This window comes from the organism of the source record quoted next, unplaced genomic scaffold (assembly GCF_019419815.1).
Source record: "Pyrus x bretschneideri cultivar Hongxiangsu unplaced genomic scaffold, Pyrus_bretschneideri_v1 Contig39, whole genome shotgun sequence".
Classification (NCBI taxonomy): domain Eukaryota; kingdom Viridiplantae; phylum Streptophyta; class Magnoliopsida; order Rosales; family Rosaceae; genus Pyrus; species Pyrus x bretschneideri.
The window spans coordinates 430,509-572,297 of NW_025999712.1; the positions used below are offsets into that span (position 1 = coordinate 430,509).

The window sequence follows — 141,789 nt, forward strand, 5'->3', positions numbered from 1 at the left end:
TTGTTCGGCTCTTCCCTGGTGGTATGCTGATGCAAAGAACGATGAGGTATGCCTTAAGATAATGAGGTTATAACCTAGGTGTGTCCACTTTTGGTTGAAAACTATTTCCACACCCCCTCTTAGGCATTGGTTAAGCCTCATACCTTTGAGAATTTATGGAAATGATCTCTCTTTGAAGTAGGTCCTACGATAAGAAGAAAAAAAATTCATTGTGGCAAAAATGTATTTAGACAATTTTTTTAATTAATTATTAAACCCACATAAGCATATAACAATTTTTTTTACAAAATTATGGCAGAATGACCATATTGATTTCCGACACATATTTTCAAGGACTACATTGGTTGATTTTCAATTTCAGAGACCATTTGTGATAAAAATTCGTAAACCTTGTGGAGCCCATTTATATGCCATATCAGCACTTAACGGAATTTTTAACAGAATTGTGACGGAAGGACCACATTGATTTTCGATACCTATTTTGAGGGACTACATTGATTGATTTTTAATTTCATAGACCATTTGAGATAAAAACCTTTTTTTTTTATTCATTTTTTCTTATTTCTTCCACTCTGTCATTGTCCTTTATTTCTCATTTTTTTGCATATACTTTTATTTATTTATTTATTTATTTTTTATATCAAGCACACTGAATGAAACTAAAAACTTAAAACAAGTAACGATTATCAAACGAGGGTTAAAACACTCAAACTATGCACTCCAAGCCTTGCCTAAAGTTTTGAATTACTGTGTATGAATTACAGAACAGTATTCTAAATTTCTAGTACTTGAAAAGTAAAGATATTACAATCAAAATTAATTAAGTGGAAATTGCCTAACTCTCATACTTGACTTTACAAAGGAAACCATGAAACACATAATACTTAAGGAAAACTAAACCTAGATTGGATACTAAGACCAAATACTTAAAGGAAAACTAAACCACCAAAGTACAAAAATACACCAAGTAGAGGCATGATATACTACGTTGGAAGTTGGATGATGCGGATAGGCTTGCTTAGTTCCATGAGTGTAAACGTCAAAAGCAATTGAAGTGCTTTCAAAAGATTGAAAGAGTTTTTATAGAAAATGTTTTTGAATTTCACAAACACTTGAAGTACTTTCTATCAAAACCACCAATTATGTATGTTTCTTGCAAGAAACACATCAAATAGTTTTCCCGAATTAACTTGGATTTTTATTAATGATTGATTTCAAGAATATTTTTTCTAAAAACGCTTTCCGTCATTTAAATGCACTTCCCAAACTAGCCCTCAAATTAGCTAACACATTTGTTTTCAATAGGAGCTTTTTAATATTGATGCTACTGAAGTTGTGACTTAATTTTCCCGTTGCATTTATCGTACGTACAACATTATTTTTTGTATATAAGATATATAAGGGAACAAAGAATCAAACACCAAATCTCAAATGTCAGCGCACATAAATGCTCTTAATAAACTTGAACTATGAACTCTTTGCAACATTCGTATACCAGTCTAATTTATAATTAGAACACAATTTCTATTATTGATAATTATGATATACATAATTGTTGTATGTGATGACATAACATTTATGGATGCAGTGTAGATAGGTACATTAAAAAATATGAGTCCAACAACCGGATGTCCGGTCAAGTGCAACGTCCATGCATTGTGGATCTTGTTGGCGTAGGGGAGTCGATTACTAAACATCGCACATTTTATTGCCTCTACACACATCACGTGCAGGTGAATCTTATTTACTGTTTCTTGGGCTTGATCATTTGATTTTTTTTTTTTCACCAAAAAACTTTCCTTAAAGGGCTAAATCGAGAGTTCAATTTATGTGAAGAATAATTTTTGGCTATTTAAAAATGAGTAAAAATTCTCACTCAAAAAAATTTTACAGTTAATTTACAAAACTTCATATTTATGATCAGAATTAGTTATATTAGTGATTTATAATGATTATCTTTGCATAAAAATAATCAAAACTTAAATTATTTAGTCAATTAACTGTAACAAATAAATAGTCGTAATATTACAATCCATTGCCTAAATAAATCGGGTATCTATTTTCTATAATGATTGATTAAACGACTATAATTTTAATTAATTTTTTTACAAAAATAATTTTTATAGGATAATTTATAATTTATAATAGTAATCAATTTGAATTGAAATTCGTACTGTATCATTCTACCAATAAAAACGGAAAGAAATCGATCATGGGTTTTAATACATTTTCGATCCGCATGCTTGAGTGGGGTCACTAGAGGTCGCTGGTCAGTCAGACTGGCACAATTCATTGAGGAGGAAGAAGAAGAACCAGGAAAGCTTTTTTTTGTAAGTCTTTTCAAGAAAAGGTCTAAAGAAAAAGCCATAATGACCAAATTACCCAGATTTTTGTTTTTCCCAATGGAGAAGTTTCAGGTATAATTGAATGGCAATTGATTATGCAGGTCGGAGGGTACTAGGGCCAACCATGTCCTTTAAGGCAGAAGAGAGCCCAGACAGTTGAAAAGTAAAAGAAATTCACTTTTGAGAAAGAAGCCAAAAAAGGCTTGGGTTCGCGAGCCAAGACTAGGGTTTAGAGAGCTTGGGGGGCCTGATTCTGTAACTGTTAAAACTGAGCAAATTAACCTGCAACAGGTTCTGAAAAAGAAGAAAAAAAAGGAGAGAGGACGAGAGGAGAGCAACAAATTCTATATCAAAGTAACCTGTTATTGTGTCGTTTGTTGTTATGTAAGTCATTTTTTATTAAGAGATGATGTATTGAGTTTATCGTCTTATATAGTCTTTTATTTAGTCTACGAAAATAAATTACGTGACATAAGTATATCATTAATAACGTTTCATACCAATAAAATTTATACATACCATTATTTCATCAACACGAGTGGTCACCTTAACAAATCCAATAAGTTCTCCTACACTATACTAACCCAATGGGGTGTGTGGAGTGGTAGGTATAGTGGTGGTGGCCTTCTGGGTGCAAGTGCCTAGACGTCCCACAGAGGCAGAGAATAAACCGGCCCCATTGCTGAATGCACAGCTCTCGTCTTCATAAATCCAATGTTTAGTAAATACTTGAAACTAGTACAAATTTACGAATCCAAATTCTCGTCGGATTTTCTTTGTGGAAATTTTAGAAATTCGTGAATTATATTCGTTCATCGTATATCGTGCGATTAAAAATTATTTTAAATATTTTTATTTAAAATTAAATACAAACAATACCTGATAAAAACTGATTGCACAATGTACGATAAGCGGACACAATTTACGGATTCTCAACATCTTCACTAAAAGAATTTGGAGAGGATCCTGTTGGCAAATTTATCACAAGACTTGGCAAATTTACCACAAGACTTGTCACGTGGAAGTTTCCCTCTTCGTTTTTCCTAACCTAAATAGTGTTCTTCCTCATGAGATGGAATGAAAATCTTAGAATAATTGATTCATTTTATGGAGGAATCTAATTTCCCCAACTCTTCAAGAATATCAAAGATAAATGTCTACTAAAACAAGTTAATGGGTAGACATAATGTTGACTGTTGAGGGGGACGAATGCCTAAATTAACATCATTAAGCGAAGGCAATCGGTCGACTCATAACATTTATTTATACATATCTAATGCTCACTCTTTATTGATTAAATACTATTATACTAGTAACAATATAACATTAGTTAACTAGTAAAAGAAACACTATATAATTATAAATTTCTAACATGGTAGTGTTACAATATGAATATATTGTGACATCACACTAAAAATCACATTATTTTTTTTTTCCAGAGAAATGCCTCGCCTCTCAAGAATGCTGAGGAATTTCACTTCAAAATCTTTCGTGGCCGATCCACATAATTTAGTAGTTATGATCGAAATCGTTTATATTATAATCACCAATAAAGATAATCTTTGCAAAAAAAAAAAATCAATTTAAACTAAAGTTGTTTAATCAATCAGCTGTAGTAAATAGATAGACGGTTCATAATACTTTTATCAATTATGATTATGTGTTTTTATACAATTTGACGATGAAGCACTATCATTCATTTACTTAATTATTTATTACAAATAATTTGTACATAATGGTTTATAATATTAACGATTCATATCATTAACATTAAAATTTGTGAATTGACTACTAAGTGTGTTGAGGAATCGTTAACCAGTCTAGCATTTCTCAAATTTTTATCCAAACTTAATCACCTAATGATGAAATCCCTTTTGTGATCATCTCCCTGATTCTGTGGTGCTGTTGCCCAGGCAGCTGCCACGCACATACAAAATTACGCATACAAATCCCTCCACAAAGGGTTCCTCAGTTCCCCTTCCAATCCCCTAGCTCTTTTAAAAAGTTGGGAGAGTACTATTTCACAAGTTTTATATGCTACATTCCACATATATACCTTTCAAGGGGACATCCTCCACCACATATAGTAATTTTTTTTCTCTTCCTAGTACTAAAAAACTTTATGTTATATTTGCCTCTATGAGAAATAAGAAACGACGAAAAGGAGTAAAGCAGAACCTTAGAGCATATTCAAAAGAGACGTCAAATCCAAAGCATTAAATTTAAATTTGATGATAAATTGTCAATATTTTCCTTTTACCCGATATGCCAAAACTTATTGCTTCATTTATGTTTTTTTTTAAACAAAAATAATAAAAGTTGGATTGTTGTTGGTTAAAAAATAATAAAATAATACATAAATGTGCTAGTATTTAAGGTAAGACAAGTAGAATGCCTTTGGAAATAACAAAAACTATATTTGAAGGCAGGGTCAACTTTGACACTTCTTTGTCCATGTCAACTTAGCCTTTTTTTTTCATGTATGCTTGACATCTCAATTGAAATAAATAATCGTCATTATTACTGTTATATGTCTATGTTGCATTTTTAATATCTCCTTTTGATGATAATCAGAGTGAAAAAAGTCCCTTCAGATAATCATATCGATGATCGCAATTAAAAAGCAGAAGAAAAAAAAATGTCAAAAGTGTTGAAGCACTTAAACTTGAGGTAATTGCTGAATTTTGAAAACTGGTCTTTTTAGTCATTCAATTCGGTAGCTCTTAGTGGGATACTGCAATACAAGAGAGAATGCTTTTATGTTGCTGATGAATATTTCGTTTGGAAGTGTTTTTAAAATGATTAGAATCGTTTTTGGTGAAATTATTTTTGAGTTTTATAAGCATTTAAAGTGTTTCCTGGAAGAAACACGAGTTATGTGTTTCTTACAGAAAACATTTTAAGTACTTTTTTATGATTTAATTGTATTTTTATTAAGTATTAGTTCCACAAACACTTTTATCAAAAGTGTTTTCATTCAATTTAAAAACACGCAAACGCGTTTCGACACTAGAGCTAATTGGGATTATGAACTCGTGATGATTACGACTAATCGGGGGTTCCAAAAGTATAAATTTTCTCGCAAGTGACGTTGGCATGGTGAAGTGCAGTCGTTTGACCAATTGATACAGTGGTTGACCCACTCACAAGATAAATTGATGCTTAAGCTATCAACTAATCAATCAATGACTCAATAATTTCATTTTTCCTTTTTTTTGATACAAGAAATATGGGACGGTGAAAATTAAATTTGAGACCTTCACATAAAGATCCTTTTAATCATTAGTGCTACAAGTTTGTTGCTAATTTTATTTTCTTATTTAGAGCTAAACCTTGTAATTAATAATTCATTCTTCTCAAACTAAACAAAATAATAACTTAACTAGGAACTAGACTTTGAGTTATAATTTAGGACTAAGTATGTTGAGTTATAATTTAAGACTAAGTACTCTAAAATATATACTTAGAAGAATCCTGACAATCGAAGCCTTGGGGGAGGTAAGAAATTGATTTTAGGACTTGAGAAGTGCATGTAATATGATGTTATCTTTAATTTGTAAAAACTTGATTTAAAAGAATAAAACTATTTGTACCTTTTCAACTAATTATCTGTACATCATCTCACTAATAGTAATGAGACGTATCCACATGAGAGATGCAACTCAATCGGCTACGTTATTTTCAAATTGTGTACTCGTTTATATTAGAGACAATATTTAATGGTCAGCTGAGATCGTATCGGTTTTGAGATTTTAGGGGTCATGTGCAAAAGATAATAAATGGGCCATTGCATAAAAACTCCTGCAACAAAGGTAATTGATATGTCTGTAGTTGTATTAATAAGGGATCTAAATGAAGTATTATTACTTGTGAGTTATAGTTGAAATCAACAAAATTTTGAAAGAAATAAATAAAAACACAATTTATAACAAAGCCGGCAAAACCAAGCTAAAAACATAAAAGTGATATACCTCTTATGCATATGAAGACCATATTTCTCTTATTCACATGCGAAATCTACTAGATTTCCAAAGATAGATTTCATCTTTAGGAGTCTTTTAGGATTTGGGATCATGTGCAAGGGCACCTACTGCACATGCCCAAAACCACCACCGTCACCAAAAGAGAATTGAAGTTTATTTGGGGCAAAGTTGCTAAACAAAGGTTAATTCGTATGTATTGTACCAGAACCGTATAACATCCCAGCATTGAGGATGCGTATCGTAGTCGGCAGCATATAAAGGAACAGCGAATAAAGCACTATCATCTTCAAACCAACAAAATTATAAACAAAATACAAATCATAATTATATAGTAAAATAAATTAACCGTCCTTCCATACGAACTCACTCATTTCACTCGGTCTAAACTCTTTCATGTGTTCACCCAAAAAAAACAGTCTTTCATGTTACAATCTCTAGCTCCTCTTATAAATACACCCCTTTTCCTCACTTGTCTAACCCACCCACCAACTGATGAGCTCTCCCTCTCCATCTCTTATTCAGATGTTGAAGGGCTTTGGCCTTTTCATTTCACTATAGCCTTGCTTATTTAGGTTTCTTGAAATGTGCAGAGGCTTTTTGATAGTAGAATTATTAAAGTAAGGGAGAATCTGTAAAGCTCAGGAGGGATAGCGCCATATGAACAAAGGGTCTAGTTACTAGGTAGGCGTTTCTTTGTTCATCATGCGCTATCCATCCTGAGTTTCATGGCTTCTTCATACTAATCTCTCTCTCTCTCTCTCTCACTCTCATGGCTGCTTCTGACATACCTCTGCAGAGTGCGTATATCTTTCCCTTAATTTTGGTGTTTATTAATCATACAACAATAGCTTAAATTTAATTTGTATGGTCCTTCTCAGTTAAATCTAGCTAGGATCTTCAGCTAGCTAGCTGTTCTGAAGCTCTTTTCCATTGAAGGTTTACACTAGCTAGCTTTCATCCTTTGATCTTAAACATTAAGGGATTTTGGGATTTTACCCATCTGAGAAAGAACTATATATATTACTACTTATAGTAATATATATGAATGCATTTTTTAAAGGGTAAAACCCAGAGATTTGTTTCCTGATTAAGCATATTCATAGTTACCATGATTTGTTGTTTCTTTTCTCCATCTTCCCGCTCTCACTTTCTTTCTTATATTGATAATTATTTCACTTTCTTCTGTTATTGCTCCAGAATATTCTTTTAGATATTATTTTCTACAGTCGATGCTAGATGTCAGTAATTACTTCTTGAACTGTCTTAACTTTCAATATTTCTTTGAAATCTGGGGATTAATTTGTCTAACTTGGATGTTCTCAAATTCCACCTAATTTTTGTCTCATGATCTATGTTTCTCTAGCAGATTCGATCCAAACCTTAGTCTTCTCTAGAATAATGATAACGTTTTTGAGATATGGAACCAGTAACTGGTGAGTTGTGCTGACTGCAAGAAGCCTCGACGCCTCGTGAGTTGTGATGAGAACTAGGGTTTCATGGTTTGACTGAGTCTTTTGGCAGGGCAGCTTTTTCAATAGTGGAGAGGTTAGTATGAATAGTAACGGTCAATGTTGACTACTTCCCTTTAGCGTCTGGAATTTTTTTTTTTTTTTTTTTGTGTACACTCGTGTTGTTCATTTAAATTCTTTAAAAAATTAAAAAGTGAAACATATTAATTTTGTTGTTTATTTATATTTAAAAAAAACATTTCACACCATGTGACAAGTGTTTCAGATAAACACAAATTTTCTCCAAAGTCACAATCTCGTCCCTTAACCTAATAAAAGAGATAAAATTAGCAATTCGTTGGTGTTGCTATTGCTATTGCAAACGAGATGATGATGGTGAACTTGACTTCTTTCATACGTAATTCATATTTATTTGATATATATGTTCTCTGTGTATCTCCTGTTCTATGTGCAATATGAATCATCTGGTTGGCCATTAATAGCCACGTGTACGGCCGGGATGGATTGCATTTCGGGTGCTGAGAAACTTGATATAACTTTAGGGTACAAAGTATGTCCTGCTATTTGGGGACAAAGGAACCAATTTACCAGCAATATTTTGATATCCAATTGTTCTTGCTTAAACAAATGATGACGACGAGAGATCTTCATCTTCGGAGAAGATAATATGTGATCGAGGAATGTGCTTCAACAGGACCCCCACCACCAGCTTTGTGCCACAGCCTGGCCTGTTTACCTTTTCCCCTCTCGCCCTTGCAAGAGTTAGATGGTTAAAATATCCAAGTGTACCTTTGGCTTTACATGGTTAATTGGTGAAACCCTCAAACTATCTAGGGCTTAGTTTATTCAATCGGCCTAAATATATCTGTATGAAGAAAATATAATCCTTGAAATATACGAGAATTCGAACTCGAATGGTAACATATCAAAAAGAAAAACATTATATACCCTTGAGATATGAGGAAGAAGAGAATGAGAGGATGACGCACTCCAACCAGAAAAATAAAAATCTCCACAGCAGCAGCATCAACTAGAAGAGCGATAGTACAGTATTTGCTTTTATAACTCTTATCAAAGGTTAGATCCAAAATTAGTTATGATCACCAACAAGTCGCCGTTCAAAAATTAGAGTATATATCTCCTTGCTGCTCAGTAATTCCATGATCAACAGCAATATTAGCTTCTTGAATGGACAGTGAAGAAATACTTCTTGAGGTTTAAGGTACTGGTCCAATTTTGAGAGCAGAGCACTGGAACATATATTAATGGTAATTCGATTGATGGGCTGAAGTTTCAAGATCATGAGGTTCTGAATATTTTTCTTTAATTTGTACCCTGACAATGCGCTCATACACCTACCATGTATTAATAATTCCTCTTCGGTTTTTGAGTCTTCACATGCAGGATTCAGCGTAGTAACATAAAAGATAAAACAGTGCAATGTATGTATTAATTCTCTGAGACAAAGTTAGCTGGGGAAACTTAATAACTTATAGGTTGTGTGCGATTGCAGCTATACAGGTTCTAGCTTTTTATGGGTTGGGCCTTGAATTAGCTTAAAATATGTGGTCCATTGCAGAAGTATGTGGTTGATTGCATCAATGGTCAAGAAATTCGAATAAATTTCACTATACTCGAGTTTGAACTTTTCTTTCATTTTAATTTTACTGCATCCGGACTCAAACTCTCTCTGTTCACTCAATGTAGTTTTGGTTAAATTAGCAATTGAAATAAATAAATAAATAATTGAAATCCAAAAAGAATCCTATTTTCACGCGTCCCGTAATTTTTTTGTTCTTAGATCCAATAATATTGGGATTGGCTTCTCTCCTAGCTAATGTTAGCTAAAAAGCTTATAATCTTGTCATTAATGAAGATCCTATGTCCATGACTTAATGTTAGGTTTTTCTTTAGTATTTAAAAAAAAAACTAGGTTTCTTTTTAAATTAACTTAATTAGCTCTCACGATTTTTTAATGCTAGAAAAATCATAAAAATGATTTTGTCACTGAAACGTTTTTACATCAATTTTTAAATAAAATAGTACAGGTAACATTGAAACAGTAAAGAAATATAGGGGTGATTTCGACAAAAAAAAAAAGAAAAAGAAAAAGAGATACCAGGGGCGATACAAAATATTTGGGTGATGGGTAAGAAATATCAACAATATCCTCACAAACTATTTTTTTTTGTTGATCCCTTATAAACGCCCCCTTCTCTCTCTCTCTCTCTCTCTCTCTCTCAACATTTGCATGGTTAGGGTTTCCAGTTACTTCATTGCATGGTTAGGAAATTCCCACTTTCCCATGCCCCAACCCCTTGGGATGGAAGTTCGAACAGATTTCAGGCGTCCGTGAAAGCTCAGGCCGGCAATGTGACCATAGATCTCAACAATGTCTACCCTTCAACTATAATTTCATGTGGAAAGGCTCGAGAGGCAGGCTCCCTCAGCTTACTTTACGGTGAAAATCCGTTGAAAAGTTCATTCACACTTCTGTTGTTAGAGTTCGCATTGATTATCGTCCTCACACGTATAATCCGTGTTCTTCTAAAGCCTCTCAAACAACCCAGAATTGTCTCAGAAGTCATTGTACGTTCCTCTTCTTCCTAAAAGATCTTGCATATTAATTTGTTAACACACACACACACACACACACATATATATATATATATATTATATTATATATATGCATATAGAAAACGTTCATGCACGCACTCTCTAAGCAATCGATTTTTGGTTCCAATGCCCAGCGTCGTTATATATACGTGTGTGTATATATAATATATATGTATATTTTTCATTATAAAGTTCATATATTCTTGACTAGGTTGTACGATATTCATCATTTTGGTATTCCAATTGACTTGATTAACTTTGTTTAGGGAGGTATATTCATTGGACCGTCAATTTTAGGCCGCAGCGAGAAATTTACCTCAGTTATATTCCCAAAAAACTCACAATTCATTGTGAAAAATATTGGATTAATTGATTCAGTTTTTTTTTTTTTCTTATCAGGAGTGAAAATGGACGTTTCCCTAGTGAAAAAAGCAAATAAGAAACAATTGTGCATAGCATTTGCGGGAATGCTCATCCCTTTAATACTTATATCAATTGTTGCATTCAGTTTGCGCAAGTCCATGGACAAAGAACTAGCTAGAATTTCTTCACTTGGATTCATTTGCTCCGCTTGGCCCTACCGTTGTTTCCGGTCATCCACTCCATCCTCAAAGAGCTTAACCTTCTGAGCTCGGAGATTGGACGGCTGGCATTGTCGATATTGGTGATCAGCGATGCGATTGGAGTGTATAATAATTTTATTTGAGGCAGCTAAGCAAGGTGAGGGCAACCATCTGGCTGTGATATGGTACTTGATTTCTTTGGTTGTTTTTCTGGCCTTCATTGTATTTGTGATTTGAAGGAGTTTGTTGAGAGTTGCTGGGACCACCCCAGAGGGGCAGCCAGGGGACCAAACCTACGTGTTGGCGATTTCGTTGGGGGTTTTAGTGATGGGATGTTTGGCTGACATCTCCGGGATGGCGATCGCAAACGGTGCGTTCTGGTTGGGTTTGGCGATCCCGGATGGCCCTCCTGCTTGGATCAACAATTGTGGAGAGGAGTGAATTGGTTATAGTGGATGTTTTGATGCCATTTGCTTTCGCAATGGCTGGGCTTTATGTGGATGTGAATTCCATGAGCTATGTTTGTTGGTCAAGCTTGAGTCCCTTGTTTGCCATCACTGCGACTGCCTATATGTAGCTAAGTTGCTTGGAACACTAATCACTTCTGCCTTCTTTGAGTTGCCACTCAGAGATGTGTGACGCTCAGCTTCATGATGATCCTAAAAGGTCACGTGGAGATAGCGGTTTTTCTCCATTGGATGGACAAAAAGGTAAACGTACGTCATTGGAATGTATATGAAAGAAATGTTAAATGGACTTATAAAAAGCATAAAGATCATGTGAAATGGCAGTCTTATAAAAAGCATAAAGATCATGTGAAATGGCAGTTAATTTGTCCTTGTTGCATCACATGACATTGTTAGTCAACACATCAACAGCTATATTAGATGGCAAAAAGATGTGACTGAAAACTTCCACTACTTGCATAAAAAGGTTCTTAGATTTGTTGCCAAGACATTTAATTTACACCTAATGAGTATACTCCATGACAAGCTATTACTGTTAATAAGAAACACGAAAGAATCAAACTAGAGAAAACAACTTCTTATATCAGTTTTGTGTTTTTCAACTATGATCGAGTTTAGATGAGCTTAATTGTGAAGAGCCCTCAGACCGAATTGTGCTTATATCCAAACTGCGTTACTTTTGAATTTAGGGTTTAGCATTTTTTCCTTTCCTAGAAAATCATAAATGAAACATATTTCTAATCATCCGAACTCACTTGCTAGCTTTTTTGTGTCTGTACAACCATACATGCACAGATAATGGCGATTCCAGGGTTTACAATGATGGTGATACCGTCACTACAATGACTGCAATATCCACGCCCTTGATCAGCATCCTCTATGACCCAACAAGGCCATACATGATCCATAAAAGGAGAATCATCCAGCACACTCCTCCAGCGGACGCAGAACTTTGCTTAGTCCTATGTATCATCGAACTTGTTGGCAGGGCTTCTCCTGTGCTTATAGACCATGAAAAGCAGGAAGAGCATAGTACCATACAGATCTATTACCAAGACCATGAAAAGCAGGAAGAGCACAGTTTGTCACACAATCCACAATGTCTTAAAACAATACCAAGAAACCAAAGGTGAGTGTGTTAGTCTCCATCCCTTCACAGCTATAGTACCATACAGATCTATTACCAAGACATTTGTGACCTAGCTCTTGTGAAAAAGGCAACACTGGTAATTTTGCCTTTTTACAAGGAGTTTTCGGATACCCTTGGAGGACAATTAACAGAAATTGTGAGGAATGTGGTTAGATCTGTCAATTCAAATGTGTTAGCCCATGCACCTTGCTCAATTGGAGTTCTGGTTGACAAGGGTCATGTTATACATAACCAACTGGCAATAAGGAACACTGAGCTACATTTTGTCTTGCTATTTTTGGGCGAAGCAGATTCTAGGGAGGCATTGAGTTATGCAGATAGGATGGCCGGAAAATTCAACGTGTTGCTGACTGTGATTCGGTTTCTTTTGCACAATTCTGCTGGTGATGATGAGATGGAGAAGAAGTTGGATGACGGGGTTGTGACATGGTTTTGGGTGAAGAATGAGAGGAATGAGAGGGTGGTTTATAGAGAGGTGGTGGTGAGGAATGGGGATGAGACAATCTCAGCCATTCAATCAATGAATGATGATAATGAAAATAATTATGACCTTTGGATTGTGGGGAGAAAACGAGGGATCAACCCTGTGCTGATATCTGGGCTATCATTTTGGAGTGAGAATGATGAGTTGGGAATAATTGGGGACTATATTTCGGGCTGGTTTGGTATTGCTGTGCTTTAAAAAAAAGCTGCTTCTGCTGTGCTGTGAGAATAAGCAGCTGTGAAATACAGCAGCAGAGTGTTTGGTAAACTTTTTTGTAAAAGTGCTTTTGAAAAGAAAAAAAAGCAGTATTAGAGTGTTTGGTAAACTTTTATGTAAAACAGATGTGAAAAAAGCTGGTTTTTCAAAGCTAGGTTTTGCAGCTTCTTGTTTTTGGCTTTTTTTCATCCAAAACTGTGAAAAAAAGCTGAAGCTGAGTGTTTACCAAACACAAAAACAGCTCCCAGCTTTTTTTGATAACAGCTTTTTTCAGAATCACCTCAGTACCAAACCAGGTCTTCCTCTCTCTTGATTTTTGTTGTACTGCTTCTGTGTTAGTGGTACAACAGCAGATTTTGAGGGGGCAAGGGTCAGATAGTACAAGTGGAAGGTTTGCATGTAGCCCTAGCCCTACTCAGAAGATGAAGGATTTGTTAACTTCGTGGTGTTGCTAATTAACTAGGGTTTGATATTTCATAAACTAGATGAGTATGTATTGCTAGTTAGGTTAAGGCTTCGAAAAATGGCCTTTGAAAGAGAATTAGGGAATTGAAACCAGCTGAGGTAGAATTAATAGAGTTTAGGTGAGTGAATAAAATGAGTACTCATTTGAATATATACTTAGTGATGTATTATATGTTGTTACATGTAGAGATGCTTCATATCATGTACTCATTTTATTGAAAAAACAATAATAATAAAAAATAAGTCGCCGTTAAAAAATTAAAGTATATATCTCCTTGCACAGCAGCAAGTCCATGATCAACAGCAACATTAGCTTCTTGAATGGACGAGAGTGAAGAAATACTTCTTGAGTTTGAACCCTTCATTCATGTTAATTTTACTGCATTCGGGCTCGAACCCTTTCTGTTCACTCAAATTTTACGTTTGAAGTAAATAAATAAATAAATAATTGAAATCCAAAATGAATTTTATTTTCACACGTCCAATAATTTTTTTTTATCATAGATTATAATATTGGGATTGGCTTCTCTCCTAGCTAATGTTAGCTAAGCTTATAATTTTGTCATTGATGAAGATCTTACTTTCATGATTTAATGTTAGTTTTTTCTTCAATAATTTAAAAAATAGGATTCTTTTTAAATTAACTTAATTGGCTCTCACGATTTTTTTTTAATGCTAGAAAATCATAAAAATGATTTTGTCATTGAAACATTTTTACATCAATTTTTAAAGAAAATAGTACAGGTAACATTGGAACACGTAAAGAAATATAGGGGTGATGTCGATAAAAAAAGGGAAAAAGAAAAAGAGATATAGGGGCGATACAAAATATTTGGGTGATGGGTAAGAAATATCAACAACATCCTCACAAACTATTTGTTTTTGTTGGCAACCTCACAAACTAAGAAAATCTGAAAAATGGTCAAAACTTCTTATCCCTTATTAACGCATGTCCTTGCCCCTCTTAGCCTTCTCTCTCTCTCTCTCTCTCTCTCTCTCTCTCTCTCTCTCTCAACATTTGCATGGTTAGGGTTTCCAGTTACTTCTTTGCATGGTTAGAAAATTCCCACTTTACCTTCCCCCAACTCCTTGGGATGGAGGTTCAAACAGATTTCAGGCGTCCGTGAAAGCTCAGGCCGGCAATGTGTCCATAGATTTCAACAATGTTTATCCTTCAATCATAATTTCATGTGGAAAGACTCGACAGGCAGGCTTCTACAGCTTACTTTACGGTGAAAATCCATTGAAAAGTTCATTCACTCTTTTGTTGTTAGAGTTCGCTTTGATCATCGTCCTCACACGTATCCTCCGTGTTCTTCTCAAGCCTCTCAAACAACCCAGAATGGTCTCAGAAGTCATTGTACGTTCCTCTTCTCCCTAAGAGTTCTTACATATTAATTTGTTAATATATATTATATATATGCATATAAAAAAATGTTCATACACGCACTCTCTTACCATTCGAGCTTTGGTTGGTTCCAATGCCAAGAGAGTCATTTAACCTTTATGCATATGTGTGTATATATAATATATGGATAATGTTAGGGATACTAAAATTTTAAACCAAATTCGCAAATCAAATGATGTATCATCAATAGAAAATAAGTATGTTAATCAACACTTAAGTAATAATCCAATCATTAACATTCACATCATTTTGTTTACAAATTTTGGTTTAAAAATTTGGTCTCCTTAAGTATATATATTTTACGAGTAATGCTAGGGAGATTAAAATTTGTAAACAAAATTTCCAAACTAAATGATATGTCACCAATAGGAAATGAGCACGTTTATTAACACTTAAGTTACAAAATTTAGTTTCCTTAACATTACCCTATATATATTTACATCATTATAAAGTTCATAAATTCTTTACTAGGTTGTATGAAATTCATCATTTTGGTATTACAATTAACTTGATTACTTTGTTTAGGGTGGTATATTCATTGGACCGTCAATTTTAGGCCGCAGCGAGAAATTTACTTCAGTTATGTTTCCAAAAAATTCAAAATTCATAGTGAGAAATATTGGATTAATTGGATTCACTTATTATTTTTTCTTGTCCGGAGTGAAAATGGACCTTTCACTAGTGAAAAGGACAAATAAGAAACAATTGTACATGGCATTTGCTGGAGTGCTCCTCCCTTTCATAGTTATATCAATTGTTGCATTCAGTTTGCGCAAGTCCATGGACAAAGAACTAGCTAGAATTTCTTCACTTGGATTCATTTCCTCCGGCTTGGCCCTACCGTTGTTTCCTGTCATCCACGCCATCCTCAAAGAGCTCAACCTTCTGAGCTCTGAGATCGGACGTCTGGCATTGTCGATATCGGTGATCAGCGATGCGATTGGAGGGTGTATAATAGTTTTATTTGAGGCAGCTAAGCAAGGTGAGGGCAACCACCTGGCTGTGTTATGGTACTTGATTTCTGTGGTTGTTTTTGTGGCCTTCATTGTGTTTGTGATTAGAAGGAGTTTGTTGAGAGTTGCTGAGACCACCCCAGAGGGGCAACCAGTGGACCAAGCATATGTGGTGTCGATTTTGTTGGGGGTTTTAGTGATGGGATGTTTGGGTGACATCTCTGGGATCACGATTGTAAACGGTGCGTTCTGGTTGGGTTTCGCGATCCCGGATGGCCCTCCGCTTGGATCAACAATTGTAGAGAGGAGTGAGATGGTTATAGTGGATGTTTTGATGCCATTTTCTTTTGCAATGGTTGGGCTTTCTGTGAATGTGAATGCCATGAGCTCTGTTGGTTGGTCAAGCTTGAGTCCCTTGTTTGCCATCATTGCGACTGCCTATGTGGCCAAGTTGCTTGGAACACTAATCACTTCTGCCTTCTTTGAGTTGCCACTCAGAGATGGTGTTACGCTCAGCTTCATGATGATCCTAAAAGGTCAAGTGGAGATAGTGGTTTTACTCCACTGGATGGACAAAAAGGTAAACGTACGTTATTGGCATACACATGAAAGAAATGTTAAATGGACTTACAGAAAGCATAAGATCGGGTAAATTGGCAGTTAATTTGTACTTCTTGGATTACATGACATTGTTAATCAACAAATTAACTGCTAGATTAGATGATAAAAAAATATGACTGAAATCTTCCACTACTTGCATAAAAAAAGTTCTTAATTATATTTGTTGCCAAGACATTTTACACCTAAATAGTACTATAATGTTAGTGAGAAGCACAAAAGAATCAAACTAGAGAAAGCAACATCTTACACATCAGTTTGGTGTTTTTCAACTATGATCGAGTTTTGATGAACTTATATATGAAGAGCCTTAACTATTTATCTACACCGAATTGAGCTTATATCCAAACTACATTACTTTTGAACTTAGGGTTTATCATTTTTACTTTTCCTAGAAAATCATAAATGAAACATAATCCTACTCATCCGAACTCACTTGCTCGCTGTTCTGTGTGTATACATGCACAGATAATGGCGATTCCAGGGTTTACAATGATGGTGATATCCATCACTACAATGACTGCAATAGCCACGCCCTTGATCAGCATCCTCTATGACCCAACAAGGCCATACATGGTCCATAAAAGGAGAACCATCCAGCACACTCCTCTGGAGGAAGCAGAACTTCGCATAGTCCTATGTATATATGATGAAGATAGCATAGCTGCCCTCATAAACCTTCTTGAAATCTCCAATCCAACTCTAAGCACCCCGTTCGTAATCTTTTCTCTCCATCTCGTCGACCTTGTTGGCCGGGCTTGTCCTGTGCTTATGGACCATGAAAAGCAGGAAGAGCAAGATTCAAAATATGCAGTTTGTCACACAATCCACAATGTCTTAAAGCAATACCAAGAAACCAAAGGTGAGTGTGTTAGGCTCCATCCCTTCACAGCTATAGTGCCAAACAAAACAATGTATCAAGACATTTGTGACCTAGCTCTTGTGAAAAAGGCCACACTTATAATTTTGCCTTTTCATAAAGAGGGTTTGGATACTCTTGGAGGACAATTAACAGAAATTGTGAGGCATGGGGTTAGATCTGTCAATTCAAATGTGTTAGCCCATGCACCTTGCTCAGTTGGAGTTCTGGTTGACAAGGGTCATGTCAACCAACTGGCATTAAGGAACACCGAGCTACATTTTGCCGTGCTATTTTTGGGCGGAGCAGATTCTAGGGAGGCATTGTGTTATGCAGATAGGATGGCCGGAAAATTCAATGTGTCACTGACTGTGATTCGGTTTCTTTCACACAATTCTGAAGGTGATGATGAGATGGAGAAGAAGTTGGATGATGGGGTTGTGACATGGTTTTGGATGAAGAATGAGAGGAATGAGAGGGTGAATTATAAAGAGGTGGTGGTGAGGAATGGGGAAGAGACAATCTCAGCCATTCAATCAATGAATGATGATAATGAAAATAATTATGACCTTTGGATTGTGGGGAGGAAACAAGGGATCAATCCTGTGCTTTTATCTGGGCTATCATGTTGGAGTGAGAATGGTGAGTTGGGAATAATTGGGGACTATATTTCCTCTCTTGATTTTTGTTGTACTGCTTCTGTGTTAGTGGTACAACAGCAGACTTTGAGAGGGCAAGGGTCAGATAGTACAAGTGGAAGGTTTGCATGTAACCCTAGCCCTACTCAGAAGGTGAAGGATTTGTTAATTTCATGGTGTTGGTAACTAGGGTTTGATATTTCATAAACCAGATGTGTATTCATTATTAGCTAGGTTCAGGCTTTGAAAAATTGCATTTGAAAGAGAAATAGGGACCAGCTGAGGTAGAATTGAGTTTAGGTGAGTGAATAAAATTAGTACTCATTTGAATGTTTACTTTGTGATGTATCATATGTTAATTACATGTATAGATACTTCATATCATGTACTCATTTCATACAGACGGTAATTCTACTTCAACTCAAAGCATACGCGCTTATTTGCAACTCTCCCACAAAGTTAATCCTCTTCCCTACAAAGAAACTCTTCTTAGCGCTCGATAAGTCATATATGACACTCATTTCTTATGAAAACATAGGGGAAGAACTACACTTTAATGATCGTATCATTAGTTTATTAGAGTAAACAACAACAACAAGAAGAAGTTTTATTTACCCATATATTTCTTACAACTGAATCATCTACTCTTGGTTTTGCATCAAGTTTTCTTTTAAATTCTAGAATGCAACTACTCTTGGTTTTGCATCAAATCTTCTTTTGGCTCCAATACTCCATATCTTTCTTATAGTCTCTTACCAAGTTTTCATAGGTCTTTCTTTACCCATTTTGCCCTCTGAGGCTCTATCTTGTAGTCGTATCTTATAACTAAATCAACTGTAGGTCTTTGGTTCACATGTCCAAACCACCTTAACCGATTTTCTCTCATCTTATTTTCAATCGGGGCCACTCCAAATTTACCCGAGATATCCTCATCCTTAATCCTATCACTTCTCATGTGCCCACACATCCAACAAAGCATTTTCATCTTCGCTACACTAATTTTCTGCATATGTTGCTTTTTGACCACCTAACATTTCATGTCATAAAGCATTGCTGGCCTTATTGTCGTCTTATAAAATTTTTCCTTGAGTTTTAGTGTCATACAACAATCTCACAATACGCCCAATAAAGAAAAAAGGGAGTGCATCAGGTAGTCGACAACTGACACTTTATTCTTCGCGCCAGATCCCAATAATATGAATCATTAGTTTTTTAAGAGTATCGATAACTAATTCTGACTGCAATTAAAGATACATCCAAATGAAACCATGAACATTATGATGGAAGTCATCATGTATTTTTTCAAGCGATAATGGGAGAAAGTATACTCAGATACCGCACCTCTTAAGCTACAACCTTGAACGTGTCAAACAAATAACAATAATAATAAATTTAGATGCTGAATGTGCTGATCAAATCTCTGGGTGAATAATTATACAAATTGTCTGGATTTGCTAATATTGGGCATATGTTTACCAATTCCAAGGTCCAGTTACAAATCATAACACAGAAACAACTTTCGATTGGAGTCCTAAGCCCAAATCTCTCACTTTCTTCCACCCCCCAGTCCTCCAGGACCTCCACTCTCTGCAATGTCCTCCATTGTTGTGCAGTAACGCCTCTCTCTCTCTCTCTCTCTCTCTCTCTCTCTCGATACAGCTTCGGTGATACAATTTTCTTTCTGTATATTCGGTATGTTTTGCGAAGTCAGCGACTACCCAAATCTTAATGTCATAAAAGTCGACGACTTTAGCTGAACCACTCACAGTGAGCTCCAGATTAATCCGACCCAGAAAGGTTTTACTCATTCCAATCATGCTTTCTTGATCGAAGCCCATTGCTATCGATTTTCCATCAGTCGAATTTTCGAAAAGGAGACTCCTTTCAACTTCTTCCTGCAGCAATGGACGACGATGGGTCCAACCCATTGCGCCGAATGTCGAGTCGAACTCGAAGGGTTGCTTCGAAAATGACTGCTGCCCTGCAGAGCAGTGACAACCACACGCAGGTATATACAAACACACATGTATTTATATGTTTTGGTGTGTTTTTCTTTTTTTTTTTTTTTTTTGTTTTGTTTTGTTTTGTTTTTTTTCTGTGAATTTGTATAAGTATATTAGAGTTGGTGGGTTATGCTGGTTGGTGTTTTAGGCTGCCCTTGCTCGGCTTGAAGCTTTGGAAAATGATAATGCTGGTTTGGAGACGGTAGAAGTTAACGACGATGATGATTGTAATTTTTCATGGAACTTCTCTTTAACCACTCTGTTCTTGTTGGTTTTTTATTTTCGTAAAGAAGTTATTACCTTGTATTAGACAGTGGGATTTAGATTCTGTTGAATGATTTTGCATCTGAAACCGAAGTGCATTGTGATGTCAATATATGCATTTTAAGCCTTTCTGGTTGGGAAATGCTCGTTAAGTTATTAGCTATGGTGTTTAAGTATGGCCATCAAACGGTATGTAAGAACGGAAGAGATTCTGATCAACCTCTCTTTCCCTCTCTCTCATCACTTGAAGTTATTTCAGTAAGTTGTCTATCGAAGGCAATTGTAGCTTAGGTAGTCTAAGTCTTAGAGGGATATTGTTTTTCCGTTCCAGTCGAATTTGGTTAAAGTAATAACTAAACGTTTGGGAAATTCCTTCTGCAATTATCATCCGACGTGCGTATTTTTTATTTTCCAATGGATTTACATCTTTCATTAATGGAAAATTTTCAATGTAGTGAGTAATAGCTCTGGTTGTTCGCTGTTCAAGAATTCTTGTTTAGGCATGGTATAAAGGAAAAGAAATAACAATTTGAACTGCTGCTGCAGTGTTTATAACAAAGAAGCAGTCTAAGGGCACCAAGCGTAAAACCCGGCAGGCAAAAGCTCTCGAGGCCAAGAAGGCCCCAAGAACATTCCTGGAGCTTGTACATGAGGTAACAGGGATTTTTCTGCATGTATTCTTTTAGGACCGTGTCTTTCCTTATATAATTTTTCTCATGGAAACAGGCAAATCTCGACTCCTTGCCTCCTTATGTTCCTTCCTATTTGAAGGCAGCAGTGGGACCACCAAGCTCCACCTCCCGCTGCCATTTCTGCACTGTTTGTGGTTCTGCTGCCACCTACACATGTGTGAGGTGTGGGGTGCGCTTCTGCTCGGGTCGTTGCCAGAATATACACAATGTTACTCGATGTCTGAAGTTTTTTGCCTGATTGGTGAGTGGTTTGAACCAACATACGTAACTTTAGTGAACTTTATGCTGACACATGTTGATAATCCATAAACTATCATTTACTGTGTTGTTAGTAGTTATTGTAATCTTGTTTATATTGTTGTTTTGGTTCTAGTCTCCCTGAGAAGTAGGTGTACCGTCATTTACACTAATATCTCGTCATTCCTGGAGCTTGTTCACCATAAGAGTTGCCGTAGTTTATTTCTAGAACGGTTTTATGCAGACTGCATGGTGCACCTTCTGGGGAAGTTAGCACCATCTCACCACATAGAAGCTAGGTTGATCTCATGATGTGTTTCCTTCATATTTTGAGCTATCAACTCATCATCTGAAAGCCGGAATGAATAAGATACGCAATCTGAACTGTTTCAAATCTTATATTCCTTTCCTTGAATTCGGAATCAAATCATAAAATGACAACTTTACTGCATTGTTGGAGCATTGTCCAACTCTTGACTCCATACGGGAAAAGAAATCACAGTGGGAACTCACTGACAAATTCAACCTAACCAATACATAATAAATCTAAGAATGCAAGATAACAGCAAATCTTGCAATTTCAATAGTGAAATCCAACTGCGAGTGCCATCTTCTGCTGGTAATTTAGCATCGGGGTAGATCTGGTGGAGGGGGAATTACAGATTGTAATGGTTCGATTCCGTTCTCGACTAGAAAAGCCATAGCCAAACCCAGGAAGAGATGTGAATCTAAGTGACAGTGCATCAGCCAGACACCTAATTTGGTCAAGAGGTAGAAAGATGTCAAAATAGTGAACAAATATAGTTTAGACGAAAGCTTAGGATACGAGATTAGCATGTTACCTGGATTATCAGCCTTAAATCGTATAGCTACCCATCCCCCTGGAGGTGTTCCGATAGTATTTCTCTGTGGTGGGTCAAAGAGGTTGAATCTCGCTGGATCTGTGCTGGGGTTGTAGTTTCCAAATCCTGATCCAATCACGTAGAAATGGTACCCATGAAGATGCATAGGATGCTCCTCAATAGTCACAATATTTGTGTCCTGAAGCACTATTTGTACATTAGCACCATACTTCAACCTGTAGAGCTTAGTTCCACGACGAGGTGACCATAGCCCCCGGGGCACATTTCCAGTATAATTGAATTGCACAGGAGGAATGGGTGGAAAGTCTGTGGTGAAGACACCGGGTACACCATAGTAGGCAGCTTGCATTAAGGAGTTAGTTCTTGGTAATACAAAGGAAACATTGTTCATGCTAGCTGCAAAGCGGGTGTTGTTTGGTCCTTGACATCGAGGGCTGTTGGGAACTGTGCAGTTATAAAGTCCTAAACCCACAGTGAAAAACAGGTACTCGTCAATCTGCGTGGGGACTCTGACCTGGGATGGGCTCTTTACCTGGGCAGTGTATGCAGTAGCAGTTGCTGTGTCATTGTAAGCTGGCAATGTAGGAAATACTGGTGCTAAACCTTGATTTGAAGAAGCAGCATTCTTGTACTCAAGGATAGCAGTGGTGGTGGTATTGTCGAAGGGCGCATTCTGGGCAGTCTGATAGGCACGAGCAGCCATGTAGTACCGAGCAGGGCGCTGATCAGCAGTAAGCAGAGCATCGGTTGTTTGGCCAGGGCCTAACATGATAACTCTGGTTGCGAAAGGTTTTGTGTAAGATGCGTCAGCACCCACAACAGTCAGTTGGTGGTTGGCAACGGTAAAGAAGAGTTCTTGATTGAGTGCAGAGTTGATGATTCTCAGGAGAAGTGACTCGCCTGATACGACTGGAATTCGAATGGTTTCTGCATCGCCATTTTTTTTTTTTTATGTCAACGCATTATGCATCGTTTAATTTTGCATATTTAAGCAAGTGGAATTTAGCAAACCTTTTCTGGAACATCTGTAAAGATCACCAGGCTGGCCATTAATGGTGTATGCATCGGAGACATTGGGTGCTCCTCCTGTGAAAGCCGCAAGCCTCATGACATCTTGGGGGTCTCGATCAAACCATTCCCCAAGAAGAATGGGAACTTCTCGTTTTGGCATTGGGAAGGGGTAGGGAACACCCAATCTAGGGTAGATTATGAGGGCTCCATAGACAGTGGCTCTGAGCCATCTGCTGTGAGCATGCCACCACAAAGTGCCCTCTTGGTCTATGATTGTGAACCTGTATGTGTAGGTAGCTCCTGGTTGGATAGGGCACTGTGTGACGTATTCCGGACCATCTGCCCATGGATTGTTCAGCTGCCTCAGTCCATGCCTGAAAGATACAGAACAATAAGCAGTACATAAACTCGGCACGGATACTAGACAAACATTAAACCGTATATAAACCACGATTTAGTTTATTAGCAGCGGAATATTCAGAAGCATCGTAAATTATGATGAATGAATACCAGTGGATGGTGACGTTGTATCTTGCTCTGTTGGTAACTGTGACGGCAACGGAATCTCCATTTCTGACTTCCAAAGTTGGACCTGGGAACTGGCCATTGACTGTGATTGTGCTGTGGGTTCTGCACAGCCTCCTCACCGGCCTCGCTTCAACCTATTTCGAAATTTCCACGCACAAAACACAGGTGTTATGAATACGAATACACAAATATGAACATGAACGCGAATACGAAGACTACTGTATGCATGCAAAATGAATGAATACGTACGATGAATTCATGGAAGTGAAATTCTGCAGCTGAGAAGGAAGCTAAGAAAGTGAGGAAGCAAGAAGGCCAAGCAGAAGGGTAAGTTTGGAGGCCTCCATTGCTTTGCTGGTGATAGTGTGAACTTAAACTTGTGAGGGAGGACCTATTTATATATTTCTGGATTAAGCGGGAAAGGGAAGAACAAATATTAATTTTAATTTAATTTAATATTTTGAGAAATTACCTATGTAAATTAGGTTTCTAGGTCAACATTGGACACTGAAGATCTTTTAGGACATATTAGTCCACCCAAAAAGGGGATTTGGTTCACCCACTATGCCCTCCTCGGTCAAGTGTAAATGTTAACATCTCAAAGGTTTGGTGATTCTTATTAGTGCCTTGATTTATTAGGGATTGAGCTTAAGGTCATAAGCCATGGCCAAATCTATGAAGGGATTGAGAGTTATGCTTTACTTGATGCGAGCAATCGAAAAGCTCCGTGGTCGGAAAATGTTAATTATTGACGGTTGAGTGTACTATTTTGTTATTGGGGGCGGATCTGTGATATCATTTTTTTACATAAATTTTTATGCCTTTTAGTGGGGTTCACTCTGTAATATATTTTAACTGATCTTAATCTTCTATCTTTTAGAGCATCATTCACAGGTCATACTTGTAAAAAATTAGACAAGTTCAATATCATTAAGACATTCATTTGTAGTGAAGGAAACAGTTGAATATTGTTCTACAAAAAGCACTAAACGCTTAATCCACCAGTTATATGGTTTTAGATGTGGGTGATTTTTAGTAGACGTGATATTTGAGGGAAGACCTAAAAGATAGACTGTTTAAATCGTCAAAATACAGTAAGGAGTGGGCTTCACAAAAACGTGTCCAGTTGTGTAAAAAAAATGATGCCATAAATTCTTCCCCCTTGTTATATTCTCAATTTAGACTGGTGCAAACAACGTAACATGTTACACGGTCCAGCAATATAAGAAATTTTTATTGTCGTTCCTATTTCATACTTCATCATATCCCTCCGTGGCAAGTGAATCACACCACCACTTGTCCATCATCTATCATGCCTTGTGAGCCAAGACATTTTGAAGCATTCTAAATTGACTCATTCACCCAATTTTTTTTTGCTATATCACTTTTGCTTTTCAAAACCTATAAATTATATAGGGACAGTTAAATGGGGGGTTGAATTTTGGTTTGATTTGGTAGGGAGGAAGAAGAAGAAAAATTATTTTTTGTTGCATTAGTTTAGTTTTTCCGTTATGAATTTGATGCAACAAACTTCCACCCTAGGAAGAGGAGGAGGGTCCATCTATGGAAGTAGCAAGTTTCTTGCTCCTATCATCACCTCCACCATCTTCACTGAATAATTAGGGTTTCTAACGACTTGGTCATATTGAAAACCAATTAACTCGTTTATGTATAATCTACGATCGAGTACTCAACGAAATATATACTCCAACGGGCAAACTTACTAGAAGATGTAATTACGGGCAAAAATGCTATTTTTACTATATCTTTCATACAAAATTTGTGACACTTTTGTAATAGAGATTGGACTAGACCTGACAAACGGTTAGTGTTTGTCGTTTTCATGTCAAACTTGTTATCTTAAAGGATCGTATCGTGTCAAACCTGTTATCATAACGGATTTTAAACAAGTGACCCTGATTTGTCAATGAGTCATGCAAGAAATTGTCATGTCGCATATCTGATTCGGCAAACGATATCGGGTTCTTAACTAGTAACCCTGATAACAACCTGAATCGTTAACGCGTTGACCCGAAACCTGTTACAATTGTGTCTTTTCGTGTTAGGTTAACGTGTCATGCAATAAATTGTCAATCATCATAAAATTCCACGTGTTGGTGGGCCCAGGGCCGGTCTAGAGATTTTTAAGGCCCGGGGCGATGTAAAAAAATGTGCCCTCACTTTATATAAGAAATTATTTGTTTTCACATGTAAGACATCGATAAAATTATACTTAGAAAAACACTTCAAACTTAATAATTTAGAAACAAGGAAAAACTAATTTATTTTGTATCGTGAGAAGGAACCAAAAAAAAAAAAAAAAAAAACTCTGAGTTTACAAGTAGATAGATATGAGTTTTGTTTTCCATCTGAATTTTTAAAGTGTTTTTATATAAATCATGAGGTGTTTTTTCTTATTTACTAACCTTGTCAATATGGGACTAAAAAAATAATGATATTTTTGAGTCTTTAATTGATATGTATAAGTAATAAATTGGTACTAAATTAAATTTTTTGATGACACGTTAAATGATTTGCAAATTTGGTCTTAAAATTTGGTCAACGCATTACTCTTTGTGGAAGATTAGGAACAAATGTTTAAAAAGAACAACCCACATAGCTACTAGCTATTAATTAAAATAAATTAACAACCAAACAAAAATTTGTAAAAATTGAAAAGAATAAACATGCACTTAGCATTTCGAACTTAGGACCTCTCGTTAATTTTAAACAACAAAAACTATTGATTCTATTAAACTTCTTGATCATTTAGCCAAATTTTATATATTTATACTCTTATGAAACGAAATTTGTAAAAATTGAAAAACAAATAAACACACATCGTGTTTTGAACCCAAGACCTCCTCATTAATTTCAAATAACAAAACCACCAATTCTAGTTGAACTTCTTTGTCATTGAACCAAATTTTATAAATTTATACTCTTATGAAAACATATACAAATATACCACCCTAATAATTTGAGGCCTCGGACAGTCATCTTGCCAGCACTGGGCCTGGGTCAGCCATGGGTAGGCTCTACTTATATTAGAGAGATAGTACAAATGTGGTATAAAAAATATAGTAAGTATAGAATTACTCTTCTACGAGTGATTAGTCTACAAAATAAACGATTGAAAAGTAGCAAACCAAAAGGATTAAAAATAATATGTTCGAAAGCGAAGTCAGTTGACACTTCCAAAGTGTATGAACATTTCTATGATGGCTTTTTGTCAAGGTGTACGAGTATTTCTGTGATGGTAGTTATTTTTCAAAAGTGTTTGAATATTTCTTTGATGGTTTTTTTTTTTTTCAAAGTGTAGTATTTGTTTAAAACATCAATCAAGGCACTAATTCGCATGAAGAGTAGTTAATCTTGTGTTAGTTAATTCTTATTGATTTTAGATGAAGCAGGTACTGTCCAGATTTTCAATGTATCAAGAAGATCTGTCTTGGAGGCTCCCAGCCAATTAGAAATGTTCTTACGAGATGTAATTAGGAATTTAGGTAGTCTGCCAACCAACTTTGGAGAAATCATATCATGTTTCATAATTTTTTGGTTCCTAATCTTAAACCTAGACCGGGACATGACAAAACAATCAAACACGCATCCTCCCCATTTCACACGAGCTACTCATATTGTTATTTGACCGTCGTTCATGGATTTGAACTCACGGTCTGTACAAAAGTTTAGACTGAGTCCACTAAACTAAGCAGTGTATGGAAAAATAAGCAAAAATGCTTTCAAATCACCAACGCACTTTAATGAATCGTTTAGAAGTGTTTTTAAAATGATAGAAAACTCTTTTAAAAAAATATTTCTGGATTCTAAAACCACTTAAAGTGCTCTTTGCAAGAAGTACTAGTTTTGTGCTTCTTGCAAGAAGCTAGTTATATGCTTCTTGTATGAAGCAGTTCAAGTGCTTTTGTAAAGTTTACTTGTATTTTTATTAAGTATTGGGTTAAAAAACATTTCACAAAAAACACCTTCAACTATTTTAATATCATAAAAAACGCTTAGAACTATGTTTGACAAAAAAGGTTAAAAGTGCTTTTGAATTAAAAAAAAAAAAAAAAAACTTGGTGCTTTTCTAGAGAGCACTTGTTTTTTATTAAAACTTTCCATTTATTCCTAATAGAAGCGTTTTTACAAGAACTACTCCTAAGTATAAGTGTCTTTTAAAAGAAAAGCAACTTCAGACGAGCCCTAAATTATCACCGGCAATATATTTTGTCACTTTTATCATCAATAGCTCTTCATTAATCTGACTCACAATCACAAAAAACAAATAAGACTCTAAATCACATGAAGCGACATGAACGAAAGAACCAATACTTTGATCAACTACATTTCACAAAATGCTTGACAAATTATGAGATGAAATACCAGAAAACAAAACTTGGAAGTCCAAAATTTTGTGCCCATAAAAATTACTGAAGTTACAAGCCTATGTACACTGCCCAACAAGAAAATTACAGCACAACTGCTAACAGAACCACTGCCGGCACAAAACCGCGAAAAAAAAAAAAACAAGTTAATTTATCCAGTCAATCATGTCCGCACCAAAGACCTGTTAATTTATCCAGTCAATCAAGGTCGTCTGAGACACCGTCAAGTTATGGGTGCTCTCACCCATATCCAAGTGGGTACAAATCTTCGCAGGAATTAAGCAAATCCTTTGATTAATAAACTTTTCTGGCTTTACTTCTTTCAAATTTCAAAATAAATAAGGGGATTCACAAAAGTTCAAGTTTTTCATTTTTCTTCTAACATCACAAATATATGGAGAGAATAATGCCAAAAAGAGTACAGATTAAAACTGGTGGTGCAGTACTACCTCAAATGACTTTAGGCCACTAGAGACCCCCAAAACCGCTTCTATAGCATCATCAGGTGTGAATCCCAACATTTTTGCATAGCGCTCAAGCAAACTCTTAAGTTCTGAGGGGACTTTGGGGTCAGCTGTTGTTCCATTGGCCTCGAGATTTTCTTTCAGTGAAGTAGAAGCGTTCTGTGTGGATAGATAAATCATCCGACGAAGAAGAGACTTCCTCTCGATAAGTCTCCATACATTTGCTTGTTAGGTTTGGAACTTATACATATCATGATAAGGATACTCAAACGTAGGTTTAAACCAATTAGGAGTCATGGCCATGTCAATAACTGATCTCCTAGAATTAAGGGATATGGGACGTGATTGCTGCAGTTCATAGCAGTTGCTATCCAATCGTCATGATAGATGGAAGTTGGAGAAGTTCAGTTCGATATAATAAGGGATTCCCTGCTCACAAAGAACACGTTCTGTAATCAGGGTTCTATCACCATTGCAACAGTAAGGTCTTGAGTGAGTAGAAGAATTCTTATGTGTTACCAGTAAACAGCCTGCACCAGGTCTTTCAGTTGGTGTTGCTGGACAGATGGGTTCTCAGGTATGGTTGATTTTTTTTTTTAATGCCAACTCTTGTAATGTTATATGTAAGATATGTTGTTTATGATCCTTGTTGAAGACTAACCATTTATAGTTCCTACATTTGGTATCAGAGCCAGGTTAGTCTACTTGGATTCAAACTTAATTATCTTAACATTTATACCTATATCATTTACTTGGAATATTTGCTATACGGGGAAGAAAATTGCCTCAACCCCTAAGGGTAACTTCATGGAATCAAATTCTCCAAGTCACCAAATACATATTAGTTGTACAACAGTACAAGACAGTTTCATACCGAGTTTTCTTTCGGACAACAGGATATTCCTTCAAAAGGACCTGACACCATTGATAAGTCTCGAATCAGTTCTAGAAACTATTATCAGAGGCGAAAAAGAGGCGCAAAATAAAACAAGACCATAGTATGGTGTGCAAGAACATGTATTAAAAAAATAGAAATGAATGCTCTCCTCTTCAAAAATTGAACAAGAACCAGACACTTACGATTGGAGAAATAATGATTGCCCTTAGTTCTGTGAATCCAACACTTGTACATTCCAGTTATGCATTATGCAATGTATCAACATGCCAACAATTGTTGCTCATAATTTTTGTAGCAAGTTTTCCTGACTAAAAATTGAAGTAGGAGATATGATCCATGTGATACTGACCTAAATGATAGTTTCTTTCTGAAGTTGGTGCCCACCATGGACGGGACTGCAAATCTTCATTGAAGGTCAAAGATACAAGTAAAAAGTTGATGACTCACTACCCTCCAATTACTTTTGGGTAAGAACAAAGCTACAGCAAACGGGCTAATTTGCCTATAAAAGGAAGAAGAGGCCCCAGAGATAAGGACACTCAACCAATCAAACAAACAAATATACAAACTCTGCTTTCAAGCCAGATTTGCATCCAAACATTGTTATCAACCCAGATCTCAATCTTTTCAGGATTATTCCTTACAAAAGCCATCTTTTGTCTAGTTTAAAGCTCTGCTACCTCCCTTGGTGGCGTAGTATCGATTCCCTTGTGCAAACTTGTTTACCATCCATCCCTTTTTAGCGTATAAACCCTGTAATCTCAAAGAAAAGTAACTACAAGAAGTTCAACCTTGCCAAACAAGGTGAAATCTTGCCTGAGGCTCTTTGTTTGTTCTCTGAATTAATAGATCTATTGCTTAATGTATTCTCCATCATGTATTCAATTCATTTCCATTAGTTTTCCTATTATAAAAGTCTCATTTGTATTCAACTCATTTCCATCAGTTTTCCTATTATAAGAGTAGCTTCGAGCAATCGTGCTTAGGGGAACAGAGCGGGCCGTAACAACCAGGGTCCTAGGACTCGTGACGGTCGTAACAATGGATCGAGACATCAGGCTCATGGGCGTATCAACGCCATGACTCAGCAGGAGGCGCAGTAGGATCCCAGAGTCATTACTAGTATGTTACTCATTTTTGGTAATTAGTCTCGTGTTCTGATTGATCCAGGTGCTACTTACTCTTTCATATCTCCACAATTTGCACGAGTGGTTAACCAGCAACCTACCCCACTTGGATATGATATGTTTATACAAATGCCACATGGAGACCTATTCTATGCAGAATGTGAGTATAGGGATTGCTCAGTAATTGTTGAAAGGGAACTTATGGAAGCCAATTTGATTCCCTTCAAAATTGTGGAGTTCAATGTCATTCTGGGAATGGATTGGTTATTTAGGCACAATGTCTATATCAGATGTAGGGAGAAATTTGTGACCTTTGATCGGCTTGGATGACCATTGATCACGTTTCAGGGTGAGCAACAAATCCTTCATAATAATATCATTTCTGCCATCCAGACAACAAAGTTACTGCAGAAGGGTTGTGATGAATACTTAGCTCACGTTGTCACACAGGATTAACCCTCTCTGTGTCCAGAAGATATGCCAGTGGTGAATGAATTCACCGATGTTTTTCCTAAGGGCTTGCCAGGGTTACCACCTATGAGGGAAATTGAATTTACTATTGATTTACTTCTAAGTACCAACCCTATCTCCTTGGCACCTTACCAAATGGCACCGGAAAAGTTAAGGGACTTGAAGATTCAACTTCAGGAGCTTGTGGATAAAGGTTACATCTAGCCTAGCATGTCACCCTGGGACACTCTTGTACTCTTTGTCAGAAAAAATGATGGGTTGACGAGACTTTACATTGACTACATGCAGCTTAACCGGGTGACAGTGAAGAAGCGTTATCCCCTACCCAGGATTGATGATTTGTTTGACCAACTAAGGGGTGCTCAGGTGTTCTCTAAGATTGATCTTCGTTTGGGTTATCACCAGCTACTAATCTGAAACAAAGAGGTGCTGAATACTACTTTCCGCACTTGGTATAGGCACTATGAGTTCCGTGTCATGCCTTTTGGATTATCCAACGCACCAGCAACCTTCATGGATTTGATGAATAGAGTGTTCAGATGGTATCTTGACCGGTTTGTAATTGTATTCATTGATTACATCTTGATATACTCCAAGAGTAATGTTAAGCACATGAAACATTTGAAGTTGGTGTTGGAAAGGTTGAGGAAGAACCATTTGTATGCAAAGTTCATTAAGTGTTAGTTTTGGCTAGACCATATCAGCTTCCTGAGACATGTGGTTTCTGTTAAGGGAATTAGTGTGGATCTTCAGAAGATTTCGGCAGTGTCTACATGGGAGCAACTGAGGAATGTTACGGAAGTGAGGAGCTTTCTGGGGCTAGCTGGCTATTACCGACGTTTTGTGCAGGACTTCTCACCTATCGCTCTGCCTTTTACTAAGTTGACCCAAAGGGGGTCAAATTTGAATGGGATGAGAATTGTGAACGGAGTTTTCAGGAGCTCAACACAACGTCTTACTCACACCCCTGTCCTTGCTCTTCCAGACGATGGCGGTGAGTTTGAAATCTACAGTGATGGATCCTTATCAGGATTGGGTTGTGTTCTGATGCAGGATAGGAAAGTCATCGCCTATGCTTCCAGGCAGCTCAAGAATCACGAGAGAAACTATCCCACTCATGATCTGTAACTCGAAGTAGTGGTCATTGCTCTAAAAATCTGGCGACATTACTTGTGCCGCATCATAAGAGTTTGAAGTATGTCTTCACCTAGCATGAGCTGAATTTGAGGCAAAGGAGGTGGTTTGCTGATGACACAATCGAGGTTTTATGGCATTTGGGTGATTGTGGATCGACTCACCAAGACTGCTCACTTCTTACTTGTTCGACAGACCTACACACTTGAGAAGTTGGCAAAGTTGTTCATCGATAATATTGTTAAACTCCACGGTGTACCTATCACCATTGTCTTGGACAGAAATCCAAGATTCACCTCCAGGTTTTGGAGAGTGCTCCATAATGCCATGAATACTCAGCTGTTGTATAACATTGTTTATCATCCATAAACCGATGGTCAATTTGAAAGGATGATTTAAACTTTGGAGGACATGTTGAGAGTGTCTATTCTTCAATGGAAAGATAGTTAGGATATCAACTTACCATTGATCGATTTGCCTACAACAACAACTATTATTCCAGTATCGACTTGGCACCTTTCGAGGCACTGTACAGGAAAACATGCTGGACACCGTTATGTTGGACAGAGGTTGATGAATAAGTGTTAGTAGGACCAAAAATTGTTGACACCACTAACACTGACATCTAGTTGATTAAGAGGAATCTGAAAACGACACAAGATCGACAAAAGAGCATCGTTGACCAACATTCCAGGGATCGTGAGTATGAGATTGGAGACTTTGTCTTTCTGAAGCTGTCACCCAGGAAGGGTGTGGTTTATTTTGGTAAGCAAGGCAAGTTAAGTCCTCGATATGTTAGCCCCTACCAGGTCACATAGAGGATTGGTGCAGTTGCTTACAAATTGGAGCTACCACCAGAATTGTCGTAGATTCACGACGTTTTCCATGTCTCCATGCTTCGAAAGTATGTACCGAATCCCTCCCATGTCATTCAACCAGAGCCATTAGAGCTCAGTCAGGATGCGAGCTATGTTGAAGAATTTGTGGCGATCATCGATCGACAGGATAAAACACTGAGGAATAAAGTCATCCCATTAGTGAAAGTGTTGTGGAGGAACCATGCAGTCGAGGAAGCAACACGAGCATTAGAAGAACATATGAGGAGTCAGTATCCGTATTTGCTTATTTGAGATTATAATTTCGGGGATGAAATTTTTTTAAAGGGGGTAGATTGTGAAACCCTACCCCCAAAAGAATTGTAATTTTCATTTTTTTTTACAAGAAATATGAAATTACATTTATGCCCTTATTCCTTACCCAATCCGGATCTCCTTTTTTGGATTCCTTTTAACTCTTATCCTTTCTTTGGCTGCCACGTGGCAACTTCCCTAACCCCCATCTCTTTCCTCTCTTCTCCCCGCATTACTCTCTCTTAGCTCACAATCACTTTTATCTCCCTCTCACATATATTTCTCCCTCTCCCTGAACTACTAACACCCACACACACACCCTTTTAGAGTTAAACAACGATGGAGACGACACCGTGCACCACCACCCTCTACCACCTCATTAACCCCCCGATGAGGAAAAAGAAGAAAACCCAACTCCGGCAAACCCTGGGGCTTTTGAGTCAAAACCCAGCCGACTTCAGCCACTTCACGATGAGTTTCAGGTATGGAACTTTTCCCCTTGTCTCACTCTTCATTTTGATACTTTGATCGTGCCCTAGGGAGTTGGTTTGTTGTCAACCGTAGCTATGAAGGCTCTGGTCTTAATCCCCAGCGAGAAACGGGCCAAGCCTAAAAACCCAACCCCAACCCGGCCTTTGGGACTCGGCGTCGGCCCAATTGACTGACCCAAAACCCTTTAATGTTTTTTTTGTGCCCCCTCAGGACTTATAATCGAGACGTACAATCTCGACGTCAAGACACTCCCGCATCGACATCTTCGAATCCTCTTAGTGCAGGACCCATCCCTTGTTCATGCAATTTTATTATTTCTTGTAGTGTCCTAGATTAGTTGTATGCTTTGAACATGTTCCTTAATTACATATTCTTTATATTTAAATTTATATATTTTATTTATATTCTTTGTTCTCATGCATGTTAGTATAGCTTCGTCACCTTCGGATGTCTGCTAGCATGTGTGTCACATCCCGGCCCAGGGGGGACCACTTCCCGGGCCTGCTCCACCACCGTAGCACGATATTGTCCACTTTGGGATTACCATTCCCTCACGGTTTTGTTTTTGGAACTCACGAGCAACTTCCTAGTGGGTCGCCCATCATGGGATTGCTCTAGGCCCCTTCTCGCTTAACTTCGAAGTTCCTACGGAACCCGAAGCCAGTGAGCTCCCAAAAGGCCTCGTGCTAGGTAGGGATGAGAATATACATTTAAGGATCACTCCCCTGGGCGATGTGGGATGTCACAACGTGCCTACCCTAGTATATGAAGGATATCAGGGTTGAGCGTGTCATTACTGCCCTCTAGAGCAGTGACAACTAAAGGTGGGTTCGGTTTCAATCGGTTAGGTTTTTTGCCAAACCGAAACCAAACCGAAATTTCAGTTTGGTTTAATTTTTTTCTGGTTTTATTCGATTAGGTTTAATTTCGATTCGGTTTTTTTCGACTCGATTTCGTTTCGGTTCAGTTCGGTTTTTTTATAAAACCTTTTTTTTTTTTTAATTTGAAAAGTGGTATATGCTCTACAATTTTGCTTACAGTTTTTTCCATTTTGAAGAAAGTAAAGGAAGAAAAAAAGAGAAAGAGAAGGAAGATGCAAGAAGAAACAAAGAGAAAGAAGATACAGGGAGGGTCGGGTGGGGAGAAAAAAAGGAAAGAAAGCAGAGGGTCGGATGGGGAGAAAAAAATGGAAGAAAGAAAAAGGTTGGGTGGGAACAAGAAATATGACTTGGATTATGGGTTAATGGTTGGTCTAAAACAAAATCTTAAAACTTGGGTGTAAACTTAAATTGGGTTTGGAATATAAACACTCAAATACTAAAAAAAATAAATAAACTTAATTATATTTAATTCGGTGGTTTGGTTTTTGAATCACCTAAACTGAAACCAAAACAATAACTTTCGGTTCGGTTCTGTTTTTTTACTTCGGTTCGAATTTTTTTTTTCGGTTCGGATTGTTTCGGTTTCGATTCGGTATTCGGTTTTTCCAAACCCACCCCTAGAGACAACCGCATGCAGGTATATGCAAACACATTATACATGTAATAACTTGTCCCTAATTGTATGGCTTTTATAATTTTGAATGTGTGAATTTACGAAAATGCCATCAAAGGTGAAAAATGTTGACTTTTGTTGTGTCACGTGAGATTCGTTTCCTTGGTGTATCATTGTAGTACTCGTCATTAGGAACGTGTGGGCATATGGGGAGTTGAATTTGGGGCTAAAACGTGAATTTTATGAAATTAGATGCATTAAGGGTATTTTGGTAATTTTACGTTTACGAGATAGTTTTGCTTTTCGTTTTTTCTTCCCTTGGTTGGTGAGCATGTGGGGCCCATCTTTACTTTTTGGTTCCCTAGTTCTCTTTCTCTCTTTTCTCTTCTTTCTTTCCTGGTGAACTCTCTTGAACCATCTCCCTCATCACTCTCTTCCTTTCTCATCTCTCTGTCACTCTCTCTCCCCGATCACTCAACTACCCAACAACCATAAGACACCCCGTTATCCCCCATGACCTTTGCAAGACCCATGATTGAAAAAGAAACACCTCCCTTAAGCTCATTTCTTGCTCTGCACTATGCAACCCTTCTCTGGTGAGTTTCCACCATCTTGGCCAAGGTAAGCCCTCATAGAACCCCTAGATAGTGTGTTAGTGTTTGATTAGGGTAGCGTTAGGTGTTAATCACTTGAGAACGTAGGGAAACCCTCGAGATGGAGCACCGTGCGTTTTGGATTTCGAGATCGTGGCCATTTGGCCATTTTCAGACACCTTTTTTCGGCCAACTCCGGCTATGTCACGACCTCCAATGGTTCCCCATGATTCGCCAGAGAAATGCTGGAATGGCGTCAAAAATCGCTGCAGGAATCGGGTCGAGTCACATGTCGAAACAGGTCAAGGGGATCTGGTGCATGTTTTTTCTCTTCCTTTCCTCATTTCTTTCTTTTCTCATTGGTTCACTATTTTTCCCTTCTCTCCCTGATTGGGCAGTCCCTCCTCCTTTCTCTCATTTCCTCTTTCTTTCCTCCATCCATCACTCCCATTTCCTTCATTTCTCGTCTCATCCTTCTATCTTGGCCACACACGTGGCACTAGATTGATGCTCCAACAAAATCTGGAGCCTTCCAGATTTATGGTCAAATGACCATTTTGTTCTCAACTTCGTTCGTTAATAACTCATTCATTATAATTCCAAATTATGTTCCGTTTAAGCCCATATGTTTGTAGTGACGAGTACTATGAGGAAAAGAGTCTTACATGACACGATAAGGCGGTCAACAAAAGTCAACGTATTTGCCTCCAAGGACATTTTCATAATTTTACATTTTAAAATTATAAAAAATTCGTAATTTTTGGGGACGGATCCTTATATGGAGTGCACGCTACTCCGCCATCTACAGCAGCGCCGGCAAATTTTTCGATGACCCGTCTTGGCGCGTGGTGGTGCGTGAGGTGGCATGTGATAACCCAGGCAGCCACCCTATAGCGGCGTGTGGGGGAACCCAAGGTCCCTCCTTAGGTTTTTCGATGTGCTGAATCCGAATTCGCTATCTGTTTTTCCAAATTCGATTGTTTTGGTAGAGTTTTATTAATTGGTCTCTATTGGTGGTTCCGTGCGTCGGTTGAAAGTGACCCCGTGCTCCCTAGTTCAAGCGGCTCCCCGGTAGCACCATCTCACCACACATAAGCTAGGTTTATCTCATGTTGTGTTTCCTTCATATCTGAAAGCCGGAATGAATAAGATATGCAATCTGAACTGTTTCAAACATTTTATTCCTTTCCTTGAATTCGGAAACAAATCATAACATGACAACTGAACTGCTTTGTTGGAGCATTGTCCAACCCTTGACTCGTTACGGGAAAAAAAAAATCACAATGGGAACTCACTGACAAATTCAACCTAACCAATACATAATAATTAAGAATGCAAGATAACAGCAAGTCTTGCAATTTCAATAGTGAAATCCAACTACTGGTGTGGTCTTCTCCTGGTAATTTAGCATCGGGGTAGATCTGGTGGAGGAGGAATTACAGACTGTAATGGTCCGTTTCCGTTCTCTACTAGAAAAGCCATAGCCAAACCCAAGAAGAGATGTGAATCTAAGTGACAGTGCATCAGCCAGACACCTAATTGGATCAAGAAGTAGAAAGATATCAAAATAGTGAACAAATATAGGTTAGAAGAAAGCTTAGGATACAAGATTAACATGTTACCTGGATTATCAGCCTTAAATCGTATAGCTACCCATCCTCCTGGACCTGTTCCGATGGTATTCCTCAGTGGCGGGTCAATGAGGTTGAATCTTGCTGGATCTGTGCTGGGGTTGTAGTTTCCAAATCCTGATCCAATCACGTAGAATTGGTACCCATGAAGATGGATAGGATGGTCGTCAGTAGTCACAATACTTGTGTCCTGAAACACTATTTGTACATTAGCACCATACTTCAACTTGTAGAGCTTCGTTCCACGACGAGGTGACCATAGCCCCCGGGGTACATTTCCGGTATAATTGAATTGCACAAGAGGAACAGGTGGAAAGTCTGTGGTGAAGACACCGGGGACACCATAGTAGGCAGCTTGCATTAAGGAGTTGGTTCTTGGTAATACAAAGGAAACATTGTTCATGCTAGCTGCAAAGCGGGTGTTGTTTGGTCCTTGACACCGGGGGCTGTTGGGAACTGTGCAGTTATAAAGTCCTAAACCCACAGTGAAAAACAGGTTCTCGTCAATCTGTGTGGGGACTTTGACCTGGGATAGGCTCTTTATCTGAGCAGTGTATGCAGTAGCAGTTGCTGTGTCGTTGTAAGCTGGCAATGTAGGAAATACTGGTGCTAAACCTTGATTTGAAGAAGCAGCATTCTTGTACTCAAGGATAGCAGTGGTGGTGGTATTGTCGAAGGGCACATTCAGGTCAGTCTGATAGGCACGAGCAGCCATGTAGTACCGAGCAGGGCCCTGATCAGCAGTAAGCAGAACATCGGTTGTTTGGCCAGGGCCTATCATGATAACTCTGGTTGTGAGAGGTTTTGTGTAAGATGCGTCAGCGCCCACAACAGTCAGTTGGTGGTTGGCAACGGTAAAGAAGAGTTCTTGATTGAGTGCGGAGTTGATGACTCTCAGGAGAAGTGACTCGCCCGATACGACTGGAATTCGAATGGTTTCTGCATCGCCATTTTTCTTATGTCAACACATTATACATCGTTTTATGTTTGCATATTTAAGCAGGTGGAATTTAGCAAACCTTTTTTGGAACATCTGTAAAGATCACCAGGCTGGCCATTAATGGTGTATGCATTAGAGACATTGGGTGCTCCTCCTGTGAAAGCCGCAAGCCTCATGACATCATGGGGGTTTCGATCAAACCATTCCCCAAGAAGAAGGGGAACTTCTCGTTTTGGCATCGGGAAGGGGTAGGGAGAACCCAATCTAGGGTAGATTATGAGGGACTCCGTAGACAGTGGCTCTGAGCCATCTGCTATGAGCATGCCACCACAAAGTGCCCTCTTGGTCTGTGATTGTGAACCTGTATGTGTAGGTAGCTCCTGGTTGGATAGGGCACTGTGTGACGTATTCCGGACCATCTGCCCATGGATTGTTCTGCTGCTTCAGTCCATGCCTGAAAGATACATAACAGTAAGCATTACATAAACTTGGCACGGACACTAGACAAACATTAAGCCGTATATAAACCACGATTTAGTTTATTAGCAGCGGAAAATTCAGACGCATTGTAAATTATGATGAATGAATACCAGTGGATGGTGATGTTGTATTTCGCTACTGTTGGTAACTTTGACGGCAACGGAATCTCCATTTCTGACTTCCAAAGTTGGTCCTGGGAACTGGCCATTGACTGTGATTCTGCTGTGGGTTCTGCACAGCCTCCTCACCGGCCTCGCGTCAACCTATTTCGAAATTTCCACGCGCAAAACAAAGGCGTTACGAATACGAGTACACAAATATGAACATGGACGCGAATACAAAGACGACTATATGTATACGAAATGAATGAATACGTACAACGAATTCATGGAAGTGATCTTCTGCAGCAGAGAAGGAAGCTAAGAAAGTGAGGAAGGCAAGAAGGCCAAGCAGAAGGGTAAGTTTGGAGGCCTCCATTGCTTTGTTGGTGGCAGTGTAAGCTTAGACTTGTGAGGGAAGACCTATTTATATATTTAAGCGGGAAAGGGAAGACCAAAAATTAATTTTCCCCAAAGCAACTGCCCCCGGATAAGCCCTAAAAAAACACATACACAACGGACAGGACACAAACAAAAGACACAACTAATCCCTCCTCAGTCAACTGTTTAAAAAAATGCTAAGCATCTCAAAGGTTTGGTGACTCTTATTAGTGCCTTATTTTATTAGGGATTGAGCTAAGGTCATAAGCCTTCACTAAATCTATGAAGGGATTGAGAGTTATGCTTTACTTGATGCAAGCAATCGAAAAGCTTCGTGGTCAGAAAATGTTAACTATTAACGGTCGAGTGTACTATTTTGTTGTTGGTGGAGGATTGGTGGTACGATTTTTTTACACAATTTTTGACACATTTTGTGAGGCTCACTTCATAATATATTTTAATAATCTGAACCATCTATCTTTTAAAAAAAAATCGTTCATAGATCATAATTGTAAAAATTAGACAAGTTCAAACTCATTAAGACATTCATTTGTAGTGAAGGAAACTGACAAATATTGTTCTACAAAAAAAACACTAAGCGCTTAATCCAACAGTTATATGGTTTCAGATGTAGGTGATAGACAGTTCGGATCATCAAATATATTACGGGGTACGCCCCATAAAAATGTGTGTCAAAATTTATGTAAAAAATACGGTGCCACATATCCACCCCCTTCGTTATATCCTCAATTTAGACTGAAGCTAATAACGTAACATGTTAAACTGTCTAACAAGACAAGAAATTTTTATTGTCGTTCTTATTTTGTACTTCGTCATCTCCATCCTTGGCAAGTGGATCACACCCAATTATCATCTATCATCTATCATGCCTTGTGAGCTAAGGCATTTTGAAGCATTCTAAATTGACTCATTCACCCAATTATTTTTGCTATTTCACTTGTGCTTTTCAAAACCTATAAATTATCTAGGGACTGTTAAATGGGGGCTGAATTTTGGTTTGATATGGTAGGGAGGAAGAAGAAGAAAAGAATAATTTTTGTTGCATTACGTATAATCTACGATAGAGTACCCGACGAAATATATATACTCTAACGGGCAAACTTACTAAGAGATGTATTTACAGGCAAAAATGATATTTTTACTATATCTTTCATACAATATTCGTACCACTTTTCTAATGGAGTGCTTGTCGTTTTTGTGTCAAACTTGTTATCTTAACATATCGTGTCGTGTTAAACTCGTTATTTTAACGGGTTCTAAACAAGTTACCCTATCCGTCAACGAATTGTATAAGAAATTGTTACGTCGAATATCTGATCCAGCAAACGATATCGAGTTCTTAACTACTAACTCGATAACGATCCGAATCGTTAACGGGTTGACCCGAAACTTGTTACTTTTGTGTCGTCTCATGTCAGGTTAACATGTCGTGTAATAAATTATTAGCCATCATAGAACCCCATATGTTGGTGAGCCCTACTTATATTAGAGAGGTAGTACAAATGTGATATAAAAAATATAATAAGTTTAGAATTACTCTCTACGAGTGATTAGTCTACAAAACAAACAATTGAAAATTAAGACTTGTTAGAAAACCAAAAGGATTAAAAATAATATGTTCGAAAGCGAAGTTAGTGGACTATACCAAAAAAAAAAAAAAAAAAAAAAAGGCCAAGTCAGCTGACACTTTAAAAGTGTATGGACAATTTTTATTGAAAATAATCTTTGCCGGATCCTTTTCTTAAGGATCCTAGAGATCTAGTAATCATGTTCATTTATCGTACATCATGCGGTCAATTTTCGTTAAGTACTATTAAATTTTAAATTATTTCTGACAACACGATATACGATGAATGGACACAATTACAAGATCCCGTATCCTAGGAAAAGGATCCGGCAAGCGAGGATCCTTTTCCCATTCTTACGATGGTTTTTTGTCAACGTGCACGACCATTTCTTTGATGGTATTTATTTTTTAAAAGTGTTTTGAATAGTTCTTTGATGGTTTTTTTCAAAGTGTTTAGTATTTGTTTAAAGCATCAATCAAGGCACTAATTCGCATGAAGAGTAGTTAATCTTGTGTTAATTAATTCTTATTGATTTGAGATGAAGCAGGCACCGTCCAGACATTCAATGTACCAAGAAGATCTGTCTTGGAGGCTCCCAGCCAATTAGAAATGTTCTTATGAGATGTAACTAGGAACCATGTTTGACCAAAAAAATTAAAAGTTCTTTTGTATTAAAAAAAATATATTTAGACATTTTCTTTTCTTGAAAGCACTCTTTTTTTAAGCACTTTTTTTTTTATTTATTAAAAGTTTCCATTTATTCCTAATAGAAGCGTTTTTACAAGAACTGCTTCTGAATATAAGTGCTTTTTTCAAAAAAAACTCAAGCCTTAAATTATCATCGGCACTACATTTTGTCACTGTTATCATCAATACGCTTCATTAATCTAACTCGCAGAAGAGAGGAAAAAAAAAAAATATTCTGAATCACAAGAAGCGACATGAACCAAAGATCCAATACTTTGATCAACTACATTTCACAAAATGCTTGACAAATTATGAGAAGAAATACCAGAAAACAAAAATTGGAGGATACATTGTCCAAAATATTGTGCCTAAAAAAATTACTAAAGTTACAAGCCTGTGTACACTGCCCAACAAAAAAATTACAGCACAACTGCTAACAGAACCACCGCCGGCACAAAACCGCAAAAAAAAGAAAAAAAACAGTAGGAAAGTTTTACCGACAAGAGAAACGTCCATCTCCTTCAATCTCTTCCCTCGCTGGATAACGAAAAATTGAACAGCGCATGAAACATCACATTATCTTTGACAATCATTCTTCAGACTTGAGCTATCTGCTGTTTCAATGTCTGCAACAACTTTAGCTTGGATTCACAGATCCGTAGAAACTCAGACAGCACCGTACATTTCCCAGTTATCAGCTTTCGTGCGACATCAGGAGGACTCCAAGACTTCAATGCTCGGGAGATTCTATCACCGATCTCTGTGTCATTTACGGATGAGATATAAGTTTCTAAAATATGGAAAACTTGCCCAGGGCCTTCGTTCTGTCCTTTCTTCTGCAAAGAGGACAGTAATGTCTCCAAACTTTCATCCTCTGGCCTGTTTATCTGTTCTCTTAACCATTTCATAACTTTTTCCAGAGTATTACGCAGAGACTGGACTGAATCCTGCATATGGGACAGAAAAGAATGATCTGGAACTCCAGTTTTCTTCTTCTTTTTTCCAGACGGAAGAGATGACCGAGTGCAAGATTGAATTACAAGAGCATGCCAGGCCAACGGTTCTGTAACCAACTGCACCAGAACTGGGACATCAACCCAAGGACAGCTAATTAGAGTCTCCATCGAGTTAACTTTCTCCGAAACGTACTTCTCCAACAGCGAACCCACACAGTGCCATGCTCGAGACAGACCCACATCACCATTTGCTTGACCAATTTCATGGGAACTCAAGTTCCATGCATTCAGAAACACAGAAAAATTTATCCAGTCAATCAAGTCCGCACCAAAGACCTGCAACAAAAGTTACTTTATCCGGTCAATCAATGTCGTCGGATACACTGTCAACGTATGGGTGCAAATCTTCGCCGGAATTAAGCAAATCTTTTGATTAATGAAACTTTCCTGGCTTTACTTCCTTCAAATTTCAAAATAAATAAGGAGATTCACAAAACTATGCTTAAGTTTTTCATCTTTGTTAACATCACAAATATATGGAGAGAAAAATGCCAAAATGAGTATAGTACTACCTCAAACGACTTTAGGCCACTAGAGACCCCCAAAACCACTTCTACAGCATCATTAAGTGTGAACCCCAACATTTTTGCATAGCGCTCAAGCAAACTCTTAAGTTCTGAGGGGCCCTTAGGGTCAGATGTGTTTCCATTGGCCTCGAGATTTTCTTTGAGTGAAGTCGAAGCATTCTGTATGGATAGATAAATCATCCGAGGAAGAAGAGACTTCCTCTCAATAACTCTCCTTACATTTGCTTCCCTTTCTTTCACCTAAATTCGGTACAAGCAGAAGAAAAATTTATATTACAGAAGGCAATGAGAAAATTCAATAGATAAGTAGGGTGTTATTGACACAGGGTAACTTCATGGAATCAACTTCTCCAAATCACCATCAATAAAATACATATTAGTTGTACAACAGTACAAGACAGTTTTATACCGAGTGCTCTTTCGGACAATAGGATACTCCTTCAAAAGGACCTGACACCATTGATAAATCTCAAGTCAGTTCTCAAAACTATTATCAGAAGTGAAAACACGACCTTAGTATCGAGTGCAGAACATATATAAAACATAGAAATGAATGCTCTACTCTTCAAAAATTGAACAAGAATCAGACACTAGAATTAAGATTGGAGAAATATTAATTGCCCTTAGTCACGTAAATCCAATACTTAAACATTCCATTCCAGGTATGCAATGTATCAACATGGCAACAACTGTTGCTCATATTTTTTGTAGCAAAGTTGTAATGCCTATTAATTAAAGTAGGAGATTTGGTCATGTGATACGGACCTAAAAGATAGTTTCTTTCTGAAGTTGGTGCCCACCATGGACGAGACTGCAAATCTTCATTGAAGGTCAAAGATTTGGATCCAACCTCATTAGAGAGTTCGGCAAAGTGAACCCCACATTTCAAGCTTTCAAGAACAGTCTAAAAGAAATAAACATAAACATGTTAGCTATCATATGAAAGAACGTGCATTCAACGAAAAATTGCAAAGAAAAGTTACCTCTTCATCATCAATGTTATCTGCATTCTGCTTTAACTGTAGAATGGGTCCTTCAACCTTCGCCACTAGATACTGATTAGAGTGTTGCAGTCTTTCTTGAAACTGGACAAATTCAATTACCTGGAATGAAAAATAGTTCAATATAATAAAAAGTCTTGGTTTTCACAATATAACATTTATTTAAGTATCGAGAGAGAGAGAGAGAGAGAGAGAGAGAGAGAGAGAGAGAGAGAGAGAGATCAGGTAGTTAAATAAAATGCATAATGAAAAATACATTGCGTACTTTTGAGTAATTTCTATGACGATAGGCAAGAAATGTAAGGTCTGCTGATTCTCTTAAGTGGTCATCCATAAACCTGAGATAATCCTTGAGCAGATAGTTTAAATCTGCCCATAGGGGAGACACCAACATTTGGGGTAAAATATGGTGTGAAACAGTTTCCATCAAGATATTTTTCACATCCAATGACTTGAACCTAAACAAGAATAAAAGAAGTAAGGCACTGACAAAAATTTAGTAAATGTAACATAAACAATAAAGCCCAGTAATAGCCACTAATCAGCAAGTGATTGGCATGGTATAATTGGACCAACAATGACAGTATTCTTTTAGCATAATAAGTTCCAAGGTTAGATAATTGTTATTTACCACTCATATGCCAACGAAAGGGCACCTAAGTGAGAGTACAAGTGCAGCAACAATATCTTGTACTGCCATACATATCTGCAAAACAAACCAAATTACTAATGTTATATAAGCAGATAGAAGAATGATTCCTACGGAAACAATAAAGCAAAATTTTCTCTATGGATACAAAACCATGCACAATTCAATTAACAAGGAAATAAGTCCTAAAGCAAAGTTTCGTGTTGATCAAGCACCTTAAGCCATAAAGCTAAGAAAATGCATTCAGGCTCCAATTGTTCAACTGGAAATTGAATACACACAAGGCTTTAAAGACATACATATGTATTCAGGCTCCAATTGTTCAACTGGAAATTGAATACACACAAGGCTTTGAAGACACACAAGGCGAGTACGCTTGTACTCACGGCACGTGAGGCTACGCGTGGGACTATCTTGGGCGGCACTTGGAGTATAACGATCTGTCCCTAAAAATTATGATTTTTTATAATTTTAAAATGTGAAATTGCAAAAATGCCCTTTTAAGGCAAATATGTTAACTTTTGTTGACCGCCTTATAGTGTCATGTAAAACTCTTTTCCTTGGCATATCCTTGTAGTACTTGTCGCTATGAACGCGTGAGCATAAACAAAACGTAATTTGGAGTTATAACGAAAGAGTTATAAACGAACGAAGTCGAGGGAAAAATGGTCATTTGACCATAAATCTGGAAGCTCCAGATTTTGTTGGAGCATGAATTTGGTGCCATGTGTGTGGCCAGGATGGAAGGCTGAGAGGAGAAATGAGGGAAATGAGAGTGATGGACGGAGGAGAGAAAGAGGAAATGAGAGAAATAATGGGGGACTGCCCAATCGGGGATAGAGGGCAAAAGTAGTGAACCAATGAGAAAAGAAAGAAATGAGGGAAATGAGAAAAAAGAGATGCACTGGATCCCTTTGACTCATTTCGACCCGAGACCCAACCCAGTTCCTAAAGGTCCCCATGAATTCATTCAATGAAAACAACAAACCCAAGGAAAATTGATTCGGTCTTTAACTGATGCTTTCTTAATTTTTCTCCAACACGAACTTCGGATATTTTCAGTAATCTCTCAACAGGTATAACTCTGCCTACTATTCCTAGGGAACGGATGACGCAGAGTACCGGTCCGATGCTGAAAGTCATTCATTCACTCAATTATATCATATTAGAGGCACGATCCTAACACGAATTTCTTATACTTCCTATATGATATGACTATTCAAATCATAAAATGTGTAATGCATGCTAGGCTAATATTTTATAAAAACATATAAGTTAAGAAGGGGTCCACTTACAGTTATTTTATTACCCAAGAGCCGCTCAACTAACGAGGACCAGATCACATCCATCGATGCACCTAAACACACTTAGAGACCATTTAGTAAAACTCTACTAAGACGGTCGAATTTAGGAAAACAGATAGCGAAATCGGATTTAGCATGAGCCGTCAAGGGGATGATGGCCGAAAGGCCAAGTGCCACCACACGCGTCGTCGCAAGTGGAGGTTTCGGGCGAACGGAAACCCAATTTTTCGACTAACTCTAAAAAATTACCAAATTTTACAGGCAAGTAGATCTCAATGAGAGGAACAACTTGCATACTTGGGCCGAAGTTCAATTCGGCAGGGAAGTGGCCTGAAATTACCACAAACCGCCAAAAACCCTATAAAGGGTGTGCTTCGATTCAACAGAAAAACGACCTACAACGCCTCGATCTCAGCATGGGTTCTGTTCCTGGGGTTGAGATAAGTTGTTCGATGGTGGTGATAAACGGTATAACACATAAAAACGGCAGATCGCTACCGTGGAGCTCTGGAGAAGATGAAGTTCGTTCATTGTGAAATCACCACTAACAATTGTCTAGTTTAGGTGGGAATGGAAGCTAGAACGGCGTCGAGTTTATTTGTGGTGGTGGTTCCCCGTGATTCGTCGGAGAAACGCCGAAAATGGCATCGGAAATTGCTGCAGGAACCGGGTCAGATCGCAGGTTGAAATAGGTCAAGAGGATCCAGCGCATGTTTTCTCTCTCCCTTCCCTTCTTTCTTTCTTTTCTCATTGGTTCACTATTTTTCCCTTCTCTCCCCGATTGGGCAGTCCCTCCTCCTTTCTCTTATTTCCTCTTTTTCTCCTTCGTCCATCACTCTCATTTCCCTCATTTCTCCTCTCATCCTTCCATCTTGGCCACACATGTGGCACCAGATTGTGCTCCAACAAAATCTGGAGCCTTCCAGATTTATGGTCAAATGATCATTTTGCCCTCGACTTCGTTTGTTAATAACTTCTTCGTTATAATTCTAAATTACATTCCATTTACGCCCACGCGTTTGTAGCGATGAGTACTACGAGGATATGCCAAGAAAAAGAGTCTTACATGACATGATAAGGTGGTCAACAAAAGTCAACGTATTTGCCTTGAAGGGCATTTTCGTAATTTTATATTTTAAAATTATAAAAAAAAAATCGTAATTTTTAGGGACAAATCCTTATATAGAGTGCACGCACCTCCGCCTTCCACAGTGGCGCCGGCGAATTTTCCGATGACCCATCTTGGCTATTGGCGGCGTGTGGGGTGGCGCGTGATGACCCGGGCAGCTGCCCCATAGCGACGCATGGGGGAACCCAAGGTCCCTCCTTAGGTTTTTCGACGTGTTGAATCCGAATCCACTGTCTGTTTTTCCAGATTCGATCATTTTAGTAGAGTTTTATTAATTGGTCTCTATTGGTGGTTACGTGGGTCAGTTGGAAGTGACCCCGTCCTCCCTAGTTCGAGCAGCTCCCCAGTAGCACCATCTCACCACATATAAGCTAGGTTTATCTCATGTTGTGTTTCCTTCATATCTGAAAGCCGGAATGAATAAGATATGCAATCTGAACTGTTTCAAATATTTTATTCCTTTCCTTGAATTCGGAAACAAAGCATAACATGACGACTCTAATTGCTTTGTTGGAGCATTGTCCAACCCTGGACTCGTTACGGGAAAAAAAAATCACAATGGGAACTCACTGACAAATTCAACCTAACCAATACATAATAATTAAGAATGCAAGATAACAGCAAGTCTTGCAATTTCAATAGTGAAATCCAACTACTGGTGTGGTCTTCTCCTGGTAATTTTGTTGGAAATTCAAATCAAAACAAGTTGCTATTGTTGAAAATCAATGTCAAAGTTAGGCATTGAAAGTTAGGCAATGTTAGGTATGGTTGAATAAAAATTATTAGGTGCAATTAATGTGTTTTGTGTGGTAATAAATAATCTTAGTTTAATCATTTGGTTTGCTATAAATACCCAAGTTCTCAAGCATTGTAAATCATCCCATCAAAATCCCATTTCTCATTCTCATTTTAAGCTTGTAAGCTATAGAGTTTGTAAACTCTCTTTTCATATATCAAAGTCCAAGTGTTTTATCAAAGCTTGTTGCTTCCCTCCTTTCTCTATTTCTTTGTCCAATTTTATTTGAGAGTGCAAAGTGAAAGAGGTGTGATAGAGTTTGTAAACTTATCACCCACATATTTTGGTATTGAGTTAGTAAACTGTCAAATACCAACAATTGGTATCAGAGGTCGAGGCTATGCACAAAATCAAGGTCAGTCTCAGGAGTGGAGATCTACTCGAGGAAAGGCGCATATCCAGTGTCACAACTGTAAGCAATATGGACATTATGCCAATGAATGTTCACATAAAAATGGTGAGCATGTCAACATGGCAGAATCAAGTGGAAATACCGATGAAGAACTTACAGTCTTACTAGCACACCATGATTCCAGTAGCCAACAAGATGTTTGGTATTTGGACTCTGGTGCAAGCAATCACATGTGTGGAAAGAAGGAGTTTTTTGCCGAACTCAAAGAAGGGGCCTATGGATCTGTAAGTCTTGGTGACTCCTCAAAGTTGCCAGTTGAAGGCAAAGGGAAGATCAAGATCATCCAGAAGGATGGAAGAGAAGAATACATCTCCGATACCTACTACATACCAGGTATGAAGAGCAACATTCTGAGCATTGGTCAACTGCTCCAGAAAGGGTACATTATACATATGGAGAACATGCTTCTCACTCTCAGGAATGCAAGGAGAAAGCTTATTGCACGTGTTCGAATGTCAAAGAACCGGATGTTTCCGTTGAATTTGAACACAAAGATTGGAAGCTGCAACATCGGTGTAATGGAAGATGAGTCATGGAAATGGCATCTTCGATTTGGCCATCTTAATTTCAATGGCCTAAAGTTGCTGTCAAGTGGAGGAATGGTTCGTGGTCTACCCCAGATTGAAGCCACACGCCAAGTATGTGAAGGTTGTGTGCTTGGCAAGCAAGCACGACTATCGTTCCCTGTTGGTGATACATGGAGAGCAAAGGCACCACTGCAGTTGGTGCACACAGATATATGTGGTCCATTGGATCCCATGTCTTATGGAGGAAATAGGTATTTTATTACCTTCATTGATGATTTCAGTAGAAAGACTTGGGTCTATTTTCTCAAGGAGAAGTCAGCTGCCCTAAAAATTTTCAAGGAGTTCAAGGCACTCACAGAGGCAGAAAGTAACCACAAGCTTGTGGCTGTGAGATCAGATAGAGGTGGAGAGTACACCTCCAATGCTTTCCAAGCATACTGCAAGGAGCAAGGAATTAGGCATCAACTTACTGCTGCCTACACCCCACAGCAAAATGGGATAGCCGAAAGAAAGAATCGAACCATCCTTGACATGACAAGGTCCATGCTTAAGGAGAAGAATTTGCCAAAAGAGTTATGGGCAGAAGCTGTAGCTTGTTCGATTTATTTGTTGAATCGATGTCCAACAAAGAGTGTCAAGAGGATGACACCACAAGAGGCTTGGAGTGGATACAAGCCGAATGTTACACACCTAAGAATTTTTGGGTGTGTTGCATATGCTCAAGTTCCAGAAGCCAAGAGGAGGAAACTTGATGATAGAGGTGAGAAATGTGTGTTTGTGGGCTATAGTGAAGAGTCCAAGGCATACAAGCTCTACAACCCACTAACTGGCAAACTAGTGGTTAGTAGAGATGTCATCTTCAGTGAGGAAGAGACATGGACGTGGAACAACAAAGAAGTCAGTAAAGAGAAGATCGTCTCCACTGATTTTGAAGAACCAGAAGTTGTACCACCGATTGAGCAACAACCTGCTCAAACAATCACAACAACTCCAGTGCACAGAATTGCAAGGAGTGGTCCTACATCTAGTGAGGAAAGCAGCTCCTCAACTCCAGTGAGGTTAAGGAATCTCACAGAGATTTATGGACAAGAAGAAGAAGAAGAAACCAACCTTTTCTGCTTGTATGCAGACCACGAGCCTTTCTCATTCAATGAAGCTGTGGAAGAAGATTGTTGGAAGAAAGCCATGGAAGAAGAGATCCATGCCATCGAGAAGAATGACACTTGGGAGCTGACAAAGCTCCCACCAAATCAGAAGGCTATTGGTGTCAAGTGGGTTTACAAGATCAAACGCACTGCAGATGGGAGTGTGGATCGATACAAATCAAGGCTTGTAGCAAAGGGCTACAAACAGAAGTATGGAGTGGACTATGATGAAGTCTATGCTCCAGTTGCGAGACTTGACACGGTAAGATTGCTAATCTCTCTTGCCGCACATCATAAATGGAAAATTTATCAACTAGATGTCAAGTCAGCCTTCCTTAATGGAGTACTTGAGGAAGAAGTGTACGTGGAACAACCGGAAGGCTTCCAAGTACAAGGAGAAGAAGATAAGGTGTATCGTTTGAAGAAGGCTTTGTACGGCCTCAAGCAAGCACCACGAGCTTGGAACTCAAGGATCGACAACTACCTTCACCAAAATGGATTTCAGAAATGTCCATACGAGCATTCAGTTTACATGAAGAATGGTGAAAAAGGGGAGTTCTTAATTATTTGTCTCTATGTAGATGATTTATTGTTTACAGGAAACAATGAGGCAATGTTCCATGAGTTCAAGCAATCCATGTTCAGTGAATTCGAGATGACTGACAATGGATTAATGTCATACTTTCTTGGCATAGAAGTGAAGCAAGAAAGTGATGGTATCTACATCTCTCAACAAAGGTACATGAGAGACATATTGAAGAAGTTCAATATGGACAAGTGCAACACTGTCAATACCCCAGTCGCAACTGGATTGAAGCTGTCCAAAGGAGGAGAGAGTGAGTTTGTAAACTCAACAGTGTACAAAAGCCTCGTTGGAAGCCTAAGGTACCTTACAATCACAAGACCTGATATAGTTTATGGTGTTGGACTCGTGAGTCGATACATGGAAACACCAAGGGAGTCTCATTGGCTGGCCGCCAAGAGAATTTTGAGGTACATAAGAGGTACTCTAAACTATGGTCTATTTTATAATTTTGGTGAAGATGCAAAATTATTTGGTTATTCAGATAGTGATTGGGGAGGTGACCAAGATGAAAGGAAAAGCACAACTGGCTATGTGTTTTTTCTAGGATCAACAGCTTTCTCATGGACTTCAAAGAAGCAATCAATTGTTGCTTTGTCATCATGTGAAGCCGAGTATGTTGCTGTAGCCTCAACCGTGTGTGAGGCAATTTGGTTAAGAAATCTGTTGAAGTCAGTGTGTCATCCACAAGTGGAATCGACTGTGATTCACGTAGATAACGTGTCTGCAATCAAACTTGCAAAAAATCCTGTTCAACATGGAAGGAGCAAGCACATTGATACCAGGTTCCATTTTCTAAGGGACCATGTGAAGCAAAAGACAATTGAACTTGTCTACTGTCACACCAAGGAACAAGTGGCAGACATCTTCACAAAGCCATTGCCAATTGAAACATTCCGGCTACTGCGTGAAATGCTAGGAATGAAGGCGTTTTGATTTGAGGAGGTGTGTTGGAAATTCAAATCAAAACAAGTTGCTATTGTTGAAAATCAATGTCAAAGTTAGGCATTGAAAGTTAGGCAATGTTAGGTATGGTTGAATAAAAATTATTAGGTGCAATTAATGTGTTTTGTGTGGTAATAAATAATCTTAGTTTAATCATTTGGTTTGCTATAAATACCCAAGTTCTCAAGCATTGTAAATCATCCCATCAAAATCCCATTTCTCATTCTCATTTTAAGCTTGTAAGCTATAGAGTTTGTAAACTCTCTTTTCATATATCAAAGTCCAAGTGTTTTATCAAAGCTTGTTGCTTCCCTCCTTTCTCTATTTCTTTGTCCAATTTTATTTGAGAGTGCAAAGTGAAAGAGGTGTGATAGAGTTTGTAAACTTATCACCCACATATTTTGGTATTGAGTTAGTAAACTGTCAAATACCAACAAATTTAGCATCGGGGTAGATCTGGAGGAGGAGGAATTACAGACTGTAATGGTCCGTTTCCGTTCTCTACTTGAAAAGCCATAGCCAAACCCAAGGAGAGATGTGAATCTAAGTGACAGTGCATCAGCCAGACACCTAATTGGATCAAGAAGTAGAAAGATATCAAAATAGTGAACAAATATAGGTTAGAAGAAAGCTTAGGATACGAGATCAACATGTTACCTGGATTATCAGCCTTAAATCGTATAGCTACCCATCCTCCTGGACCTGTTCCGATGGTATTCCTCTGTGGCGGGTCAATGAGGTTGAATCTCGCTGGATCTGTGCTGGGGTTGTAGTTTCCAAATCCTGATCCAATCACGTAGAATTGGTACCCATGAAGATGCATAGGATGGTCGTCAGTAGTCACAATACTTGTGTCCTGAAACACTATTTGTACATTAGCACCATACTTCAACTTGTACAGCTTAGTTCCACGACGAGGTGACCATAGCCCCCGGGGTACATTTCCGGTATAATTGAATTGCACAAGAGGAACAGGTGGAAAGTCTGTGGTGAAGACACCGGGGACACCATAGTAGGCAGCTTGCATTAAGGAGTTGGTTCTTGGTAATACAAAGGAAACATTGTTCATGCTAGCTGCAAAGCGGGTGTTGTTTGGTCCTTGACACCGGGGGCTGTTGGGAACTGTGCAGTTATAAAGTCCTAAACCCACAGTGAAAAACAGGTTCTCGTCAATCTGTGTGGGGACTTTGACCTGGGATAAGCTCTTTATCTGAGCAGTGTATGCAGTAGCAGTTGCTGTGTCGTTGTAAGCTGGCAATGTAGGAAATACTGGTGCTAAACCTTGATTTGAAGAAGCAGCATTCTTGTACTCAAGGATAGCAGTGGTGGTGGTATTGTCGAAGGCCACATTCAGGCCAGTCTGATAGGCACCAGCAGCCATGTAGTACCGAGCAGGGCCCTGATCAGCAGTAAGCAGAACATCGGTTGTTTGGCCAGGGCCTAACATGATAACTCTGGTTGCGAAAGGTTTTGTGTAAGATGCGTCAGCGCCCACAACAGTCAGTTGGTGGTTGGCAACGGTAAAGAAGAGTTCTTGATTGAGTGCGGAGTTGATGACTCTCAGGAGAAGTGACTCGCCCGATACGACTGGAATTCGAATGGTTTCTGCATCGCCATTTTTTTATGTCAACACATTATACATCGTTTTATTTTTGCATATTTAAGCAAGTGGAATTTAGCAAACCTTTTTTGGAACATCTGTAAAGATCACCAGGCTGGCCGTTAATGGTGTATGCATTAGAGACATTGGGTGCTCCTCCTGTGAAAGCTGCAAGCCTCATGACATCTAGGGGGTTTCGATCAAACCATTCCCCAAGAAGAAGGGGAACTTCACGTTTTGGCATCGGGAAGGGGTAGGGAGAACCCAATCTAGGGTAGATTATGAGGGCTCCGTAGACAGTGGCTCTGAGCCATCTGCTATGAGCATGCCACCACAAAGTGCCCTCTTGGTCTGTGATTGTGAACCTGTATGTGTAGGTAGCTCCTGGTTGGATAGGGCACTGTGTGACGTATTCCGGACCATCTGCCCATGGATTGTTCTGCTGCTTCAGTCCATGCCTGAAAGATACATAACAGTAAGCATTACATAAACTTGGCACGGACACTAGACAAACATTAAGCCGTATATGAACCACGATTTAGTTTATTAGCAGCGGAAAATTCAGACGCATTGTAAATTATGATGAATGAATACCAGTGGATGGTGATGTTGTATTTCGCTATGTTGGTAACTTTGACGGCAACGGAATCTCCATTTCTGACTTCCAAAGTTGGTCCTGGGAACTGGCCATTGACTGTGATTCTGCTGTGGGTTCTGCACAGCCTCCTCACCGGCCTCGCTTCAACCTATTTCGAAATTTCCACGCGCAAAACAAAGGCGTTACGAATACGAGTACACAAATATGAACATGGACGCGAATACAAAGACGACTATATGTATACGAAATGAATGAATACGTACAACGAATTCATGGAAGTGATCTTCTGCAGCAGAGAAGGAAGCTAAGAAAGTGAGGAAGGCAAGAAGGCCAAGCAGAAGGGTAAGTTTGGAGGCCTCCATTGCTTTGTTGGTGGCAGTGTGAGCTTAGACTTGTGAGGGAAGACCTATTTATATATTTCTGGATTAAGCGGGAAAGGGAAGACCAAAAATTAATTTTCCCCAAAGCAACTGCCCCCGGATAAGCCCTAAAAAAACACATAAACAACGGACCGGACACAAACAAAAGAAACAACTAATCCCTCCTCAGTCAACTGTTTAAAAAATGCTAAGCATCTCAAAGGTTTGGTGACTCTTATTAGTGCCTTATTTTATTAGGGATTGAGCTAAGGTCATAAGCCTTCACTAAATCTATAAAGGGATTGAGAGTTATGCTTTACTTGATGCAAGCAATCGAAAAGCTTCGTGGTCAGAAAATGTTAACTATTAACGGTCAAGTGTACTATTTTGTTGTTGGTGGAGGATTGGCGGTACGATTTTTTTACACAATTTTTGACACATTTTGTGAGGCTCACTTCATAATATATTTTAATAATCTGAACCATCTATCTTTTAAAAAAAATCGTTCATAGATCATAATTGTAAAAATTAGACAAGTTCAAACTCATTAAGACATTCATTTGTAGTGAAGGAAACTGACAAATATTGTTCTACAAAAAAAACACTAAGCGCTTAATCCAACAGTTATATGGTTTCAGATGTAGGTGATAGACAGTTCGGATCATCAAATATATTATGGGGTACGCCCCATAAAAATGTGTGTCAAAATTTATGTAAAAAATGCGGTGCCACATATCCACTCCCTTCGTTATATCCTCAATTTAGACTGAAGCTAATAACGTAACATGTTAAACTGTCTAACAAGACAAGAAATTTTTATTGTCGTTCTTATTTTGTACTTCGTCATCTCCATCCTTGGCAAGTGGATCACACCCAATTATCATCTATCATCTATCATCTATCATGCCTTGTGAGCTAAGGCATTTTGAAGCATTCTAAATTGACTCATTCACCCAATTATTTTTGCTATTTCATTGTGCTTTTCAAAACCTATAAATTATCTAGGGACTGTTAAATGGGGGCTGAATTTTGGTTTGATATGGTAGGGAGGAAGAAGAAGAAAAGAATAATTTTTGTTGCATTACGTATAATCTACGATAGAGTACCTGACGAAATATGTATACTCCAACGGGCAAACTTACTAAGAGATGTATTTACAGGCAAAAATGATATTTTTACTATATCTTTCATACAATATTCGTACCACTTTTCTAATGGAGTGCTTATCGTTTTTGTGTCAAACTTGTTATCTTAACATATCGTGTCGTGTTAAACTCGTTATTTTAACGGGTTCTAAACAAGTTACCCTATCCGTCAACGAATTGTATAAGAAATTGTTACGTCGAATATCTGATCCAGCAAACGATATCGGGTTCTTAACTACTAACTCGATAACGATCCGAATCGTTAACGGGTTGACCCGAAACTTGTTACTTTTGTGTCATCTCATGTCAGATTAACATGTCGTGTAATAAATTATCAGCCATCATAGAACCTCATATGTTGGTGAGCTCTACTTATATTAGAGAGGTAGTACAAATGTGATATAAAAAATATAATAAGTTTAGAATTACTCTTCTACGAGTGATTAGTCTACAAAACAAACAATTGAAAAGTAAGACTTGTTAGAAAACCAAAAGGATTAAAAATAATATGTTCGAAAGCGAAGTTAGCGGACTATACCAAAAAAAAAAAAAAAGGCCAAGTCAGCTGACACTTTCAAAGTGTATGGACAATTTTTATTGAAAATAATCTTTGCCGGATCCTTTTCTTAAGGATCCTAGAGATCTAGTAATCATGTTCATTTATCGTATATCATGCGGTCAATTTTCGTTAAGTACTATTAAATTTTAAATTATTTCTGACAACACGATATATGATGAATGGATACAATTACGAGATCCCAGATCCTAAGAAAAGGATCCGGCGAGCGAGGATCCTTTTCCCATTCTTACGATGGTTTTTTGTCAACGTGCACGACCATTTCTTTGATGGTATTTATTTTTCAAAAGTGTTTTGAATAGTTCTTTGATGGTTTTTTTCAAAGTGTTTAGTATTTGTTTAAAGCATCAATCAAGGCACTAATTCGCATGAAGAGTAGTTAATCTTGTGTTAATTAATTCTTAGTGATTTGAGATGAAGCAGGCACTGTCCAGATGTTCAATGTACCAAGAAGATCTGTCTTGGAGGCTCCCAGCCAATTAGAAATGTTCTTATGAGATGTAACTAGGAACTATGTTTGACGAAAAAAGTTAAAAGTTCTTTTGAATTAAAAAATATATATTTAGACATTTTCTTTTCTAGAAATCACTCTTTTTTTAAGCACTTTTTTTATTTTATTAAAAGTTTCCATTTATTCCTAATAGAAGCGTTTTTACAAGAACTGCTTCTGAACATAAGTGCTTTTTTCAAAAAAAACTCAAGCCTTAAATTATCATCGGCAATACATTTTGTTACTATTATCATCAATACGCTTCAATAATCTAACTCGCAGAAAAGGAAAAAAAAAAAAAAAAATTCTGAATCACATGAAGCGACATGAACCAAAGAACCAATACTTTGATCAACTACATTTCACAAAATGCTTGACAAATTATGAGATGAAATACCAGAAAACAACAATTGGAGGATACATTGTCCAAAATATTGTGCCTAAAAAAATTACTAAAGTTACAAGCCTGTGTACACTGCCCAACCAAAAAATTACAGCACAACTGCTAACAGAACCACCGCCGGCACAAAACCGCAAAAAAATAAAAACAGTAGGAAAGTTTTACTGACAAGAGAAACGTCCATCTGCTTCGATCTCTTCCCTCGCTGGATAACGAAAAATTAAACAGCGCATGAAACATCACATTAACTTTGACAATCATTCTTCAGACTTGAGCTATCTGCTGTTTCAATGTCTGCAACAACTTTAGTTTGGATTCACAGATCCGTAGAAACTCAGACAGCACCGTACATTTCCCAGTTATCAGCTTTCGTGCGACATCAGGAGGACTCCAAGACTTCAATGCTCGGGAGATTCTATCACCGATCTCTGTGTCATTTACGGATGAGATATAAGTTTCTAAAATATGGAAAACTTGCCCAGGGCCTTCTTTCTGTCCTTTCTTCTGCAAAGAGGACAGTAATGTCTCCAAACGTTCATCCTCTGGCCTGTTTATCTGTTCTCTTAACCATTTCATAACTTTTTCCAGAGTATTACGCAGAGACTGGACTGAATCCCGCATATGGGACAGAAAAGAATGATCTGGAACTCCAGTTTTCTTCTTCTTTTTTCCAGACGGAAGAGATGACCGAGTGCAAGATTGAATTACAAGAGCATGCCAGGCCAACGGTTCTGAAACCAACTGCACCAGAACTGGGACATCAACCCAAGGACAGCTAATTAGAGTCTCCATCGAGTTAACTTTCTCCGAAACGTACTTCTCCAACAGCGAACCCACACAGTGCCATGCTCGAGACAGACCCGCATCACCATTTGCTTGACCAATTTCATGGGAACTCAAGTTCCATGCATTCAGAAACACAGAAAAATTTATCCAGTCAATCAAGTCCGCACCAAAGACCTGCAACAAAAGTTACTTTATCTGGTAAATCAACGTCGTCGGATACACTGTCAACGTATGGGTGCAAATCTTCGCAGGAATTAAGCAAATCTTTTGATTAATAAAACTTTCCTGGCTTTACTTCCTTCAAATTTCAAAATAAATAAGGAGATTCACAAAACTATGCTTAAGTTTTTCATCTTTTTTAACATCACAAATATATGAAGGAGAGAAAAATGCCAAAATGAGTATAGTACTACCTCAAACGACTTTAGGCCACTAGAGACCCCCAAGACCACTTCTACAGCATCATTAAGTGTGAACCCCAACATTTTTGCATAGCGCTCAAGCAAACTCTTAAGTTCTGAGGGGCCTTTAGGGTCAGATGTGTTTCCATTGGCCTCGAGATTTTCTTTGAGAGAAGTCGAAGCATTCTGTATGGATAGATAAATCATCCGAGGAAGAAGAGACTTCCTCTCAATAACTCTCCTTACATTTGCTTCCCTTTCTTTCACCTAAATTCGGTAAAAGCAGAAGAAAAATTTGTATTACCGAAGGCAATGAGAAAATTCAATCGATAAGTAGGGTGTTATTGACACAGGGTAACTTCATGGAATCAACTTCTCCAAATCACCATCAATAAAATACATATTAGTTGTACAACAGTACAAGACAGTTTTATACCGAGTGCTCTTTCGGACAATAGGATACTCCTTCAAAAGGACCTGACACCATTGATAAATCTCAAGTCAGTTCTCAAAACTATTATCAGAAGTGAAAACACGACCTTAGTATCAAGTGCAGAACATATATAAAACATAGAAATGAATGCTCTACTCTTCAAAAATTGAACAAGAATCAGACACTAGAATTAAGATTGGAGAAATATTAATTGCCCTTAGTCACGTAAATCCAATACTTAAACATTCCAGGTATGCAATGTATCAACATGGCAACAACTGTTGCTCATATTTTTTGTAGCAAAGTTGTAATGCCTATTAATTAAAGTAGGAGATATGGTCATGTGATACGGACCTAAAAGATAGTTTCTTTCTGAAGTTGGTGCCCACCATGGACGAGACTGCAAATCTTCATTGAAGGTCAAAGATTTGGATCCAACCTCATTAGAGAGTTCGGCAAAGTGAACCCCACATTTCAAGCTTTCAAGAACAGTCTAAAAGAAATAAACATAAACATGTTAGCTATCATATGAAAGAACGTGCATTCAACGAAAAATTGCAAAGAAAAGTTACCTCTTCATCATCAATGTTATCTGCCTTCTGCTTTAACTGTAGAATGGGTCCTTCAACCTTCGCCACTAGATACTGATTAGAGTGTTGCAGTCTTTCTTGAAACTGGACAAATTCAATTACCTGGAATGAAAAATAGTTCAATATAATAAAAAGTCTTGGTTTTCACAATATAACATTTATTTAAGTATCGAGAGAGAGAGAGAGAGAGAGAGAGAGAGATCAGGTAGTTAAATAATATGCATAATGAAAAATACATTGCGTACTTTTGAGTAATTTCTATGACGATAGGCAAGAAATGTAAGGTCTGCTGATTCTCTTAAGTGGTCATCCATAAACCTGAGATAATCCTTAAGCAGAGAGTTTAAATCTGCCCATAGGGGAGACACCAACATCTGGGGTAAAATATGGTGTGAAACAGTTTCCATCAAGATATTTTTCACATCCAATGACTTGAACCTAAACAAGAATAAAAGAAGTAAGGCACTAAAAAAAATTTAGTAAATGTAACATAAACAATAAAGCCCAGTAATAGCCACTAATCAGCAAGTGATTGGCATGGTATAATTGGACCAACAATGACAGTATTCTTTTAGCATAACAAGTTCCAAGGTTAGATAATTGTTATTTACCACTCATATGCCAACGAAAGGGCACCTAAGTGAGAGTACAAGTGCAGCAACAATATCTTGTACTGCCATACATATCTGCAAAACAAACCAAATTACTAATGTTATAATAGCAGATAGAAGAATGATTCCTACGGAAACAATAATGCAAAATTTTCTCTAAGGATACAAAACCATGCACAATTCAATTAACAAGGAAATAAGTCCTAAAGCAAAGTTTCGTGTTGATCAAGCACATTAAGCCATAAAGCTAAGAAAATGCATTCAGGCTCCAATTGTTCAACTGGAAATTGAATACACACAAGGCTTTAAAGACATACATATGTATTCAGGCTCCAATTGTTCAACTGGAAATTGAATATACACAAGGTTTTAAAGACATACATGTTGGAACCATAGTGATTAGGATGCTATATGTGACAGAACAAGAAAAGAAGACAATATATTTATTAGACTTGATGCCATGGTGCCCAACATCAAGTTTAAAACAATAATACCCATAATAATTATACTAAAACTAACGGGATCCTCACTTTCGAATTGTCAAGCCGAACTCCAATACCATAATTGCTTCAAAATAGTGGCCGAAATTCCTTGTACGCCAGAATAACTATACCGAAACCAGTATGTGTATGAGACCAGCCTCAACAAGAGTATATTAAGAATTAAATACTTAACAAACTGAAAATTGGTTTTAGTAAATCAAGCCAAGAAATTCGTCAAGTCACTTCAGGAGAGTACGTTTGTAGATGTATGAAATACCTGAATCAACGCATTGCATGCCATTGAGAGCAGCTCCTCCCCTTGCATACTCTCTTGTGAATCCAAGTCCTTCGAAAGTGGAAGGTTTTGACAATACATCTCGACCATTTGCACAGCAGATCCCTCAAGTTCTGAAGAAGAATGGCTCAAATTAATATTGTATGAGTCAAGGGACAGCTTAATAACATATTTTTATTGTCACACTCAATGTAGATGCAACAAGTATACAAAAACTATAGAGAAAAAAGGACACCAAGCCAACGTTCAAGAAGTACTACATTTGACATGGGCATCACCAACCAACTGAAAAATAAATATGTGCATACAGGCTGTAAAGATTAACACTACTGAAATCCTCCCACAAACCGCATCCCACTAATAAAAAAAAAAAAAACCAATACCGAAGGGCTTAAGAATACCCCATGGAAAGCCAACACCCTACCCTCCTCTAAACTAACATCAAACATACAACTGCAACTCATCACCCCTCCTGTCCTATCTACTGCTTTTCATCTGTTAAAGCACTGTTCACACAAAAATAAGACCACTGTATGTGACAAACAGCCTAGGTCAAATAATATGCAAGCCCTACATCCATGTTATTTGCAATCTGGAAAAAGTTTGGGAAAAGAACCCTCAACAGAGACACCCCACATCATAAATCATCCCAAAACCTGGTCTAAGGCCCATAACCAATCTCAAGGAACATCAAACTAAAGAAATAATACCACCATTTCCGATATGACTTGTGAAAGGTATTCTCTAGGCATGTCATATAATGAAGTTGAAGAAATTCAACAGAGACAAGATTAAGAGTCGCACCACCCACAGGTAGCTTGAATGTGTTTCCGATCAATTCTTGAATTTTAAAGAATGTTATTGACCGCCCAAGAACTTTTGTTGGAACAGCTGAAATGGAGTCAGAGCTTTCCTTTAACTTCCCCAGCAGTTCTGCCTTCTTATCAGGGGTTAAAACTTCAAGAAACATCTCGACATCAGAAGTGAAGCAGGCCAAGTGACCAAACCTGTGGTTGAAAGTAAATCAAATGACCAATTTGAAACTGTAGTTTTATAAATTTGGTTACAATATGCAAAGGTACACATCATTATCAGCGAGCCTACATTTGAAAACAAAATGACTGTAGCTTTATAATTCTGCTAGGTCACTGAAGTTAATAATTTTTCCAAAGTTAATAAACCCCATCCTTCTAACCGCCACAATGAACAAGATAAGGAATATATAAATAGCCAACTCAAGAGTGGAAACTGTATAGAAGATGGGATATTCGTAATATACCTAAGAAAGTATTGGATTAGAGACTCCATTAACTTGTCATCGTCCCCTTTGCCATGTAAGTGCCTCCTCCTTTCAATTTCAATATTTGCCAAGTATGGAGACCTTAAAAAATTATCACCGATATTTTCTAGTAACTTATTTACAAAATCTGATGCACTTGACATGCGAGAATCAAACTGCAATCCAATAAGTAAGAATCAAACTGTTAGAAATATGCATAACAGAAAAAATATAACACAGAAATAGAAAGTCAACTTAACTATGGACAAACATGAACCACTCAACTCTCTAATTGCAAGAAAAGAAAAAAACATAAGTTTGTACCACTTCATCTCCCAAGGTTGAAATCTTGCACTCAATGAATTTTGGAGGATGAATTGGATCTGTGATGGCCATATTGCACCAATTGCTGTCATCCTCCAGCAAACAACCGAGGTAATGTAGGAAACAATCCCAATCATCAGGACTGCCAGATGAAAGAAACAACACTAAGAGTCAAAATCTCTGTAATGAAAATATAGTGATCCGAAAAACAGAAAGGCACATCAAGGCCCTGAAAAAAAAAGGCAATCAATACTAAAATAACTTATTACAAAAAGTTAACTATGCTGATATTGTGCCAAATATCAGCAATACTACTGTGAAATATATATGGAAAAGGTTTTCTTAAAAGAATATATATGGACAAGGTACTGATCCAGAAGGCATAGAAATCTGAAGAACGAATAAAAGGGAAGGGTACTCCCTAGCATGTCTTGTATGCTGCTAAGAGTAATTTAGCATCACTAATTTGAAAGAAGGGCATCAAAACCCCCTCAATTACTTTAAATAAAGACAACATCAATATGAACCGTATAGACCATATGATTAAAGGCAGTCAAGAACAAACTAGTCTTGTTCATATTTCTCACAGTTCTGCCTTGCATGCTAATACCGGAAGACTATTTTTATAATGACAACAAGATTTCACAAGCATACCATAATTCTAGGATTCTTTGAAATACGCTGGCAGCAGCAGTGTAGTCACCTGCCCTAGCATGAAGCCTCCCCTGTCAACTTAAAGTTAAAGTGGACAAGTTGATAAGGAAAGCAAACAAGTGGCAAAGAACCATTCAAGCTAGTAACTACAAGATTTAAAAGCTTTGACCCAAAAAAAGGGACTCAAACAAAGTAAAATAGTTATATGCAGTCGTATATCCTATATCGAGGCTTTCATTTGTATGCAAATGAGTTATTTCTTTAGAAAGAAAAAAAACTAATTTATTCATCTATTCATAAGTCACCTTATTAAACTAAGTCTTATGGAAAGCAAAACTTGTTTAGCAGTCCAATTTTCACAAGCATTATATATTATTTCACAGCAATGTTATCTGTCTGTCTTCCTTGAAAAGAAACAAAGAACAAAGGGAAACAAAATGCGTTTTCCATAGAAGCTTCAACATTAACGAACAATAAGCTGATGAATTGCGAATCTCAGTACTGAAAAATAGCAAAAAACTCTAAGCAGAATAAGATGATTGATACCATTGCAACAAACCACTAGCATGCTTGTGGACAACTTCCAGAACAAATTCATATTCAAATTGAGTTTGATATATTTTTGTGTTTGCACAGAACATGTTTTGTGTCAAGATTCATCCACTATAAGTCTATTTTATTTAGAAATAAAAAGTATAGGTGTATACTGGATGAATTGAATTCAATAATAGACATCAGTTGGCAAACAGGAGCACCTTTTCATCTTTTCTACTATTTTGATATTCGATCTCACCTCGGAATTCTCAGTGCGTTTTTCTAATCATTTACAAATTGAGTCCTTTTACCCTTTTTAATTTCCTTTCTAGTTAAAACTCTTCCTCTATAAAAGAAAAGAAATTAACTGACAAGGACATGTGGAAACATCTGAGTGTGCATAACACAGGCATTTAGATTCAAATCCGAGCAGTAGATTATTAATGGCAGGCCCCAAGAAACAAAAGCTTTAGAAAGTACCTGTATGCGTAGCTTGTCAACTTCAACCATCAAAAGCGATCCTAATTTTCCAGAGAGAATTTCCAAAGCATCCCCATATTTGGCTTGTTGTTCCAATATGGAAACATAGACCATAAGAGCTGAAGCCAAGTACAAGATTTTAGTGCAGGAATTAGAAGTGTCCACCAATACAAAATTACGATTCGAGATAGACCTGGACCACCATAAATAGTGAATAAAACAATGCACACCTTCAGGTTCATGCAAGCTGTGGGAGGCAACATGCTTCTTAACCAAACCTTCAGCTAGTGATAAAAGCTTCTCACTCCCATTGCCGCAAAAAACCTAGCAGAAGTTCAAAACCCATAATATAAGCAAGTGTACATATTTCCCATTGTTTCATGTTTTTCCATTCGGTCAACAAGAATCGACCTTGTAAACATAAAATGATAACTCCAGTAGAAAGAGAGTGTCTTTTGATCAATACAAAAGAAGGACACAAGAAAGCCGGTGTTACCTGTAACTGGATGCTACACACTGCCCATAACAAAAACCTCTCCTCCCCAACAAGCTTGTACATTTTTATAGCTGTCTGATAAAAACATACACAACAATAAATTATACGAAAACAAAAGATACAATGACGAAGATAACATACGAAAGAAGAGAAAAAGACACCTGTTGCTGCTTTACGAATGAGTACTCACGAACATAGCAGTTGAAGAGGCCCATCATGAGCTCCAAATTGTTGGAAAACTTCCCGCAAGCATATTCGTAACAGCTGGTCGCCATTTCCACTGGTTGTACAAACAAAAAGACAAGAAATTCGGCAATGTGTGCATTCTGGGTTTGCTACAAGACGGTTAAGAAACGGAAAATATATATACTGACAGTGATCGAGCCGTTGGAAGACGATTTGCAAGGTGCTGAGAGTGAGATCGTCCATCAAAACGGAGTCGTTCGAGTGCAGAAGCTCCTTGGCGCTCAGGCAAACCGACACTGCCTCGTCGGATTTCCCCATCCTCTCCAGGACGAGAGCTTTAAGCGCCTGTGAAGTGAAAACGCCGCCAAGAAAGCGGATTTACGAAAATGTAAAGAGCAAAACGACGTCAGATAAGAAGGGCGAGCGAGAAATTACCAGGCAGTAGGGCGAATTGGGGTACTTGGACAGGAGGGCGGTGACGAGCTTGAGAGCGTTCTTGAATTGGCGAGAATCGATTGCGTCCCAAATGGGTCGGACCCGGCGCTCCGGTATGCCTCCGGCCAACCCGAACTTGGACGCCATTGGAGGTCTGGATTTTTAGGGTCAGTGAGTGAGGTTGTAGGTTGGAAGAGAGAGAGAGTTTGGATACTCTGCGCGCTACTCTGAAGCTTTGGAAACGCACAACGAAAACCTAATCAGAATGTTTGGATGCGGAGTTAGTGGAGTCACCTAATCCGAGTACCGGTTCTCCAACACTCCGTTTGGATGTTTGGATTTTAAAAAATGAATTTTAACAAAAAAAACTTAAAAGGACAGTTTATTTTAGTGAAAAATCATATTTTTTACATTAAAAAATTAATTTTACTATCATTTATTTTGTATTATCGTTAAAACTCAAAGTTTTCAAGTTTTTTTTATTAGTTTTCTTTTTAGAAAAGGCAAATTATTATTATTTGTCAATGATTTGTTCAACACATTGAAGTTTTATTAAAGCGATAATATAAACATAGTATAAAAAATATAATAAGTGTAGCAGTTTTGTTATTATATTGTTATGCACGGTGGATCAAATGGGAACTCGTGGTAGTCATTTTGGTGGGCTACATGTGCGTATGTTGATGAATTCTATTAAACGATACGACTGCAATATATCTTAAAGTGATTATAAAAGGATAAGACCATCTAATAAAATTCATTTATCCAAGTAAACCGTCTAACATGAAACAAATTATCTTCTTTCATTCGGTATGCTATTTCTCTTTTGCACTATCACATACTAATTAACAATTTAATAGTTATGAAACACACATGTGACTCGGTGATTGAAAATGAATTTCATGGCATGTATTCATAAAGCACGTTTTGAGCTCAATTCCTGACATTAGTGAATCACACGATTGTAGCAAAAAAAACTAAAATATCTTTGTAAGTTTTTCTGATTTCAAAAGATATAAAAAAACTATTATAACAATACCGAAAAAACTGAAATATCCTGTGAACCCGAAAAAAGAAGAAAAACCAACTATAGCAATGCCACTAAATCCAACCATTCAAAGCAAGTCGTCATTCGACATTCCAGTTCAAGTAAAAACAAGTACTCCGCAACACTTCAAACCCGAAAACATAATCCCATTCAAAAGGTCCCGAATCCAACGAACTAAACCCGCCGTCCTTTTGGCTCACGGATTTATCGTTCTTTCTCAGCGGTAGGCACACCCTTCATGCCCACGTGTCTCTCCCTCGCCCTCATCCTCCCCATTCGATCGTCTTCCCCACGCTGCCACCTCTGCCAAATTCCAGTCAAGTCTTCCAACTTCTGCAACTCCCCAAAAACCCCTAAATGCCCCTCAATTCTTAGACTAATTACTTCCTCCTCCAACTCTTTTCTTCTTCTCCTATCGGTTTTGTTCCGGTGAAGGAACGAGATGATGGGCTCTGAGAACCGGGGCTCTGACGAAGCCCACCTCCACGCGCCCAAAGAAGAAATGGAGGATCTCGTCCTCTACGGTCAATTGAATGGCAATAAATCGTACTCGAATTATCGCAGCGCCATGTCGTCGCTCTCCGATACGACACACCCCCTCTCGTCGTCGCCGTCCTCCTCCCAGATCGTCTCCGCCGCCGCCTCCGCCACCACCACCGCAACAACGCCAGCCGACGCCGATCCCCTTTTTGCGCCCTCACCGTATCTCGATCTGCGAAACCCTAGCTCGGACCCTGATAACTCCACGTACCTCGATACGCCTTCGTACACCGACGTGGCCTTCAGCCCCTTCGATGCCGCAACCGCCGCCGAAATCAACGGCATCGAGAGCCCCGGCAAGAGCTCCGACAACTCGAGCTCGTACTCTCTCTCGCGATCTCCGTCTTCCTCTTCCGAGTACCTAAAAATCACGGTCTCGAATCCTCAGAAGGAGCAGGAAGGCGCGAATTCGATCGTTCCGGGAGCTAACACATACGTCACGTACCTGATCAAGACTCGGACGAACATTCCGGACTTCGGCGGATCGGAATTCGGTGTCCGGCGGCGGTTTCGGGACGTGGTGACGTTATCGGACCGGTTGGCGGAGTCGTACAGAGGGTTCTTTATACCGCCAAGGCCGGACAAGAGCGTGGTGGAGAGTCAGGTGATGCAGAAACAGGAGTTCGTGGAGCAGAGAAGAGTGGCGTTGGAGAAGTACTTGAGGCGATTGGCTTCGCACCCGGTGATCAAGAGAAGCGATGAATTGAAGGTGTTTTTGCAGGTGCAGGGGAAGCTTCCCCTGGCATTAACCACTGATATGGCGTCTAGGATGCTTGATGGGGCGGTGAAGCTTCCTAAGCAGTTGTTTGGGGAGAGTGGGGCGGTACTGGCGCCTCACGAGGTGGTTCAGCCTGCGAAAGGCGGCAGGGATTTGTTGAGGTTGTTCAAGGAGTTGAAGCAGTCTGTAGCTAATGATTGGGGAGCTTCGAGGCCGCTGGTGGGGGAGGAGGATAAGGAGTTTTTAGAAAAGAAAGTGAAGATGAGCGAGCTGGAGCAACAGCTCAGCAATGCATCTCAGCAGGTAATGTGTACTGAAGTGAACATATCTATGTGTTATGTGTGTATATTTCAGTTTAAAGTGATCAATTGCTTTGATTTATAGGCCTGAATCACTTGTTAAAGCTCAACAAGACATGGGAGAGACGTTGGGAGAGTTAGGACTAGCGTTTATTAAGCTGACCAAATTTGAGAACGAGGAGGCCATTGTTCAGCTCTCAGAGAGTGCGGGCTGCCGACATGAAGAATGTGGCAACTGCTGCAGTCAAAGCCAGCAGATTCTATCGGGAGTTAAATGCTCAAACCGTCAAGCATTTGGTAATTTTGTAACCCTTTTGTTTTTCATTGTATTTGGAACTATAAAATTGGTTTGGTTAGTAATGTTTATGTGTGTGGTACATTTTCTTCAGCTGTTTTTCATTGTTTCTTTAGAAGGAAACCCATCAATTGTAATAATGACTGTTCATACCATGTGTGTTGCAGGATACATTTCATGAATATCTCGGGCTAATGTTAGCTGTCAACGGTGCATTCTCAGATAGGTCAAGTGCTCTGTTGACAGTGCAGACTCTTCTATCAGAATTGGGTTCGCTGCAATCACGAGCCGAAAAACTTGAAGTTCAATCCAATAAAATATTTGGTGGTGACAAATCAAGGATTCGCAAGCTAGAAGAGTTAAATGAAACCATAAGAGTCACCGAGGATGCTAAAAATGTAGCAATCAGAGAATATGAGCGGATCAAGGTGCCATTATACTCCTCAAATTGTTTTTAATGTACTACTGCCAAGGATAATCTTTCCCATATGTGCTAGTTAAAGGCTCTAGTGTTTGCCCCTGTTTTAGCTTTATGCAGAGTTATTTCTTTTGTTAAATCGTAGGTCCTCATGTTTGTTTCCAGTGCTTCTCCCACGTTATGTGTAGCTGTCCCCTTCGTGTGCTTTGCATTATTGACCCTAAACTGTGTCTAATCTCACTCCTTTCAAGGAATTTACTCACTCTGGTTTGTAATCTGATAAGTGATAACCTTATAGCATTCGCATAACCATATAGCATACAAGCTCACAACATTTTGAAGTACATGACACTTGGTGTTTGATGACAATGTCATATGGCTATTTTGATCACTAATACTTGGTTGTTTACATGGGTTATCAAAAACTAGGTAGTGTAATGTTCGTATTTATTATTATGGTATCTCAATACCTGGCGGCAACATTGCCATATTTCTTGTTGCTGTCGGCCATTGCTTTTGGCTTATGACTCTGGTCTGGTGATGTGATGTGATGTATGTGAGGTCTAGCCAGACCCTTGCACCTGTATGAGGGTACTAGTTAATCTTGTAAGCCACCACCACCGAGCCTGTTCTTCACAATGAGGAACGGTTTTAAGTAGTGTAGGTCTTGGATGCTGTTGTTGTTGCATGTGTAGGATGAAGTATATGCTTCTGGAAACCAAGTTTCTTTTTCTTTACAAACTTTGTGTTATTCAGTACCTGAAATGATCTTGTACCGTTACAGACCACCATTGCATGTTTTGTTGCTAAGAAATTTGAATATGCATAAATTACATTTGGTTTTGATGTGTCTGTTTCAGTGTTTCAGTTTTAGATGACAAACTATTGCATCCATTTGATCTCTTAAACCTGTTGTTTTTGTCCCTTTGTGATAAAGGCTATCCAATTTTTTTAATCCCGGTGAAATTTTGATGCCCTTTCAGCAGATGCAAATGGATCTATATGTATATTTGACATTTACATAATATTGGAAATATTCTAAAGGCATACTGTTTTTCCCTATATAGTTGAAATATCTCTATTTAATTGTCAGTACCCTCACCAGAACTTAGAATGATTTGATTTTGTTGAAATGCAGGAAAATAACAGGAGTGAACTTGAAAGACTTGACAACGAGAGGCACACTGACTTCTTGAACATGTTGAAGGGATTTGTGCATAATCAGGTACTTACTGCTTGCATTGTTGTTCACCTAGGATAGTTATAGCTCTCTATAAGAGTCTGCATGTAAGCTACTTTTGTCTTTCGTTGATGTCATTCCGGTGTTATGAGATGGATAATCTGAAAGGCCCCGGTAGATAGAAATGTTAAACAGAATTTGGAAATTGTTCCTTGTGAATGTGCTTGTGCATGCTTTTCACCATTTCGTTTACCTCTTGTTATGAGTAATGAGAGTTAGTGGATGGTTTTGTTTGTTAAGGCCTTAAGGGATGCTTTGGGTAAATGACCTGAATGCATCTGTGAGAGAGAGGCTTAGTATATCTAGTAGGTGGCTTAGCCAAGAGTGGATTTGCTGTTGGGACACTCTTAAATGTCAATTCTTTTGGCATCATTGTTCTTGTGTCGTATGCAAGTCCGTCTTTGAATGCTTTCTCTTTTGTTGCACATTCTTTATTTCCGCTTTCGCTTCCATGTAACGAATAGTTGTGTTGTACAATTAACAGGTGGGATATGCCGAAAAGATAGCAAATGTGTGGTCAAATGTTGCAGAGGAGACCAGTCCGTATGCGAAAGAGAGCCCTTGAACCTTATGTCTGTAAATGAAATTTTCACTTCTTTTTTTCTTCATATTTATATTGATACCCACTTCATAGTAAATTGCATTACATTCATTAGAATAAAACGATAAAAATGGAGCTCCGGGTAGTTTATAAACTTTAACCTTCCCAAAGTTGTATCTGTTAGATAGATAATCACACGATTTTAGAGTTGATGCTGTAAATTGCTTGCTACTTGTTTGATATGTGGAGCTTTTTAATCCATGAGTTTCTGAATGTGAGCCGGTACTCGGCTCTCGACTGTTGGCTTCAATTGTTATCTGATTCATTGTTGCTCGTTTGCTAATTTGTTCGAAATGACGTTGTAAGATAGTTTTGTGATATGAAACCTAACAAAATTCCTGCTCTTCAAGGCGAGGATGTTTATATGTTGTTTTATAAGTTTTGAATATGATGTTTGAGCCTGTGATTAGGGATGGGGAATGGTTATAACAGATGGGTAACCGAAGTTATTTACCCATAACCGTTTAAGCTTTTACCCGCATAACCGTTTACCCGTTAGGTATTTACATAAACGGGTATACCCATGCTCATAACCGTTTATAAACGGTTAACCATACTCATATCAGCATACCCATTTACCCATAACTGTGTACCTGTTTACTTTTTTTTAGTTTTACCCGTCTACCTATTTTTTGAACAACTTGAAAATTAAAAAGAAATTTGTCATAATTTTCTTTTTTCTAACTATTAAATACCTTTATAAGTACATTTAACATGTATTTTTATATTAACGGCAATATTATTTATGAATATATGCGATGTCTCCCAATTATTTGACGGTCAATCTTTTACAAGATGTATGCATATGTTCATCGATCCAAGCCTTTTAATCAATTTCTAATTTTGAGGACAAATATTTATTGAAAACTCGAAACCAATTAAATATATATATGTGTGTGTGTAGGTACGCATCATCTGATAATAACATGTTTCTAAATGCTCAAGATAATCATTATCTTAAATTGCTCAAAGCTTCAAAAGACTCCAAAACAAAACTGTTAAACACTTTAATGCTTTAGCACATTCATTCACATATATTAAACATTAGCCCGTTCGATCAACTATATTTTTGTTTCAAGTGAGGCATAAATATATATATATATATATATTTTATATGACCCTTTATAACCAAATATATCACAGGATATTAAACCTAGTTAGAAACTAATTTTTTTTGTTTTTTACTTTTGCATATATTAAAATAAACGGTTAAATGAGTACCCGTTTATAACCGCGGGTAATACCCATAACCGCCCATTTAAATTTCACGGGAAATGGTTATACCCATAATTGTTTATTTATCTAAACGATTACCCATAACCGTAACTGTCAAATTTAAATGTGCGGATAACGGCAGTTACCAATAACCAATGGGTATTTGCTCATCCTTAGTGAGGATCCTCCTGACCAAGCTTATTAGGCCGTTGAAATTTATCTAAAGGCTACAATATTATAACTTTTAAAGGGGCCCCCTGTTTGTAACCGTTGGATAAAATTTTAACGTCCCGATGGGCTTGGTCAGGAGAATCCTCACCCTTTACTCAGGAAAGGATCATGATCCGCATGTATTGATATGGGTCTAATGTATTGCACAGTCATAGGTAGGGTCTAATAAGTAGAGCAATTAAAGTGTCCATAGTTTGAAAACAAAATTGCACCTACTGCGTTGAATGTTTTATCATGACTCTTCCATAATTAACATGGAACTTTAAGTTACACATCAAATCTCATCATTTCATAAAAAAACTCTCATCTTCTTTAATGTAAAATATATCGTTGTATTAAAATAAAAAATAAAAAGTTACTCATCTAATCTCATCGTTTCATTAAAAACTCTATCCGACTTCTGTTTTGAATTTTCCTCGTGATTCCTGCAAATTAGTATCCAAATTTGAATTTGAATTCGCATGAAGCTATGAGAACTGCAAGTAATTTTGCATGTTTTCGTTGAGTCATTTACAACAGTAAGCTTCATTTTTGCTGGTATTTGTTACATGATTAGCGAGCATTATACATTGATTGTCTTATGTAAGTAATTGCTCAAGAGGCTTTTGACATTGATTGTGTTAGCCTTGGGGGATTTTAACATTACCAAGATGGAGGACTACGTCTTACTATTAGAATCATGTAAAATTACTTATTCCACCATGATAGGTAGTTACAATACGATAGGTAGTTTAGCTTGTACAAGTACTTATATGGCAGGTAGTTCAGACTGTAAAAGTACTTATATAATAAGTAGTTTAGATTATAAAAGATCAGTTGAAATCTAAGTTTATGCTGACTAATATTATAATATGATAGGTAGTTTAGCTTGTACAAGTACTTATATGACATGTAGTTTAGACTGTAAAAGTACTTATACGATAGATAGTTTAGATTGTAAAATATCAGCTGAAATCTGGGTTTATGCCGACTAATAGGATACCTGAGTTGAAAAAAAAATAGAAAAATAATATAACTAATAGCGAGGCCCCCCAAAAGATTTATAGGTGTCCAAAATTTTGGAAATGCCCTAAATTAATTTTAGGAAATATGTGGTACGAATAGAATGACTCTAACTTTGACTTATATTACATAGTTTTTTGTGAAAAAAAAAAATTGAAATTTTTAGCTTTAAGAAGTATTTTGCGCTGGAGTTAAGGAAAATATTGCAAAACCTTTGGACGTGATCCTACCGATTATTAGGTTTTGAAACTATTTTTTATTGATTCTTAAAGTGAGAAAATAGAAAAATATCTTTAAATTTAGGTTTTAAATCATTGATTACACGTGTTTAAAAATGAATTATAATATATTTTGCTCAGAAAAAATATATTTTGAAAAACATGAATATGATAGTTTGTTGTTATGATAAGAGAAATAAAAGAAACATTAACAAAATAAAAAATAAAAAAACTGAAAAAAAACATTGAAAAGGGAGGGATCGGTATGAAGATAGCGACTTTTAATGGAATCAGTCGCTATATTTTGAGCGATTATTCTCAAGGAGAATAGCTACCAAAGTACCGATCGTATCATTTTTTTTTTCTTTTTTTTTTTTCCTTTTTCCATTGAATAGCTATAGTAGAGTAAAATAGTAATCACAATACAAAGTATCAACCTAACAATAAAAAGTGCTGACACATGAAGTCCTATTCATGAACCTAAATTAAAAAATAACTAAAAATTGGACTAATCTAATTGTTAGGCCATAAAATTGGGAAAGGGATCCTTTATGGATCTCTTCCATCAAATCCACCCAATCACCTTATTCGGACTCTTGAAATTTAGTCCAACGGCTAAAGTTATTATAACTTTTAAAGGGGCCATCTGTTTGTAACCACTGGATCAAATTTTAAGGCCTGAATTGATTGATTGGGTGGATTTAGTGGAAGGGATCCGGAGAGGATCTCTTTCCATAAAATTGGACCTGTTTCAAGTTAGTTCATTTACACATAATAGATTTGTAAGGAAAAAGTTAATTTAAACCACATATTAATGAAACTCTTTTTGTTAACTATAAGAGGGTGAAAAAATATTTTTGTCTTCTATCAGAAAATAAAATTTTGGACAATAAAATAATTTGCACAAACTAAATTTTACAGTTGTTTTTAAAAGCATCATCTACATGTAATCCTAACAAATCACCTAAAAGAACTCCGGAGTTTTATGGGTGTATTGTTTTATGAAACTTTGAATTTCTATAGCACTTATTTTCAAAACTTCAAGTTCGAGTTTAAGTACGAACTCTAGGTTCATGACACCTGCAAATAAACACAATATACATATGTAGTGAACGGGAATAGTTTCGGGACCTATGTGTGAAAAGAATGAGTGACGACCCAAAATATGGGGCTGTCGTGGCTTGTAGGCCCAAAAGAATGGTTGTTGGGTTGCTAGACAACAAAGGAGAACTAAATGCATTAATAGATTATATACCTAATTATTGGGCTAAGAAGGATAAGTGAAAAACAAGGCATAACCCATGGGCTTTTTATTTCATCCGAGCCAAAAAAAAAACAAGGCCATAAATAAAATAAAAAAACAAGTGCGACGGTTTGGTGCATATGCCCAATTGGGTTGCGGGTCAACTACAAGCAGTCCAGGTCCATAAGAAATGTGATGTATAACGGCTTTGTTTTGGGCCTTAGAGTTTTGGAGCAGGAACGACTTGGTGGCTCGGGCAACGCGGCTTCAAGCTACGACTCCCATGCGTGTAGGGTTTGAAAAATCCCATTTTTTTTCTTCTCTTATTCATGCATATTCAATTCACCAGCAATTATAAGAACAATAAATTTAAGCTGAATCTATAATTTGAAAAAGAAAAAAGAAAAACGTAAAATTAGAGTTCATGCTTCATAGTGAATGTTTCATGCAATCATTGTTGAAAAATATTGAAATTGAAACCATGTTTTATAGATTACTTAGATTGCTTGATAAATATTGTGAACAGCTTTGTAGTAAACAAGCATTAATTTCCTTAGCTCAGTGTTAGGAGCGTGTTTAACAATGTGTTGTGGCCCAAATTTAACTGAACGAAAGAGAGAGAGAGAGAGGGGTTGCAGTTGCATAAGGAGAAAAGATAGGCTTGGGAATTACTGTGATGATATTTCTCCGTACCTTATGCCATTTTAACAAAAATAATGTGGTTACTTGCCCTACAAGTAATACAAAGTTGTGCCTTTTTGTTTTAGGAAAACTAATGAGAATGACTTGAAAACTTTGAGTTTTAACGATAAGGACAAAATAAGGGTAAAGTGAATAGTACCAAGATTGACTTTTTAATGTAAAAATGTTGTTTTTCGTTAAAGTGAACAGTACCAGGAGCTTTTCGTTAAAGTTCCCTTTTGTTTTTTGTAATTAATTCTTGAATTGTTTCTCACTAACATTAGTAGTTGTTGAGACTATAAATACTCAAGTAATGATTTTTGTTGTGAAATTGGTGTGAATGCCCACATAAAAAGAACAACCACATATGGCTAAGGGTGGAAAGTGGAAGAATAGAAGTCAAAATTATATTGCTTAAATAGTAGAAGTTTGGTTTTTATTGTTTTGGTGTGTAAGCCTTTTAGATGCATTAAAAGATATGTATGCTTGTATCGTATGGGTAGTACAAAAATATGAAAAGCAGAAAGTAATAATCATGTTTTCCTCCTTTGTCCCTCTTTACGTTCATTTCTCTTATTTGATACTAGTGAAGAAAATAAACAGAATAATACATGACTCTCGTTTCAATTCAATCTCTAACAACTCTGATAATATATATAAGTATGCATCATCTGATAATAACATGTTTCTAAATACTCAACGTAATCATTATCTTGAATTGGTCAAAACTCCAAAAGACTCCGAAACAAAACTGTTGAATACTCTAGTGCTTTAGCAAATTCAATCACATATATTAAACATTAACCCCGTTCCATCAACTATATTTTTCTTTCAAGTGAGGCATATATATTATATGGCCTTTTATAACCAAATATATCTCAGGATACTAAACCTAGTTAGAAACTTTTTTTTTTCTTTTAGTTTTACATATATTAAAATAAATGGTTAAATGGGTACCCGTTAATAACCGTGGGTAATACCCATGACCGCCCATTTAAATTTCATGAGTAAACAGTTATACCCATAACCGTTTATTTATCTAAACAGTTACCCATAAGGCGGATAATCGCGGTTACCCGTAACCAATGGGTATTTGCCCATCCCTACCTGTGATCAAGGATGTCCCCTTTGGATGATTGGAAGAAACTGGATTGTTATCTATATATCTATTTGTTCATCTATAAAACTACATGTATCAATCCGGCTAAGTGCAAGACGTCTTGCTTTTAGTGTCGAAAAACACCTCACTTGTACTCAATTTTCTTCGATCTGGATTCTATTTGTAGGTTCTAAGTTATAAAAAAGTTGAGTTTGATGCTTATTGCGAAAAAGTACGATACTTAAAACCTATTATCGAAGTTTTTAAACCTAAATCGATGCTCGAAATGGTTGACCCTTGGCTTTCTTTGGTGAAATCTATTTCAAATGTTGAAATATTGTTAGAGAAATGCTGAAGGGACTTTTTAGAAAGTGGGCCTCTATGTAGAGTACAATATTTTATAATGTTAGTACAGAAGTTAACGTTCAACTATGAAGTACATGAGTTTCCTTAACATATCTTTTAGTTATGCAAAATAAATAATTAGATTTTTGCCTCATGGAATTAAAAGCAAAAATTCAAATACAAATTGCCACCAAAATAACCAATTAAATTGCAAACTTTGAGAAGTCGATCAAATATCTCAAAGTAATGAATAATATTCCTAGTGTAACTAAGATTCTAAAAGACGTTAAGCACTAGTCAGGAGGCAGACTGAGGCATTGCACCTAGGCTTCTAGGCACCTAATCAGGAAGCCTAGCGCCTAGACAGGGTTTAGGCGAACTAGACGGATTTAAGTAAATTATTATATATTGTCCGTTTATACTTAAAAAAAAAAAACAAATAATTATATTGGGGACTAGAATCGTCTCTGAATCTTACTATGCGAAACCTCTGAATGTCTAATCCTGGCCATCCACTTACATCATGTGGCTAGGAATCAATTGTAATATTATTTTCGTTTTTAACGTGTTATCATGTGGCCCTCTCTTCTTCTTTTCTGGTTCTGTCTCTTCACCCAAAGTTCTCTCTTCTCCATCTCTCTTATGATTTAGGCTCTGAATGAATAATCCTGACGGAGATCCATTTCATAAATTGTAAAATAAAACGAAATATAAATTATAAAATATTAAAACAGAATATGCACTGATGTGTATTTATTCAGACATTCAATAAGTATTTACATTTTATTAAAAATTAAAATGCAAAATGAAAGTTATCGATTTTTTGTAGAAATAAGAGTCGTGACCTAAACATATACCTAAACGAATTTAGACGGACACTAAATGGGCACTTAAGCACTAGACATACGCTTAAGCAGGTCTAAACATAAGCACGCTAGGCGTGGGAATTTTTAGAACGATTGTAACAAAACTTCTCCTTCTTCTTCTAAGTAACCTGACCCAAGGGGGAAGGTTCATCTTTAGCTAAGTAGTATGTACGACTTCGGATTTGCACTTATCACATGCTAGACACGTGACATTATGCTGGCACCCTGCCTCTGCAAACGAAGGGGCCCTACCGAAAATCGAAGCGATTCCAGAACCCAACGGTTACGTTTCCTCCAGAAGCAGATCATCGGGATCTCTAAATGCTCTGTGAACACAAATGATCCCAACCCTCACCATGACCGCCGTTAGCAGTAGCAACATCACACTTGTTACTAAGATCATGATCAGCGTCGCCACGCCCAGCCCGAACATTGCTTGGGTTTCTAAGATAGTGCAACCGAGGATCATGAGCGGTTCCTCTGACGATCGGCGCGAGTAGAGGAAGATCCATCCTCTGGTGAGAGAGACGAGGATGATAATAAAGAAGGGGTTGGAGATGAGGGAGTAGGCGAGTACGGCTACGAGTACGATGAGGTAGTTGACGCAGAAGTAGGCGGCATTTTTGCAGATGCGGAAGGCGACATCGGTAAGCAAGGTCAGCTTGGTGAAGGCAGTGTGGTCGATAAGCTCGGTCCAGGGGCGGCTGTTGGAGAGAGTGTGGCGGGAGAGGGCGACGATGGGCATGAGGAAGGGTCAGAGGAATGAGAGTAAGTTGGTGTCGGAATGTTGGGATTGCTGGAGGGAGGACTGTTAGGGTCGAGACTTGGATCGGGGAAGGCGAAGACATTGTTGTAAATAATTGGAAGTTCAGGGGTAAGATTGGGAGAACAGAGATGACTGAAAGAAGACTGTGACGACTTTTCTTTCTTCAGAGATAAAAGGGATGGTTTTATAAGATTTGGGGGTGAAGAATCCGAGACCGTTGATCTGGGGATCGACTGGTGAATATTATATTGGATGGTTGTATGTGGTTGGGCATGTTGTTTGATTTTCTAGCTATATCAATTGTGGCACACTGTATGCATAAGCCGCAACAGATTAGGCCTTTTGACCATAAGTATTGCATCGTCCAAGCAATAAGATACTGTCACAGTGATGTTTTTATAAGTTTTATTTTTTAATTTTTTTTTCTGAATTCAAAGGTACAAGAAGGGGTACTGACACACCCTGATCCTAATGTTCTCGGGACATCGAGATGGCCACGTGTTGGCCGACACCCAAAGGTGACGCAAGTCATTTATGAATGCAAATGCTAAGAACATGCACCTAAATTGTAGCAAGATAATAGAATGTAGACATAAATAATATTCAATTGCCAACAATGAGTTCAAATGATAATGCATGGCATGTTCAAAGCATATTCTAAATCAAATTACAAGCAGAAGATGCTATTACAAGAGTAGTCAAAGTAGAGAAGATAGCACGATGTCACTGGTATGGGAATGCCTCGTACGTCAGATCGTAGTCCTCGTTCCTATATGCTGAGTGGGCGCAAAACAAACATGAGTGAACCAAATTGATATATATATATATATATATATATATATATAATAAAAACAGTTATCAACATACTAACCCCCAAAGTTTTATAAAAACATAGATATCATAATATGTAGTAGGTTTTCCGAAAACCCTAGCATGCCATAAAACCTTCACAAAACATATCTCGTATATAGTGCTAACTAGTGGTATCATTATCAATATCTATTCAATCATAATCCTTCATTTGCTAAACAGGCCTTTTAGAACACTTCTTCATCTGCCAAACAGGCCCAACCTACGCCTAGCACGAAGCCAATATAAGTATCATTGCCAAACATGCCCAACCTACACCCCGCATGAAGCCAATATAAATATCATTGCCAAACAAGCAAAACAGTGACCATTAGGTACGCACAAAAACATTGAATATAGTCTTTCCAAACATAGGTATATATATCTCAAAAACATCTTCATAGTATAAAGTCATCCATCATCTATCCTATAAAGAAGTGTGTAAAAACATGTTCTAAATAGTATATCGTCATCCATCAGATATCCTACACAAAACATGGGTATGATAGAAAATATGGTATTCCAAAATAAGCTCATTATAACATGATAATCAATTTCTCATAAAACGTATTTAGTAAATCATGTTTTTCATGTATGCATTTCTACTAATAAAACATGCATTTTAGAAGGGGTCTACTCACAGATACTCAGTTGTCATAGAGCCTTACGAAATAGGAATAACGAAATCACTGCTAATAATTGCACCTAAGCACATAAAGAGTAATCAACAAAACCATGCTCCAACAATTTAATTTGGGAAAACGGACGTAAAAAATAGGTTAAAGATGTCGAAATTAGCTTAGGAGGGGTTCCAGACGAAACCCAAAAAGTCAACGTTGATCGTTGACCGGTTAAAGTCAAAGTCAACGGGTCAGACTAGTTTAGGGTTGGATCCGAGTTGGGTCCTAGGGTTTGGGTTGGGCTGGTTAGGGCCCTATGGGTTTGGGCCTAGTGGTTTAGCCAGGTTGGGCTTAAGGTTTAGCTTTAGGTTTAGGGTATTGAGCTTAAGGCCCGGCCTAAGGATTGGGCCAAGGGCCGGCCTCACTTAGGGTTTGGGGTTTTAAAGCTCACGGGCTGAAACCCATTTGGTCTTGGGCTGAAGGCTTGGCCCAACGAAAAGGTTTTGGGTTTAGAAAAATAAAATAAAACTAAAATAAATAAATAAAAAGGATTTGGGTTGGGTTTTAAATGGGCCTAAGGCCCGTGTTCTACACACGCCTAAAAGGTCTGGGTTCGACGGAAAAAAGGACGTCGGAGCTTTCCCAGCTCCGGTCATCATCAAAACGTCACCTTAGACTTCGATCTAGGTGCCAAAATGAAGTTAGAGGTGAGAGGAAGGAGTTGGTACCTGTTTCATGACGAGTGATGGTCGGGAAGTGGCCGGATTTTGCCTCGAGACTCACAAGAGTTCACCGGGGTTTTTGAACCTTTGCACCAGTTCCTTTGGTGCTGCACAATGACGAGGGAGATGGGAAGGATGTCCACAAAGGTGGCGGTGGTGACTGGGTTTGGGTGTGGTGAGTGAAAGTGTGTATGGGTAGCTCGGGGAGGGTGAGAGCAAGAGAGATTAGTGAGATTTGAGATAGGGAAGATAGTGAGTGCTGCGAGAGAGATCTCGAGGAAGGAAAGCTATAGGGTGAAGGTTAGTGGGCTGCCATGTGGCAACATGAGGGAGAGAGGAAATCCAGATGGAGGTCCAAATTAGATTAGGATAAGGGATCTAATTGCACATTTTTATAAAGTTTCAAGGACAAAGTGAAAATACAAATTAATTTGGGGGTGGGGTTTTACAGGTACACTATTTGTTCTCAAACATCTAAAGGAAATGTTATTCGGGCAGTAGTATAGTACTGGTTTAGTACTGAGGTGCTTTTATAAAAAGTGGTTATAAAAAAAAAGTTGAGCTAAAAAAGGTGTTTGGTAAACACTTAAAAATAGCTTATTTTCACAGTTTTTGGTGAAAAAAAAGCTGAAAACGTGAAGCAACAAAAATAAGTTTATTCTCACAGCATAGCAGTAGTTTTTTTTTTCTTTTCAAAACACAGCAATACCAAACCAACTTGTGACCATTCTTAGTTTTTTCAATGTATTTCTATGTTTACTCAATGCATTATTTGCCATAATTAGAAGTTTCTTATGTGTCTTTGTTTGAAGTGCTTTTAGAGTGATGATAACAATTTTATTTCAAAACTTTACACGTGATTTTGAATCAACAGTTTAAATATATATATTTTTTATGAAAATATCGATGCACATTTATGAAAATGTCGATACTAGTGAAAACTTTCAAAAACTTTATAAGGTAGAAACTACATGACTAAAAAAATACTAAATTGATTAAGCAGTCATCAATTAAACATATAATTAGTACATTAATGTAGTTTAAATTCGTCTATAGCAATAATAGAATCTTAAAAAAAAATATTAATAGAAAGTTTAAAGAATAGACGGCTATTTTCATTCTTGCCATGGATTATAAACACTTAAAAAAGCATTCGGAAGTGCTTTTAGTTTTTGTTATTTTTAAAACCGTCAACGTGACTCTTCTGAACGCAAAAGCACTTTCAAACCGACTGCAAGGAGAGCACACAGTAAAAGCAAACCCCATGATTTTTTTTTCTTTCCAGATTCTGATGTGGGACTCGACGTCTTTTCTTTGAATAACCAGTCATCTGTTATGCTTTTGACCACCAAAGCCAAAACCTCCTTTGTGAGATTTTATTTATTTATTTTTTTTCAAATCCAAATAAAGTCCAATCCTCAAAATATCCATTCAACCTGTTTGATGTCATTTCTATTTCTTTATATTTTATACTATCATGGTTAAGTCATGTTAATATTTTATATTAATTTTTTATAAAGATAATAAGATAAAAAAAAAATAAAAATATAAAATGTTAACGTGACTTAATCATAACCGCACAAATAAAAGATGATGAAAAAAACATCCAAACAAAAGGGTAAAGAATCTGTCTCCCATTCAACCTTCTCTCCCTTTATTAATTCCCACCTCTTATCCAATCTATTATACCTAATTTAAAATTAGTGGGGTCACTCACAACACATGCATAAACGGAAAAAAAATCATTTTGTGAGTTACGTTAGAGCAACTCCAGCGTTGGAGCCCTCCCCCCTGGCAATACACTATTCAATCCACCTAATGAACAGTAATTGCCCTTAATGAACAGTAAGTAGCCCTGGCAATAGAATTTGCATCTCCACCGTTACACTTCAATAGCCCTGGCAATAGGCAATAAAATATTAGTATTTTTTTTTATTTGTAAAATTAATACAAAATAATTTTAATTGTAATATCGGAAAAGATTTTTAATCGTTCTCGTTGCGCCACGTGTCATTATCCGAAGTAAAAAAAAAAATTTTACAATTTTTTTCAGATTTTTTTTTTGAATTTTTTTGAATTTTTTACAATTTTTTTTTAAATTTTTATTCAATTAATTAATCTCTGCCGTTGGATATAAAAAAATTTGAATTCCAACACTCCAGATTGTGCCACGTGTCACAACAGTAACTTTTCAGATTTTTAAAACTATTTTTTCATTTATTTTTTAATTTATAAAGCATTTTAATATCCACCGTTGATCTCAGATCGAACGGTGGATATTAAATATGACTTTTTTTTTTTTTTTACCGTTGAGATCTAACGGTTCACATTAAGTGACCGTTAAGATCTAACGCACCGTGGGAAGCCACGTGGCTTCCCAACGGTAACTGACACTTTATTTTTTTAATTTTTTTTTTTGTGTCAGCGACGCGCCCCCACGCGCGGGTGGGGTGCACGCGCCTGACACAAAAAAAATTAAATAATGCGCTGACGCCACCCTGGCGTCAGCATTGCGTCATCCCCACCTCGGGCTCAAGGCCTGGCAATCCCTCACGGGCCTGGCCCTCGGGCCTCCCCCTTCCATCCGGCTCCCACACGCTGGAGCTAAGCCACCGGCCCTCGGGCCCTTCTTTTGGACCCCTTCCCCCGAGCAAAACCCCACGCTGGGGATGCTCTTAGTTGATCATTAATTTTTTCTGCGTTTAAGCTCAGACCAGAATCCAACCATGCATAAGCAGTAAAAAGTCATTTGGCGAGTTAGGTTAGTTGATCACAGTCGTTTTTTCTGCGTTTAAGCTTGAACCGCAATCCAACTATTCAAAATTAGAATAATTCTGATGAGATGAAGCTCAACTTCTGGTACATAAAATTAGAATAATTTAGAATACCGTTCCGGTTGAAATGAAAAATATAGAAAAACTAGTAGTCCCGAAATTTAGAAAAAGCAAAATAATTCAAAAATGTCCAGACGAAAACCTGCCTCGCTCTTTCCCTCTTCAATCTTCATCCATTCCCCACCACAAACCGCGTGTTTCCAATCACCTTCCGCGAAGAACCCCTAAATAATGCTATTCAACTTCTTCTGCCCACCCTCAGTGCTTTTAACTTCTGGCTTTTGGCTTATTGCTTATTGGTTAATACCCAAAGCGCAATTCTGAAATTCTGATATTCTGAAATCCCGAAATCCCAAAAATTAAAACCAATTTTCCTCTCAATTTCACAACCCTAAAAGTTTATCTTCACTGAGGCATCGAATCAAACACTTGGAGGGCACTCTCTGATACTGCAGTACAATGGCTGAGAACGGCGAAGAGAAATTGTTAGCTATGGCGCGCCACATAGCCAAGACTCTGGGCCACAACGATAATATGGCCGACGATATTTTGCAGATTTTTTCCAACTTCGACGGCAGGTTCTCTCGTGAGAAATTGGCTTCCGACGACGAACGAACTCGGAGCTGTGCTGCTCTCGAGCTTTCGCTGAAGTCGCTGAACCGTCAGATCTTGCAGTATGTGGCTACTGACCACTCAATCTGGTCTGACTCCGCCGATTCCGCGGCGTTTCTTGACTCGATCGACGAGCTCATCGTCACCATCAGAGACTGGACTCCGATGGCCGACGACAAGTCCGTCGGCGTCTGCCTGGCGGGCGCCGAGGATCTTATGCAGCAGGCTATGTTCCGGCTTGAGGACGAGTTCAGATCCTTGGTCGAACGCGGCGCCGAGTCCCGAGAACTGACTCGGGCGTTTCGCGGTGAGTCGAATGGCGCGTTGTCGTTTGACTCGGGAGATGATGATGAAGAAGAAGAAGAAGAAGATGAGGTGATCGGGGACGGTGAGGAACACCAGATCCCTGTTGCGCAGCCGATCGGCGACTACGACATCGTGATCGACGCGCTTCCTTCTGGAACCATCAACGACCTCCATGAGATCGCGAAGCGGATGGTGGCGGCGGGTTTCGGAAAGGAGTGCTCGCACGTGTACTCCAGCTGCCGGAGAGAGTTCCTGGAAGAAAGCTTGTCGAGGCTAGGGTTGCAGAAGCTGAGCATCGAAGAGGTTCAGAAGACGCCATGGCAGGACCTGGAGGACGAAATCGAGCGGTGGATCAAATCAGCAAACGTCGCACTTCGGATTCTCTTTCCGAGCGAGCGTCGACTCTGCGATCGCATCTTCTACGGCCTCTCCTCCGCCGCGGACCTCTCGTTCATGGAGGTTTGCCGAGGCTCGACTATTCAGATACTGAATTTTGCCGACGCGGTGGCGATCGGAAGCCGATCGCCGGAGCGATTGTTCAAGATTCTCGACGTGTTCGAGACTTTGCGGGATTTGATGCCCGAATTCGAGTCAGTGTTCTCCGATCAGTACTGCTTGTTTCTCCGGAACGAAGCGATTACGATTTGGAAAAGGTTAGGCGAAGCGATCAGAGGCATTTTCATGGAGTTGGAGAATCTGATCAGTCTTGACCCTGCGAAAACTCCAGTTCCTGGCGGCGGATTGCATCCAATCACTCGATATGTGATGAATTATCTTCGGGCAGCTTGCCGATCGCGCCAGACCCTTGAGCAGGTTTTCGAGGACAGTTCTGCGGTCTCTCATCAACCCAAGGTTGATGACCAAAGCTCGTCCATGTCGGTACAAATGGCATGGATTATGGAGCTTCTGGAGAGCAATTTGGAAGCCAAGTCGAAGATTTACAGGGACTCTGCGTTGTGCTGTGTTTTCATGATGAACAATGGGAGGTACATCGTGCAGAAAGCGAAAGACAGCGAGTTGGGATTGCTATTGGGCGATGATTGGATCCGAAAACACACTGCAAAAGTCCGGCAGCACCATGTGAATTACCAGAGAAGCTCATGGAACAAGGTGCTTGGAGTGTTGAAGCTCGATAGCGGCTCATTGGCGCCAAGTGCTGCTGTCAAGTCCATGAAGGAGAAGCTCAAGTTGTTCAACATCTACTTCGATGAGATCTGTAAAACGCAGTCCAATTGGGTAGTTTTCGACGATCAGTGCAGAGACGAATTGAGAATTTCGCTTGTCAAAATCGTGTTGCCAGCGTATCAGAGCTTCATCGGTAGGTTTCAGAGTGTTCCAGAAATCGGAAGGCATGATAAGTACATTAAGTATGCTAGTGAGGGCATTGAAGCTAAGATCAATGACCTATTCCGCGGCAGTAGAGGATCCGCCGGCGGTGGCAGTGGCCGGAAGTGAAGCAGCTAAAGCTGGTAGGGACAATTCGCCTTGTTTGTAGTCGAAAACAAGTTTACAGAAAGTTTTGTTTATGAATTGAAAGCTTTGTAATCTAGATGTTTGGTTGTGTTTAAGTACAGTTTTATTTCTCTCTGTGATATCTAGACGTCGAAGCCAAGATGTCGATCGGAAACCAGTTTTTCGTGTCTGAAAAGCTCCCCGAACGGGACTTCGTTATACATACAGATAAAGTAAAAGACTCTACAATGTATGGAACTGGAACTGCTTTATCAGTATCGATCATCTGCCCGATGGGGATGGCCGGACCGAGTAATCGACCGCCGCGATTGATTACGATAAGCAAACTTGGGAAGCACATTCTTCTCTAGGTACTTCGAGAGGTACTGGTAAGTTGCTTCGCTTGGATGTATGCTATCCCAAAACAAGTACTCCGTGTCATCGGCACATACCGGAGTCAGTGCATTGCACAAAGGCCCTGCTTCCACAGACCCAGTACCGCAGCAACCTCTTTTCGTTTCCACGAAACCTTCATGAGAAAGAAATACGAAATTTAGTATTGATGTGCTCTGCCGACTTAATCGTAGTCACATTGGCTAGGAGGTAGAGAAAATACTCGGGGTGCAAAGTTGCGAGACTAACGCACGTCTGCAATATCAGTGTAATTTAGATAAATGGGACGGATCCATAGCATCACTTTTTTACATAATTTTTGACAAACGTTTTTGTGAGGTCTATCTTGAATTGTATTTTAATGATCTGAACTGTCTATATTTTAGGTCTTTTCTAAAAAATTATGTCTACCAAAAATCACCAAATTTTGATACTATATGATCATTGGATTATGAGTTTAGGATGTCTTTGCAGAATTGTATTTGTCTATTTTCTTCACTACAAATGAATGCCTTAATGATTTTGGATTTGTCTTATTTTTTGCAAGAAAATGATCTATGACTATGAATGATGTTCTAAAAAAATAGACAGTTCGGATCATAAAATACATTGAAGTGGATCCCACAAAAACATATGTAAAATATTGTACTACAAATCCACCCCTTGGATAAATAATTTAATATAAATGTTTCTTACCAAATTTATGTGGATTGTTGATCATGTCAATCAACGGCTCATAGACATCTACGTAAACAATTCTGCTCCCTGGCAACAGTGACTGAATTTTGGGCAATAGTTTTACAAGCTTTTGATTGTATATTTGGGAATCTGAATTCTCATCATCCACACATCGTCCATCATTTGGTTTCCCAAATTTTACAGTAACTTGTATGGGAAGGCAACCAACTGGAGGAAGCCCTGCTATTGCCAGTTTTCTGCATCCAAGCTTATACAGTTCCTACATATATACAGATATAAAAACACATCAAAGTACTACCTGTTCAATATAATACGAAAAATACTCGGGTCTTGATGTGGAAGGAGCTATTCATCTTACATACAAATCGCAGTTTGACATATGTATATAAACATTTAATTTTGTGATTTTGATTAATTATTTATGCATACATATGGCAGATTATGATTTCAGATTATGATTTGTTAAAAAGAATGGCTAAGCGAATCTTCTGCAAGGCGGTGATCTTATATAATAAATATTAGAATCTTTTCACTGTGTGAAGGGAAAACTGATGTTACAGAATGGTTCTTGTAACCATGCTTCACATGTTTAAGATTTTTCTGAAAGATCCAAATTCAAGTTTTGAAAAAGTGCGGCCCAAGACAACAAGACTTCTCGCTTGGTGAGAGTTGTCGGGAAGAGAAATGTTAATCGTACATAACCTTACCCTTACTTTGCAAAAATGTTGTTTCCACGACTTGAACTCATGCCATTTCAATCACAAAAGAGTAACATTTCCGTTGCATCAGGCTAGCCCTTTCAAAAGAAAAAAAAATATCCCAGGTGAAAATATGCATGCGAAAGGGATGGGAATTTACCTCAATAAATATCTGCAGCTTATTCAGCAGAAAATCTTGGTATCCACTAATGTTGAACTCTAACCTTCTTGTGGGAATGTCATAGAAATTAAAACCAAAGTCATTAGTACCTGCACTTACTACAACCAATGAACTACTAATCAACTTCTTTGCCTCCTTATCCCCTAAAGTCCTCTTAACTCTCGCTACATATTCCTTGAACAACTCAATCTGCTTCGAAAACGCTAGGATTCCGGCGCCAGCAGCGGTTATATCATCGTATCCGGATCCACCCGACGCGAAGCAGACGCCAGTGATGAGGTCGTTATCCGAAAGGCTCGGGTCGAGAAAAGGAGGAACTGTTTGCTTGATGTTTAAAATGGAGGCCAAAAAGTCAGGCACTAGTTTTCCATTAGAGAATCTGCCTGTGGGGATTTGGCCAGGGAAATCTTTGCCATAAGGGTAATGGTTGCCCTTGAACAATGTTTTGAGGTAATTGTTGTTGCCAGTGTCGACTGTTGAATCGCCAAACACTAGAACTGATGGGAATTTTGGTGCAGGTTTTGTGGCATCGCCTGTGTTGGAATTGGAAATGTGCACTAGGAGAAGAATAAGAAAGAGTGTTGTGGGTGCCATTTTTGTATCTTGTTTTAGAAACATATATATTTTGGATTTATAGGGTTATAGGCCATCAAATAAAGTGTTGGATTGAGAACCATGAAAGTTAAAATACATGGAGATGAAGGCAGAAACTTGGCATGGATGTCAAGTTATGTATATTTTCTTAAGAACACCACTATGTATAACTAGACCACGTGTTATGGACGAAGTGGTTGATCTTGTACCCTAAAAATGAGTAAGGTCAATTACGTTGTCAACCCATGTATAATACGTGGACATATCATATTATAATTTTTTCTTTACACAAGTCATTCTTCTTTACATGCAAATCACAGTTTGACACATAAAAATATAACGTGCTAAAACCATAAAAAACATGTTTATATAATCGTGTCAAACTATGATTTGTCGAAAGACATAACCCATCTTTTTCTTAAAGCATTAGTGTTAGTGGGAGTGAAAGGTATGATGCGGTGCATGGTGATTAAATATGGGTCACTGATTTTGTTGCACTGTATGTGCTTTTGGGTGGTTTTCTGAAATTTGGAGCTAAGACAGAGTTGGTACTTGGTATGTGTTGTTTTCGTTTGCGGATGACATTTTCCACTAACTTTGCAATGCTGCTTACGTCTATCCGTCGTGCAGTTGAGGCATCGGTTCTCTTGGTTTGTAAGGGAAACAACAATGTAGAACTTAGAACTTCTCTTTCTTTTTAGTTTTTTCGGTTATATATCTACACTACGACCAAAAATCCTTTAAATGACAAAATTATAACTACATAGAAGAGGATAAGATAAATTATCTATATCATGAAAAGGTTGTTGTATAAGTATCCAAAAGTGCTTCTCCGAGTAATTTGAACTTAACAACCAAGGAAAATATTCTGAGGTTTGATCCGTTTAACTATCCGTACTACTTTACTCTCCACCTTAACTAGATGATGAGTATCGTTCAAATATTTCATTTTAAGAAATTCGTTTCATTACTTTCTGTCGTGAATGCACTCCTTCTATAAAGATTTTCTACCCAGTTAGGCAGTTACCATCGAAGAAATCAAAGAATCATATCGGAGACCTAATCATTACCTGCTGAAATTTCAATGAAACTGGATTCTTTAACCCTTAGACCTAAAATTGGTATCCACAACCACAGCATGTTTAGTATATAGAGGGCAGGTGATCCGAAAAAACAAGAGGGGTTGGTTGAGGCCGACCCTTTGCTTACCAATCCCCAACTCAAAAGTTGGGCTGGAGTTATGGAACAAACCTTGGGCTCTATTGGTTACAATTAAGAAACATAAAAAGTCCATGTGTGTTAAAAACAGAAGAAACATTTAACAAAGGATAGAACTAAAAATTATCGAGAGATGCTAACAATCTTCTTATTTAAATATTCTCATTCTACATTGTCAGATCTCCTTTTCGACCTGCAATGTTATATAGCGATTTGAACCTTATATTTTATGTATGTGATAATATTAATTATTAAAATCAGGCCCAAACAAGAGCAAAGTACAAGAGAAATGGTGTATTTTGTAACATACTCTACAGATGTTTGACGGTTGCCCAAAAAACTAAACTTATCATATGTTGAAAAAAATATCTAAGGCCGAAAATGGGGATTATAGCAAAATTCACCCTTACCATAAGTAGATACAAATGAATTAGTAACAAATTAATAATTAATGTTTCTGAAAAAAAGAAGTCTTAAAAAAATTGGAAATTGACAAATTGTTCATCTGCCCATTTCCAAGTGTGTTTTTTTTTTTTTTTTTTTTTTTAAATTTTAATTTCATAGCATTTGCTCCCAATCCTTGAAGAGCCACCATATTATTGCAAGTCAGTTTGCATCCCTGCTACTTAATTTTATGCTCAACAGTCAATATGTAAATCGTATATGTGCTGTCCGGAAACATGAACCATGGCTTACAACATATCTTTAAACTGGTAGTTGCAGTGACGTGCTTCGATTTAAACTCAATTAAATCTCTGCATGCATGCATGACGAAATACGGTGCAAATATACTATTTCACTTGCACGGGATGAGATCAGTAGATATCTCACCTGCTGCAGAGTCAATAGGAATCAAATTTTTATAACGATTTAATTTGCTGACAAAATCTGCAGTATCTAAACACTGGTGAGAAAAAAATCTCAAGGTGAATGCCTAAAAGATCGAGCAGCTTTTCTAATAAGAAGGAAAAGGACAGCAGCTTATTTAGTCACGTCATTTTGGAAATACGACAATGTGCTGATCTTTTTGATGTTCAATATAATGTTATTTCAGGATTTAGGATGAGCTGGAGTTTAGGGTTAATGTTTTTTTGAGGTGCAACGATAGGTTTTTATTATCATTTTTTAATACAGGATCAAGGTAGGATTTATGTTAAAAACATAAGGATAATTCTAAATAGGACAATGGTAGAAACAATGAGATAAGCCATTCCAAACTAATTTTTGTTCTATAACAATTATGGATTTTGCTAAGGTATGCCACTTACGTAAAAAATGTGATGTGTATAAATACACATGAAACAATAGTAGAAAATTGTAAACCTAATCGTAACACAACTCAACAATTATTTCTCAAAGCGATGGCACTTATGGCCCCGATAAAAGAAAATAAGCTAAAGAAGACATATTGATTTGGTCAGTTGGTCATATGGTGTATCTTAATTCTCCTTTGAGCTTCCATTACCACTTTCTCTAAGGTAGTCCCTTAATAACTCCTTTAAAGCCTTGACGTTGGCTTATTTATTGGCCTGTTGCACTTAGACTTTATATCTTGCTTTCAACTTTTGTTTTTTTGGGTTTTGGGTTTATATCTCTTGTTTTTGGCTAAGTAAAGAATAATATTAACTGGGCAAAGAACAGAGAACAACCAAAGAAACAAACAGGCAGAGAAGAACTCTCAAAGCAACCACAAACAAAAGGGAAAACCCCCCCAAAACAAAGCCTAATCCACGCAGGGGAAGGCGACAAGAAAGCCTAGAGCCTAAGGGTAGCAACATTCCAATTATAAAAGATCATCATGGTAATGGTGGAGGGCTTAACATATCAACTACAAATTCTGCAACCTCTCCCATCTATAATGGTTTCGTATGCTTAATTAAAGCTTTGTTTGGTGTGCTTTACTGTTGCACTAAAAAACTAGTGACCATGCATGTCCATAGCTTCCACTTCTTCCTGGCCCTCATTGAGCTCTCTCCAATAAAATCATGTAGTTCGATTTGGAACAGTGTATAATATGTCACTTTGTGCTTGATTCGATAAAGTGGTTTAATGCAGAAGTGGACAGGTCCTTGAGTTGTGATTGCTGCAGTTTGAGAGGTGCATGTTAAGAGATCTTTGAATTTAAATCAAATAAATTTAATCAATCACACGGACTAGCTAGTTGTTGTTTTTCAATATTAGAAGAGGTCGCTGTGATATATTTGAAAGTTAGCCTTTTCTTTACTCATGTGAACTGAAAATACAAATTGTTAAAATTAAACCTCAAGTTGTTGCTAAGGGCACTTCCACCGTGCTCTTTTGTCCTGTGGACAGGCCCCATTTGCAATCCAATTCCCTCACAAACTAGCTCCAGCCTATTCGGGTAATTGGGCTAAGGGGAGTCTGTGGGAGTGGGCAGGCAGGAGTCCAAGGCCTGAGTGTCTGAGGGGTTGTGATGCAAGGCTGACGTCAGCATAATGTCAGCCACGTTATAAATTTTTTTGCATCAGGCGTGTGCATAACACACGCACGCGGGGCGCGCGTTACTAACAAGATTTCAAACGGTGGGGCTTGCGTTACAGCCCACTAAGTGGCAGGTGAATCTAGACCGTTTGATTTCAAGATCAACGGTACAGATTTTTCAAATTTTAAAAATTAAGAAAAAACAAAAATGTTTCAGGGGGGACACGTGTCACAATCTTGACTGTTGGATTTCAATTTTTTTTTGTAATCCAACAGTTCAGCTTAATTAATTTAATAAAAAAATTTAAAAAAATAAATAAAAATCCAAAAAATTTCTATACCATTTTCTCTCACCTTAAACCGCATTTCAATATTTTCAACAATTCCAAACATGGAAGGACATGTAGCGCGACAGAATTGGTTAAAAATCTTATCAAAATCTATCCATAAAAATTGTACTTTCGGATAATGACACATGGACGTGACAAGATCGATTAAAAATCCTATCCAAAATTAAAAATAAAAATATTTTTTTTATTATTTTAGAACATAAAAATACTAATATTTTATTGTTTATTGCCATGACTATTTAGTTTAGGTACGGAAATACAAAAGATAATTACTGTTCATTAAAAATAATTACTATTCAATAAAGAGGATTCAATTGCCAATTACCATGAAATACCTTCCTACATTGAAAGTGCTCTAAGAGCCTCAGGCCACAAACATCGAGGGGTCCTTAAGAAATAAACACTAAAGTTTGTGGACCATTTTGTGTATACTTTGTTCTGGACCATTGTGTTTATAAAGCCTGTTGTTAGTAATAAATATTACCCTTTGACAAAAAAAAAAAAAAAAAAAAAAACAAATCCTTGAAGATTTAGACAGTTCCAATAATCGAGCATTTTACCTAATTGAACTTAGGAAACCATGCACATGACGGGACAATGCATTCCTAGGGTTAGCGTTCAACATGAAAGCACTAACTTTAGAGCAAAAGTTATAAATGTAAAGTTAACTTCCAGGATAGTATAGGAAAATACACCAATAAGAAAAAAAAAAAAAAAAAACAGCGAGCTCCATCTTGTACAAAAATGTTAATATAACATATAATGTTGCCTCGTAAAATATTACTCTTAGTTATTAGGATTGTAAACATAAGTACACCACCTTTGTACGAGTATAAAATTTCATTTATGTTATACCATCGGTTGCAAAAATTTATGAATCTTGGGCCTTGCAATATGTTGTATAGAAAATCCAAAATGTTTCAATACATTAATCCTAATTAATCCATGAAGAGCAATAAAAGGAACTGAAAGAATCACTTTTTAGATTCTTAGCGCTTCCAATTGGTCGATCGAGACTTCGATACAATGAACTGAACTTGGATTTTTTCTACCAATCCCTAAGATTGGTATGTGCATCAAATTTTGTAGCTTTTGGGCAACAATCCCACAACAATGCCAGCTATCAAATGCGTACCTAGAGATAATAACCACTAATTAACTAAAAAAGTGCATTTTTACTCACTACCATTTAGTATGATGTATACTTATCACCTTATTTATCATCAATATACAAGTTTGAATTTTAAGATCTGTGCTTATCCACTACATGAATTTTGAAATTCAAACTCATATAACGGTGAAAAATAAAGTGATGAGCATACATCACATTAAATGGTTGTGAGCAAAAATCCTCTCTTAACTAAAATTATATTAATGAAGCATTAGTTATATACGTTTCTCTCTATATATCTTGGGAAGGTGGTGGGAGCAAGTACAAAAAGGAGTTTAGTGTAGTAAAGTACTACGGCATCTGTTAGGAGCAGAGGCTTCAATCATACTCTAAAACCAATGATGATCAGTTATCAACAATGCATTAATATAATCAAATGATCATTAACACAGGAATTATAAAACAAGTCTTTGATTAAATAAATTGGACTTCCACCTTGGCTTCAGTGTAAGACAGACTTGCCTCACGTTAGCTAGCTTCATTTCAGTCTTTGTGTACATGTTGATCAAATTAGAAATTCAGATCAACCGGAATCTTATGGCATTTCATGCCTCGTGCGTCCCTCATTAGCAAACCATTATTATTGTAAATTTTGGTTAAGGTCGGTGCCTAAATAAGACCTCAGTGCCATGAAGCTTCCTAGTCCAAGCTGGTTGAAGTGGCAGAAGAGGCCATCACAAAAAAAAAAAAAAAAAAAAAAAAAAAAACGTGAAAAATTACAAATCATCCACACGAGCAAAGACAAATACTCTAATCAGTTGTCTTGTCATATATTTGGCTAGGGTTTAAGTACCTTAGTCTTGTACTTGCATTGATCTGCGGCTGCCAACAAAATATTTGATGGACTTGAAATCGCATACTAAGGCTGAGTCCATTTTGGCAATTGAAAGATAAATAAATTCATGAATTTTGATGTGAGGGTATTTATTTGTGGTAAACTATAATGTAAGAGAATAGGGATAGCGCAAAATTCAACATGAAGAAACCGCACAGTAGTTTTCTCGTTCAAAACGCAAAAGGAAAGCTAAAATTGTAAGAAGAAATTAAAGTGGTAGAACTGTTCATGATCGGATGATGTCTTGGCCTTGTTCTTTTTCTTCAATTGCTTTAGAATATATTGAGTGCAAAATCTTGTAATTTTAGACTTGGGGTCTCCCCATGATATAAAACCTACCTCCTCCACTGAGAAGAAACAAATATAGATGATGGGAGACAGAGAGGGTTAATATATACCAAAGGGTTATAACCGGAATCAGGACCGCTAACTTTTGTGGATGCTCATTCGAAAATAAAAATAAAAAATTACTCCCACCCAAGTTAAGAAGTTTCTCTATTAAGATCACACAACATCCTAATCCGCAAAGGCTTAATCCATCTAAATTTAAGTGATTGTTTCATAGATAAGCAAGCTACTATACAAAATCTTATATAGCTCAAAGACCGGCCAAACAATTAATACATATAACATGTTTTGATTAGATTTTTACTCATGCCACTACCAGCAACTTATTTATAGGAAAAGTACACAAGTAAGGGATATTGAACAAGTTGAAATAACATCTATTTGTTACCAAGACAAGCTATATATGTTCAATATACAAAGCAAGACAACTAATTATCCGCTCAATCCCTTCAAACTTAATTGGGTTTTATGTTTTGGATAATTAAATAATAAATCAGCTACTATAAATTTATGCAAGCAAACTACATGTTTTTTGTGTATAAATCTCAAAAAATAATAATTAAAAAAATCAAAAAGGGTTTCCATTTTTACTAGCTATAGTAAGCTAGACCTCATAACCCTAATGCCTAGGTCATGGATAAGGAGAACAAATGCTAGTCCCAATCAGGGTTAGGGACGGAATATAGAACCGTAAATGGAAAGAATAACCACAAAGATGACCTTTACCTAATTTATTTTTGGAAGGGGGAATATTGCTCATTAATTAGTATTAGTGTGTAATTAAAAAGAGAAATTATAAAAGACACCTGTTTTAAAAAGACAGCTAGATTCTCTGGATTATGTTAGCAGAAAGTCTGAGTTTGAGTTCGAGATGCAACATCTTCTTTGCCAGCAAGAAAATTTTCAGACTACAGCTCGGTATACCAAATGTTATAATATAATTAATTGTAAAATTCTTTTTAAAGTTTTCAACCAAAAACACTTTATGTAACTAGTCGTGTTTCAAGCACACTTGAAAATCTCTCCTCACCAGCAGTGCTGTTAACAATGTCACTGACCAATAAAATCTCAGCGATTCCAAAACATATCGAGGAAAAGAAGCCGTGTGCTGCTTTCGGCTGAGGCAGACTGGACCAATGATATGTCGATGCGAGTTTGTGAAATTGCTCACCGGAGGGGAAGATAATCACTTTCTCACAAAATAAAAAGCTTGTACCCTACAATTTCCATTCCGTACCTAATCACTTGTAATTTCAGCATAAGCCAACAACCATTATTTAAATCTGTCGTTTCCAGTACTGATGCCTGTATTCGCGATGGAGGACTCATCATGTTGTGGGAGCCACATCCAACGCCTCTTTGTATTATCTATAATTCCAAATATACCCTCTGATGTATTTTATACAGTTTGGTTCGACAGTATTTATACAGGTGGGGGTGTATAGGAAAAGTAGAAGATTGGGAACCAAGCATGTCTTAGTTTGTGAGTGTTTATTTAGGTGTCAAAATGTTATAAATACGGCTTAATGGGGACTTTCTCCATTCTTTAGGACTAAGATTAGTTCCCTCTTTTTATTTGATTATGGTTAGGATTTAAACAAATCCCAACCATTAACTCATTAATATCTGTCAACAAATTTATTTGATTATTGTTTTTTTTTTTTTTTTTTTTTTTGAAGGGAAAGAAGAGGGGGAGAGATACAAGTTTACATGTTTTCTTCGAGGGTTATATATGATATATATAATAATATTGTAGTTATGAATAAACAAAGTGTATTAATTTGTGACAAATTGAGGTCTTCTTTTAGATGAACTAATTTTTTGCCAAGATGAGAATCTGTTTGGGCCCAAAATATTAGGATTGGGCCGAGCAGCAGGATGTGCTCCGCCCAAGGTAATAACACATGCTATGGGCCAAATAATGAGACTCGGACCAGCTGGCAGGGTCGGCTAGATCCTATCTTAAGTAGTCCAGATAAACGAGGAAAGGTCGAGGAAATCCTGATGCAACCAGGATTCTCGACCGGCAAGGGGTAAAACCTCAAAAGTAGGAGAATTCAGAATCCCAATAGGACTGGGATTGTTTGAATTAAAGGTGAGATGGGACAAGGACTCCCAATCCAAATCAGAATGGGAATCAAGGAGCGAGGTGCTATAAATACAAGAAATTACGCAATAGAAAGACTTTTCAACATCAGCATACAATTGCCTTGCGCAAATTCTCTCAAACACCTTGAGATTTTCTTTTTCTTTTCCCGCCGACACACCTTCAGTTTGGATAAACAGCACTGTGGAAGCAACCGGTAAGCACCTTCAGTTTGGATAAACAGCACTGCTGCCGCAGAATCAGCCGACCAAGACACACCTTCAGTTTGGACAAACAGCACTGCGTCGAGGTCGACCGATTACCTATCTAAGTCTCGGCCGAGGAAGGTTTTCGAACCTTTGTTGGTAGAGGTCATCTTACTAAGCCGTTTCGGCATAGTTGGGTGTTACGGATTGCCTTGCTCGGCGCGTTGGAGGCCGAGTGAGTTTATGATTGGATACTCACGAGTAAGTTTCAGGGTTCGGCATTCCGACGGCCGAACTACGTTCACCATCAAGACATACATCACATTCGAGTACATGTGCCCGTATAGTTTGGTCTCAATTCGGCGTGCTTATACTCTTACGAATATAATCACAGTGGCCGAATCAGGCTTCGACGAGTTGTGAACTCCGTAGAGTTAGTAGCCTTGTCTTCAGGCTATAGAATCCAGAGACCGAGAGCGTTCCTTCCTCGGTCGCAATCGCAAGACACAGAAGTCAACAGCGCGCTCAACGCGACCGCATCAAATTTTACTCCTCGGCCGAGCTCGGCCGACGAGTTGGCACGCCCTGCATTCAACCGAAGGACATTAGTTAGCTCATTAGTTATTCGGCCTGCGTGCCACGTAGGTTTTGTAATTTTTGTAGTCAACATTTTGGCACGCCCAGTGGGACCATTGTGCTAAACCTTCGGAGTTCATGACCGTAGAGACACGGTCTACCAAGAAGAAAATAAACATGGGAAAGTCAACAGCTGACTTACCAGTGCAAGGCCTTGGGCAGGATTCGCACCCAGCAAAAAATCCGGTCATTGCTTTGCCACCCGAGGCTATAAGTGTGACCCGCCGAGAGAATGAGATCTGTCTCGGTGGGCAACCTCACAACGCGGCGATCCCGAATCAAACGACGCCCATATTCGTGGAGGGGATAGTGGAAGACTGCGACGACGATGGTGGAGAAGGCTCTGATCCACCAACTAGGTCGTTTCTTCGGAGACGACTTGATGAGCAGTATCGACAGGTCGAGCAGTCGATTGGTCAAAAGATGAATGATTTGCTAGAGGCAATACGAAGTAACAACGATACACAGACCAGAATGCTTGAAATATTAGTTAGTAAAGCCTTCGAAGATGGCCAGGTCGGCCAACCACGGCAGCTCTCGACGAACGTGCCCATACCAGCCGATAGAGCGTCCGCTCGACCGCAACCAGTCACCTTAGAAAGAGGACCAGGAAATAGATCCGAGGGACCAAGCCAGGGAGAAGAAGCCGCTTCCGTGAACATGACCGAGGTCCAGAGAATGATCGATTCGGCCTTGAAGAAAGGGCCGAAGTTTCCAAAGTTCATTCATCCATACCCAGCTTACGTAGAAAGGTTCGAATACCCACGAGGGTTCAAGATCCCTGATTTCAGCCTCTTTGCCGGGGAATCGTCTTTGTCCTCATTAGAGCATGTAGCTCGTTTCACAGCGCAGTGTGGGGACGTCAATAGCGACTTCTACAAACTGCGTTTGTTCAATTTTTCATTGACAGGCTCCGCCTTCGCTTGGTACATTAATCTCCCACCCAATTCTGTGCAGAGTTGGGAAGAGTTGGTCGAAAAATTCCATGAACAATTCTATCGGCCAGGGATGGAAATGTCCGTATCGTCCTTGGCCAGGATGGCTCAAGCATCCGACGAATCTCCAATGGAGTATCTAACAAGGTTCAAGTCGGCCAGGAATTGGTGCCGAGTACCACTCCCCGAAGTGGAATTCGTCAGGATTGCCCTCAACGGATTAGACGTGGAGTACAAAAAGAAGTTCTTGGGGGCAAACATTCGCGATATGTACGAACTTGCTCAACACGTCGAACAGTACGATTATCTGCTCCGAGAAGAAAAGATATCAAAATCGCCTTCACGGGGTACGTTGTACAAAAACCCCACGGTTAGCTATGCCTCTGCCGAAAGCGGGGACCATCAGTGTGTTAGTGTGGATGCGGCCGAAATAGTCATAGACAAGCCGTACGTCTGCAAGGCTCTGGCTCAAGTAAATGGCAAAGACACCAAAGCCCATTCGGCCGTCGAGGAAATGAATAAGTCTTCGAAAGTCTATACTTTCGACATTACCAAGGCCGATGCAATTTTTGATCAGTTATTGGCGGCAAAGATCATCAAGCTTCGGCCAGGACATATTATCCCTAAGGCCGATGAGTTGAAGGGAAAGGTATACTGCAAGTATCACAACTCTAATAAGCATGCAACCAATAATTGTGTCGTATTCCGGGATACAATCCAAGGTTGGATCGAGAAAGGAAAGTTGAAATTTCCAGAAAAGCAGATGGCGGTCGACGTCAATCCCTTCCCGTCAACAACGATTGGTATGGTGGATGCTCATATTCCAAAAAACAAAGGAAAGGCCGAATACGTCCCAATACAGCATATCCATAAAGGGAATGGTCGAACAAGGCTAAAAATTGATCTCTTTTCGAATACGCCACCCACGGAGCAATCGGGACCACCTGTCTGCGAGCCTACGCCGCGGTCAAATACCGACGATTCTCATGGACCAAAGGTTTTATGTGACCATTGTAAAACACCCGTTGAGCCGGAGAAGAAAACATCTTCCACACCACCCAAGGCCCTTACCGCGCCAGCGACATCACCAAAAGAAGATGGTCCGCGACGTCAAGTGTTCGATCGACTCAGCCCACAAGTACGGCCGACAGACCAGGCTCCAGTCCGGCGGCGTCTTAACTTCGACGCGCCTTTCTATAATGAGGATTACTACTCGTACAATACCAATAGTTCCAGCTCGTCAGCCGATCGCAAAACTTTCAAACCACCTAGAACGTCGGATCAACGCTGGTACAGTTACAATTCCCCGACTGGTTTATATACAGCGCTGTCTAAATCCCAAAAGCGTCGCCGTCAACGAATTGATTGCATGGCTCGGCGACGAGAAGCGCAGGCCAGCACTGCCAACCAGTGGCAGCCAAAGAAGGCCGCGGAAAGCATCAGTGAACGGCCAACCCCGACTATCATGACCGAATTGGCCGAAGGGAAGCAAGTAGCCGCTGCCGGTTTTGAAACCACCATTGAGGATGCTGAGAAACGTATCAAAATCCTGCTTCGGCCTGGGGAAACTAGAGCTCGGCTAGAACACTTCACGCAAGAGGCCAAAAGGAAGATTTCCCCATCACCACCGCGCGAACCGTTTATCAAAGTACGGCGCAACTTACATCCCCCATTCCTCGGTGAATCCTTGGAATACATGCGAGAGTTTCACAAGAAATACTCCGCCAATGACTTGTACGGACTACCCAAGGAGTGTCAGGAAGCCCTCGACCTAGCTCTCACTTGCCCTGATGCCGAGCAAATCATTCAGAAAACCTCCGACCCAGCAATTAAGGCAAGGTTCCAGCATATACGGGAAGCTCGGGTACTTGGTTTTGATGTTGATCCTTATACAGATATCGACACCGCCGAATTACCTTTCTCGCTCGATGACCTTCAGCATTTGCGCTATCATTTCGAAGTTTTCTCGGCGGTATCACTCTTCGGCCTCACGGCCGACGAAGAAAAACGAATAGCAAGGTTGGATACATATCTCGACACTAGGAACGCCCGCATTGCCTATGAAGAACGGGCCCGTATAACAAAGGACCAACATAAATCTTCGACAGTCAACATGGTCGAGGAAAATAGCCACACCACATTCGACTCGGTTCCCATGTCTCGGGTACCGACTCTTACCGAGGCACTTGAAAGCTTGATCGAGGATGTTCCGCCGGCTGATACTGTGGCTAGTTCGGCAGAAGACGACGACCACGATCCAATGGGTCCTTCGGTTCTCGAACAAATGGAGATCAGTATGGTCCACGTGTTACCAGCCGAATTCCAACCAAGTACACCCCAGTCGAATTTCTTGGACGGGGATGTGGTCGCCGAGGAGGCAACACAAGTCGATTTCATCGCAAACGATGACGACCGAGAAACCCGAAGCACGGACAACCTTAAGGCGGCATTGGCCGAGCTATTTCCTCGCTCCCCTTCGGTTAATCTCCAACACCTGAAGCCGTTGTACATCACGGCTCACATCGAAGGATTCCCCATTTCCAAAGTGTTTGTCGACTGTGGGGCCACAGTCAACATTATGCCAATATCTGTCATGAAGGCTTTGCGCCGTTCTGATAATGAGCTCATTCCGTCAGGGATCACTATGAGCAGCTTCATTGGTGACAAGTCTCAGACCAAAGGAGTGTTACCATTGGAGGTTAGCATTGCCGGTCGCCAACACATGACGGCATTCTTCATAATTGATTCCAAGACCGATTATAACGCATTACTTGGTCGAGACTGGATCCACCAAACCAGTTGCATTCCTTCATCACTGTACCAAGTTCTCATCTTCTGGGATGGCAAATCGGTTACCATCCATCCAGCCGATAATCAACCATTTGAGACCAACATGATTCAGGCTCGCTATTATGATGATCACGTCGGCTACATCACCCTCCAAGGTCTTAACGAGGATGGGCGGCCAACGCGAATTTCAGTGCAGAAAGTGATTGAGGTCGGCACCGAGACTGTCCAACAGGATTCGGCGAGACTTGGCTTGGCAGATTTGGTCCCCAATACCGATGATTGAGCACACCAAACAAGAACAGCGTCAGGCCGCGGTTTCGTCAACAATGGAACGTCTGCTGGCCCATTGGTACGCCATTACCAAGCAACCGCATTCTGGCATTAATTTAATTGAATTTTTGGCCGAAGCAGATGACGGCCCTGTTTTGTCTCTCGAGAAAGTTCGGGCTGCCCCGGCCGAACTCGAGGACCATCGGCCTCAAGTCAAGGACCCATTAGAGGAAGTTAACGTAGGCACGGCCGATGATCCTCGCATATTGTTTATAAGTGCGTTACTCCCACCGGCCATGAAGGCCGAACTCCGTAAGTTACTCCAGGAATTTAAAGATTGCTTTGCGTGGAGTTACCATGAAATGCCAGGCCTCGATCGAAACTTGGTCGAGCATGAACTACGCATCAGAGACGGTTGTAAGCCTTTTCGACAACCCCCTCGCCGATTCTCGACCGAGTTACAACTCGGCATTAAGGAAGAATTGGTTCGGCTTCTCAAGGCCGGATTTATTAGGACCGCTCGCTACGTCGAATGGTTGGCCAATATCGTTCCAGTGTTGAAGAAAAACGGTGCCCTCCGCATTTGCACCGATTTCCGTAACCTGAATCTGGCGACTCCCAAGGACGCATATACAATGCCAATTTCAGATTTGCTTATTGATGCCGCAGCTAATCATGAACTACTATCTTTTATGGACGGTCATGCGGGATACAACCAGATTTTCATCGCCGAAGCCGACGTCCACAAAACGGCTTTCCGTTGCCCAGGGGCACTGGGCACGTACGAATGGGTAGTCATGCCATTCGGCCTCAAGAATGCCGGCGCCACATACCAACGAGCCATGAATATGATCTTCCACGACTTAATTGGGACCATCGTCGAAGTTTATATCGACGATGTGGTGGTAAAGTCGAAACGCCGCCAAACACACCTGGATGACCTACGACAAACGTTCCTTCGCATGCGCAAGAATAGTCTCAAGATGAACCCAGCCAAGTGTGCTTTCGGTGTTTCGGCCGGTAATTTCCTAGGGTTTTTGGTGCACCATCGCGGCATCGAAGTAGACGCCAATAAAGCCCGCGCCATCATTAGCGCCCCACCTCCCACAACAAAGAAACAGTTGCAGTCGTTACTCGGACAGATCAACTTCCTCCGCCGTTTCATCGCCAATTCGGCCGGTAAAATGAAGGCATTTTCTACTCTCCTCAAACTTAAGGATACCGATAAATTTGTTTGGCGCGAAGAACATCAGAGTGCATTCACGCAGATCAAGGTGGCCCTTTCGACCCCACCCGTGCTGGTTCCACCTTGTCGCACCAAACCCCTCAAATTATACATTTCGGCAGCCGCCGAATCCATTGGTTGTCTCCTTGCGCAAGACAACAACGTCGGTCGTGAGCAAGCTATATTTTATCTTAGCCGAAATCTGAATGCACCAGAGCTCAATTACTCACCGGTCGAAAAACTTTGCTTAGCTTTGTTTTTTGCCGCATCCAAGCTTCGGCATTACATGCTCCCATCAGTTACGCAGGTCATCGCCCAGACAGACGTAATTCGTTACATGCTCACTCGGCCTATCGTTAAAGGCCGAATCGGGAAATGGACACTCGCCTTATCCGAATTTAGCCTGCAGTACGTTCCCCAAAAAGCGGTCAAGGGGCAGGCTCTCGCCGATTTCTTGGCCCAGCACCCTTCCCCATATGGTTTTGAAGGGGGCGATGTCGACATCGGTCTAGTCACCACACGCGATAACCATTGGACTATGCATTTCGATGGATCCAGTACTTCGACCTCGGCAGGTGTCGGCATCGCAATTCAGTCGCCCGACCACTGCCGATGGTGCTTCTCTCTCAAGTTGGATTTCAGCTGCACAAACAATCAGGCCGAATATGAAGCCCTCATTATCGGTCTCCACGTTTTACACGATCTACGGGCCTCCCGTGTTCTTGTCCTCGGTGATTCCGAACTTGTGATTAACCAATTGAACGGCATTTTTCGCTGCATGAGTTGTACTTTGGCGCCATATCACATGGTCGCCACCTACCTGGCCGAGTCCTTTGAACGGATCACGTTTGAACATATTTCCCGAATCCACAACACCGATGCCGATGAACTCGCTCAGATCGCCTCCGGAGCACAACTCATGGAGGGCAAACTCGGCCGCGTCGCGGCCACAGGCCTGCAATCGTACCCGGCCTTGATCGATCGGCAAACCCTCCAGCGCACACACGTAATACGAACAAGGGTAATGTCGCTCCCATCCCTACTAGAACGAGGAGACCCCGTAGAAATATGTGCCGTCGAGGTAGAACCAGATGATTGGAGAAAAACGATGTTACGGTACCTCGATAATCCCAACGGGAAACACGATCGGAGAACGAAGGTCTTTGCCACGAATTACGTGTCGTATCAAAATGAATTATATCGCAAGGGCGAGGATGGGTTACTGTTATTGTGCCTCGGCCCAGACGAGGCTGCCCAAGCAATGGCTGAAGTACATGAAGGAATTTGCGGAGCACACCAGTCTGGACGAAAGATGCGTTGGTTGCTCCGACGTCACGGTTACTTTTGGCCCAGCATATTAAAGGATTGCATTGAATACGCACGGAGATGCGTACCATGCCAAATTCATGGACACGTACAGAGAGCCCCGGCCGAATTGCTACATTCCGTCACCAAACCATGGCCGTTCAGAGGTTGGGCAATGGACGTGATTGGCAAAATCACGCCATTATCGGGGGCAGCGAAACATGCGTGGATTATGGTAGCAACTGACTATTTCACTAAGTGGGTCGAGGCAAGGTCATACGCCGAATTAACGGCCAAGGAGGTATGCAATTTCGTAGAGGAAAATATTGTGACCAGATTCGGCGTGCCAGAAACGATCATAACTGATAATGGCACTATCTTCACGGCTGATAGGTTTAAGGAATACGCAGCAAGTTTGAACATCCGACTCGAGCAATCTACGCCGTATTACCCACAGGCAAACGGGCAGGCTGAGGCAAGCAATAAAGTGTTGATCGGTATCCTTGAAAAAATGGTAAAAGAGAAACCTGGGTTGTGGCACTTGAAGATAAATGAAGCGTTATGGGCATACCGAACTTCACCCCGCTCGGCCACTGGAACCACCCCTTACGCGTTAACTTACGGACACGACGCCATGTTACCGGTCGAGTTGAGTATAAATTCGTTACGAGTAATCGAGCAGAGTAACTTGTTCAGTATTGAATATTGTCAAGCGATGCGGCAGGAATTAGAAGATTTAGAAGAAAGTCGAATCGACGCGAGTAACTTACTGGTAGCACAAAAGAAAATTGCCGAACGAGTGTATAACCAGCGTGTAAGACAAAAAACGTTCGGCGAAGGAGAATTGGTTTGGCAAACTGTGTTGCCTATTGGGATTAAGGACCCAAGATTTGGGAAGTGGTCGCCGAATTGGGAAGGGCCATTCGTTGTTCACAAAGTCCTCGGCAAGGGGGCATATCATCTGAGAGATCGGACGGGTTCAGTTCATAAATTACCGATTAATGGAAAGTTTTTAAAGAAGTACTATCCAATTACATGGGAAATGCAAGAGTAAGACTATTGCATTAATAGCAAAAGGATCATTGTATTGATAGCAAAAAGATTTATTACAAAAACCAATACAAATACAATGATAGGCTCCTAAGGGGTCGAGGGGAGGAAAGTCTCAAGGGCAGCTTTCAGCTCCAGCCACTTCGCCTCGCCCAGGATGATCTCGGCCTGCCTGGTCTTCTTGTTAAGCTGCAGCTGCTGGACATGCCGTGCACCAGCAGCAAAGGCCGTCAGCCGAGCCTTGCTAGCCTCGAAATCCTTCTCAAGCTCGGCAGCGGTAACGGACCTTTGCCGTTGAAGGTCAGAAATCTGACGTTGGAGGTCAAAAATCTGGCGATCAAACTCTGTCAGCTTCGCTTTCTTGGCTTTAAGTGCCTCCATCTCAGATCGGCCGGCTTCTTGCGCGACCTTGGCAGCCTTCAAGTCATCCTCAGCTTGAAGGGCTCGCTCGAAGATGTAGAAGTGTTGCCGAGTTCGTTCCAGGAGGTCGGTCAGAAAAGAGATACCCTCCGGGCTCAGATGACCACCGCTGGCGAGGTCATTGAGACATTCTCCAACGGAGTCGAGGCCTTTGCACCGAAGAGCTTGGGAGGCAGTCAGAGACAAGACTTCGTGCAGCTTCACGAAGACCTCGGCAGGCGTAGTTCCCGCCGATTCGGCTGGAGCAGCAGAAGAACCAGCCTCACCGGTCGTGCTCTGAAGAAGGGCGTCAAGCTCTACTTCCCACGACGGCTGCACATAAAAGAAGATCGGTAAGAAGGAAAGACAGACGTCGTGATATAATGCATAAAGGAAAAGGGGATTGTTTTAGACCTGCCGAGAGGAGACTTCGGCCATGCCCTCTGGGTTATTGCTCGAACCCAGGGAACTTAATGGCCGAGCCCAGTGCCTTAGACCGCTACGCAATTCACGCGGCCGATGGAGGTTATCTATATTTGATGGCCACGACGGCGGCCAGGAAATATAAATAACACCCCTCGGCGCATAAAATTGCCGGTGAAATGAATGATCGGGCACCTGACATTTTAATAATCTTTTAAGAACGTGTCATTGTAAAATTAATACAAAAAATAGAAGACTTACATAGGCCGAGGAGACTTCCTGCGGAGGAATGGGGAGATCTGCATCCTGCGGATGGATCGGCGACTCGGCCGTGGCCTCAGGGTCGGCCATGGGCCTCTTGCCGCGATCCGCCGCAGGAGGAGTCGGTCGATCGGTCGCATCAACAATCGGAGGAGGATGAACGAGAGAAGAATTAACTCGTCCGCGACGGCGTTCCAACGGGACTTCGTCACTTTCGCTCCCGATATCCTGAACATAAAGAGAACATTTAGCATTACGACCAGAGACCTAAGGAAACAAGTGGAAGTAGAATTTTACCTCCAGAATGACCGTGGGAGTCGAGGGCGCACCAATAGGCGCAGCCGGTTTACCCATCGCAGGCGCCACGGCCGGCTCCGAAGCTGGAGCTGGTGCGACGATTGGATCGGCTGTGGCTCCAGGGAGGGGAACGACCGGAGGGATCGGGAGTGGAGATGCCGGGGCAACCGGCACAGTAGGAGAACCGGCAGAAGCAGGCGTCCCAGTAACGTCACTGGAGACGACATGAATCTCCCGGTCGCCCTTCTTCGCCAATTTCTTGACGCGTTTAGAAGGGCGAAGGACATCAATCTCCGGCTCGGCCTCTCGGTGGGGGCGTTTGGAGGGGATTGGCCGCTCGGTGGCGATGGTTTTCCTCTTGGGCGCCAACTTCTTCACCCTCGCCGCCGCGGCAACCACTTCAACCTTCTTCGCCCCACGACCCCCTGAAATAGGCAAAGTAATTGTTAACAAGGGCAAGTTTTGAAATGACAAAAGTAATTAGTCAACAATATACCTTGAGCCGACTCCTTAGGTTGGGTCGAGGGCGCTAGTTCGGGCCGATCGCCAAAAACTTTGCTCACCACTTCTTCGACCGAGACGCCGAAGAAGTCGCAGGTGTACTCGTCCCACCAATCCCCAAAGGTCTCGGCGCCCAAGGATTCCGGGACGATCGGCCGAGGACGGAACTTCTTACACCGATCTTGGAATTCTTGCTCCATCGATCGGCATTCCCTCTCGGAAGAACCAGAAAGACGCCCCCGGCTCAAGAGGGAACGGGAGGTGAGCAATGGAACGGGGCAACCTTGGAGGTAGCCGAGTTGCCGGGCGACAAAGTGGGGGTGGTAGACCTCCCAGCTGGCTCGGCGGGCGTCGCAACCAAGGGGAAGGTCGCGAGCCAGTACGATTGACCCCCAGGATTGACGGAGGCCTGCATCCTCGGCCTCGGCCCAGGCTGCCGTTGGGAGCCCAATCGAAGCAGGGTACTCCTGGCGCCGGCACACCAGGAACTCGTCGTCCGAAAGGACGTCGAGACTGAAAAAGTGCTTAAGGACCTCGTCAGCCCGGTGAGGAGGTGCCGGTCGGGAGGCCAGTTGGGGGCCGAGAGCGGCCGAGCGCTGGAAAGCGGGGATCTCTGGCCGAAGAGTGGAAAAATAGATCTGCAGCCAGAGTTGGAAGACCCAGAGGGGCCCGTTCTGGTGCGGGTCGATTTTGTTCATGGTCGTCTCGGCCAAGCAACGGAAAAGGTTGGCAAGAATAGCCGGGCTGAACGCCAAAGAGTGACCACTAGCCAGGGCCTGGGCCACCGGCATATTCTCGACCAAGCACTTGTTCGACCTGGTACAACAAATAAATTTGTTGTACCAGTAGAAGAGGAAGGCTTCATGTTCCCCCTTCCTGAGATTCTCTTCCCCCCGGACGGCGAAATGGAGGATGAGGGTGTTGTAATTGAAGAAGTTTTTGTGAAGCTTGTGAACTTCTTCTCTCGAAGGCTCCCGACCGCCTCTGCTGAGCGTTTCGACGGCCCGCTCGTCGAAAAGCGCCTTCAGGTCAAGAGAGGAGGGACATCCTGAAAGAGCGGCATCAATTGGGAGGCCGGATGGAGAAGTCCCAAGGATAGCCGAGACGTCGAGCACTGTGGGGCCTAGGGGGCCAAATGGAAGGATCATAGTGTTGGTAGCCGAGCACCACAGGGTCAAGGCCGCCATGAGCAGCTCTTTGTCCATGGTAATCTCCACGGTCGAGAGCATGATGGCATCATAGATACCAAGAGTTTTCCACTCCTCGCCGAAGAATGATCTCATTCGGTCCACCCAGGCGGCCCAAGCTGTGGTGGTCGAGGGCCAGGCTCCTTGAGGCCGAGCCAAGGACCATTTCGACCAGTCCAACCCTTGAAGCAGGGGTGTAAGGCACTGCTCCTTGAGAAGGTCGGTGATGCACGACGGCACTGCATCTTTGAAAATTGGGCCCAGGATCTGATGAGAAGCGGCCATGTCATCCTCGAAGCGTACCGTTTTGATTGTGTTCCGGTCGATAAAGTCCTTGCATTTGTTGATCTCCTCGGAAAGCTTCGAAATGAAGGAGGCCATTTGTGGAAAAAAAGGTGTGTTGGAAGGAAATATTGCAGGAAGAAGAACTGGGGAAAATATTGCAGAAGGACTAGGAGTTTTGGTTTGAACAAGCAAGGGAGTTTGGAATATCTGAAGACGTAAGAAGCGAATAGATTGAAATGTGGGTATTTATAGGCTTTTCAGATGGAAAATCAAACGCTTGAATTTTGAAAGACACTGGAATTTGAAAAGCGTGGTTCCAAATTGGTGGGAAAGTTAACCGGGAAAGTCTGCAATTATTTCGGATATTTCGGGAACATGCGAAAATGGAATCGAGGAGTCGAAAATCCAGGACGCATGATTGCGTGCGGCGACAAGTTCAATGTATTTAATGAGGATAAGACGGTTCAAATAGTGCACGGTTTCGAGGCCCATGATTGAAGCTTTTGAACGACGGAGAATCGACACGTGGCCACGCGTTGAGGACAGCAAGGAAGGTGCAATCATGTCTCATAAATATGCAGGAATAATGGTCATTAATGAAGTAAGGTCCAGAAGAGCAATAAATGTTTTCGCTTCTTCAAGGCCGAGAGCCGACCAAGAGTGACAGTCGGCGACCTCAGAAGCGAGGGGGCAATGTTTGGGCCCAAAATATTAGGATTGGGCCGAGCAGCAGGATGTGCTCCGCCCAAGGTAATAACACATGCTATGGGCCAAATAATGAGACTCGGACCAGCTGGCAGGGTCGGCTAGATCCTATCTTAAGTAGTCCAGATAAACGAGGAAAGGTCGAGGAAATCCTGATGCAACCAGGATTCTCGACCGGCAAGGGGTAAAACCTCAAAAGTAGGAGAATTCAGAATCCCAATAGGACTGGGATTGTTTGAATTAAAGGTGAGATGGGACAAGGACTCCCAATCCAAATCAGAATGGGAATCAAGGAGCGAGGTGCTATAAATACAAGAAATTACGCAATAGAAAGACTTTTCAACATCAGCATACAATTGCCTTGCGCAAATTCTCTCAAACACCTTGAGATTTTCTTTTTCTTTTCCCGCCGACACACCTTCAGTTTGGATAAACAGCACTGTGGAAGCAACCGGTAAGCACCTTCAGTTTGGATAAACAGCACTGCTGCCGCAGAATCAGCCGACCAAGACACACCTTCAGTTTGGACAAACAGCACTGCGTCGAGGTCGACCGATTACCTATCTAAGTCTCGGCCGAGGAAGGTTTTCGAACCTTTGTTGGTAGAGGTCATCTTACTAAGCCGTTTCGGCATAGTTGGGTGTTACGGATTGCCTTGCTCGGCGCGTTGGAGGCCGAGTGAGTTTATGATTGGATACTCACGAGTAAGTTTCAGGGTTCGGCATTCCGACGGCCGAACTACGTTCACCATCAAGACATACATCACATTCGAGTACCTGTGCCCGTATAGTTTGGTCTCAATTCGGCGTGCTTATACTCTTACGAATATAATCACAGTGGCCGAATCAGGCTTCGACGAGTTGTGAACTCCGTAGAGTTAGTAGCCTTGTCTTCAGGCTATAGAATCCAGAGACCGAGAGCGTTCCTTCCTCGGTCGCAATCGCAAGACACAGAAGTCAACAGCGCGCTCAACGCGACCGCATCAAATTTTACTCCTCGGCCGAGCTCGGCCGACGAGTTGGCACGCCCTGCATTCAACCGAAGGACATTAGTTAGCTCATTAGTTATTCGGCCTGCGTTCCACGTAGGTTTTGTAATTTTTGTAGTCAACAGAATCATATGGTATTATGTATGGAAACTTTTTTCGCTGCTAAAGAATCAAAAGTAGACTTGTCAATTTCTTACATATATAAATTGTTAACCTGATTCGCAACGATATGGAAATAACGAAATTCGAGACAACCCGTTAACTAATTCGATCATTATTGAATCACACGTTAAGAACCCATTATTAACGGACGTTTAACAATTTACCAGTGGAACCAAACATTAACTCATTAATCTATGTCAACAAATTTATTTTACTATGGTTATGTTTTTTTTACTTTTAAGGGAAAGAGGAAAGGGAAGAAAAGTCTACATGTTTTTATCAAGGGTTATTTAATATATAATTTCGTAGTCCACTTTATGAATAAACAAAGTGTATTAATTTCTAACAACCTGAGGTCTTCTTCTAAATGTGTCAACTTTTTTGCCCAAATGAGAATTGTTACATCCCACATCGCTTAGGGGAGTGGATCCTGTAAGCCTTATGTGAATATTCTCATCTCTACCAAGCATGAGGCCTTTTGAAAGCTCACTGGCTTCGGGTTCCATTGGAATTTCGAAGTTAAGCGAGTTCGCGCGAGAGTAATCTCAGGATGGACCCATTCTAAAATGGATGTTTTAATAGTAGAAATGCATACATGAAAAACATGATTTAATGGTTATGTTTTACGAAATGTTTCATGAGTAAATTAGATTTACACTTTATGATTATCATGTTTTACTGAGAATATTTTGGAATACCAAATTAATTGCAAGATATTATTTGACATAATATCTTGCAATTATATTCAAAATACCACCATAAGTGGCCTGTCCCTATTTCTCCAAATAGGGCCAACGACACCCCTATATATAGCCCCATCTTCACACCAAAATGAGAATTACAACTTTACAAGCGAGAGAGATACGAATTTTGGGGGAAGTAAGAGACGAGTATGGGAGCTCCGGATGATGATAACCATGATTGTGACTTTCTTTTGTTGGAGTCTTTTACGCTGCTATTAGACCCTCTTGCTAGAATAAAAAAAAAAAACATGCAGGAGTTTTTAGGGCCACAGTCAACATCATGCCTATATCCATCATGAAGGCATTACGCCATTCTAATGACGAACTCATACCGTCACGAATAACCATAAATAGCTTCGTCGGCAACAAGTCCCAAACCAAAGGGGTGCTCCCGTTAGAGGTAGGCGTTGCAGGTCGCAACAGACTAGTGGGTGGCATGTCTTGCACCTTTTTTATTCGAAATAGCTCCAATTTGTTTATTTGTTTATTAACATAGTAGCAAAACACATAATGATCGATTTAAAAAGGACTGAATTGGAAGGTGACCCACTGGGAAGTTCTCGTGTGAATTCCCAGAAACAAAACCGTGAGGGCATGGTCGGGGCCCAAAGCAGACACTGTGCTACAGTGAAGTCGAGCTCGGAATGTGGTGGGAACCCGGGCTGGGATGTAACAAGAATCACATGGTTTTATGTGTGGAAACTCTTTTCACAGCTAAAGGGCCAAAAAATACAAAAATATAATCTTATCATATTTCTCATACCATATTTTTAACACATGAGTCACATACATATAAACAATCAGTAAAATTAGTTCTAGCTAGTACCACTCATAAATTTGTTCAAAATAAATAATGTATAGCTTCAATCAATATTTGCAATTTTTCTTCAATAGTTAGGACTATTCAGTAGTAAGGAAAATAAACGGTCATGATTTAGTTGAGAAAATACTAATTTTTCTTACTTGCCAATCTAATAAATATAAAGTCAGATTATCCAGTAGTTCGGACTATGAAAATTTACCCCAACATTTGATTATAAACCTCACTTAAGTACCCTAAATACTTGTAACTTCAGAGTTAATTATTAATTACTCATATCATAATAATATGGATTTATATAACAAAAACAGATTCAATAAACCCAACTTATTAACTTTGGCGTCCACTTTGAAACCAAGAAACCCTAGCTAGCTTAAACATTTCCCAAAAGGTTCATTATCTCCTAAGCACTTCCAAAAAGGTAACTGCAAGTAATCTCCCATCACTAATTGTATAGAAGGCGGCTTAAGTTAATTAGCTCATGGAAGCAAGACCCACACGCAAAAGAAGACCAAAACAGATAAAACGCAAATAAATAAATAAATAAACAAATAAAAAATACAAGGACAATTTGGTCATTTGAACACAATAATATCATTCACTCTGCTATGTTCGTATGAGTTTCAATAATTCCTATATATGTATCACACAGCTATTCCAAACCTTCCATAGCATTCAAGCTTTCATCAACCCAAAAACCCAACACAAAAGAAAACCTAAAAACAAATCAAAATCCACAGAGAGCGCTCAAAAACCAGAGATGGGCAACAGTCTAAGGTGCTGTTTGGCTTGCGTACTACCATGTGGAGCCCTAGACTTGATCCGGATCGTCCATTTGAATGGCTACGTAGAAGAAATCTCACATCCAGTTACAGCCGGCGAGATCTTAGAAGCAAACCCTAATCACCTTCTCAGCAAACCCAGCTGCCAAGGGGTCGTGCGCAAAATTTTGATCCTCTCGTCGGAATCGGAGCTCAAGCGAGGCAGCATCTATTTCTTGATTCCGTCTTCTTCTGTGCCGGAGAAGAAGAAGAAGAGTAAGAGCAGCGGCAATAAGAAACCCTCAAAAAAGAGCAGCACGAGCCAAAGCGATAGTACCGGCCGTTATTGGACGGAGATTGTGACGGAAAAGAAGTCTATGTCTCGCCAAGATAGGAGGGCTGGCCGTGTCACGGTATGGCGACCTCATCTCGAAAGCATCACCGAAGGCTAACATTTTTTTCCGGTGATGGGGGTTTTTTTTTTTTTTTTTTTTTTTGGTACGTAAATGGGTTTGGTATTGCGTCTTGTGGATATATTTGGAATTTTATTTTGGGTCTGCGAGTAATAATGGCAGATTCTGATTTAAAAATTCAGTGTTCATGAGGTCATGATCTGTTTTATTCTCAAGAAATCAAAGGAAAAATTAAAATCATGGCTACGTATAACAGAGAAGAGAGAAAAATAAAATGTTCGTAGAAATACAATTGTATTTACACCAAGTTTGTAATTAAGTAAATATGTGCTGCTTCTTCTTTTATTCTCTCTTTGTGATCTCATGATTTGTGTGGAGAAGAAAATAACTGGGCAGCCTAGTGCTCGGAGGGGGAAAGATTCCATCAGTTGAAGTGGGGTGTTTAATTTCAGTAATTTTGAGATTTGAAATAATAAATTAAAGAGTATTTTTCGAAAATATAAGAGATAAGATAGTTGATTTTCATGTAGTCCATATAATTCCATATACTTTTTTTAGAAGTCAGCATAAGATGGAACTGCTTCCCATGATTAATTTGTCCAAATGAGCAATTTACTTGCTCAATAACATTTTGACAAAATTTAGAGACAAAATTTACAAATTAAATAAAATATCACTAATAGGAATGAACACATTCATCAATACTTAAGTAATAAATCAATTCAATCATCAACTTCCATGTCTTTTAGTTTTTAGAATTTTGTTTACAAATTTAATTTTCTTAGCATTACCCTTTTATAAAAGTTCATTATCAAATTTAAAATCAGATCTAGTGTATTTTCTTTTGAAGGTAATAATAATTTATTACAAAACCATCGAGAATGTATAAAGGATATGCATGTTGAACTTAACAAAGAGGTCACACAGTAAAAAGGTACCATATAAATTTACAATTACGAACTTATCATCAATGCATACAATTCCAAACTCATAGAGATCCACATCTAACCAACAAAAAATATAACAGCTTTGCGAGTCCTGGATTACTATTATAACATCACGAGAAAAAGACCACCAACTCTGATGATATAGCCATGACACCATGCGATACCAAAATCCTTTGTAAATTGGCGTATAGCACTGCCATAAGTCATTATATATTATTGTAATGGCCTTATATATATATGTATGTGTGTGTGTGTGTGTGTGTGTGATGACTTGAGCACAGAATAGTTGGCATACTAGTCCATCTACGCGGTATCGTAGTGCATCTATATATACAATATATATATATATATATGTGTGTGTGTGTGTGTGTAATAATTGCCTAATCTTGCTGAATTTGGTAAAAGGAATCTTAACACGAAAAAAAAGGGTCGATAAAGAAATATAGAAAGATGTTTTAATCCTTATCTAATGAGGTTAAGACGTGCATTGTGAGAGCGTTTAATTAGCCAACAAATGGAGGGAGTATCGGGTAACAACCTTTTGTAATACATATGAAAAGCAATAGATTATACATTTCTTCAAGTTTAATGATTGTGAGTTCTACGTTTATTCTTAAGCCTAGCTAATGTATTGGCTTAAAAAAACCCTTAAATTAATGAACCACAATTTTTTTTTTTTTTTGGTCAATGAAACTTTTTATAACAAAGTCCAAAAAGATATAGTACAAAGACTCCACAACGAAGATGAGGAAATAACAACCGCCCCATAAACGGGGTTGGTACAAACAAGACACTTTATGCAATCAAATGCATGAGAAAATGTTCCCATCTATACCGGAAACAAAAATTACATAGAATGTGTCTCAACCCAAAAACTAAGACCCACACAGCCTAAAAGTGACCACACAAAAGAACCTAAAAACCCTAAAGGGAGATTCACCCGCCACCTCCCCAGCTGCATAATTGGTGGAGACAGCCATCAATCATATCCAAGTAAAACATCTAACACGCCCTGATCTCGAAATCCCCAAATACTAGGATAGACACTTAAAACATGCATACAACTAAAATATGCATTTAGAATGAGATACACCAATGCATAATCGTGTTTAGAGCATTCAACTAATCAAGAATAATGTGAATGAATGAATATAAAAAGGTATGAACAAAGGAAGGGTACCTACCCTAAAAAGACTCGGAGATCCCTACGCGGAATTGCCCTGACGCTAGGACTGTGTGCCTCAATTCTATCTCTTGAGGGGGCGCAAAAATAGAAAAGGTGAGTGGACCAAAGTTTATATGAATACTAATAATAGGAAAATCATTTTATATAGGAATATACTAACCCCTGTTTTGAAAACATATATATAGTACTATATAGTAAGTTTTTTGAAAATTCTAGCATGCAATGAAAACTTTCGTAAAACATGTATACTGTAAAACCATGCTGAATAATGGTGTTATCGCTGCATTAAGGCAAATCCAAAAATCTCATCATGTTGTACTCTCTAGGGGTATCATAGTCGCTCGAAGGCAATACCTGTCCATCACCCGAAGGTGACGTTGTACGATATTGGGTTATGCCAATGAAGAAACCATGGTCCATCCCCCAAGGTGAAACTGTACAACTCTTGGTTACGCTAAAGAAGAGGATATATAACATCACACATCGAAACTAGCCCGGGCTAGTGAAGCTGGGGGTATATCATCAATATCATCTACTCCTCATTTGCCCTAAAGCAGTACCTGTCCATCACCCAAAGGTGAAGCTGTACAATATTGGGTTATGCCAGTGAAGAAACCATGATCCATCACTCGAAGGTGAAGCTGTACAACTCCGAGTTAGTCAGAGAAGAGGTATATACATAAACATCCTCAACTGTGTCCTATGGCCATAGACATCTACATACCCGTGTTGTGTAGATGTGTTGTATAATAACCCGGTAGATAAGCACCAAAAACATCCTAAAAAATCTCATATCAAATTCGGAGCTCAAAAGCTCAAAACCTCATCTCATCAATCTCTGATAGCACATATTCATAAATTCATAAAATACATCATATTCGAAAGCCATAGAATTTCATATACAAGAATCCAAATATTCATAACCTTTTGTAAAACTTAAATTTGAGAAATCATAAATATTTCGTAAAAGCAATTTAAATAAATCATAAGTATGGAAATCCGTAAAACATATTATAAACCATGCTCTATTCATGAAATATGCAATGCATGCAAGCCTAATATTTTATAAAAACATGTAAGTTTAGAAGGGGTCCACTCACGGTATTCCATTGCCCGTAAGCTGCTCGAACTAGCGAGGATGATGCCACTTCCCACTGCCACACCTAAACACATATAGGGACCATGTAGTAAAACTCTATTAAAATAGTCGAATTTCAGAAAACAGACAGTGGATTCGGCACATCGAAAAACCTAAAGAGATACCTCTGGTTTTCTTACGCACTGCCGCACGCGTGTCTACAAGGCGATGGCCAGGACGGCCAGGCACTGCCACTCCCTGAGATAGGTTACCGGAAAGTTCACCAGAAAGGTCGTCGGCACAGTACTTTCGACGGAGACGAGTGTGCTTCATGCGTTGGCCCATACGCGAACATGGAAGCTGTCTTGGGTCCGGGTCAAGTTGGATCCCGATTGGCTTGCTGGATTGGGCCGAGGTTACTGGGTTGGATTAGGTTGATGGGTTGGCCTGATATTGGTTTGGGCTTGGGTTACATAGACCCAAGGTTTGGGTTGTATGGCCCAAAGGTTTGGGCCAGGTTAATGGACTAGATTACGGGTCAGGTCGACTCGATTAGGTTCTCATGTGGCACCCGCCGGATTTAAAGAAGAAGAAGGATGGATTTCAGCAGGGAAATTCCCCGAGCTCTAAATGAGCTCAAATCTTAACTATTTCCTACGATTTAAAAGCCAAAATAAAGGTAGGGAGATAAGGAATGAGATTATACCTTCGTGGTCCCTCGTAGTGGTTGGAGTTGGCTTGAAAAAGGCTCGAAAACCGCTGGGTTTTTCGTCGAAATTTGGAAATTAATCTCCCGAGTTGTTTTCGATACCAACCTTCACCAAGTGCCTAAAATGGGTCAACTAGGGTTTGATCAATTTATAATGAAGGTTAGAGAGAGAGAGAGAAAAAGAGTCTCGAGGCTTACCCATGTCAGAAACGGCGAAACTCGTTGGAAAAATCCTTGCACAGTAACGATGCAACAATGCAGTGAGAAAGAAAGATGAGGATAGGCCTTAGACGGTCTGGGGTCGTGAGAGGGAGGTCTCGAAGGTGGCATGGTCGCCAGAATATGAGCCATGGTGATGGTGAGTGGTGGTGTGCTCATAGGGGAAGGTTGCAAAGATAGGGGAGAGAGAAATAGAGGTAGCTAGGAAGAGAGATGAGAGTTAAGAAGTAAGAAAGAGTATGTCACGGGAGAGAAAAGAGAGGTATAGAGTTCTAGAGTGAGAGAAAGATGTCACGGAACCAAGGAACACCCTAGAAACTAGGGTCACCTACCATGTGTTAACCCGAGAGTGGTCCAGGGTGGAGAATATCTCGACTTGGAAAATTACCAAAATACCCTTATCATTTTGAGTCTCGTAAAATCTTCGTTTTAGCTCCAAATTTGATTCCGCTCATGCCCACACGTTTGTAGCAATGAGTGCTACAAGGATACACCAAGAAAAGGGATCTTACGTGACACGACAACGCGGTCAACCAAAGTCAACGTTTTTGCCTCAAAGGTCATTTTCGTAAATTCACACATTAAAATTATAAAAACCGTAATAATTGAGGACGGTTCGTTACAACATCCGTAGAAAGCAAAACTCAAGCCTATATTTGTTTCAACGCAGGTGAAAATGAGCCAAATCTGTAGATAAAGAAAAACCATGCACATTCCAGTCTCCACATATCGAGTCCTCAATTGAAAATAAAACACAATAGGCATCCAAATGCCCAGATCCAAGCGGAAACGAAAAAGTTCAAGTGGGTGTAAACACCAAGTCAAAGAGACTTCATACTTTTGTAAAGATGATAACATATAGTTGTCTTCAAGCAAAGAGAAGCATGGATAAAACAACGGACTCTTGAATTTATTGGTTTAGAAGAAAAAAAAAAAGTTTAAACTAAAGCCCTTCTCTTTAAGGCTTGTCACTCCGAAAAAATCATTTGAAATACATACACGAGAGAGATGGGAGCCTTGATGTATGATGAAGGTCCATTAGCTCCAACTTCATATATTATTATTGGCATATTGTCTAATTAGCATAAATCCAAAAGTTTTGAATGCCTATTTCTTGAAGCTACATAAATATAAATCCAAAACAACCTGGCAAATCTTCTTTGCTAGACTTTTATAACTCAGTCCTCACATGGATTCCCTCTTCCCATATCCCATATAATATTATACTGTTCTTACACATCCTTTCCTCAAACTCCATCCCCATGATATACATATATATATATATATTATTAATGTTTTGGACCACAAACTTGTAGATCAAATATTTCAGTTTAGCCAGTTGAATTTTAAATATTTTGGGGGAAATTAATCATGGGGAAGCATTTGAGTTGTGGGTTGGGACCAATGAGGCAATGCCACGCTTTTAATCAAACACATTAGGGATGTGATTATTAACTAATTAATTGAGGGAGAGAAATGGGGAGATCCCAAGGAACATAGGCATTGAGCCTTTCGATTAATTGTAGCATTGATGAAGACAAAAAGGATATAAGTTCACGGGTCTAGTCGCCAGTTCCAGGAGGAGAACTTGGATGAATCCCTCTGGATGGGAGACATCGATGTAAAAAACTGTAATGGCCTTCTCTATGTATGTGGGGGGTGAGTTTCAATATCAATAGTCAATGGAAAGTCAATTTTACTTTGTCCCAAACCTTGACCATATGTCTGTCTAATTACGAAGATCAAGTACTAGCTATAACATTGGTTTAGTGGTATTTTTCTTATTAATGTTGAAATAGTTTTTAAGTTCGAATTTCTTACATAAACCATAATTTTTTTTAACTAAATAAAACCTTCAACGTGAGATGAGCAATTTTGAGTGACCTAAACTTTTCTTAAGCTTTAGTCTAGGATAATCAATATTGTAATATTTGTAGGAGTTTTTTTATTAGCTCAAGTAGTTCCTTCGCACATATAACTAAAACTTCGATGTTAAGGACTAGCTAATTGATCTGGAGGTACTCGGTCTCTAATTTGCTAGAATTGGAGGTCCTCAATCTTTGTTGTGCAGCTATGCTGAGTTGTTTTGAACTTATTTTGTTGTGGAACATAACTCATTTTTACACGGTTTTGGGGAATCTAGGACATCCTATCTGTCCTGTCCCCATGAGTTGTTAAGGACTCGACATCAAAAAGTTCACGGGCCAATGGTATCAAGTCAAGCCAAGCCAGTGGGTTAATTTGACCATCTCCAACTAAAGGAAGGTCAAATGCTCTCTTTAGCCCTATAGCCTTTCAAGAAATTATATTTTAATGAACATTGTGAGGCCATATTTCATACCATCTCCAACCGAAGGGGCCAAAGGGCCATAGGCCAAACATAACCCTGTGACAAAAAAATCATCTCCAACCGAAAGGGCCAAAGGGCCATAGGCCAAACATAACCCTGTGACAAAAAAATTATCTCCAACCGAAGGGGCCAAAGGGCTATAGGCCAAACATAATTTATTATTTTAATTGAATTAATATACTTAATTAAATTAAACTACCATATTAATGTAAGATTTTCGGACATAGGAAGATTATTAAAAGAGGTGGCCATTTGAAAATTATTGAAAAAAATTAAAGGAAAGATTACTGGAAGAGAATAGAATGTGAATAATTGAAATAAAATGAGGTAAGATAGTATGTAATGGTGAAAAATACGTGAGAAATGGTGTATGAAAAAATTTAGAATTAAAAAAAAAAATGGGCTAGGCAAAAAAAATCGTCCAAAAAAAAAAAAAGTAGGCTGGGCAAAAAAAATTGTCCAAAAAAAAAAGTGGACTGACTCATCGGGCTAGCTGTCTGGCTGGAAATGGCCAGCTTGTTGGCTTGATTTGGTGTTTTTGGCTCTGTGGGGCCCACAAGACCTTTGGTTTAGCCCTCGATTGAAGATGATTTTTCGTGTCATTTCGGGCTATTTTTAACCCTATAACTCTCTGACCGGATCGGTTGGAAATGGCCTTATATGACATATATTGCTTGGCCCTTTTTTCTTGTATATTAGCCCATAATGTTATTATTTTGTCATGAATGATATATATTGGAATTGGAGTTTCCCATATCACCTTTTTCTCTTCTTCTCTTTGTGGGTAGCAATATCCCATCTGTTTGCTTGTTTGGTGGTGTCTACATGAATTAGTGGGGTCCTGGTTCTTAACTCGTGCTTCCATTGCACTACATATAATTTGACAATTATCTTTCAATTGGCCTTTTGCTCGATCCTGTCTTGTGGTATAAAGTTTCTATAGTCCATCTTTGCACCATTTTATTCTTGGGAACAAAATTGTTTACGGCCGAAAGGTGTAAGATCACAATTTTAAAAATTATATATATATATATATATATATATATTTTTTTTTTTATCTCCAAAGTTTTGTCTCAACTTTGTGGTTGTGGTTTCTTAGAATGCTTATGGAATATTTGATTATTTATGAAGACAACAAATACACCAATTGCCAAATTGTGTGTATAAGTTGTGCAAAGCATGCATGTCCTTGGATCATCGCGAAATGAATGATAGAAGAATTATATATTTCAAATTCGAGAATATGAATTGAGATTCATCAGCAACTCATAATTTACTAGAGAATAGAGAAAACTCAAAACTCTAAAATTTCAATTATTATATGAATAAAGTTAATTGACAATTACATAAGTTGACTTAAATAGAAAATAAATATGAAATTATTAAAAAAATAACACCAACCCAAGGTTACGTTAACTTGAACAACCCCACAGGTCCAAAACATCAATTATTGGAACATATGACAGTACGCTAGTAGAAAAATAACCTATTAAGCTGTGAATTAACAATTCTCCAATAACTTCTTCTTCTTCTTTTTTTTTTCCATAAAATTCTCCTCCTAAGGTTGAGGTTTCATAACAAATAAAAGAAATAAAAAAAATCTAATTTTCCCACTTGTAAAGAAATCGAATCTTAAAAAAAAGACATGAATGTTGATGAATACATAAATTCTTCAATTGAAAGAGTCAATATTCTTGATATGCAATTGGAATCATAAAGGAACTAATACTATAAAAAGATTAGAACATGCAACTTGATAATTTTAGATTGTTTAGAACTGATTCTTTAAAAAGCACTTCTCTCAGAAGCACTTTCAATTAAAGCTACTGAAAGTGCTTCTATTGGAATTGCACATTGAATTTTTTGATAAAAATGCAATTATTTCTTAAAAGGCATGTGAAATGCTTCCTGAAAAGACGCACACAACATGTGCTTCCTCTAAATAGCAATTTAAGTGCTTTTTTGAATTCAAAAACATTTTTAACTTTTTCACTAAACATAGTCTAAAGCACTTTTAGTTGCTTAAAAACACTTCCAAACAAGGCCTTAACTTCTTATTAGTTGCTTCTTCTTGCCCTCCAAGTTTACGAGATTGATTTTATGGTCATTAATTCCTCCCTGCTTATTTGAGGGTTTCCCAAATTGGCTTTGATGATCATCTCAGCCACGATATTTTTCTAGCTTTTTTTTTTGGTCAAATATATTAGTCTACCTATTTCAGTACTTTAAAGTATGTTGTCATTTCAGTTTCTACAACCCTAACGGATTGTCTCTAGCTAGCTCATATAACAACCCTATAGCATGAGCAGAATTCTTGTACAAAGCTATCCTAATTAAGCAAAAGTGAGAAATTTGTAAACAAAAAATTTTCCCTCTTCCTTCTCTGGTGTGTTTGTTTTGCTAATAAGGAAGTGGGTGCACTCTATCATCACGAGGAATATCCACGACAGAAAATGATGGGATTCCATAGGACTTAAAGCTGTTGTCGTCTACCATCTGTTGATCATTTCCAACCATTTGTTGCTGCACCACCAACACCGAGACCTCACAATTGGAATCTGAAGATGCCAACATATCTCCAATGAACCCAAGTTCCGGAAACTCATTCCATTCTGTGAGTCCCATGAACAATGGTGAATCACTATCGTGGCGTCTCCCCACCAAAATTAGGTCATAAAAATTTTCTATGGTCCTAATCACATTGATCATGTCCACGCTATCTTTAACACGTTCCTCCTTGTAAACATGTTGCTTTTTCCCTGCAATTTCTATCTTACACTTGCTGAGTAGCTCCAAATCATGTTCTTTATGCACACTGCATTTCCTATTGTCAGCCAATCTAACGACTGTGAGGCTGACATTAGGATGCTCCGCCATGCGCATTGCATATGCCAATGCCTCACGGTCATCAGGTCCTTCTACAAAGATAATCCCAATATTGTACAAAATTTTGCATGATAGAGATGTGTTGGTGTTCAAGGTACCACGATCGAGGAGAATCCCAACTGAGCATGGGGAATTTCGAAGAATGTTTTGATTCACGGACCTAATAGGTTCGGATAATTCCTCTGTGCAACTTAGTGAATTGAATTGCTTGTGGAATGGGATTAGGACCATGGAAGTCCTTTTTTCCAATGCCAATGTGCAAACATCATCATGCATTGTGGCGTAGGGTGCAATGGCTGTCAATGCATTCATTATAAGGCCACCAGAGCTATGTTCTTCATATAATCTGAAGGCATTGACTATCCGATCTGAGTTACCGGAATGAAATGTACTAGCACTCCTTTTTTCGAGTCGATGTGTTGTGAGGATTGGGGCGGTTCTGCCGGATAGTCTCACGAGGTGGACAACATAAAAGCATATGGGGGTTTTGGGGGTTGGGTTGGAGACTTCAAGAAGGCTGATGATGGAAGGGGTGCTCTCTTCGTGGTATATGCACGCAAGAATTCGAAGCTCGGCATTGCGAAAGGCATGCTCAATTGTCCTCCTTTTGGTGGACATATATCTCTTGGATGGATTGTACAGATATTTCACTATGGGGGTGATTATTGCAGTTAAGACGAGTGCTGACAGAGCCATAACGCTATAGGCTTCTTCGTCAATCAGCTGGAATAGATAAGCACAAATGAAAAAAAATTAGAGGAGTAATATAATTATATACAAAGAACTAGATCATAAGAAAAATTCACTTAATCAAAAGTTTACACCAATATTGGTTACCAAATTGTTGCAAATGAGAGAATGAGAGTATGAAAGTATCGTATCTGTTAGAAACAAACAAGGTTGAGAGTGTAGGTGCTTATCTATGAATTATAAATGAAACATTGTGACACATAAAATCTGTTTCGATATTTTGCATTGCCCTAATTAAAAAGATTAATTTTTGGTTTTTCTATTTATATATATAAAGTATCATGCAATAGGAATAGGGGAAAAGCATAGGGCATAAATTATAGTTAAAAAGAACTGAGTGGAGATAATTACGAAGAGTAACAATGCATGGTTCAAATTTATAACGTCAATGATGCCTTGAGCACTCATGATAAGCCCTAGTGAGAGTGAATCGATAAGAGACATTTTGAAATAGAGAGAAGGCACCACAGTTCCTACAAGTTTACCACAAAAGCTACTCATAACCAATAGCTCCACAATCCAAACTGTCTTCATCTTTATCATGGAGAAATTAATCCTTGCACCAGTGAGCACAAAGTAGCTCGGCAACAGAATCGATGAGACGTAGGAGTCAAGTTTCTCAACCAAAGCTGATCCCAATGGTGGCCCATCTGGCACTGCCAACCCTAAAATCATGGGCCCCATTATAAAGTGCTGGCCCACAACCTCACCAAGAAAAGAACACACCATTACCATGATAAATACTGAAAAAATGTAGCTATCTTTCATGGATCTTCCTTTATCTGTAATTTGTGCAACTATCCATAACATTATAGGCCTCAAAATGTAGACTATGAGGATGAACATGCAAAACAAGCTCAACCCCATAAAGGGTAGACTAAGATCCTTTTTTGAAATGTTGCTTTGCCTTATTGTGAAGGCCAAACTGACCCAAATCAAAGATAGCACCCCACTGACTGTTGATGAAGACACAGCCAATCTCCCAATCTCCGAGTTGAGGAGATTCAAATCGGCCAAGAGGCAGGCGATGACGTGGAACGAGCTTAGGCATTGAAACACTGCGATGATTATGATCGACTTTCGTAGGTTTGTTTCCATCGCGACTGTCTTTCGTAGGATAAAAGCGAAGCCGATGTTGAGGATCAAGGGGACGAAGAAAGACGAGAGGCCTATGACCACGGCTTTCCTTCCTGATTGTTTCACCAAACTTATGTCCATTTTAACTCCAACTAGGAAGAGAAACAGCATGACACCAAATAACGCATAGGTTTGGCTGATGTAAAAGCTTTTCAGTGGGAAAATTGTATCTGCAAAGGCATTGCCTGATCCTAAGACTGATGGTCCCAGTATAATACCTGCCTGATGCATAACATACAAATTAGGTTGACAGAAAAGAGTGCTTGGTAATGGATACTATAATTTACAGTACCCGATGCATTGTCAATTGTATTGACATGTATATATATTATACAGACAATATACAATGTACCAAGCACTATAAATTGGTACAATTTTAAGCTAACAAAATAAATACAGAGAAAAAGGGAACGCAGTTATTCACACTCCCAATTTGTCATCCTGCACTATATTCTGAGTAATTTAATCAAAATAGTGTTTTTGAGGTGGGAATAGCGGCTTCCAGGAAATGGAAAAAAGAAAGCGTCGATAGAAACGTACGAGCATTTGTGGTATGAAAGCAGTCTGGCCAAGAGGGTTGAGAATGAATTGGAGGAAAGCGGAGAGTAAGGCAGATATGGAAAGCTGTACGTAAAGGAGGGGAGTAGCGAAGTTTAAAGGGCTATCACCGAAAAAGTAGCCTTTTGGTCTTGATAATTTCCGAACCTCGCATACCCAGGTCTGATTACTCAATGCATTTGCCTTACCCATTGCGATCGAATCGTCCAGAATAGCTCAGGCTTGCAACCTCACCCAAAATGTTATCGAGAGAGAGAGAGAGAGAGAGAGAGAGATGCACGTAGGGTTTGCATACATACATGGATGAGAGACACAGAGTAAAAGCTTGGATGAAGCAAAGAATGGAGGTGATGGATAGGAGGATGATGCGGGCTGGTCAAACCTTTGAGCTGGGTCTTTATTGAGCGTTGGCCTTTATTTGAAGGTCATATTTCATATTAACTGTTCACCACAGGTTTGGTTCAACCGTACACACCATTGGGCTTTAGAGGTTGAAAACGTTTCAATATTAGGTGCGACACCAACTGCATATGATTGGTTTTTGTGAAACTTCAATAAAACTTCAGTTACTTAAATATAATTATAATACCTATATATTGTGATTAACTGCATATTTACTAAATTAAATTTTACTGTGCGTACATTATGTATTCAACTCCTACCCATATATATAATATATTTGTTGAATTACAATATATATATATATATATATATATATAAAATTGTTATTAGCATTCCAAATATCTCATTTGGCACTCCAAACTTTTTATAATTAGAAAGAAAAATACACTTGTGAAGAGTGTATAATGAGATATTTGGAGTGTTAATAACAATTCCTTATATATAATTGTAATGTTGTTTACACAAAACTTGCTTTATGGTCTCCACGTGATGACCAAATGAAAGAAATTAGGAAGTTTTAACGAAAAACCCACGGTACTATTCATTTTTTCGAAAAACTATATTTTTACACTAAAAATTCAATCATGGTACTATTCACTTTACCATTTATTTTGTCCTTATCATTAAAACTCAAAGTTTTCAAGCCATTTTCATTAGTTTTCTTAAGAAATTAAGGGCATGCTTGCAATTTAAAAAGGATAAATGAGTAAGGACCACTTGGAGAGCACACCAGTACTTTAACTGGAGGTGGCATTGTAAGATCCCACATTGTTCGGGGGAGAGGAGATGATGTACCTTATATGTACATGCACACCTCCTTATAGTAAGACGCGTTTTGGGTGGAAACTCAAGAACAAATCCGTGAGGGTGTGGCCCAAAGCAGACAATATCTTACTGTGTACACTATGATGTGACAATTTGGTATCAGAGCCACTCCTCGGCCGGAAGTGTGCCCGACGCACCTAAGGGGGGTGGATTGTAAGATCCCACATCGCTCGGGGGAGAGGGGGTGATGTGCCTTATATGTACATGCCCACCTCCCCATAGTAAGGTGCGTTTTGGAATCCATGAGGGCGTGGCCCAAAGCAGACAATATCTTACTATGTGGATTGGGATGTGACAATTTGGTATCAGAGCCATTCCTAGGCCGGAAGTGTGCTAACAAGGACGTTGGCCCCTAAGGGGGGTGGATTGTAAGATCCCACATCGTCCTGAGGAGAGGAGGTGATGTGCCTTATATGTACATGCCCACCTCACTATAGTAAGATGCGTTTTGGATGGAAACCCAAGAACAAATCCGTGAAAGCGTGGCCCAAAGCGGACAATATCTTACTATGTGGACTAAGATGTGACAGGCATAACGGTTTTCATTTGAGTGACACCTCCGCCATCTATTTGATTCTTGAACACTTCAAAGCTCGTGCTTTGTATGATGAAGATAAACCCAAGCCTTATCTATTAGCTAGTTGTACCTGCCTTATTTGTTCTTCTCTATCAAGTCGCCATCTCCTCCTATCAAGTTGCTGACTTTCTCTTTATATATATTTATCTAGTTCCTAATTACCAAGTTTTGTACAATTATAAACAGGGACCTCATCAAGAGCTGCAAACTCCAGTAAGAAACGAGAACAGAGAGAGAGAGAGAGGGCAGGAATGAGAAAAGGAAGAAGGGGGTCATCGGATAAGATGGGTTTGCATCATGAAACAAACATGATCTCTTATTTAGTAACTTATGACGTGCAAAGTTAGGGTTAGGAAAGATGTGGTGGATATAGTTGTGTTTGAGTTTTCCCCCTTCAAAAAATGATGAGGGCAGGCTATGCGCTGCTTATATATGATGCTGATGTTGAGTCTCTTTCCAGCTGCTTTACAGGATGCTATGTGGGCTACTTTGTTATGTGAGATGAAAGGAATCATTAGTTCATCTACTAGTTGTACAAGGTTAATCTAAAGTAACCATTGTTCTGCGTATATGTATATCTATATAAGTAATGACAGTTTAAGTATAAAAGCTGCTGGTATCAGTTTAAGTATGTTGTTGATATACCCTTAATAAAATGTTTTGGCAAATTCTATTCAATCTATTTTTCGAAACTAATTTGTGTCTATTTATATGTATGTATATATACTTGAACAAAACCAAGCTATATTTCAGGTTACCAAACAGATATTTTATACTTCATACACACACACACACACACATACATACATACTAGTATTTGCCTACACACAAGAAGAGAGGGAGAGAGAGAGAATGTGAGGTGAGTGGGAGGTTTTTGTTTTCGGTTTTTTTTTTAATTAATATTGGAGATATTTTAGCATCACCTGTAGGTGAGGCTTTAATAAAAAACAGTAAAATTTGGACATGGAAAATTACATTATTGCCCATCATTTTTTTTTGTGTGATAGAAGACTAATTTATCTTTTCACTCTCTTTTAGTTGACAAAGAGAGTTTTATTAATTAGTAGAGATATATATTAAGTAAAGCTTCTGATGTGAACACTAAACCTATAAAAAAAAAAGAATAAATTGAATAAAAAAAACTTCAAATAATGAAACTTCATTAAAGTGCTGATAATGCATTTCTTTTAATACAAACATATATTTTATACTTTCATTTAAATTAGGGAACTTTCATGAAAAGGGTTTGGGCTAAATTTATTTTAATAAAAACCATGCTATAACTTTATTTAATTAAAAAGACTTCAATTTTAATGAAAAACCCTTAAATTTTAATAAAAATGACAAAAGAACTTAAATTTTTTATGAAAAATACATAATTTTAATATTAATTTTTAAAAATAAAAATAAATCTAACACGCGGACCCATGCATCCTCACACAAACTGTTATGAAACTTAACGGTACTACATTATTTATGAAACTTACTACACTGTTTATGAAACTTACGACACTATTTATAAAACTTACTACACTGTTTATGAAATATACTACACTGTACTGTTTATAAAACTTAACGATACTATACTGTTTATGAAATTTAATGGTGCTAAACTGTTTATGAAATTAAACGGTGCTAAACTGTTTAGGAAACTTAATGGTACTACACTATTTATGAAACTTAATTGTACTACATTCTTCTCTCTCCTCTTCTTGAATTTTCTTGGCACATTCTCACATTCCGAACACATTTTATTCTTTTAATTTTCTTCGATACTCATTAAATTTTCTCTGTATCACGTCAATTTCTTAACTTTCTAAACCAATTACTTAGTTTTCTTCTATTGTCCGCCCATCTGTAACCACCAAACGTAAATGTTGTGCCTTACAAACACAACACTTTTAATAATATAAAAAGTTGGGCACAATGGGGTGAGGTACAAGGAGTGCCTCAAGAACCATGCAGCAGCCATAGGGGGGGACTGCTATGGATGGCTATGGCGAATTCATGCCTAATGGAGAAGAGGGCACCATCGAAGCCTTCAAGGGCCTCAACTTCTCTGCCTGCAACTGCCACATAAACTTCCACAGAAAAGAAGTTGAAGGTGAGCAACAGCAGCATCTTTCCTCTTAGGATCATAATTTTCATCATACCATCAACAAGGCGGTTAGAGTTCGGAGTAGGAAATTCTTATTAAATCATGGAGGAAGAGGAAGACATCATAAGAGTTTACTAGCACTACCCCAATACCCCCACCAACACCAGATGATAATGTCTAACTACAACATGGGGATGCGAATGATAGGGTCCATCCCTTCAAATCAGTCTGATGAGCATGAAGATCATCATCGTCGTTGTCACAGTGGCGGATCACGTATTGACATATGTGTACAGAAATCACAGGCTTTGTTGATCTTCAACTTCATTTGCTTGAATCAATAGGACTTTGAGGTCTGTTTGGATGTTTGGAAATTGGAGATTGTAACAGAGTTGAATTCTAAGAGATTTGAAGAGAGATGGACCTTTGATTGGAAAAATACTACCGACTGACAGTTTGAAAAAATTCTTCCTCATATTGTTCTTCTCAGTAAATGGTGGATTACGTATTGACAAAGGTGCAGGGCTTGCATGCCCTTTTGTTAGGTATTTTTTTATATCTTTTTTCTTTCTTTTGTTCTTATCATTAAATAAAGTTAGTGGGTGATTTTTTTTTTTTTTTTTTTTTTTGTTAAAACTCAAAAGTTTTAAAGCTCTTTTAATTAGTTTTCCTTTCAAACTAAGGGTAGAAATTTCAATTTGAGTGCATAGGAAGAGTACATTGATCTAGTCAATTTGGCTAAATCTAGACTTCCAATTATGAATAATGCATTTGGACAAATATAAGTGCATAACTTTGTACATAACTCTTCCTCTAGGCCAACAAGGGGAAGGCGTTATGTCATCATCCTTTGTTGCTGCATCACCAGAATTGAAGCTCTACAATTGATGTCTGGTGATGCAAGCAAGTCCCCTAGAGTCCCTAGCTCTGGAAATTCACTCCATTCCGAAAGCCCTGCCGTCTGCTGGGACTGCACCATATGCCTTCTCCCAACTATAATTAGGTCAAACTCATCCACCATAGACCGAAGCACTAAAGCCGTCTGAGGCCCATCTTTCACAATCTCCTCCAAGTATATCACAAAACCCTCACCTACATCGTTATATCTAAAGCCCTTCATTTCCTCGGTATCAAGTACACTATCCCAATCCGTGCAAGCTACAGAGTTTGCGGCAACAAGTCGGATCACCGTTAGGCTTATTGTGGAGTCGTTTGCCATTCTTTTGGCAAATGACAATGCTTCCCTATCGTCTTTCCCTCCCAAGAAGATTATAGCCACGGAGAAGGATGACTCGGGTGCAACAATGGAGGTGGACTGTCCTAAATGGCCGCGGTCTACAAGGATTCCAACCGAACATGGGGCTCTTTCTAAGACACTGCAATTCAGGTTTCTTACGCTGTTGTCTTCTGATTCCACTGACCCGTCCATTGACCATCTTCGGTGAAATGGGAGCACAATTAATGAACAAAGTTTGTCCAATGCTAGGGTGCATATGTCTTCATGCATGTATTTTGGTGGAGAGATTGCTGTGAAGATGCTTAAAGATACACCACCAAGATTTTCTCTAAGAAAGTGATTGAAGTAAAGAATGACATTGTCCGAGTATGAAGTATTGGAAGTAGATTTTTTCTGCATTTGGTGGGAGATAAAAATAGGAGAGGCTCTGCCCACTAATTCAATGAGATGAAGAACATAAACAGCAATCGGGTTGTCTCTAGATGGACATGCTGCATCAAGTAGATTGATGAGTGCAGGCATGTTAGCTGACCTATGAATGCAAGCAAGTATTCTGAGCTCAGAATTGGGTTTCAAATGCATCATATTCCTTCTCTGGTAGCCGGCGTATTTTCTTGAAGGATCATACAAGAAATTCACCAGGATGGGCATAAGAGTTGCAGTCACGATGACGCTGGTCATCGCCAAAGCAAATGCTGATTCGCTGATGTCCTGCACAAGAAGAAAAAGATTAGAGACAATTGGTCACAAATAAAATATAGAGAGAGAGAGAGAAAAAAAAGCATCGGAGTCGCATATATTTTCTTACCGCATTAGTTCATCACATGAAATGATGAATAAGTTCATTTCATTTGGCACTCATCACATCAATTATCGTGTCTAGTTATTAAGAGATACAACAATTAAATGTCACAATATCATGTGGTTAGCTAATGTGATTAGAAAATATGTCCCTCTAGCATTACTTTTAACTTATAGACAAAAGGGTTCTGGGTACGGAAAGAGACGGACTACGTACCTGACTGTCTCTGAAGTCGGTATAGGAGGCAAGGTTGACAATGCCTTTGCAGGACAAAATGAAAGCAATTGATAAGGCATCAACGAAGGGCATTTTGCAGTACAAGGGAACAGTCAGACTGGCAATGAATTTGGTCACGAGAGCGACGAGCATGAGGATTCCATTGATTTGTGCAAATTGGTCAGTTAAGAAATGTTCAAGGGACCAAAAATTTGTCCTCATAGCACTTGTAGTCACAAAGATGGGAAGCATCACATCAGAAACGAACAAGTTGAGCTTTTCTTCAATAGCTGATCCCAATGGTGGTCCGGCTGGAACAGCCAAACCAAATATAAAAGGGCCGAAATAAAAACCCTGACCATAAAGATGCGAAAACAGGCCGGATAGGAGCACAAGGATGATGGTCATATTGACATAGCCTTTCTTGACAGGCCTATTTTCCGGGGTCTGCCTGATCATCCACAACATTATTGGTCGAATTATGATAATAACAATGGTAACATAGCCAACGGCTATTGCTATGGCTGTTATCATGTCCCTTGGTTCAATAGACACTTTTCCAATTCTAGCAACTTGCCCCATAAATTGAAGGAACACACTGATCATGTCACCGACTAATGCAGCAGACATGCCTAATCGACCAATCTCCGAATTCAGAATTTTCAGCTCCTCAAGAAGGCAAGCCACAACCGGAAATGGAGTAATTGAATGTAACTGAGTTACGAATGGAAGTTCGAACTGTTCGTGACGGGTTAGGCTGAAGATTTTAGCGTCGAGTGTGGCTTGGACAGCCATACTGACTAGCAAAGGCGCCACGACGCATGCAACACCAGTGCACAAGCCTTTTTTTCCTGTCCTTTTTATCATTCCCAAATCCATTTTCACTCCAACTAGAAACATAAAGAGCCCATAACCCAACTCAGCCAGAAGACCAAGTGATTCTTGGCTGTTTACATTAAACAAGAAGTTCTTGAAGAAATTGTAGTGCCCAAGGAGTGTGGGGCTGAGGATTATGCCGGTCTATATCACAAGAAATCATTTTAGAGGATCAGTAACAATTCAAGTAATCTTCGAAGCACTAAATCTTCCCATATATTAGATCACAAAAAATAATTAAAACACAGGAATATTCTCTTGCCACACCATATGGCTTGGATTGTGAATCTGAATTAATAATATCTTAAATTTGTTTGATTGTGTGATCAAGATTCACAGTCTGTCAACAAAATTATCTGTAGATGTGGAATGCCAAATGATCATTGGCTTAATACATGATACATGCCAGAAGAGTAAAGCCATATGTATGTGCATTGCTATCCATTCTCACATATACGTGGAATGCCGACTTTTATGATAGATTAATCAACAATACGTTCAGTAAATGTGATATAAATGGTTGTATCAAAATAACAGAGGGGGAAAGAAGCACTTACTATAATTTGGCAGCTGAACCTTGGAACTCCAAAATAGCGAAAAACGTAATAGAAGGCTTGGGTGATGATAAAAATTAAAATCATCTGTATCTCCAGATTTGGAAGGGTATACATCTGATGATCCCTATCTGTGTAGTTTCCCGAGTACAGGCCTGGCGAATGAACGTTAGGAGGGAACTCAGTACACTCAGTAACTCTCGTTTCCGAACTGGTTAGGTTGGTCGCCGTATGAGTCGCCATGGTTTCGTGCCCTGAAGCCTCCCTTGTGTTCTCTCTTTTTTTATCAGAAGGGCAAAGGAAGGAATGTAAGTTTGGCCTTCACTTCTGCAAAGTTCAAGATAGATAATATTGTTATATAATACTAGGGATATGTAACAGTAATGAAGCCAATATTAACCTTCCAGCATAGACTCTGAATGTCTAGAAGCCAAAGTTGTTTAAATTCCAAGCGATTGAATGGACAGATGAATAGAAGATCGAATTCCAAGGCAACCAAAGTCAGTTATATGCAGGCTTGGTATAGGGTTTATTCGCAAGTTGGTTAATAATAATAAAAACGTCCATTAGTGGTGAATATGGTGTGGTTAAGTAGTTGATAATTTGTGTGTTTTGTTTTTATTTTATTTTTATATTTATATTTTGTGGGGCTTTGATAAGATTGAATCTGTGACGTCGGATTCTTCATCAAGGTTGCTAATATGTTAGTTTGACTGGCATTGACTTTTCTGTAGAAAGTGGGTTATACAGAATGAATGAGTTGGCTAAGAAAGATCATCCTCTCAGAACATAAGCATATTTCGAAACACGCTGTTGTTGTGAAAGTTAGACTTGTGATCAGAGAGAAGATGAATGCCTTTATAAGTATTCCCAGCTTTCAAAAAAGGTTGATAACCATGGCTTGCCACCAGTTGTCCTCTTTTTTTTTTTTATTGAAAAAAAAAATAGAAAAGAAGCATATTTCTAGAATTATAGAAGAGATACTTCGTAAAACCATATAAAACCTTATTTCGTGTGAGAGTTGAGAAAAGATTGACTATGCAAATAACATCTTTGACTTTGTTATGTTCATGAAAATTGAAACTGGGTGACATGTTAATTTGTTTTTCAGTTTCTTAATTTTAAAATTAATAAAATTTTGGTGGAAATAATATGATATATTTGAAAATTACCAACGAAACTTAAAAGATAACATCACAAAAACATGATACTTCAAGAACAACCTAGTTTTTCAAATTGAAAACTTAAATCCGAAATGAAGAACTGAATTAATAAATGTGCTTTTATCATAATTTAGATATGTCGTTTTCATTGTGTTCATGAACTAATCCATGCATGGGATTGTTTCTCACATCAGCACTAATATTAAAGATTAATTCGACATAGGACATAGCAATAAATATATATATATATATATATATATATATATTGGCTCTAGAACATAAAGATTTTCTGTTTCTAAGTGAACCGCATTTGATTCTAAGGGGATTAAGTACAAATCGAAAGTGAAATTCATCTGAAACCCTAATGGAAAATCTGCAGTGGCTAAAATTTCTCCGATACCTTCAAGCTCGCACTCCATCCATATTCTGCATTAGTCGTAATGTAAGTGGTGATTCTTGATCATCGTACCAACCCAGCATCACAAAATCAGAACTATCCTCCATCCAGCGGTTGATCTGCGTCCTTTCAGACCCATCTGTCACGATCTCCTCTCGGTAGTAGTTCTCCCTGCTCATTGCTGCATTGGACCCATACTCGTGCATCAATTCGTTTTTGAGAGAACTCTTCCGCTTTTCTTTCTGGATTTTTTCGTGCTTGAATCGAACCAATGTGAAGCTAATGTGCATGACGCTCAGGCATGCTCCTTCCATTTGGCAAGCGCTTCCAAATTAATAATCCACTTTGCCAAAGAAGAGTATGTAGAGCAATTCCAGTAAATTACTTGCTTGTCAAGACAGAGTTGTTACCGCCTAATTGGTGGCGCTGATCCAAGTATTGGACACTGACAAGGAACAATTGCAATGCTGCAAGAGAACTCTCTTGGTGGTGCTACTTGTATCTAGTATTGAACAGGGCTGTTGAAGCCTTGCAGTCAGTGCTGAATTACGGAAGTGCTCCGAACTTTACCATGTAATTTACTTTATTTTCAGGTGGGGATGGGGAACAAGAGAAGCTACTGCATGTCTAGTGAGATCGGTTAAATGTAGAACAAATATCAAAATGGCGCTGAGCTTTGCGGAGTTAGAGTCTTCAAGGAGATTTATGATGGTTGGGACATGTTCTCCGTGGTGGATGCAGACCATAATTCCGAGGCTGTTGTTGCTACAGTGGAGAGTGGTCCTCAGGTTGGCTGCATACCCCCTTGATTGATCGGAAAGGTACCTTACCGTATGTCTTGCAATTCCAGTTATAATCAGCATTGTAATTAGTGGTAGAAGGGAAGAAGAAATTTCATTTATGGTCTCTGTAAGATTGAATAAGAAAAAGTCCACAAACACTGCCAATGGGACGAAACGAATATACATAAACTTCAGGTAGTATTATAGAAAGCAAGACAAGGCCCTACAATAAAGCGTCAAATGAAGCTTGTTGCCCAAGAAACTGGCTGCAGAATGCACACCGACGGACATTAGCAAGAATGACAATGAAATTAAACTCCTCCAACTGTTGCCCTTCTGGTATTTTTCTGATTAACCATAGTTTGAACGGCTTCAAAATAAAAACAACAGTGATGAAAAAGGAAACAATCCAAAACATAGATGACAACAAGATCAAAGTGATGTGTGCATGTACCTAGTGTTGTCAAAGTCGCAGGTAAAAGCACGCAGCTCAAATCACTGAACATCGACGTGTAGATGGCCAAGCGTCCCCATTTTGAATGGAGAATGTTTGAATCAGCAAGGAGACAACAATTGGAGAGGAAGAAAGGGAATTCAATGTCACAACGGCTAGAAGCCAAATTCTTAATGTATGGTCCAAAGGCGTTAGGCAACGCATGGTAAAGTAGATCAAGCCTCCATTAAAAAAGCGGCGCGGGGGGGGGGGGGGGGGGGGGGGGGGGGGGGGGGGGGGGGGGGGGGCGCCAAAGGGCGATAGGCTAAACATAATTTATTATTTTAAAAAACTACAACAACTTAAAATTAAAGTCTATAATCATCATCATCTGCCATTGTAGGATTATAGTTGGATGTAAACAACTCACATCGGGCCATAATTTCCCTCTTTTTCCTATCAAAATAGACCTTACTCATTAGAGTGTAATCCGAAGTATTCCTTTGCATGTTCCTATCATCCATCTCTTCTTGAATTTGTTTTGCCCGTTCTTTGTGCCTATTATTCCTTTCTTCCACGGCAAAGGCATTTGTTCCGCCATTAATCGTAATGAGGTCGCCATTTCCTGTTGAAAGGCGTAATCATCCTTTGCCTTCCTCTTTTCCTTCAATTTTCAGTCCTTGCTTCATCCCATAGCCCTAGGTATGGAACCTTCACCCGAAGACAGATTTTCTGCCCTTGTTTCTTGAATGGTAGGAGATTCATGTTCATCCCCAACAACCGGCGTAGGAGCAACTCTTTCTTGAGGTGGATTTTCAAATAACACCCAACCTTTACAAATTTCCCAACAACCGTGATGATTAAAGGGTTTCGAATTGTCCTCCATATATAATTCCTCCGCCAGGCGTACCTAGAAAATATAATTACAAAAATTAAAGAAAATTAATTTATGAAATTAAATGTAATATAATTGAATATTTAAAATAACTTGTGAAAACATTTGCTTCGTCGTAGTAATTAGCTCTGCTTTCATGTCTGCTTTCGGCCTTTAACACTGCTTGATGCCATTTATTCAAACTTGGATGAAGATGTTTTTTCCATCCTGAAGAACGATTCTCATGGTTTTGGGAATTCAGTGGAGTGGTGCCTTCGTAGAACTCATAGTACTTTTTGGACGTACGATTCCAAACACCTTCACTTGTTTGAGAACTTCCTGTCACACTATCTTCGAAGACCTATCTATAAGCTCTGCAAAGAGCTTCATCTTCTTTTCGGGTCCAAACCCTACCTTTCAATGCAAATCTGGCCATTTGAAAATTACTGAAAAAATTGAGGCAAAGATTGTTGGAAGAGGTAAGAAATGATGTAGGAGAGAAATGATGTAAGATAGTATGGAATGATGAAAATAATACGAGAAATGGTGTGGGAAAGGCTTACGTATTTATAGGAAAAAAATAGGAATGTTTTAATATTTTATTTAAAAAAAATTTGTCTAGAAAAAAAAAATTCCAAATCCAACGGTCGATCACCTGACGTCAGCTAGTTGTTGGATTCAAAAATTGGGCCGGCCCGGGGCTAGCTGGCTGGATCAATTAGAGATAGCCTTACGAAGAGACAGGAAGTCGGGGTGGGTGTGGGGTTAAATTATAGAGGGAAAGGTGGTGATTCGGAGAGTAAAAGATAGTACGGTTGAGATGGCCACTGCCGACCCCAAGACGGGAGCAAGGGGTCCGCGACAACAATGCCAGATTCAGGGTTTGGGTGGCTATTGGGCACTGAGAGGATAAGGGTAGCAAGCATGTAGATATTTACTACAATAGGATGAATATCTTTTCCTCATGAGTAACTTTCAACTTGGACAAAATATGGAAGTTCTCATCCATGTCTTTCTTCAAAATGCCTATAGTTCGAGTGAAACTTCGCCTTGGTTTGTAATTCTTTAATTTGATCAATTTATACTCTAATACTTACACCATTATAGAACATCATTTAACCTCAAATCACATGAATCCGAGGAGAAATTGTGTAAAGAAGGTTGCGATGAAGTTTCCGAGGGCAGGAGCTGTAACACAGTTTCTCCTCAAAACAAGGCCGCAAGTAAGAGATGGTAGAAATGGGAGCGCGCAATAGCCGAATATAAATCCCGGAGCAATCCTAAGAGGTGATGAAGCGGCACAAAATGATCACTTCTCATTACAATTTATGGACTATTTTGGCAAAGTTTAGGCTAGTTATTTTTTCTGTTCAACGTGTTATCATATCTAACTCTCTGAAGTACGCGAATCTGTTTTCATCTTACATCACGTAAGCATTACATTTCGTAATAACAACAAATGTAGAGCGTAAACAAGAACTCAAGACACCAAATCAGGGGAAAAGAACGAACAATTTCATACTTTCCGTTTGAACATATAAACTAATAAAAGAATCGAGAAACAATGAAACAAGAATCCGACCTAGCAAGAGTCACTACAAAGGATAACCAACCATCTAACATAGAGAATTCTAACTTTCTAACTAACAAGTATGTTTCCTATAAGACTACAAGTGCATTCATATCACCACCATTGATGGACAAGAACTCCATTTTCTCTGAGCTTAGTGAAAAGCTCCAAGCACTGCCCGTACGTCTTCTTAAACTTTGGGCTCCTCTGACCCGGACAGCATTTCTGCCACCTATTGTAATGACACTCGAGAAAAATCTCGTCAATCAAACATATAGCTCCACTCTCGATCAACTTAGGTATCAAATGGAACTCAGCCCCCTCCACATCCATCTTCACCACCACAAAATCCCTCTCCGAAATCACGCTCTTCAACCACTCCGCGAAATCAAACCCTTCGATCTTATCCACGTTGTCCCCGTAGTTTGAAGAGGGCCTCACTGACTGAACCCTCCCCATTCCCCTGCATTTCTCCACAATTTTCTTACCCGGATCCCTAGTGATCTCGAAGAACAAGGTCTCATTTCTCACCCACGCTGCGTAAGGCAAGAGCGTAACGCCTTTTTTGTTTCGGTACTCCTTGTGAAAAGTCTTATCCGCCTCGATTGCATAGATTTCGAAACTCTTGTTCTGTTTCGGGTACGTTTTCTCAAACCAGCTCCCAATACTAGACCCGTAATTCCGAGCACCGACGTCGACGTAGACGTACCTCTGCTTGTAGCTAACATCCGCCATCGAAGTTAAGTACTTTACCTTCTTCAAGTTCCTCTTGAGTGCAATCCAAGGCTTCTTTGGCTCTTCCTCCATCAAAGCCTCTGCCTCTCTGATAATTTCACGTTTATACCCAGGAACAGAGCACTTATTCCCCAAATTGCCACTTTGCAATCGGTTCTCCTTCTTCATCACGATTTCCCGAACCGGCGTCTTATCAAGGCCGTCCATGTCGCGGGACCGGACGAGTCTGCAGCAACTGAACAATTCAAGAAAAGAATTGAATCCGTACGAATCTTTGGCCGCAATGTGGGCGACGAAGAACCCGCCCGGTTTCAGGGTCCGACATACCTCGTCTGAGAATTCCGCGGGTCGACCCGACGGGTTCAGACTCGAGAACTCAAAATCGAAAGATGATTCACCGAAAGGGTGGCGGCGGTTTGAGGCAGAGACGATCAACGGCGGAGAAGCGTTCTCGGAGACTCCAATTGAGTTAACGACGCCGTTTTCTTGGAGCGCAAGGACGTCCTCGCCGGCCAGGGCTTCGACGCAGAGGGCTTTCGAATTGGGCAAGAGGAATCCCTCGGCGATCAGGTCTTGGAAAATCGCCGAGTAGTAATCGACTGTCCTGCGCCACTTCTTGGTGGTCCAGAGCTCGGGGACACGTGGCCGACCGGAGCCCCGGACAAATAATGTTTCCCCGCCGCCTCGAAATTTGAGGTTGTCGTGGAAGAAGCACAAGCCGTTGTTGTACCGGCAGGATTCGCCGGCAAGCGTGATGAGGCAGGCGAATCGGACGGCGAGGACTAGGATTCCAAACGTGAGGAGGCGTACAAGTATGTTCCGTAGAGTGGTGGGTTTCGGTACGGGCGGATCCATGGAGGAATTTTACGCCGACGAATCAAAGAAATCAAAGTCAAGATTTTGAAGACGGTGTTGTTTTTAGGATTTTGAGGAGGTGAAGGGGGAGGAAGGTTTTGAAAACAGAGGGAAAGGCAATTTAGGAAACTAACGATGCTGTACACGTGGCGAGTTAGTATTGGGCGTTGTTTGATAATGAGTCGGTGGGAGTTGTTATAGCCGTTATATTTGGTTAGGGTTTTTGCCGCTTTCTTTTGACGCCGAGTAAAAGTAATATGTTGTGACATTCGAGATTTGAACTAACTCAGCCAATATACCTTACTGACATTGACTTCTAGATGTGTTAAGCTTCCCCTTATGTCTGGCTTCTCTACTTCTACTTTAGGGTTTTGGTTACATTAATTCCTTGGAGTGTTAAATATATTCATACTAGCCAGCAGTGAATAGTGTTTTTTAGATTTTTCGTGTCTGATTTGGGCTTGTGATATCTTTCCGGAAGAGAACGACTTTCTAGGTTTTTAGTGTCCGATTTGCGTGATATCTTTCTAGAAGAGAACGACAAGACGAATTGGACACGTTATTTTGTCTACAACATAAGATGGATTTTAGTGTTTTAATGACACTTGAAGGGTTTAAATTAACATTTAAGTTTAAAGGAGTTTTTGTAACTTCCCGTTTTGTTACCTTTTTGCATCTAGGGTTTTTCCTAAGACTATATCAACGACTTTAGGGTTGTATTTTCAATCATCTTTCATATTATTAGTCAAAATTGAGAGCTCTAATGACCCAAAACCTATCAAGGGTGACCATTCAAGATCCTTTTTTATTCCTGACTTTTGTTATGTCAAACGCTCGGGGAAATCTTGCATGTGAGACAATGATAGTATCAATTTCGGTGTCTAAATTTCAATTGCAAGCAAACATTCTCATGTAACATGTAGAGCAATGCAAAGGACATTGATCGACCACGTGAAGATAATTACTAGTTGTTAAGACAAATGAATCATGCAATATGCATTAACGACTGATAATTACTCTGCACACATGTTTAAGTCTTCACGCCAATCACCACTACATGATCACCTCTACTAAATCTTAATCATTTGTGATCTTCATCTCCCTCCAAAACATTGATAATCACTTGTATATTGAAAAATTGCACTACTTACAATGCTACAACATTAGATTATTAATAAACTCATGGAACCATTTCGATTTTCTGGAGTATCTTTGTTCCTCTCTGTCCAACATCTTCACCTACAAGTAATACCAACTTGTCTGCTGGTCTCCACTTGCGATGCGTGCCAAAAATGGAACAACATTTAAGGATAGCCCACACTCCTATATATATCGTACACGTAAACAACGAACTCATCAGATACGTGAGCTGCTTCTACTTTTAACTGGATTATGAAACCCTAAAAAGAACCCTAAATTTTGGCGCCATTTACAACTCACAAACCGACAAGTTGACAATCGGAGCATATCTTTGAAAAACCGGGTTCATCAATAGATAAAGAGGATGAGAGAGCAATTAAAAAGGGAACAAAGAGCCGTAACAATAATTAAGAGCTAATATAAAAATGGATTGAGGAACACAACCTATAATATTAGAAGAAACTTTTCATTATGCACTTTGGATGACAAATCACGTATTATTATATAAGTGGTAGAAAATTTTATATTTCAAGTTAGTAATTTTTTGTAACATATATATCTAACCACTTGCACACAGTGAAAATTTACTCTAATATTAGATGAGAGTATTTTTACTCACAACTCTCAAACGGTGATAGTATTTACCATCCTATTTATCATCATATAATGAATTTAAATTTTAAAATTTATATATCTATTATACAATCTTAAAATTAGATTTATCTAACAATATAAAATAGGGAACTTTAACGAAAAACTCTCGGTACTATTTATTTTAACGAAAAATCATATTTTAAAACTAAAAAGTCAATCATGATACTATTCACTTTACCTTTTATTTTATCGTTAAAACTCAAAATTTTCAAACATTTTTCATTAGTTTTTCTTATAAAATAGTATGATTAATTTCACTGTGAGTACTGAGAAAAATATTTCATATTAGATAAACTTTTTGCTTGGTCGGTCGGTGGACGGTGGGTATGTGAACACTGAACAGGCCTCAGCATCCCATTGGGTGTGTGGACGCACCGTGTGGCTAACGCAAGTGTCTTGCTCTTATCGCAGCCACCCACCAAGAATCATTTTTTATTTGTTTGTTGAGGAATTACTAATTTTCCACTCAAACTTTTGGTTTCCCCACTTTGGTTTCTAATTTTTTTTTCGTCCCAAAATAGTCCTTGGGTTTCCTAAAGTGTGCTTAATGAGGACGATGCTAGGCTAGCAGTGGCTTTCTAGAACATGTATATAAACTAGGAGCAGAGCAGACATACATGAATCAATATGGTGTGAGATTACTGAGGTTGCTTGTCGTGTTCACTTGAATAACCAACCAAGTATCATTTCATTTATGACCGCACTCTATTTTTTATTTTTATTTTTTTAGTTTTTAATTTTTTTAATTTTTTTTTTAATTTTTTAATTTTTTAATTTTTAATTTTTTTTAATTTTTTTTTTTTTTATCATTAAGACAACTTTCATCAAAATAAAAACTAGTACAAGGCCTAAAAAGAACCAGGTAAACAACTATAGAGAAAGTAAAAGGCCTAAGCAAAATGGGAGCAACAATCCAAGATACAACGGGAAGACCCACACAAATTTAGGCCCGAAGGCCGCAGATAACATTCAATAAAAACCCTAATCTCCAACAACAAAGACCACATCACAGTCGTCGTCACATCCTTGAAGGAAACCAAACCCGAACTGAGAAAGTAGACACTAGATCTAAGTCCCCTTCACGAACCCTTGTAGATATATACAAAGAAAATAACATATGGGAAGAAGGTGAGGCTAAGGGGTATGTAAAATACTCAACACTTG

The 141,789-nt window shown here is 39.0% G+C and overlaps 15 protein-coding genes, 1 long non-coding RNA gene and 2 pseudogenes across 17 annotated transcripts; 8 read left to right on the forward strand and 10 right to left on the reverse strand.

The window, feature by feature from the left end:
* Positions 1-6,825: 6,825 nt before the first annotated feature.
* On the forward strand, positions 6,826-13,959 carry LOC103935285 (annotated as a pseudogene).
* Positions 13,960-14,735: 776 nt separating this feature from the next.
* On the forward strand, positions 14,736-18,619 carry LOC103935286 (cation/H(+) antiporter 24-like). The gene is made up of 3 exons (XM_009345047.3): positions 14,736-15,118; positions 15,692-16,699; positions 17,206-18,619. The coding sequence occupies exons 1-3, from the start codon at positions 14,810-14,812 to the stop codon at positions 18,418-18,420; spliced, it is 2,532 nt and encodes an 843-aa protein (XP_009343322.2). The 5' UTR covers positions 14,736-14,809; the 3' UTR covers positions 18,421-18,619.
* Positions 18,620-20,137: 1,518 nt separating this feature from the next.
* Positions 20,138-21,621, forward strand: LOC103935267 (SWR1 complex subunit 6-like). The gene is made up of 4 exons (XM_009345030.3): positions 20,138-20,242; positions 20,386-20,464; positions 21,048-21,154; positions 21,228-21,621. Exons 1-4 carry the CDS (start codon positions 20,138-20,140, stop codon positions 21,429-21,431), a joined length of 495 nt encoding a protein of 164 aa, XP_009343305.2. The 3' UTR covers positions 21,432-21,621.
* A 189-nt stretch (positions 21,622-21,810) lies between these two features.
* Positions 21,811-24,194, reverse strand: LOC103935269 (laccase-3). Its single transcript, XM_009345031.3, is given in 6 exon segments — positions 21,811-22,185; positions 22,273-23,220; positions 23,305-23,678; positions 23,815-23,966; positions 24,082-24,137; positions 24,140-24,194. Coding segments are annotated over 6 exon segments (1,701 nt in total). The 5' UTR covers positions 24,180-24,194; the 3' UTR covers positions 21,811-22,054.
* A 7,268-nt stretch (positions 24,195-31,462) lies between these two features.
* On the forward strand, positions 31,463-32,308 carry LOC125468502 (uncharacterized mitochondrial protein AtMg00860-like). Its single transcript, XM_048564323.1, has 2 exons — positions 31,463-31,546; positions 31,913-32,308. The coding sequence occupies exons 1-2, from the start codon at positions 31,463-31,465 to the stop codon at positions 32,306-32,308; spliced, it is 480 nt and encodes a 159-aa protein (XP_048420280.1).
* Positions 32,309-37,301: 4,993 nt separating this feature from the next.
* LOC103935287 lies at positions 37,302-39,551 on the reverse strand (annotated as a pseudogene).
* A 2,533-nt stretch (positions 39,552-42,084) lies between these two features.
* LOC103935270 (N-terminal acetyltransferase B complex auxiliary subunit NAA25-like) lies at positions 42,085-45,154 on the reverse strand. Its single transcript, XM_048564525.1, has 7 exons — positions 45,005-45,154; positions 44,639-44,831; positions 44,356-44,475; positions 44,138-44,276; positions 43,782-43,822; positions 43,358-43,612; positions 42,085-43,121 (listed from the first exon to the last, which is right to left on the reverse strand). Exons 2-7 carry the CDS (start codon positions 44,798-44,800, stop codon positions 42,426-42,428), a joined length of 1,413 nt encoding a protein of 470 aa, XP_048420482.1. The 5' UTR covers positions 44,801-44,831; positions 45,005-45,154; the 3' UTR covers positions 42,085-42,425.
* A 7,148-nt stretch (positions 45,155-52,302) lies between these two features.
* On the reverse strand, positions 52,303-54,547 carry LOC103935288 (laccase-3-like). Its single transcript, XM_048564524.1, has 5 exons — positions 54,325-54,547; positions 54,058-54,209; positions 53,548-53,921; positions 52,521-53,468; positions 52,303-52,433 (listed from the first exon to the last, which is right to left on the reverse strand). The coding sequence occupies exons 1-5, from the start codon at positions 54,421-54,423 to the stop codon at positions 52,303-52,305; spliced, it is 1,704 nt and encodes a 567-aa protein (XP_048420481.1). The 5' UTR covers positions 54,424-54,547.
* A 2,456-nt stretch (positions 54,548-57,003) lies between these two features.
* Positions 57,004-65,281, reverse strand: LOC103935272 (N-terminal acetyltransferase B complex auxiliary subunit NAA25). 2 transcript variants are annotated; one of them, XM_048564522.1, is made up of 19 exons: positions 65,019-65,281; positions 64,772-64,928; positions 64,559-64,677; positions 64,398-64,472; positions 64,132-64,225; positions 63,902-64,020; positions 62,888-62,958; positions 62,234-62,375; positions 61,910-62,085; positions 61,435-61,637; positions 60,613-60,743; positions 60,384-60,460; positions 59,854-59,928; positions 59,488-59,680; positions 59,225-59,344; positions 59,007-59,145; positions 58,656-58,696; positions 58,232-58,486; positions 57,006-57,992 (listed from the first exon to the last, which is right to left on the reverse strand). In XM_048564522.1, the coding sequence occupies exons 1-19, from the start codon at positions 65,163-65,165 to the stop codon at positions 57,297-57,299; spliced, it is 3,030 nt and encodes a 1,009-aa protein (XP_048420479.1). In that variant the 5' UTR covers positions 65,166-65,281; the 3' UTR covers positions 57,006-57,296. The 2 variants fall into 2 exon arrangements, with proteins under 2 accessions (XP_048420480.1, XP_048420479.1); XM_048564523.1 differs by lacking the exons at positions 64,772-64,928; positions 65,019-65,281 and having other exon boundaries at positions 57,004-57,992; positions 64,398-64,468.
* An 862-nt stretch (positions 65,282-66,143) lies between these two features.
* LOC103935271 (sorting nexin 2B) lies at positions 66,144-70,427 on the forward strand. Its single transcript, XM_048564704.1, is given in 6 exon segments — positions 66,144-67,632; positions 67,709-67,808; positions 67,810-67,920; positions 68,086-68,346; positions 69,475-69,561; positions 70,061-70,427. Coding segments are annotated over 6 exon segments (1,764 nt in total). The 5' UTR covers positions 66,144-66,508; the 3' UTR covers positions 70,142-70,427.
* A 6,933-nt stretch (positions 70,428-77,360) lies between these two features.
* On the reverse strand, positions 77,361-77,822 carry LOC103935273 (PRA1 family protein B2-like). The gene has a single exon (XM_048564514.1). It carries the CDS (start codon positions 77,820-77,822, stop codon positions 77,361-77,363), a length of 462 nt encoding a protein of 153 aa, XP_048420471.1.
* Positions 77,823-82,765: 4,943 nt separating this feature from the next.
* On the forward strand, positions 82,766-85,459 carry LOC103935274 (exocyst complex component EXO70B1-like). The gene is made up of 2 exons (XM_009345037.3): positions 82,766-85,255; positions 85,386-85,459. Exon 1 carries the CDS (start codon positions 83,328-83,330, stop codon positions 85,239-85,241), a length of 1,914 nt encoding a protein of 637 aa, XP_009343312.2. The 5' UTR covers positions 82,766-83,327; the 3' UTR covers positions 85,242-85,255; positions 85,386-85,459.
* A 51-nt stretch (positions 85,460-85,510) lies between these two features.
* LOC103935275 (GDSL esterase/lipase At2g30220) lies at positions 85,511-87,827 on the reverse strand. Its single transcript, XM_009345038.3, has 3 exons — positions 87,189-87,827; positions 86,328-86,589; positions 85,511-85,767 (listed from the first exon to the last, which is right to left on the reverse strand). Exons 1-3 carry the CDS (start codon positions 87,825-87,827, stop codon positions 85,511-85,513), a joined length of 1,158 nt encoding a protein of 385 aa, XP_009343313.2.
* On the forward strand, positions 87,538-88,095 carry LOC125468554. The gene is made up of 2 exons (XR_007250969.1): positions 87,538-87,659; positions 87,728-88,095. It is a non-coding gene; the product is annotated as an uncharacterized LOC125468554 (long non-coding RNA).
* A 23,995-nt stretch (positions 88,096-112,090) lies between these two features.
* LOC103935276 lies at positions 112,091-112,960 on the forward strand. The gene has a single exon (XM_009345039.3). It carries the CDS (start codon positions 112,202-112,204, stop codon positions 112,652-112,654), a length of 453 nt encoding a protein of 150 aa, XP_009343314.2. The 5' UTR covers positions 112,091-112,201; the 3' UTR covers positions 112,655-112,960.
* Positions 112,961-121,504: 8,544 nt separating this feature from the next.
* Positions 121,505-124,627, reverse strand: LOC103934217 (cation/H(+) antiporter 15-like). The gene is made up of 3 exons (XM_009343949.2): positions 124,418-124,627; positions 123,092-124,099; positions 121,505-122,713 (listed from the first exon to the last, which is right to left on the reverse strand). The coding sequence occupies exons 1-3, from the start codon at positions 124,625-124,627 to the stop codon at positions 121,505-121,507; spliced, it is 2,427 nt and encodes an 808-aa protein (XP_009342224.2).
* A 4,545-nt stretch (positions 124,628-129,172) lies between these two features.
* Positions 129,173-132,265, reverse strand: LOC103934220 (cation/H(+) antiporter 4-like). Its single transcript, XM_048564324.1, has 3 exons — positions 132,045-132,265; positions 130,593-131,538; positions 129,173-130,285 (listed from the first exon to the last, which is right to left on the reverse strand). The coding sequence occupies exons 1-3, from the start codon at positions 132,263-132,265 to the stop codon at positions 129,173-129,175; spliced, it is 2,280 nt and encodes a 759-aa protein (XP_048420281.1).
* A 4,899-nt stretch (positions 132,266-137,164) lies between these two features.
* Positions 137,165-139,089, reverse strand: LOC103934219. Its single transcript, XM_018644234.2, has one exon. It carries the CDS (start codon positions 138,829-138,831, stop codon positions 137,356-137,358), a length of 1,476 nt encoding a protein of 491 aa, XP_018499750.2. The 5' UTR covers positions 138,832-139,089; the 3' UTR covers positions 137,165-137,355.
* Positions 139,090-141,789: the final 2,700 nt, after the last annotated feature.

What these genes read in the sequence shown, in the direction of transcription:
- LOC103935286 (XM_009345047.3), top strand. Translation starts at nt 14,810, where the DNA reads ATGGTTAGAAAATTCCCACTTTACCTTCCCCCAACTCCTTGGGATGGA. An exon ending in GAATGGTCTCAGAAGTCATT is followed by an intron (nt 15,119 to 15,691) that starts GTACGTTCCTCT and finishes TACTTTGTTTAG; the next exon opens with GGTGGTATATTCATTGGACC. An exon ending in TCCACTGGATGGACAAAAAG is followed by an intron (nt 16,700 to 17,205) that starts GTAAACGTACGT and finishes ATACATGCACAG; the next exon opens with ATAATGGCGATTCCAGGGTT.
- LOC103935267 (XM_009345030.3), top strand. Translation starts at nt 20,138, where the DNA reads ATGGACGACGATGGGTCCAACCCATTGCGCCGAATGTCGAGTCGAACT. An exon ending in GCAGTGACAACCACACGCAG is followed by an intron (nt 20,243 to 20,385) that starts GTATATACAAAC and finishes TTGGTGTTTTAG; the next exon opens with GCTGCCCTTGCTCGGCTTGA. An exon ending in AGTTAACGACGATGATGATT is followed by an intron (nt 20,465 to 21,047) that starts GTAATTTTTCAT and finishes CTGCTGCTGCAG; the next exon opens with TGTTTATAACAAAGAAGCAG.
- LOC125468502 (XM_048564323.1), top strand. Translation starts at nt 31,463, where the DNA reads ATGCAGCTTAACCGGGTGACAGTGAAGAAGCGTTATCCCCTACCCAGG. An exon ending in ACCAACTAAGGGGTGCTCAG is followed by an intron (nt 31,547 to 31,912) that starts GTGTTCTCTAAG and finishes GTTTCTGTTAAG; the next exon opens with GGAATTAGTGTGGATCTTCA.
- LOC103935270 (XM_048564525.1), bottom strand. Translation starts at nt 44,800, where the DNA reads ATGGAAACTGTTTCACACCATATTTTACCCCAAATGTTGGTGTCTCCC. An exon ending in ATTGTCCGAAAGAGCACTCG is followed by an intron (nt 43,613 to 43,781) that starts GTATAAAACTGT and finishes TACCGAATTTAG; the next exon opens with GTGAAAGAAAGGGAAGCAAA. An exon ending in GTGGCCTAAAGTCGTTTGAG is followed by an intron (nt 43,122 to 43,357) that starts GTAGTACTATAC and finishes CTTTTGTTGCAG; the next exon opens with GTCTTTGGTGCGGACTTGAT.
- LOC103935288 (XM_048564524.1), bottom strand. Translation starts at nt 54,423, where the DNA reads ATGGAGGCCTCCAAACTTACCCTTCTGCTTGGCCTTCTTGCCTTCCTC. An exon ending in TACAACATCACCATCCACTG is followed by an intron (nt 53,922 to 54,057) that starts GTATTCATTCAT and finishes TGTATCTTTCAG; the next exon opens with GCATGGACTGAAGCAGCAGA. An exon ending in ATTTAAGGCTGATAATCCAG is followed by an intron (nt 52,434 to 52,520) that starts GTAACATGTTGA and finishes TGATCCAATTAG; the next exon opens with GTGTCTGGCTGATGCACTGT.
- LOC103935272 (XM_048564522.1), bottom strand. Translation starts at nt 65,165, where the DNA reads ATGGCGTCCAAGTTCGGGTTGGCCGGAGGCATACCGGAGCGCCGGGTC. An exon ending in CAACCTTGGGAGATGAAGTG is followed by an intron (nt 62,086 to 62,233) that starts GTACAAACTTAT and finishes ATTGGATTGCAG; the next exon opens with TTTGATTCTCGCATGTCAAG. An exon ending in TTCGGCTTGACAATTCGAAA is followed by an intron (nt 59,929 to 60,383) that starts GTGAGGATCCCG and finishes TTTGTTTTGCAG; the next exon opens with ATATGTATGGCAGTACAAGA.
- LOC103935273 (XM_048564514.1), bottom strand. Translation starts at nt 77,822, where the DNA reads ATGCCCATCGTCGCCCTCTCCCGCCACACTCTCTCCAACAGCCGCCCC.
- LOC103935274 (XM_009345037.3), top strand. Translation starts at nt 83,328, where the DNA reads ATGGCTGAGAACGGCGAAGAGAAATTGTTAGCTATGGCGCGCCACATA.
- LOC103935275 (XM_009345038.3), bottom strand. Translation starts at nt 87,827, where the DNA reads ATGTTTCTAAAACAAGATACAAAAATGGCACCCACAACACTCTTTCTT. An exon ending in AGCTGCAGATATTTATTGAG is followed by an intron (nt 86,590 to 87,188) that starts GTAAATTCCCAT and finishes GTATATATGTAG; the next exon opens with GAACTGTATAAGCTTGGATG. An exon ending in CAACAATCCACATAAATTTG is followed by an intron (nt 85,768 to 86,327) that starts GTAAGAAACATT and finishes TTTCTCATGAAG; the next exon opens with GTTTCGTGGAAACGAAAAGA.
- LOC103935276 (XM_009345039.3), top strand. Translation starts at nt 112,202, where the DNA reads ATGGGCAACAGTCTAAGGTGCTGTTTGGCTTGCGTACTACCATGTGGA.
- LOC103934217 (XM_009343949.2), bottom strand. Translation starts at nt 124,627, where the DNA reads ATGGGTAAGGCAAATGCATTGAGTAATCAGACCTGGGTATGCGAGGTT. An exon ending in CTTTCATACCACAAATGCTC is followed by an intron (nt 124,100 to 124,417) that starts GTACGTTTCTAT and finishes GTTATGCATCAG; the next exon opens with GCAGGTATTATACTGGGACC. An exon ending in ACCATGCATTGTTACTCTTC is followed by an intron (nt 122,714 to 123,091) that starts GTAATTATCTCC and finishes TATCTATTCCAG; the next exon opens with CTGATTGACGAAGAAGCCTA.
- LOC103934220 (XM_048564324.1), bottom strand. Translation starts at nt 132,265, where the DNA reads ATGGCGACTCATACGGCGACCAACCTAACCAGTTCGGAAACGAGAGTT. An exon ending in CGCTATTTTGGAGTTCCAAG is followed by an intron (nt 131,539 to 132,044) that starts GTTCAGCTGCCA and finishes TAATGTAAACAG; the next exon opens with CCAAGAATCACTTGGTCTTC. An exon ending in CCGACTTCAGAGACAGTCAG is followed by an intron (nt 130,286 to 130,592) that starts GTACGTAGTCCG and finishes CTTCTTGTGCAG; the next exon opens with GACATCAGCGAATCAGCATT.
- LOC103934219 (XM_018644234.2), bottom strand. Translation starts at nt 138,831, where the DNA reads ATGGATCCGCCCGTACCGAAACCCACCACTCTACGGAACATACTTGTA.